This window comes from Pinus tabuliformis, chromosome 8 (genome assembly GCF_031772625.1).
Source record: "Pinus tabuliformis cultivar Carrire ecotype Pingquan chromosome 8, CPIR1, whole genome shotgun sequence".
Lineage (NCBI taxonomy): Eukaryota > Viridiplantae > Streptophyta > Pinopsida > Pinales > Pinaceae > Pinus > Pinus tabuliformis.
Window position 1 is genome coordinate 219,460,650 of NC_142294.1, and position 144,179 is coordinate 219,604,828.

Consider the following 144,179-nt stretch of genomic DNA (forward strand, 5'->3'; position numbering starts at 1 on the left):
TGACTAACAACTCTATCTTTCCACAAGATCAGAGCAAAATGTTGGCGAGACCAATGATTTATAGACATACTCATCATTGTCTCTCTCAGAACATACCCCACCCGGATTATCTCAGGATATGCTCCATAAGGGCTATTCTTTTCTTGGAATCGCTAGTCCCAAAAGAATATCGGTCCTCCATGACTACTTTTTCGTGGGATTCCCTATCTCATCCCACAAGAGCATCGGAAGCCAAATGGTTACACAATCCTCCATTATGTCTTCTCAGGTGAAGCACAAAACAACATGTCTATCGCTCCTTTTTATACCAGGAGGTTTAATACCATTAAAGGAATGTACTCACTCCTATCATAGAGGAATGTACCTAAGCTTCTGGCTTTTCCAAGTAAGAAACTTCTTCTCAAGCTCCCTCTTAACTAGGGACTTATAGAATCTCTTTATGTGGAGATCCTAAAACAATCAGTTGCATGAAGAGCTCCTTTCTTCGATGTCATGAATTTTCTTTTATGATAAGGAGTCTTCATCCTTTGGGAACTTATGTATATAGGTCATAGATCATTTATCTCTTTTGTTCATGAGGTAGTCATGTCCTCAACTCATTAGAAAGTGATCTATCAGATTTTCCATCTGGCTTTGCTTTATGTCATTTTGCTTTCATGCCATATTTCCAGAAGGACATTACATCCTTCTATATCGTTTGTTTGGAAGTCATTCACAGACATTAGGGGACTTTTGAGGTTTAAAATGGGCCTCCTAAGAAAAATGTACAACCAAAATGAACTTTATTAGAACCAATAGGATTCAAGATGATGATGTCAATCATGGGAGATGATTCACCATTATGGAGTAAAAGAATAAAAAGATTAAAAAATAATAAAACTACTTTTTCAACTCGTATTTTCAACTTATCTCCCTAAGGTTTTACTTAAATTTAAAGCGGGTGTACTTGTTTGATGCAAAATTTAATTCCTCATCCAATTAGTGCTCATGTTGCATACTTTTGATGGACCCTGCTACACGAAAAATGAGAAATACATTTTAAAAAAAACGAACATTATTGCAATCACATTTTTCATGTAGTAGAGTCCATCAAAAGTATGCAACATAGGTACTCCTTGGATGAGGAATTAAATTATGCATCCAACGAGTGTTCCGCTCAAAATTTGAGTAAACCCATACGGAGATAAGTTGAAAATATGAGTTGGAAAATAGCTTTTTCTTTTTTCCCTCTAAAATTTGATGATGTAATCTAATATTATTTTATTATTTCCACTATTATTTTATAATTTCCTTAGGAGGGCCATTTTAGACCTCAAAATTCCCATAATATCTTCCCCTTGACAGTTCTTCATAAGTCCATCCAAATGTTAGTTCAAAAATAATCAATGAACACTTCAAATCAGAGTTACCTTTATGATGATATTTCACCATGACATCATCATGTAAGTATCGGCATCCTACATGCAGATTGATACATCTCCCACAGATATTCAGTGTCAAGGGTCTCTATCTTTTTCCGACTTCCATCAAAGTCTTCACATCCTTTCGGGAGATATTTTAGTCAAAATTTCTTGGACTTTGGATGTTGAATGCCTTCTACTATCGTTATGTATTATCACGATCTCTTCCTCCCTTCTCTTACACACTTCATTCCCAGGACTTGCAATCAGAGTTACTTGATTGTAATCATCTTCCTCATGATTCATATATTATGTTGATTTCATCTAGGGTGACTTATGTTATTCTGCAATTCTTTGGAGGATATTTTTTCTTCTCTTGATCAGATTTCCTAAGATGGAAATACTAATCCATAACCATATGACATGAATTTTTACCATAATCTATTTGAGCATACATACCTCATCTTTTTCTTTCAATCATCCAGACTTCTTGTAGTAGCTTTATTTGAAAGGACTTTATCCTTTAGACCTACTTTCTTGTTGTGTCATCATACCATCATCCTTTGAATCCCACAAGTTGGAATTCATGATGAAAACCTTTTGCTTCCTTTCTTTATCAGTGAATCCTTTAATGAGAATTTTGTCAGAGGAACTCGAGGATGTTTCATATCCTCATTCGGCAGATGTTTTTTTCTATGATGATCCAAACTTGATGACCTCTGCGTCTATAAGTATTAATGAGGTTTCCTAAGAGCTTCTTATTTTTGAAATCAGTAGGATTTGTACCAGACATACTTTATGCTTCTCATGTCATGAGCTCTTATCTCTTATGCTTTTATTATGATGCTTCTTTCTAATGCATCATATATGCTTTACATTTCTTCCTATTTGTAACTTACAAGTGAAAAAAAACCTTCTAATAAAGAATATCATGTTTTAGCTTCTTCTTTCTTATGCTTCTTTGTCTCAGGTTCTTTTACTTCCTTAGTAGAATAGTCTCCTTCCCTGTCCCTCTTGCAATTAGGACAGTCTCTTCTGTAGTGTCCAAAATTGTGACAATCATAGCATCTTACTTTAGCCATGTTCTTCTTTTTCTTCTTTGGAGTACCAAACTTTCCAAATTTTTCTTTTCGTTTTGACACTAATTGTTTCCCTCTTTACGATCTTTTGTCACTTTCATTCTTCATCCTATCTCCTTCTGCCTTGCAGAGAGACCATAACCTGATGAATGGGATAGCTTCATCTTCCCTAGTGGCCATGCGGTTACCTTGTCCATTAGTTAATGCATTTAAAATAGTGGAGAGTATTTCATTATCTGATACTTTGTCTCCCAGATCCTTCAGTTGTTCTTTTAATTGAGATGCCTTAGAGAGGCATGATGATATCCCTTCATCCTTTGATACTTCCAATTTATGAAGTTTAGATCTAAGTGTTAAGATATTTTCTACCATGCTTCTAGAGAAAAGTTCTTCCATCTTATCATATATTTCTTTAGATGTCTCTAGCTTTGCTACATATTAAATAAGAGAATCTTTGATGGACTCCTTGAGTACCATTTGAGCCTTGAGATCCTTTTCCATGTATTCAAATAATACTAATTCTTCAGATGGCTTGGAGACCTTCCCATGAAAATGATCAATGACTTCATTTACTTCGAGGACAATGTCTATCCTTCTTTTCCAAACAAGGAAGTTTGATACCCCAACCAGCTTTTGATATTCCTTAAAACATGAAGCCATTTTCCTAGATTATATTATAGAAAGAGGTACTTACTTGTGAAGATCAAATATTCAACTTTGATGATGAACTTGCCGCTTCTTGCTTCAAATCTTTCGGTCAGGGAGGACTGTCTTTTGCTTCAAGAGAGAGGATTGACTTTTGATACAATCTTCCTTAGATTTGAAGAGATTCCACTTCCTTTGATGATGTGATGATATTTGAAGTGCTTCTAGGGTTTTTGCTTCCTTCTTAAAGATGATTCCCAGTGTGTCAACTTGCTTTGACTTCCCCTTCTTGTCTTCAACACCTTAGCTCTGATTCCATGTTGAGAAACCTAGGGCATTCAATGTCAGCAATTTCTCTGCTTGATGATTGCTTGTGATATGTTTTTACTTCTTAACTTATGATCTTTCTTTGTTATCTTCTTAATGTGTTCTTTTCATCAAGAAAATTATCGATAAATAAAGACAAGTGACACAGTATATAGGCTTCTCCAGCCAAGGCCAAAACCTCTCACCTCTTGAGAGGAAAACCTGATAAAATTATTCCTCTAGATCTTCAATTGATAAGTACCAAGACCATGACACGGACCCTTGACTATAGTATCCTCCCAAGAACCTTGTCACCTACCTCAATGTTTTGCCTCTTCCTTCCTTTGCCTTTCCTCCTAAAGAAACTCTGTCTCTATCTCTTATACTGCACCTTCACAACTTCCCTAGAGAATCTCGGTCTCTAGGTCTTCTAGAGAGAACCTCGGTCTCTACTTTGATCACTTAGTAGAGTCTCTCTCTTGTTGCCCCAGAAGAATTTCACTGCCTTAACTTCGCACTCATCGGAAGAATTTGCTGCCCAGACTTCGCACTTCCCAGAAGAATCCACTGCCCAGACTTCAGACTTCCCAGAAGAATCTTTGTTATACCCAAAAGATGATGTCCCAGAAGAATCTTCGCACTTCTCTTTTGCTACTCCTTCACTCTCCATTTAGCCCTCTTTGTCTTGCCTTCTCTTCGTATTTTTCCAGTGAATGCTTCTTGGAATTGTGTGTCTCCAAATGAGGCCGAGTAGGGCTATTTTTACCCTTCTTTGTTTCCCTTTAGGCCGACTTGACAGTTGGAGTTTAGGCCGACTTCATCTTGCAGTTTGTTCAGGGTTTGTAGGCCGGCTTGAATGGTTTTGGTGACAAGTTCTTGGAGAATATTTTACATAGACAATATTGACCTATTACAAAGTGTAACATGACTTCATTTACATGACAATGACTATTTTATGTCTAAATGAATAAACCCTAAAGACTCTCAATGGGAGCCTTGACTCAAAAACAAAATCCCTTGCTCATGAAACTCATGAAGCAAGTCAACATAATAATTACATATTTCTTATTTACATTTCTTTACATGAAATCGTAATTACATGTCATTATGAAGACCAAACCTAGTTACACTATTCAACATTGTTGCTGCTACCTCTGATGGTGCTCTTTACTATAGTTCGCCTCAACTCCTCCAGCTGCAAATCAGCCCACATCCTATTCCAACCAGACAAAGTGTCTCTGCCTAACATGCTTTGGACAAGCACTTGCCAATCATTTGAGACATTATTTAGTGTCATTTGTACAAGCTCTATAGGTTGGGGCGCCTCCCCAACACCTGCTAGTTGATCTGTAACCTCCTAAATTCGAGTGAGAAAGAGATCTATGTCTTCACCCTTCTGCATCCTGATGGTTCTCAACTTCTCTTGGAGAAACATCTTCTGTTGCTTGGAAGAACTCTGATAGAGCATAGAGAGAGCTACCCACATTTCCCTGGCAATATTCTTGCCAAAAATATGCGAGACTATGTGATCTCGAACTCCATTCAAAATCATCTTCTTCGCCTCCGCCATTTCCTTCCTGTACTCCTTTAGTTGATCTCCATCCTGGGGAACTGCTACTTTCATACTGCAATTGGGCAATTCACATTGTTTGTGTCGTTGCGCTGCCTCTAAGAATTTTGCCGTGCTACTCCCTTTGAGCGGCGAATTATTTTCTCCTCTTTTGAGCTCCCTGGCTGATCACTCATGCTTCAATACCATGTGAAAAATCCAAAACTGAAATCCTATTGTAGAAACTAGAAATTATTCTTCTAATTGTTAATTTAATTTAACAATTTATTTTCCCACACAAACAACAAATAATTCACTACTGCAAACTTCACAAATAAACTGCGAAAGAAAAATAGCACTAGAATCTGAGAAAACCTAGTACACACAATAAAAATGACACCATTATTTTGAACAATTATCCCCAGAAAAAACCGACTTGGGAAAACCGATACAACAAATGAGGATTTTATTATTATGCAGCAGTGAAATCTGAGTACAATAATCTAGATGTTGAATTTGTCAATCCTACAGAGAGAAATATTGGTAAAAATCTAGTGAGGAATTTTCCTCACCCCACAGGCAAATCCAGCTCTGGAGACTGACCTTTGAAACCCTCTATGAATTGCTCTGCGTCACCCTCTGTGTGGTCTCTGCGCAGGCTCTAATTTGTACGACTTGGATCTCACTCTAAGTTGCTTCTTTTGTTTTCCACCGGCTCTGGAAATGCTTCTCCTAGCCTCTGCAAAATTATTCTACCATCGAAACACTAAAACGACTTCCCAAATCTACAAATTGAACTACCTTTAGAGGTTATTGTGCAATCCCTATGTCAACCTCATTGTGGCTCTTCTGCCTCTCTGCAAATGCACTCACTGGATATGGAAATCCTCCTCCAATTTCACTATCTTTGCCCCTCATTGTTTATGCTTCCTCATTAAAGCTCGAACTCTCTAGCAACTGACTGCTGCTACTCTAGAAAATTGAATTCTCCAAGTGACACTGGTGTGTCTTCTCTAAGTGTCTGTCGACTTCTTATAATCCTCTGTTGGGGCTCCAACGGCCAAGATCAAATCTTAATCAAGGGCTAGGATATTCTTGAAGTCAATCTGTGTGAGTTTTTAGACTATTCTCACCTTGACTTAATTAATTCTGATTAATGAACCAGTGTTCCTAAGTTTAGACTTAGGAAACATTAAAAAAAATGAATAATAATCTAATTAAGTCATCTCTAGGTGGAATTTCCATAAACGATTTCTGGGTTTTTGAGATCTCATGCATTCTGGCCTCTCCACCAAATTTTGTGTCTAGAATACATCCAATGTTACAGAAACTAACAAGGAACACCAACAAAAAGGTTTCAGCAGGGAGAATTTAGGAGAAGGATTATGAAAGAGATTTTCATAGAGATTTATAGTATTCACATAGTCAGAGAGAGACTGAATTTATCTGCAAAAAGAGGGTCGAGCAAGTAGTGTGAATAGCCAATTTATCCAGTGTGAATAACTAGAGGAGAAAATTCCATTTCCAGTTGCCAGAAGAATTGTCAGAGAAGGTGTGAGTAGCTTCAGAAGATAGAGGGAGGCAGTGTATTCGTTGGAATAAATTTTCAATGCATTTTTTAGTTGCCGATGCGAGTTGCAAGATCCAATGCGAGTTGCAAGCAGAGGGTGCAAGTTTGTTGGAGGAGGCCGAGTTTGTTTTTGTAGAGGAAACTTAGTGTTTCTAGATCAATTTGCCAGTTGGAGTAGTGGAGAAAATTTCCCAGAGCTTTGTCAGTGTCAGGCAAGCAGATTGATGTACTCTCAAATTGTTGAAGATTAATAATAATAAAACCATCCTCTACAAAATTGGTTTTACCTTGTGGTTTTTGCAAAGACAATTAGTCCAAAATATTGGTGTCTATTATTTATGTGTGTGCATAATCTTCTGAGTTCCTATGGTTAAATATTTTCAGTGAAGTTGTAGTTGTGGTTTCTTTAGTATTTGCCGCAAGTATTTTACAGTTGACAAATAATCTTAAGATACGAGGATAATAACCAATAATTGCAATAGTATTTAAATTTTCACATACGTTGTATGCAATAGTTACATACTTTGTACATGATTTCATTTTTTAATACATTTTGATCTTGTAAATGATTTAGAAAAATGGAAATTATAAATAAGTTCACTAATGAAAACAAACAATGAATCAGAGATTGTTTGCAAACATGAATCGTTAACAGAACGAATGTAAATTGCAACTCCATCCTAACAAAAATATAGAAGCAAAACACTCTTAAGATGTGAATATACACTCCAATTTGTTGGAATTGTAACTAGGTTTGGTCTTCATAATTGTTATTCTACTTGTATCAATTATATTTTATGGAAAAACAAAAAACAAACAAAATTATTATTATTTTTATCAAACATGTTCTTCATGCTTTATTCTGGTCAAAAGAAAAAGTCATAGGGCATATTCTTCATGACCCTATAAAAAGAAGAAAAAATTGGATTTTTGTAAAGTGTCATTTGTTTGTCCAAGTTGCCAAGTCGGCCCTCCCCATGGATAAGTTGCCCAGCCCAAAGGACATGACTCTTCATATGATCGAACAACTATATATTGGCATATTTCCTCCAGCGTTTGGCAATCAACTCGGTGGTCATCTGTTGAAGAATAATTTGGGTCTGAGGCATCTTCTCTGTGACAATTCAGGCATCTTCTTTGTGATAGTTTAGGCACCTTCTTTGTAACAGGTTGAGCATCTTCTCTGTGACAGTCCAGGCATTTTCTTTGTAACAAGGCGGGTATCTTCTCTGTGAACAGTTTAGATATTCTGTGATTCTTCGGGCTTACTTGTGGCACTTCTCTGCGATGATAAAAGTTAAATTAAGAGACCAGATTTCTATGATGTGCAAATTATTTGGGACATCTATCTTCTGTGACCTATGGACAGACTTCATGTTGAGTTTTATGGAGGGCTGACTTGGCACTTGGAACCTTGATTAGTTTGACTTGGATTTCTCCGAAGGATTGATTGGTTTTCCCCTTGTGGGTTTTGCCCTGGCTTGGAGCCTAATTTCTTGTGTCTCGTCTTTTTGTGCATTGTATTTGTGTAATTGCTTAATGATTTAATTAATAAACTAAAAACTAAATGGAAAAGAGATACATAAACAATCACAAATAATTACCATGATAAGAAATTCATCTCGCATTCGAATTTCAACACAATTATGTGTGAAATCATTGTGAAACTGAAACACAAAAATCTCATGTGATTGTCATTTGAATAGGTAATCCCATTCCAGCTTAGCATCATTTAGCTGACTCAGATTTATGATTACAGACATCAGAAGAGTTTGGATTTTATAATGGATTTTATAAAATTAAGTTCCACCAAAAATGCAATCAACCTTCAAACAGATTATGAATATGTTGTTCATGAAAAATCACCCTTCTAAATAGATGACTTATCCAGAATTATACCTTGACACTCAAAATTCTATCAAGTAGTAATACCGTATGGAACTTGACCAGGCAAATAACATATAAAACGAGAGGCAAATAAAGTACTTTCTTCCTGTATCGACTCCAGTGCAAAATAGTACTCCGTCTTACAATTTTTCCAAGTTAGGTGACTTAGGTCTCTCAAGTGCCACCTGTGACTCTCGTCGTTTCTCTATTATATTATTCCATTGTCATTCATTCTCAAATAATATAAGAATGACCTAGGATTAACTACATTATTTAGAAACAGGAAACTTTTCCACCATTTTCAAAAATAGCATGTCACTATATTCTTAGGTACAGCACCTTGAATTTCTAGAGACAATAATACAATAAACCTTTTTAATCAATCACAGACATGTTAAGACGTCTCTCCTGGTGAATAATATAGTCTGTAATAAGCCTCATCTTTTGATGATGGGCAGAGATGATATCCAACCTTTAGTGATATATACAAAAAAATAATACATGAAGGCCTGGTATATCCCAACAGCAACTCTATAGACAATGATACAATAACCTCTTTCATCAATCACACACATGCTAAGACGTCTCTACTGGTGAATAATATAGCCTGTAATAAGCCTCATCTTTTGATGATGAGCAAAGATGATATCCAACCTTGAGTGATATATACAAGAAAAATAATACATGAACAACTGGTATAAACCAACAGCAACCTTCATCTCACTTCAGCAGTTATGCCTTCATTCCAACTTGTACATAGTCTGCAATAAGCCTCGTCTTTTGATGATGAGCAGAGATGATATCCAATCTTGAGTGATATATACAAAGAAAATAATACATGAAGAACTGGTATAACCCAACAGCAACCTTCATCTCACTTCCAGCAGTTATATCTTCATTCCAACTTGTGTATTTTGCTGAGCCAAGGAAAAGAATAGAAACTATATCAATAACAATTAAATCCACCCCTTCCAGGTCTCACATTTTGCACAAAAAGAAAAGGCAGAAGACAAAAATTTTACCCGCTCAAGTTGGTTTCCTACATAAAACTGCATTTTACGCAGTTTTATGTATAGAAGTGATTTCCAGGAGGGACATATGTGCCTAAATACAGGAAGAAAGTACTGAGACAGAAAATTTAACTTCACAGATTTCATTAATATCCATGAATAATCAAAGACAGGCCACTGGGGCTAGAAAATACAATCAATGAACATCGGAAAGTGGGAGTTCTAAGAGCACACTATATAATAAAAGATGAAAAGATCCAACAGAGAAATACATGAGAATGGGTGAACCAGAAAGCCAAACACTAGAAAGAGAGGACGCTAATTATATAACAAAGATGGAAACAGAAGAAAAGAGAGTATAGAAGTCCCTGTCATCATGAATCACTGGGAAGCATACCGTGCAGAACCCGATGTCCTTTGAGGAGTGCCCCAAGCAGAGAGAATATAGCTGGCAGAACCTAGGAGTACTGGAGTATCTGTTGTAACTCCTCTAACATATGATCCCAGAGCAAAGAAACTAGTGATAGGCTTCTCACAGCTCAATCTGGGCTGGGGAGTAGCTCTACTTAAGAAGCAAGTGTGACCCTGTCACAATGTCAAGGTGAGGCTTCCAACAACCAATCGGTAAGACATGTGCTATCTCACATATATGACATGCTCTGAGTCCCTTTGAGGGAAGTCTGCACGGTGCTTGGCACCTCCAATCAGCAGTGAGGCTTCCAACAACCAATCGGTAAGACATGTGCTATCTCACATATATGACATGCTCTGAGTCCCTTTGAGGGAAGTCTGCACGGTGCTTGGCACCTCCAATCACCAAGACAAGATGGAAAATAAGGTAATGAGCTCTGTTTTTCATAATAACAGAACTGTAACAGATTTGGAGTACCTGTTTACAAAATTTTATTCTCAAAACTTTAGCGATAAAAAATTATTTTCATGGATCCCTTGACATGATATTAGTTTCCTATATTCGTTTTCTATTAAAATTTTGCCTTGTCATTAACATTAATGGCGAAGCGCATAATAAAGTAAGTTTACCTCGGAGATGCCATCAAATAAGAAGCGAATAAGTATACAGGAAAATGAGATGCTATGTTTTTAGCTATAAATGGAAAACTAAGTGAAAAATATTGTTCAGATAATTGTCACAGAAACATATATTCACCACATTGTAAGGGGACGGCATAGAATTCCCAAAAGGAAAGCATGGAAATACACAAGGCTGTAGGGAGGTTTGGAATGGGCATGCAACTCTAAAGTGCTTTTTGGTTGCCACAAGACACCAAACAATTATATTATGGCAATAGAGAGCAAAAAGATTTAAACCTAAGAGACCTGACCATTTAGTTGTCAATAATTATGAACTTATGCAGGATGTATTCATTGGGCATGCATTTCACTGCAAGTTAGCAAGATACGGCTGGTTGAAGTCAAAATGTTCTATGGGGAGAAAAAACACCATTTGCATCTCAAGGGAAAAATGTTCGAGAATTTAACTATTGGCCCTGTTATAATTTTGTGATCTGAAGTTTAAAACATTAAATTGCTCTGCCCAGTACTAAAGCTTTACAGGCTACTACTATAATTACATGAATGACCCACAATTTCACACTTCAATAACTATTTGAATCTATGAGCATTAGTTCAACAATCCACAGAGAGAGAAGAAGCAAGTATGCAATGCAGAGTAATCAAATTCTAAAGGAAATTTATGTATTACTCAAGGAGAGTGGCACAAGCGGATGAGTTTTGCAGATGGTTGGAGAAAACCCCCAAATTCTATGAGGCAGCACAAGGTACAGAAATAGGCCCTATTACGGCGCGATCTAGCAGGGGGACCCTAGGAGGGGTTCCTAAGGGCCAGCTACTAGACCAAATGGCAACAACAGGACAAGGACCCACTATCACCTCAGTCGACGTCCCTTGCTCTTTACGGACTTTCACTGATGGGAGGAGTACCAGTATGGAGGAAATCACTTGAATGATAGGATCAATGGCAAGGTATAATGTGATTTCCTAGGCCCATTCAAAGGAGAGGCTCAATTAATGGTTCAAATACTTGAAGAAACACTAAAAGGCTCCCCAAGAAAGACCTATGAATGATGACCTCAGGCTTAGGAATATTTAAAAATGATGAATGCCTAAGATCAAAACTTCCAAAACCCCTCACTTGTGATTGATGTGTTTATACTAGGGTTCAAAGTGAGGGAAGGATGACTCATTCAATGGAAAGATTCCATTAAAGTGTGAGCTTTGGGAGAAGCTTGTTGGAAATATTTTGAGGGGTGTGAATCAGTATTTCTTTTCAATTGTTATTATTACCAGTTTAGATTCTTTACAATTTTAATCAAAGAAATGATTTTATTAAATATAGAAAAAGATTGAATACAATATCTGATGAATTTTTGCAAGTACCAACTTGGACTTTGATGAGGTTCCAACCTTTAGGGCTCCGACCCTATCTTACCAAGGCACCAACCCCAAGGGCTTTGACCCTATATATTTATTCTGTCAAGAAATGTTTGATTGTATTATACTGCTTCCAAGGACTTCTTTACCAAATCCTATCCTTGTAGTCTTTGCAATAGGTCATTGTCTGCGCTATGGCTTCACTTCGGGTCCAAACCTTCCAAGATGAATCAAGTCAAAAGATTGTCCTCCCACTCTATCTTTTTTGCTTCCTTCTTTGCTCGGCCTTCGACTTCTGTTGCACCTTCGTCGTCTGCTAGACCTTCGGCTTCCTTTGTTTCTTCAAGTTCACGAGTTCTGAACTTTCCTTGTTCTCTCTTTTGATGCCCGAGATCGATGCATAGAAGTGAAGCATTTTAACTCGTTTTTATACGAATTTCACCAATCACTGAGAGACACATTTATTGGAGGGAGGCCGACTTGTTTATTTTCGGAGAAACCAGAGAGGCTATAACCATATTATAATAGAAGTCTGGTGGTCCCCACATGCCACGTCACTGCTAATCGCAATCGCAACTTTTGGAGGTCTCTTACTACAATATATCAGAGAGGCTGTTTTTAATATTCATCCAAGGTCCCACATGCCACGTTATTAATCGCAATCACAATTTCCGAAATCTCGCAATCACAAATTTTGGAGGTCTCTTACAAGCATGCCCATAACATAGTTGATTGCCCTATTGCCAACTGAGCGGATGCGATATAATATTAGACAATCGTTAATAAATCTTCCGAGTCTACAACCTTTATCGCAATCGGCGGTTTGGTCGTGTCAATCATTAAGACTTGCGATATGACTCCCGATGAGGCAGACGCGATATTACATAAAGTTGTATTCTAATGGAGTTATCGGGTCCGCATATTATATCGTAATCGGCATTTTAACATTACATCCCTTTAAGTCTTGTGATATGAAAGTTCTGATACGATGGATGCGATGTTTCTTTAGGGCGTGTTATAATGGAGCGATCAGGTCTGCACCTTATATTGCAATCGGGGTTTTAATGTGACAATAGCTTTAAAAGGACTTGCGATTATGCGACGGATGCGATATTGTATAGGGTTGTTACCATAACCTATTTCAGGTCCGCAGTAATATCACAATCGAGGCTTTACACGGTGACAACCCTTTAAGACTTGCGATATGAAACTTTCGATGCGACGGATGCAATATTTCTTTAAAGGAGTATTGTAATGGTCTGGCGGGTCCGCAATACACATATCGCAATTGGCGGATTTGGGGCATGATACATAATAAACATTATAGTTTGTGATTATGCGATGGATGTGATACTCTATTGAGTTGTATTACAATGGTGCAGCGGGTCCGCAATGCTATCGCAATCGCAGGTTTTCAATGTGACATGTAATAAAGCTGCCGATATAATATATTGTTGATATGTTAACTCTGATGCGTTGTGGACTTTTGTTAAAAGGTTTCCACGGTTTGTTTCTTAGATTGGGTTCTTAGCTCCTCCAATAACATTGTTTATGCTCCTTCGCCAATGTGTTCCTCTTTGCTTCTCGATGGCCTCTCCTCTTTGGCTTCTTGCTCCTGTTGCTTCACGAATCTGCTTTGCTTGGCTTCACATCATTATTTATTATCCAGAATATTTCCATATTGACATCAATGACAATCTAGATCAACAATCTCCCCCTTTGTCATTGATGGCAATATTCTTCTTCTCTCCCCCTTTGACATCAATGGCAAAGGAGTGCACATGGGCTCCCCCTGTCATGCGGCATTTTAAGAATCGGTTTAGTGTGATGCTAGAGCAATAACCCCCATCTTTTGACGGAGATGTTCAAATGCTTCTCGAGGAAGAGGTTTGGTGAAAATATCTGCAATTTGTTCCTTGGTATTGATATATTCCAACTTGATGTTTTGTTCAGCCACCTGTTCACGGAGAAAATGATAATTGATTGGTATATCTTTGGTTTTTGAGTGCATCACTGAATTTTTACTGAGACTGATAGCACTTGTGTTATCACAATAGATGGTGATTGGATGTCTAGTTTCTATGTTGACATTCAAAGCTTCATTCATCCATAGTATTTGTGTACAACAGTCAGTTGCGGCTATATATTCGGCTTCAGCTGTAGATAGAGATAGAGTCATAGAGATATAGATGATTGTTTTTTTCTGAGCCAAGCTACCAGGCAATCTCCCATAAAAAATGCATTTCCACTAGTGCTTTTACGATCATCCATGCTTCCAGTCCAATCAGCATCAGTATAAGCTGTCACTGTAGTATTTGTGCTTTTGGGATACCAAAGACCAAAGTCAGGAGTTCCATTCAAGTATCTAAGAATTATTTTCATAGCCAACATGTGGGATTGCTTAGGAGCTGATTGAAATCTTCCCACCATTCCCACTACTTGCATAATGTCAACCCTTGTAGCAGTTAAGTATAAGAGAGCTCCAATTATTGACCTGTAAAGAGTTGCATCTACCGAGGGTGATTCATCATCTTTGCTTAATTTGCAGTTTGTGGTCATTGGTGTGCTCATAGGTGCACATTCTTCCATTACATATCTTTTAAGCATATCTTTGAGATATTTTGTTTGAGAGATAAACATACCTACTGTGGTTTGCGATACTTGTAGTCCAAGGAAGTAGGATAGCTCACCAATCATTGACATTTCGAATTCTTTTGACATATTTTGAGCAAATTCATGGCTCATTTCATCATTATTGCTAGCAAAAATCAGATCATCAACATGTAGAAGGGTGATTAGTAATTTATCCTCATCCATCTTCATGTAGAGATTACTTCCTGCCACCCCCTTTTTGAAGTTTCGTTGTTGTAGATAGTGATCTAGTCTTGCATACCATGCTCTAGGAGCTTGTTTCAAACCGTATAATGTCTTTTTTAACTTACATACAAAGTCTTTTCCTTCTGCTAGATCAAAACCTTCTGGTTGCTCCATGTAGACTTCTTCCTTGAGTTCCCCATTCAGAAATGCTACTTTTACGTCCATTTGATAGACTTTGGAGCATGTAAATACATCCTTATAGCTTCCATACGAGCTACCGATGCAAAGGTTTCTTCGAATTCGACTCCTTCAATTTTGTGAATAACCTTTGCAGACAAGTCTTGCCTTATTTTTGATGATTTGTCCATCTTCATTCATTTTGTTCTTGAACACCCACTTAGTTCCAATGATATTTTTGTCCTTTGGACGAGGTACCAGCTCCCATGTCTCATTTTTCTCGATTTGAGACATGGCTTCCACCCAATGAGGATCCTTGCTTGAGTAAAAGTTTTTGGTTCTATCATAGATAGGAGAGCAACCTCATTTCTCTTTAGTGTATTTGTCATCCTTCTTCGGGTTTGTATTCCTTCATCTACATTGCCAATAATCTGCTCTTCTGGATGATGTTTTTGGAGGAATTTCACTTTTGAAGGAGTTTGAGATGGTTCCTTTTCTTTTTGTTTTTCTTGATCTTTTTCTTCCTTTTCAGGTTCTTCTTCGCTTTCTTCAATAAAGGGGTCAACTTCATGATCTTCAATTTTCTTTTCTGGAAGCCCTTCATCAATCTTCACATCAATACTTTCCACTATTTTCCATAATCGATTATTGTAGCACTTGTAAGCTTTGCTTCTAGTAGAATACCCAAGAAATATTCCTTCGTCAACCCGAGAATCAAATTTTCCTGGTGAGTCATCATTGATCTTTATGAAGCATTTGCTTCCAAAAATCCTGAAGTATTTTACTGAAGCAGGTCTTCCTTTCCATAATTCATAAGGAGTCTTCTCATTATTTGGTCTTAGTTGAGTTCGATTCAAGGTATAAACTATTGTCCCAACTGCTTCCTTCCAAAATTTTGGCTGCAAGTCAACTGCTAGTAACATAGTTCTTGCCATTTCTTGAACAGTTCGGTTTCTCCTTTCAACTACCCCATTTTGCTTAGGTGTTCTAGCAGTGGAGAGCTCTCTTTCGATTCCATGTTCTTTACAGAATTCATCAAATTCTTTTGATGTGAATTCTCCTCCTCTATCCGTTCTAAGACATTTAATTTTGGAATCCTTTTCATTTTCTACAAGAGCTTTAAGATTCTTAAAACATTCAAATGCTTTAGATTTATATTTTATGAAATATACCCACATCATTCTAGTATAGTCATCAACAAATAAAGCAAAATACCTTTCTCCTTGGAGTGCTGGAGTTCTGGTTGGCCCACATAAATCTGCATGAATGATCTCTAGAGGTTTTGATGTGGAGAACTCCTTAGTCTTGTGGTTGGTTCTAGTTTGCTTGCCATGTTGACATGGGCCACATACAACTTGATCTGGTTTGGACATCTTTGGAATGTCCCTTACTGCATTGATTTTGCTGATATTGATCAAGTTATCAAAACTTGTATGCCCCAGTCGCTTATGCCACAACCAGCTTTCATTTGTTTGACTTAGATAACATTTATCTTCTTGAATTTTGTTTAGAATGTAAACGTTATTTGATGTTCTAACTCCTTTTGCCACAAGTTCTCTTGAGGAAGAGTTCCTTATTTCACAAATTTTAGTGTTGAAGACAACATTATGTCCTTGATCACAGATTTGGCTAACACTCAAGAGATTGTGTTTGAGCCCATCTACCAGCAAAGCATTTTGAGCCTTTCCTTTTCCATTAATAAGGGTAACGGTTCCTTTTCCAACAATTTTGGCAGACCCACTCCCAAAGGATACATTTCCTTCCTTTTTGTTTAATGAGACAAACTTCCTTTTGTCACCTGTCATATGTCTGGAGCACCCACTATCCACAAACCAAAGATTTTCCTCACTGTGAGCACATAAAGCTAGACCACATTTATCCATATTGGGATTTTCATCTTTTGCTTCTCTACTTTTGAGGGGGCAATTTTGTTTGCTATGTCCATTATCATTACATAATGAGAAAATTGGATCAAATTTGGCCAAAGGATCAAACGAGTTGAAGGTCTTGATTTGTCCTTGCCCTTTGAGACTACATGGTTTGTTTGTATGATCCTTCAATCTTGGTGCTTCGTTCTTACGAGCCATACAATGTTCAGCTTCATGACCAAAACTTTTACAATAATAACAATGTCTAAGAAAGATAGTTTGGTACCTGTTATAATAGCCATGATTTGAATAAACATTCTTTCTTGGAGTTGCTCTTTCTTCATTCTTTGGATTTGAGTCGGGCCTTTGATGAGATGTTTTTCCTTCTTTTGGATCACTGCAAACTACGTCGCCATAGCTTCTTGTATTATCCTTAACACTTGATGAAAAACTGATCCCGGACTTGTCACTTTGAGATTTCTGAGTGTTGAGAATGTGATCAAGTGTTTGAGAACTTTGCCAAATTCTTTTGATTTGTTCCATTTCCTTTTTGAGAGATACTATTTCAGCGTCATGTCTTTCACATATAATGTCCTCCCTTCTTTCAGCTTCCTCTTTATTTGTTTTAAGTGAGATGACCTTCTTTCGTAACTTTTCATTTTTCTCAATGGCACTAATTAGTAATTCGTTTGTATCTTCTTCATTTTCCTGTCTTGACTGATCATTTTTAGTGAATTCCATAAATAGTACTTCCTTGCTTCCAGCATAGTCATTTTCTTCATCTGATTCATCGTTACTTCCTTTGGATGATTTCTTTTTTATGACCACATATTCACCCTCATCAGATTCATCTTGTTTAGAAAGGAAATTCTTCTTCGTAAATCCTTTCTTTTTGTATATCCTTCCTTTTGAATCTTCCTCATCATCACTGTCATGCTTATGAGGACATTTTGCAGCATAATGACCTATTCTTCCACATCTGAAATAGATAAGAGGGTGCTTACCTTTTAGCTTGGATCCTTTCTTTAGCCTTCATACAAATTGCGCCAATTCAGATTCAACATCAGAGTCATCACTGTTGTTATTCCATCCTTTCCCCTTTTTTTATTTTGAGGCCTTGAATGTTGCATATTTGGAACTTGGGATTCCTTTTCTCATCTCATAGGCAATGAGGATTCCATGAAGTTCATCCATCTTGAGAGTGTCTAGGTCCTTCATTTCTTCTATAGCACTTATTTTGGAGTCAAATCTGTCTGGGAGAGATCTTAAGACTTTTTGAACAACAATGCTTTCTTCAATCTTTTCTCCCAATGCTTTAAGAGAGTTGACTACTTCAGCTACTCGGAGGAAGTATGATGCAATATCTTCTTCATCATCCATTTTCAGACTTTCAAACTGCCTCCTATGAGTTTGAAGCTTTGCCTTCTTAACTTTGGAGTCCCCATCATATAAGCTAACTAGCTTATCCCATACTTCTTTGGCCGAGTCACAATTCAAGACTTTCGTAAACTCAGAATCAGTAATTCCACTGGTAATGGAATTTAGATATTTGGCATTTGCAATGTACGCTTTCCTTTCATCTTGATCAGTAGGAAGAGTGGGAGGGGCATTGTACCCATTCAAAACAGCGTTCCAAACTTCTGGTCCAAGGGACATTAAGTAGTAAGACATTCTCTTTTTCCAAAAACCAAAATTAGTACCATCGAACAAGGGAAGCCTTCTTGTCATTTCTTGATTCTTCATTGTAACTAAGAATCCTTCTTCCAGCTGTTAGGCTGATTCTGAAGAAGCTGGCTCTGATACCAATTGTTGGAAATACTGAGACGGGGGTGAATCAGTATTTATTTCAACTGTTATTATTACCAGTTTAGATTCTTTACAATTTTAATCGAAGAAATGATTTTATTAAATATAGAAAAAGATTGAATACAATATTTGATGAATTTTGCCAAGCACCAACTTGGACTTTGATGAGGCTCCAACCTCTAGGGCTCTGACCCTATCTTACCAAGGCACCAACCTTGAATTTAGGAGCACCAACTCCAAGGAAACCAATCCTTCCAATTCTGAGGCACCAACCCCAAGGGCTTTGACCCTATAGATTTACTCTGTCAAGAAATGTTTGATTGTATTATACTGCTTCCAAGGACTTCTTTACCAAATCATGTCCTTGTAGTCTTTGCAACAGGTCGTTGTCTGTGCTATGGCTTCACTTCAGGTCCGAACCTTCCAAGATGAATCAAGTCAAAATATTGTCCTCCAACTCTGTCTTCTGTTTCCTTCTTTGCTCGACCTTCGGATTTGCTGCACCTTCGTCGTCTGCTAGACCTTCGACTTCCTTTGTTTCTTCAAGTTCACGAGTTGTGAACTTTCCTTGTTCTCTCTTTTGATGCCCGAGATCGATGCATAGAAGTGAAGCGTTTTAACTCATTTTTATACGAGTTTCACCAATCACTGAGAGACACGTTTATTGGAGGGAGGCCAACTTGTTTATTTTCGAAGAAACTAGAAAGGCTATAACCATATTATAATATAAGTCTGTCGGTCCCCACATGCCACGTCACCGCTAATTGCAATCGCAACTTTCGGAGGTCTCTCACTACAATATATCGAAGAGGCCCTTTTTAATATTCATCCAAGGCCCACATGGAGGTCCCACATGCCACGTTATTAATCGCAATTGCAATTTTCCGAAATCCCGCAATCGCAAATTTTGGAGGTCTCTTACAAGCATGCTCATAACATAGTCGATTGCCCTATTGCCGACGGAGCGGATGTGATATAATATTAAACAATCGTTAATAAATCCGTCGGGTCCACAACCTTTATTGCAATTGGCGGTTTGGCCGTGTCAATCCTTAAGACTTGTGATATGACTCTTGACGAGGCGGACATGATATTACATAAAGGTGTATTCTAATGGAGCTGTCGGGTCCGCATATTATATCGCAATCGGCGTTTTAACATTACATCCCTTTAAGTCTTGTGATATGAAAGTTCCGATACGATGGATGTGATGTTTCTTTAGGGCGTGTTATAATGGAGCGATCGGGTCCACACCTTATTTTGCAATCAGAGTTTTAATGTGACAACAGCTTTAAAAGAACTTGCGAATATGCGACAAATGCGATATTGTATACGGTTGGTATCATAACATGTTTCAGGTCCGCAGTAATATCGTAATCGGAGTTTTACGCGGTGACAACCCTTTAAGACTTGCGATATGAAACTTTTGATGCGACGAATGCGATATTTCTTTAAGGAGTATTGTAATGGTCCGGCGGGTCTGCAATACACATATCGCAATCGACGGATTTGGGGCGGTGATACATAATAAACTTTATAGTTTGCGATTATGTGATGGATGTGATATTCTATTGAGTTGTATTACAATGGTGCAGCGGGTCCGCAATGGTATCGCAATCGCAGGTTTTCAATGTGACACGTAATAAAGCCACCGATATAATATACTGCTGATATGTTAACTCCAATGCGCTGTGGACTTTTGTTAAAAGGTTTCCACGGTTTGTTTCTTAGATTGGGTTCTTAGCTCCTCTGATAACACTATTTATGCTCCTCCGCCGATGTGTTCCTCTTTGCTTCTCGATGGCTTCTCCTCTTTGGCTTCTTGCTCCTGTTGCTTCACAGATCTGCTCTGCTTGGCTTCACATCATTATTTAGTATCCAGAATATTTCCATATTGACATCAATGACAATCTAGATCAACAATGCTCAGGGTGACTTTCCACGAAAAACCCCTTGAGAGAAATACTATAAGAGACCAAGGGTTGAGAGATATACTGTGGTAAAGGCTCATTCAACGATCACCTATAGCTAAGAAAAGATTTTGAATGATGAACTACAAAGTGCAAACCTTCAAGAAATCCCCAAGTCAAAGCAGGTTCAAGGGTTCCCTCTTGGTGTGATAGCTAGGGCATCAATTTATTTGAAATTCCACCGTCGGAATTGATTCAAAACTAGAGGATGCCTAGAGGAGACATAAATGAAGAAACTTGTCTGGACAAAATCCTAGAATTCCTCCTCCCCTAAAATTGTAGACTGAGCCTTAAAAAATATCTTTATCCTTAGGGGACGAAGAAAAGAGGAAGAAAGGAGGTGAAAGAATGACAATTTGTTAAGTTAATGTGATCACCAAGGATCTAGGAACAGTGCTTGGCTATTGGGAAGATTGGAGTCAAAATGACCAAGATTTGGGAACTTTGCTCTTCAAGGAGGCCTAAAGATGGGAAGATTGGAGTCAAAATGACCAAGATTTGGGAACTTTGCTCTTCAAGGAGGCCTAAAGAAGCAGCTTCACTACTAATGGATGCAGCTACACAACAAATTTAGACTTTGATATGCAAGATTTGATGGAGTTTCAAGGTAAAAGGTCCACAACCTACACATGGAAAAATAGTTCTTCTTTCCAAGATGAATAACATATGCAATGAGCCAAGATTACAAGTGTTTCATAAATTCGCATTAAGTTTTAGTGCACAAGTAAAATCATGACATAGCATTCCATACATTAGACATGAAACATTATGAAATTCACATGAAAAGAGCACTTACATGACAAAAACAGTATATCCATCCATAAATTTGCCAAATTGAAGCTCCAAGAGAGATAGCGAAAATATTCCACAGATCAAAATGCATTTAATCATCCAAATCATTCCACAAATTACAGATCCGAAATCGTTAGAAAAATATATCCCAAATCCAAGTGATGATGAGAGATCAAATGAACCTCTTATATTTATATGATCCACCAAGGGATTCAAATGGCCTAATTATGCCTAATAATGCCCCTACAATAAAAATAATGTGCAAAATAACATATCTTTGGTGACAAGGCCAAATAGCTCCACAATAAGAATAATTAGCATCTCAAGAGGGCCAAAATGATAGATAAGTAGCTAAGAGGGCCATTGGAAGGCCAAATGAAGTCCAACATGTGCTAAAATGAATAGAAGGACTCCACACATAGTGATGAAGGGGATGGCCCCTTGATCTCCAAGCAAATGACCAATGGTGCCCCTAAATGGTTGTGGGGGGCACAAAATCATCCGCATGGGTCTCCAACTGAATCGAACAAGCATGTATCCCACTGAAGAATCTGAGTGAAGCTCAGAGAAAATCAGCGATGTATGAATTTGCAGAAGGCAGGCTCAAAGAGAGTTGAGCAGCGGAAAAGTGAAAGGCCGAAACCCTGAAGAAATGAATCAAAGTCAAAGTGAGGAGACACATGAAGTTTGAACGCACAGGAACCGTTGGATCTTGGAGATCAACGGACGAGATTGTTTGTAATGAGCGGCTAGGATTAAGTCGTGCAGCGTAAAGTCGAAGAAATGAACGACGGAGATTAATTTAAGTATTAGCGGCTGGGGAAATCGGAGGAGTCGTCGCAGCCGTCAATGGTAGAAGATCTACGGTCATCGGGCGCTAAATAGCTTGGGCATTAGTCAATGAGAAAGGCGGGTTTATAAGCAGAAATGGTTTATCGAGTTGAGAATAAGCAGTAAGTGGTGATAGGAGGGAGTTACCCGATTCCATTCAATGGTTGACAAATAGCAACTAGAGGAGAGAGAAAAACCGCTCATTTCGGGCGGGTAACTCTCATGCAAGTAGTCCACCCGAAATCGCTGTAGGCCATTGGATCTAGCGTGGGTTGATGGACGGTGAAGGATCAACGGATGGTTTTTGGATTGAGCAGGTTAAGTCGGGACCGTTAGATCTAGAGAGAAGAGATCTACGGCGCAGCAAACTTCCGATGGATTGTGTTGATCGGACCAAGTGTTGATCGTCAGATCTAATACAGAAGAAATCGACGGTGCGGAACGAGGACCACTATTATAACACGCCCTAATGTTATATCGCGTCCGTCGTGTCGGAAGTTATGTATCGCAAGTTATAAAGGGATGGTACACTATAAACTGCAATTGCAATATATATATACGGACCCGACAAGTATATAAACTTCTGTTTATTGTTATATCACATCCGTCGCATATCGCAAGTCGTGAAGAACTGTAACTATGTCAAAACGCCGATTGCGATATACTACACGGACCCGATAGCTCCATAAAATATACCTTTATGTAATATCGCATCCGGGTATCGGGGAAGTCACGCAAATCATAAGGGTTGTCGCTGCCGGACCGCCGATTGCGATTGAGATAGTGACGTGGCATGTGGGACCTCCCTGTTGGTACAAGCCTCTCCAATGAAATCCTCCGTAAATAATGATTGAGTCTATTGTATAAATATTAAAGAAAAAAGGGCCTCTCTGATATTTTTTAATATGCAACATTTCTTTGTAATTCGGCCTCTCTTCTGAATTTATGTGTCCTGTGAGTATTGGAACACTCGAATAGACAGAGGAAGCCATGGACCAGGAAGCCGAAGAATCAAGCGAGCGTAGATGGACGAGCGTTGAGGAAGCTAAAGCGACCAGAGGAGGGAAGCCAAAAGGTCGAGCGAGCACAGAGGAAGCGGAAGTTCAAGCGAGCGAAAGGGAAGCCAAAGGTCAGGCGTATCAGTATAAGAAAATAGAGAATTGCCTTTATGAGTGGTTGTTGGCGAACTAGAAGAAAAAAGCCGACGGTCCAGCAAGATAGAAAGAGGCCGAAGGTCCAACAGGACAGAAGGAAGACGAAGGTCCAGCCGAACATGAGGCAGTCGAAGGACGAGCAACTCTGTTGATCGTGTTACCCTGTGAAAGACTCAGACCTGTGATGAATTAATCAGGTACATAATGCATACTGAAGAACAATTCTGTGATATAATAAATAAAGTTTCATTTGATATCGCTTGAAGGGAACAGTAGCCAGCACCAGTATTGAAGCATGTGTGAATGTATTTCTACGAAGTAAGAGATTTCAATAGCAAGAACAGTGCACAGTAGTCACGCTAGAAACATTCACCATGATAGTGAGAACAAAGGCTTGAAACGGAGAGTTGGTTCTTGTGTAGAGCTTAGTGCAACTAATAGTAGACTCACTAAAACTATGTGGAGACATTCTCAGAGATCATGATGGCTATTTGATATCATCATGAGATAACTTTTGCAGACTCTGTGTGGACAGTATGAAGAGTTGTAAAGACTTCTTCATGTGAAGACTGGTTGCCATTAATGTTGTAGCATGGAGACTACAGTGAAGCTGTAAACAGACAGAATTCAGTAAAGAAGAATTTTGGGAGTAGAGAATCACTATCAAACATGCCTTGACAAGATTGGGTCGGAGCCCTTGGGGTTGGAGCCTTAGAATTGGAAGGATTGGTGTACTTGGGGTTGGTGCTTTAGAAGTGGAAGGATTGGTGTCCTTGGAGTTGGTACTCCTATATCCAAGGTTGGTGCCTTGACAGCAGAGGGTTGGAGCCCTTGGGGTTGGTGCCTCAGAAGTTGGAAGGATTGGTGTCCTTGGAGTTGGTGCTCCTATATCCAAGGTTGGTGCCTTGACAGCAAAGGGTTGGAGCCCTTGAGGTTGGTGCCTCAGAACTGGAAGGATTGGTGTCCTGGGAGTTGGTGCTCCTAAGTCCAAGGTTGGTGCCTTGACAAAACAGAGTTGGTGCTCTGGAGGTTGGAGCCTCACAAAAGTCCAAGTTGGTGCTTGGCAACAGATTGGAACCATATATATATTGTATCTATTTTATTGCAAAGATTATATTAATAAAAGCATTTATTCTTGTTGTTCATCTTGTGTGTTGAATATAAATGTTTTAAATGGTAAAATAACAATTGAAAAGAAATACTGATTCACCCCCCCCTAGTATTTCCAACAATTGGTATCAGAGCCAATACCTTCATTCAAAGCCTAACAACTTGAAAGTTAATCTTTAGAACACAAATGGCGAAGTCAAGGAAGAAAGTCTCCAATCCTCCTAAGGATGTCTCCCTCTACCACTGAAATAGAAGACAATCAATTTGAGGAGGCTCCATGGTTCAATGGAAACTTTAATATATGGGAAGCAAGAATGAGGAATTTCTTAAAGACTCAAGGCATTGAAATCTAGAAATCAGTGATTGTTGATAGCATGATGGATGGAGAATCCAAGGAGTACAATGCAAAAGCAATGAAGGCAATCTTGAATGGGCTACTTGATTCTATAAAGAACAATTTAGGAAAATGTTCGTCAGCAAAGGGTATATGGGACAAACTTCATGACCTTCACTCAAAAGGAGCATTGACCATGACCATCAGTCAAGAAGATGATGGAAATCAAGAAGAAAATCCAGAACCCATCATAGAAGCTGAAAATGAGAATGATGACATCAAGGCTTAAGAAGACCTAGAAGATGAAGAGAATGAAAAAGATTTTGTAGAAGATTTCCTCGCTTAACTTAGAGCTGCCAGATTATCAATTTGAAAAAGGAAAAAAAGGAACTTAAGAAGAAAGCACTAGCTGGTGACCAAAACCAAACAAAGAAGAAAGTTGACCTTGTCCAGCTTCAAATACAGGAAAGGGATGAAGAGCTTTTCAAGCTTAAGAAGGAATTTCATCAAAGCAAAAGAAAGCAACATGAAGAAGTCATATCCATGACAAATCAATTGGATAAAGTAAAGAAACGGGAAGATACCTTGTCAAGACAACTTGAACAAAGGCACAAGAGCTTGAACAAACTTGAAGAAGAGATTGGTCAGTACAAGGTAGAGGTCTCCTCTCTCAAATCTCAACTACAAGAAGCAATAAAGTTAGCACAAGGAGCTGAGAAGACAATGGAAGCATTGGCAATCAGAGAAGAACAGGTTGATGAAGCAGAAAAGGAGAGAAACACCATGATATGTCAACTAAAAGCAAAGGATGAAATAAATTTTCAAATTAAAATCTAACATCAAACTTCTCAAGGCCGAAACATGTAAAGCTACAAGTATCAAGGAAGGAATGGAGAGCAGTCTAGCAAAGGAAAATGAAGAAATCTTCAAAATGAAGTCAGATATCATCTCCCTTAAAATAGAAGCAAATGAAGCTGCTCATATCAAGGAAGAAACTGAGAAACAACTTGCTAAGAAGAATAATGAACGTGAAAGATTGGAAGAAGAGATTGTCTTGCTCAGGAAAAAGTTTGAAGGGATGAACAAAACCTTGAAGAGCTCTCAAGCCTTGGATGACATGCTCAGCCATCAAAGATGTCCATTTGATAAATCAGGTCTCGGGTATGCAGGTGAATCCTCAAACAAGAATGATAATGCTTCAAACAAAAGGGATGTGAAGAAGCTAGAAAGAAATGGTGATGCTCCCAATGCCAGCCAAGGCAAGGAGAAAAATCAAGGCAACAATGGAAGAAATCCTGCTCCAAGAAGAAATGTAGATAATGTCAAGGATGCTAGAAGCAATGGTTATCATCAAAGGATCTCAAGACAGAAAGACTTTAGAAGTACATCAAGGAAATCTCCATCTCCCAGGTACCAAAGTTTATTTCTTGGTTATTGTTATTCTTGTACAAACTTTGGTCACATGGCAAAAGATTGTAAAGCATATCATAAAGATAGATGTTATGGTCCCCAACCATATCATAAACACAGATATTATGGTTCCCAACAATCTCCAAGGAACAATTTTGCAGGAAGAAATCATGAATTCTTATTCATGAACAATGTAGAATGCTTCAAGTGTCATAACATTGGTCATATGGCACGTGATTGTAACTTAACTTGGGCTCTTACACAAGCTAGAACCATTCAAAAGAAGAAAGTTACACAAGTATGGAGAAGGAAGAAAATACAATCTGAAAGTCCCTTGAACTCTCCAGCCAACAACACATGTTGTTGACCTGACATTCGACAATCTTAGCATTTGGTGGGAAGACTCTACCAAAAGAGATGATGCATACAGTCAGGGGGAGCCTGTGATTCTTGATCATTATTGCAGAAGCATTGAAGTGAAGAATCTCTAAGCATTGTTGAAGCCATGATAAAGTAGTTCTGAGACATGAAGAGGGGATAATGTGCTAGTTGCAGCAATCCTTCTATCTTGAGTAAAAAGAAGAGCACTATGACAGGGGGAGCAGTTTGACAGGGGGAGTCCTTGTGCACTCCTTTGCCACTGATGTCAAAGGGGGAGAGAAGAAGAATATTGCCATCAATGACAAAGAGGGAGATTGTTGACCTAGATTGTCATTAATGTCACTACGGCAATAATCTGGATGAGTAAACAATGATGTGAAGCCAATCAGAGCGGATCCATGAAGAAACAAGAGCAAGAAGCCAAGGAGCAAAGCCATCAGGGAAGCCATCAGAAAAGGAACACATCAGAGGAGTATTGCAGAATATCAGAGCAAAGAATATCGGAAGTCACAGGAGCTATCAAGAGAAGCATATCAGAAGAGTTCATCGGAAACAGGTTATCGGAAGCTATCATGAAGCCAAAGCGTAAGAGGAAGAGGTCATTGGAAGCAAAGAGGTCATTAGCTATTGTGTGTAGGCAGAATTCGAAGAAACACAGAGAGGAGAAGAAGAGATAGAGGAATCATAATGGGTCTTTGAATCCGGTTGAAGAATCAGAGTGAAGCTCAGAGAGAATCAGCGATGTATGAATTCGCAGAAGGCAGGCTCAGAGAGAGTTGAGCAACGGAAAAGTGAAAGGCCGAAACCCTGAAGAAAACCCGAAACCACAGGAAAAACACTGAAGAAATGAATCAAAGTCAAAGTGAGGAGACAGATGAAGTTTGAACGCATAGGAACCGTTGGATCTTGGAGATCAACGGACGAGATTGTTTGTAATGAGCGGCCAGGATTAAGTCGCGCAGCGTAAAGTCAAAGAAATGAACGACGGAGATTAATTTAAGTATTAGTGGATGAGGAAATCGGAGGAGCCGTCGCAGCCGTCGATGGTAGAAGATCTACGGTCATCGGGCGCTAAATAGCTCGGGCATTAGTCAAAGAGAAAGGCGGGTTTATAAGCGGAAATGGTTTATTGGGTTGAGAATAAGCGGTAAGTGGTAATAGGAGGGAGTCACCCGATTCCATTCAATGGTTGACATGTAGCAACTAGAGGAAAGAGAAAAACCGCTCATTTCGGGCGAGTAACTCTCATGCAAGTAGTCCACCCGAAATTGTTGTAGGTCGTTGGATCTAGCGCATGTTGACCGATGGCAAAGGATCAACGGACGGTTTTTGGATTGATCGGGTTAAGTCGGGACCGTTAGATCTAGAGAGGAGATCTATGGCGCAACAAGCTTCCGATGGATTGTGTTGATCGGACCGAGTGTCGATCGTCGGATCTAATACAGAAGAAATCGACGGTGCGGAATGAGGACCACTATTATAACATGCCCTAATGTTATATCGCATCCGTCGTGTCAGAAGTTATGTATCGCAAGTTATAAAGGGATGGTACACTATAAATTGCGATTGCGATATATATATACAGACCCGACAGGTATATAAACTTTTGTTTATTGTTATATCGCATCCATCACATATCGCAAGTTGTGAAGAACTATAACTATGTCAAAACGTCGATTGCGATATACTACGCGGACCCGATAGCTCCATAAAATATACCTTTATGTAATATCGCGTCCGGATATCAGCGAAGTCACGCAAATCATAAGGGTTGTCGTTGTCGGACCGCCGAATGCGATTGAGATAGTGACGTGGCATGTGGGACCTCCCTATTGGTACAAGCCTCTTCAATGAAATCCTCCATAAATAATGATTGAGTCTATTGTATAAATATTAAAGAAAAAAGGGCCTCTCTGATATTTTTTAATATGCAACATTTCTTTGTAATTCGGCGCCTCTTCTGAATTTACGTGTCCTGTGAGTATTGGAACACTCGAATAGACAGAGGAAGCCATGGACCGGGAAGCCGAAGAATCAAGCAAGCGTAGATGGACGAGCGTTGAGGAAGCTAAAGCGACCGGAGGAGGGAAGCCAAAAGGTCGAGCGAGCACAAAGGAAGCGGAAGTTCAAGCAAGCGAAAGGGAAGCCAAAGGTCAGGCATATCAGTATAAGAAAACAGAGAATTGCCTTTATGAGTGGTTGTTGGCGAACTGGAAGAAAGAAGGAAGTCGACGGTCCAGCAGGATAGAAAGAGGTCGAAGGTCCAGTAGGACAGAAGGAAGACGAAGGTCCAGCCGGACAGGAGGCAATTGAAGGACAAGCAACTTTGTTGATCGTGTTACCCTGTGAAAGACTCAGACCTGTGATGAATTAATCAGGTACATAATGCATACTGAAGAACAATTCTGTGATATAATAAATAAAGTTTCATTTGATATCGCTTGAAGGGAACAATAGCCAGCACCAGTATTGAAGCATATGTGAATGTATTTCTGGGAAGTAAGAGATTGCAATAGCAAGAACAGTGTGCAGTAGTCACGCTGGAAGCATTCACCATGACAGTGAGAACAGAGGCTTGAAACAGAGAGTTGGTTCTTGTGCAGAGCTTAGTGCAGCTAATAGTAGACTCACTAAAGCTGTGTGGAGACATTATCAGAGATCATGATGGCTATTTGATATCATCATGAGATAACTTTTGCAGACTCTATGTGGACAGTATGAAGAGTTGTAAAGACTTCTTCATATGAAGACTGGTTTCCATTGATGTTGTAGCATGGAGACTACAGTGAAGCTGTAAACAGACAGAATTCAGTAAAGAAGAGTTTTGGGAGCAGAGAATCACTATCAAACATGCCTTGACAAGATTGGGTCGGAGCCCTTGGGGTTGGAGCCTCAGAATTGGAAGGATTGGTGTCCTTGGGGTTGGTGCCTCAGAAGTGGAAGGATTGGTGTCCTTGGAGTTGGTACTCCTATATCCAAGGTTGGTGCCTTGACAGCAAAGGGTTGGAGCCCTTGGGGTTGGTACCTCATAAGTTGGAAGGATTGGTGTCCTTGGAGTTGGTGCTCCTATATCCAAGGTTGGTGCCTTGACAGTAGAGGGTTGGAGCCCTTGAGGTTGGTGCCTCAGAACTGGAAGGATTGGTGTCCTGGGAGTTGGTGCTCCTAAGTCCAAGGTTGGTGCCTTGACAAAACAGAGTTGGTGCTCTGGAGGTTGGAGCCTCACAAAAGTCCAAGTTGGTGCTTGGCAACAGATTGGAACCATATATATATTGTATCTATTTTATTGCAAAGATTATATTAATAAAAGCATTTATTCTTGTTGTTCATCTTGTGTTCTGAATATAAATGTTTTAACTGGTAAAATAACAATTGAAAAGAAACACTGATTCACCCCCCCCCCCCCCGCCTTTCAGTATTTCCAACAGACCCAATGTATGATGAGGAGGAAGGGGATGAAGAGAACGCTGAAATGCTAGGGGGGAAAGTTGCATTGACACCCTTGTGGAATTTTGTGACCAAACTTGAAGGGGGAAAAGGTGATGGAAGCTACAAGTTTTTGTGCCCTCATGGTTGTCATGGAAGAAAACCATATAGTGGTTCATATACCCGTGTGAGAAGGCATTTTTGTGGGGTATTGGATAGTGATGACAAAAAGGGTGTCGTGGGGATAGCAATTTGCCCAAAGGTTCCAGCTGAACAAAGAAGAAAATACATCCAAATAAAGGAGATTGCACAACAGAAATACAAGAAACAAAAAACTCATTCTGAATCAAGTGCAACCTCTAGATTTGGTAGCTTATCTCCTCATGGTACTGCAACCTCTGAAAGTAGAAGAACAATAGGGGATTTCCTTAATGTTGTTGGGAGGGATGATGTGGATAGAAAGACAGTCTGGTTTCTTTATGCTTGTAGTGTACCATTCAATGTGCTTCGCTCTCCCTATTGGCATGGTATGGTTAAGGGCGTCAATGAAGCCCCAAAAGGATACAAGAGCCCCAACTATGAGAAAGCTAGAACAGTGTTATTAGAAAGAGAAAAAGCATAGGTTCAACGAGATTTGACACATTTTACAAATGAGTGGGTGGATTGTGGGGTATCAATTGTATCAGATGGGTGGACAAATGTTAGAAACCAACATTTGATAAATGTTCTTGGTGTTTCTGCTAATGGTGCAGTGTTTATTACATGGCATAACTCCTCCATCAATGCAACTTCCCAAAACATTGCAAATCTCTTATTGCAATCAATCAAAGATGTTGGCCCTAATAATGTGGTTCAAGTGATCACTAATAATGCAGCAAATTGCAAGGCAACAAGAAAAATTATTGAGCATACTCATCCACACATCTTTTGGTCTGGGTGTTTGGTGCACACATTGAACCTTTTGATGCATAATATTGCGAAGCATAACAAATGTGGATGGATTAATGAGCTTTACAAGAGACGGAAGCAACTCACTAAATTTATTACGGAGCATACAAGGGTAAATTACTTTTATGGCACTTACTCCAAGTTGCAGTTGCTTAAGCTTGCAAAAACAAGATTTGCAAGTTATTACCTCACATTTAGGCGGCTAGTGAAGGTGAGACAAGCTTTAACTAATATGGTGACCTTTGAATCATGGGAGGAAATTAACACTGATAGAGATGGTGCTAATGTAGCCAAGGACACTATTCTTGACAGTTACTTTTAGTCACAGATTAAATATATTTTGCAATTCACCAAACCAATTTATTACAGGATCAAGTTTGCAGATTTAGATCGGCCAATAATTGGGGAGGTGTATGAGAAAATGGATAACATGTTGGGGCAAATTAAAGACATTGTTGAGCCTAGAGATATCACCTTATACAATTATATTTGTGCAGAGGTGGAAAAACAATGGGATATGCTAAATGTTCCATTGCATACCTTAGCATATGTTCTGACACCTAAATACTATCATCCATCATGGCTTTCAACAACAGCACCTGTGGGAGGGAGCAGGAAAAAACCTAGATCCAGAGGTTCTAGAAGGTTATATGAAAGCATTGGATAAATTAGTCCCTAATGAGGAGTCGTTTGTCATGGTATGGAAACATTTGAGCAACTTTACGCTTAGCATTGGTCCATTTGGGAGCATGCATGCAATTAGGGATCGAGAGAAATTTTCTTCGAGTGATGGAACATGCATGGAGGTGCTACTCCACTTCTACAAACTTTAGCATTACAAGTGCTATCACAGGTGGTAAACACTTCTTCTGCAGAAAGGTGTTGGAGCTCTTATTCTTTCATCCACAATGTTAAAAGGAACAGGTTGAGTTTAGACCAGGCAAAGAGCTTGGTTTATGTTCACTACAACTTGTGATTATTGTCCCATTACTGTGATGATGCAAAGACTAATAAAGACCTTAAGGTTTGGGACAGAAATCCAAAGGAGCCCAATTTGGAGGATGGAGTGTTGCAATTAGAGCAATTGGAGGATGCTCTTATCCAGGATGATGATGATCGAGTTGAGATGCCACCCCCATCCGGTCCCTTGGTTCCCAAGTTCCATGCTTCAACACCAACAGTAGGGGCTTCATCTTCATCAGTTCCACTGCCACAACTTCCAGACCCACCATCTCTTCATTGCCACCGCGTGGAGGCTCGCATCCTGTTCATGGTGGAAAGAAGAGAGATTAGTAGATATATATACAGTTTACTACTTTTGTCATAGATTAGACTTGTAGTCTTGTTGTGAATTTGAACTTTTATGTCTTACTCTTCCTAGTTCAATGTGTACTTGAGTCTTGGTGGTGGCCAAGTGGCCTATTTTGTAAACATTATTATTTGAATTTTGGACATGACTCATGTTGACAGTTGCTCACTTGCTAGATAAGTTACTTGAATGTTTGATGTTTTTATTTTCTAAATGTTTTCTGTTTTATGATATGCTTAAAAATTTGATGTATGTTTGTAATTGCTAGAATCTACATGGTTGATGCTCGAATAATTAATCATTGATGTACAATGGAATCATGGATGCCATATCTATCATGATTTATGTAAAAATATGCATGTTTTCATGTCTTCTACAACTAATTTGGTATTGGGGATGTTTTTTTTAATATAAATGCTAAAAAATATAAAATATACATATAGTAGACACTTCGCTTCCTAGATTTTTGGGAAATGACGCTTTCGCGTCCCCACTTCCAAGAAACGTCCCCGCTTCGTGCAACGTTGGTCCCAACAGAAGATTATAAGAAGTCGTCGATGGGTAGATGGAGAACACACTTGTGAGACACACAGAGATCAATTTCCTTGCGCAGTCCAATTTTCCAGAGGCAACAGTCGGAGAGCTCGAGCCGAAGGGAAGCAGAGACAGAGAGGGGCAGGGACAGTGAGGCTGGAGGAAGATTTTCCAGATCTGGCGAGTACATTGCAAAGAGGCAAAGATAGCCACAGTGAGGCTGACGCAGGAGCCTCTAAGAGGCAATTAAATTCTGCTAGGGAGAAAAAGAGTTTCAGTTCCAATGGCCGGAAAGACATTCCAGATGGAGAGACACTTTCCCAGTCAGCAACAAACTAGACGACTTGAGGAGCACCTGATTCAAGTAGAGCGTGGAAGGGACTGCGCAATGAGTGAAGCAGGCCTGCGTAGAGATTGTTTGGACGGCTCACTTGGAGCCGCAGACAGAGCCCGAATTGCTTGTAGGGGTGAGGAAAATTCCTCACTAGATTTTTGCCAGTATTTTTCTCTATGGGATTGCCAGTTTGGGCATCGAGTTGTACTCAGAATTTCTCAATATTGCATAATATTATAAAACCCTGAGTTTTTGCACCGTTTTCCCAAGTTGGGTTTTTTCAAGGAATTTTGTCCAAAAATAATTGTGTTAATTTTTATGTGTGTCAGCATTTCTCAATTTCCAGCACTATTATTTTTCGCGGTATTTTTTGTGAAGATTACAGTGTGTTTATTTCGTTGTTGTCATAGTAATAAACTGCTAATCTAATTAATATTTAGAAGAAATAATACCAGTTGTTGCAATAGGATTTCAGACTTGAAATTTTCACAGTGCCACTCCTAAAGCTAGTAGCCAATAGAGGAGATCCCATGGGACTAGGATACAAGGTTAACCGCCAAGTTGGACAAGGGGACAAGAGTATAGACCAAGCCCATTCTTTTGGTCGAATCCCCCCACTAATCCATGCCCAGAAGTGTCCATAATAAGTATGCAAAAATACCCAACTACATAATGAAAGCCATACCTTCGGGATTGGTAGGCCCACCTTCAAACATATGACCATGATGGATGGACGAGGGTGCATAATGGTTGACTCAGGTAGCAGAGATGGTGGCACATTGAGCTATCTAGGGGTTGCAATGGGTTGCTAACGGCCGGCTGAAGACAATCTAGGAGAAAATTTTCTCTTATGGGTGTCACCCACAGGTGGTATGTAACATCTGGCTCCAACTAGGACATGATCTCTCAGTAGAGTGCACAAACATACTCGAACAGGGAGGTCATGAGAACACCAGCAATCTCTTGGTACCATAGACCTGTTGCGTGCACATCAAAGACTAAGCACACGGGCATCATGTTTTTACGATGTCTCTTGATCGCCCATGCTTTTGTTAGGCCATAAAAATCAACAAGATATAAAATCTTATTCTAAATGCGATTTTAATCTAAATGCATCTGATATAACATGAGAACAAAATATGACATTAATTCTAATGTGAAAATCAACATGTGATGCATACTACTCTAATATGCATATTACATCAAATACTAAGTGTAATCATACACCCAATGCAACCAACATATTATCCAATCAATATGAGAACAGCTTCCCCTCTGCTTACTCATGCAATAGATCCAAAAGCAAGGGCAGGAATGGCTATATAGAAGATCACAAGGGCGGGAGGTAGGAAAATAGAACGACCACACATGGAGTATCACAAGGGAAGAGGGAACGAAGGGATGCAATCTATTCCACAAGATCCCTTCTTCCAACCAAAAGATAGAGATATCAACAATCAAGCTCATATTCTCATGATCATCATATTCAGGCGAGTGAAATGATTATTTATTACAAGAGGGGTTGAGGAAAGGGTCTACATGCAATTCAACAACCCTAGGATTATGAAGAGAGAAAAGGGTCCTATTGGTATCCTCATCATCAATGTCATAGATAGGGACCTTGTCAAAACGATTCCCATGAACCTCAAATTTCCCTTCTTCAATATGCAAGTAATCATTGATATCAATGTTTGAGGGGGTCACGGGATCACCTTCTCCAATAGTATCCTCGGAAAAGGTAGGGCTAATCTCAACTTCACATTCCATAGACTCATCCTCCCTATCACACATTATCTGAAAATCACCTTTTTTGTCATGTGGACCCAAGGAGGACCCCTCTTTTTGCTCACCATCTAGATTCCAAAGTCATCATGATGCTTAATGAAGGCTTCCTCTTGAATGCTTAGTGCAAGGCGAACTTGAAAATGTCTAAGAAAGCCATCAAATAATTCCTCAATAGATGAAATACTCCTAGGTTCGTGATAATGCAACCATGAATTATGACCATGGAAGGATCTCATGAACAATAGTATAAGGACATCCTGGTGGGACCACTTTCATCTTTGAAGTATGTGCGATAAATATTTCTACATGATCAATTGTAGAGAGTGGATTACCATCAAACATGGGCACCCCACGTACCATCCTCCATATGACATGATTGGGGTGCCCAGGGATACTGGTGATGTCCAAAGCAAGAAAATCAACAAAGAAAGACATCCTATTGAAATAACATGTAAATTATGTAGGACTCCCCAGGGTGAATTTAGAGATGCCTAGAGAAATGTTTGCTCCACCCTACAAGCATTGACCTTAAAGTTCAATGAAGAACTAGGGCTTCGTCCTTCCAATGGAGTTATGAAGAATGATATAACAATGATGTCGTAAGGGAAACAAGACACATGTCTCATGTCCCTGGCAACAACGCCAAAAATGTTACCGCTCGATCTAGCAGGGGCCCTAGGAGAGGTTCCTAGGGACAACTACTAGACCAAATGACAACAACGGGACAAGGACCCACTATCACCTCAGTGGATGTCCCCTGCTCTTTACAGACTTTCACCAATGGGAGGAGTCTGGGTATGGAGGAAATCACTTGAATGATAGGATCAATGGCAAGGTATAACATGATTTCCTAGGCCCATTCAAAGGAGAGGCTCAATTAATGGCTCAAATACTTAAAGAAAAGTTGAAAGGCTCCCCAAGAAACATCTATGAGGGATGACCTCGAGCTTAAGAATATTCCAAAATGATGAATTCCTAAGATCAAAACTTCTAAAATCCCTCAATTGTGATGATGTGTTTATACTAGGGTTCAAAGTCACGCAAGGATGGCTCATTCAGTGGAAAGATCCAATTAAAATGTGAGCTTTGGGAGAAGCTCAGGGTGACTTTCCATGAAAAAACCCTTGAGAGAAATACTATAAGAGACCTGTTGATTTAGGGTAGCATCGAATGTGCTCTACCCACAAAATTTGGTGGAGAGGTTTGGCCACATGAGATCTCCAATACCCAGAAAGGGTTTGGGCGGATTCTAAACAGATCAAGAGATATTAAAATAATTAATATTTTTAATGGAGTCTTTAAGTCTAAACTTAGGGAAAATAAAATATTAATGTGTATTAATATGAATCTGTGTTAGAGTGGTCCAAAAGACATGGATCAAGCCAGATCTAATCTTAGTCGTTGATTAGGGACTTAATCTCGGTCGTTGAGATGTCAACAGGAAAAATATAAGAGGAGGCTTGAGGGTCACTTGGAGAGTACACCAGATGATCAGTCATTCTATTCTCTAGAGCGGGGTTTTCTAAGAGAGATAGAATCAGTGATCGGGAGAGCAGCTGAGGGGCATTGAGTACAGAGGAATAGAGAAGGCAGAAATTGTGTCGGGAGAGCAGCGCAGCAGCGAAGGAGGTTGACACAGAGCCAACAAGGGCTCACGCAGAGGCAGCCAAGTGCTGCGCAGAGCACCAGAGGGGCCAGCATAGCTAACACAGAGGCTCCCAGAGCTGACGCAGGGCCTCCTGGGGCTGACGCAAGGCCAGCATTGGGCTAGGAGAGGCTGACGCAGTCCATATTGGGCAAACGTTGGGGTTGCAGGAGCAGTTTTGTGCTAAAGAGCTGTCGGAAGGGTTTTCCGGGGTTTCAGCCAAGAGATTTCTCTGAAACTATGAGGTATAGCTGCTAAGGAAATTCTTTGTTGGGTAGGCCAGTTACAGCACCCAGATTGTACTCTGATATTGCTTAAAAAGAAAACACTCATATAGCTGCACAGTTTTCCCGCATTGGGTTTTTCCAGGGACATTGGTCCAAAAATAATGGTGTCATGTGGTGTGTTTGTTCTTGTTTCTTTTAGTTGCTGATCTGTAATATGTTGAGCATGCACTGGTGTTTATTTTCAGTATTTACTTTGTAAATACCTTGTTAAAGAAAAATAACAAGTAGGTAGGAATAAATCAGAAAAAGTGCATGAAGGGTTTCTAAACTAAGTAAATTTAGAAACTTCAAAATGGTATTGGAGCGTGATTGCAGATCACAGGAGGACTAAGAGACATCAGCCGAGCAAAGCAATAGCAGCAGAAAACAGTTGTCCTGAGTGACAGAAGTTGTTTCTAGTAGCACAGAAGCCAAGGAAGTGTGACACAGAGCCAGCGAGAGCCACGCAGAAGAAGTCGGGAACTGCGCAAAGCCTCGGAGAGGCCAGCGTTGCTGACGCAGAGGGCCAGAGGGCTGAGGTAGGGCATCCCAGGGTTGACGCAGACCCATCCTGGGTGACGCAGAGCAAGCGTGAGACAGAAAAGGGCTGACACAGTTCACAGAGACGCAGTTGTTGGGGTCTAGATAGCTACAGGAATATTGCAGAGTGGAGTTGGTGAGGTACTATAGTTAGAACAGTACCTAACAGAGCAGGGCCAGAGGAGTTGTTACCAAGGGTTTCTAGCCGAGGAACCTGGATCAACAGTGCAGTTGCACAAGACGATCAGAGTAGGGGGCATCTCGACAAGCGGCAGAAGGATTTCCAGGAGGGAAATTAGGACTCAGAGGGAGTCTAGAAGAGAACTTCTAGACGGGAAGTAGAGACTCAGAGGAGTCGAACAGAGAACTTCCAGGAGGGAAGTAGAGGAGCATCATGGCACTTCACGGGGTAAGAGACCAGGATAGACTAGACAGAGCATCGAACTTCGCAGTCTGGAAGGCCAGAATCTTATCAGTGCTTGACAGGAATCGTGTCAAGAACTTTGCCTTGAAGGTTATAGCTATCCTAGTGGACCCCAATGATAATGACAAGTATGAGGAGCGAGGGCCAAGTGCATTATCCTTGACGGGGTCAAGGATCATGTAGTACCACATATAGCCGAGAAGAAAACGGCAGTTGAGGTGTGGGAGGCTCTCAAGAACCTCTACTAGCATACTTTTGTGCAGAGAAGAATGTTGCTCGAGAACCAGATGAGATCATATCAGATGAAGAAGGGTCAAACAATTAACTCCTTCCTCGGAGGACTGAATGAGATCCGAGATCAGTTGACTGCTATAGGAGCGACACCGGCTCAGGAGCTTATGGTGAGGACAACCCTAAATGTTGTCTTAGAAGAGTAGGAAGTGTTTGTCCAGAGCATCCTGACCAGAGGGACTCTCCTACCTTTGGGATGAGATGTGGGAGCTCTTCGCCAGGAAGAGATCAAACTGCAGTCAAAGACCGGTAGCAGATGCAAAGGGATCAAGGTCAAGTAGGAGGAGGAGGATGTAGCCCTAGCATCTGAGGGAAAGCAGGAGAAGCGGAAGAAGAAAGATCTCTCCAAGATCAAGTGCTTCCACTGTGGGGACATGGGTCACTATGCGACCCAGTGCCCAAGGAAGAAGAGTAAGGGAGAGTCTTCCAAGACTAACGCAACGCCAGCACGGGCAAAGAAGGAAGTTTTGACAGACGGTGACTGTGCCATGAGTGCACACACGCCACTTGAGCGGAAGTGGGGAGACATCGAGCTGTAGTCAGGTAGACTTCAGGCGATAAGGGGCAGGATCCTTGAGGTACCCAGCCTCTTGGATTAGACCTTGCTACGGAGCCCCGACGAGAAATAGCAGGACTGGCTGGGTGGGTAGAGACGGATGCGGATGGAGCGGCAGAGAGAGCTATAGTGCAGGAGTCCAGAGACAGCGCAGAGCTAGCAGGCTGCAGCAGTGCGAGAGGCATAGAGTGTTGCACCAGTGCAGGAAGGCACAGAGAGGTGTGCAATAGTGAAAGATGCAAGGAGTTGTTGCAGCAATGCAGAGGTCAGAGACAGGGAGCACTTGTCAGCGGCATAGGAAGCTTCAGCATCAGTGGGTGTTTCTAGCCCAACAGGGAGGTCAGTTGGGAGATCAGTTACTTACTTCTCAGTAACTGAGTTGCAGTGCAGCGATAGTCAGCACGATGCAGCATGATGAGAGGAGGTGCAGTGCGAATGCAGTGCTGGGAGAAAGGACCAACAGCAGCATGGATGCAGAGGGAGTTGTCGTACAGATGCAGCAGTGCAGAGGATGTTGGGCAAGGAGGCCTAGCATCAACACAGGTGTCGATGCCGGATGATCAGAGTAATACTCAATGAGGAGTATTACTAGAGCACAGTCCTAGCTAAGAGGGAGTGTTGATTTGGGGTAGCATCGAATGTGCTCTAGCCACGAAATTTGGTGGAGAGGTTGGGCCGCATGAGATCTCCAATACCCAGAAAGGGTTTGGGCAGATTCTAAACAGATCATGAGATATAAAATAATTAATATTTTTAATGGAGTCCGTAAGTCTAAACTTTGGGAAAATAAAATATTAATGTGTATTAATATGAATCTGTGTTAGAGTGGTCCAAAAGACATGGATCAAACCAGAACTAATCTTAGTCGTTGATTAGGGACTTAATCTCGGCCGTTGAGATGTCAACAGGAAAAGTATAAGAGGAGGCTTGAGGGTCACTTGGAGAGTACACCAGATGATCAGTGATTTTATTTTCTAGAACGGGGTTTGCTAAAAGAGATAGAATCAGTGATCGGGAGAGAAGCTGAGGGGCATTGAGTACAAAGGATCAGAGAAGGCAGAGATTGTGTCGGGAGAGCAGCGCAGCAGCTAAGGAGGGTGACGCAGAGCCAGCAAGGGCTCACGCAAGGCCACGCAGAGGCATCCAAGTGCTGCGCAGAGCACCAGAGTGGCCAGCGTAGCTGACGCAGAGGTTCCCAGAGCTGACGCAGGGCCTCCTGGGCTAACGCAGGACAACGAAGGCTGACGCAGGGCCAGCGCTGGGCTAGGGGAGGCTAACGCAGTCCAAATTGGGCAGATGCTGGGGTTGCAGGAGCAGTTTTGTGCTGAAGAGCTGCTGGAAGGGTTTTTCGGGGTTTCAGCCAGGGGATTTCTCTCACACTGTGAGGTATAGCTACTAAGGAAATTCTCTGTTGGGTAGGCCAGTTACGGCACCCAGATTGTTCTCTGATATTGCTTAATAAGAAAACCCTCAAATAGTTGCACCGGTTTTCCCACATTGGGTTGTTCCGGGGACATTGGTCCAAAAATAATGGTGTCATGTGGTGTGTTTGTTCTTGTTTCTTTTAGTTGCTGATCTGTAATATGTTGAGCATGCACTAGTGTTTATTTTCAGTATTTACTTTGTAAATAACTTGTTAAAGAAAAGTAACAAGTAGGTAGGAATAAATCAGAAAAAGTGCATGAAGGGTTTCTAAACTAAGTAAACTTATAAACTTCAACATGGTATCGAAGCGTGATTGCAGATCACGGGAGGACTAAGAGACATCAGCCGAGCGGAACAATAGCAGCAGAAAACAGTTGTCCCGAGTGACAGAAGTTGTTTCTAGCAGTGCAAAAGACAAGGAAGTGTGACGCAGAGCCAGCGAGAGCCACGCAGAAGAAGCCGGGAACTGCGCAGAGCCTCAGAGAGGCCAGCGTTGCTGACGCAGATGGCCAGAGGGCTGACGCAGGGCATCCAAGCGCTGACGTGGACCCATCCAGGGTGACGCAGAGCCAACGTGAGCAGAGAAGGGCTGACGCAGTTCACAGAGAGGCAGTTGCTGGGGTCTAGAAGGTTGCAGGAATATTGCAGCGTGGAGCTGGTGAGGTACTGTAGTCAGAACAGTACCTGACAGAGCAGGACCAGAGGAGTTGTTACTGAGGGTTTCTAGCCGAGGAACCTGGATCAGCAGTGTAATTTCACAAGACGATCAAAGTAGGGGGCATCTCGACGAGTGGCAGAAGGATTTCCAGGAGGGAAATCAGGACTCAGAGGGAGTCCAGACGAGAACTAGAGACTCAGAGGAGTCAAACAAAGAACTTCCAGGAGGGAAGTAGAGGAGCGTCATGGCACTTCACGGTGTAAGAGAATAGGATACACTGGACGGAGCATCGAACTTCGCAATCTGGAAGGCCAGAATCTTATCAGTGCTTGACGGGAATCGTGTCAAGAACTTCGCCTTGAAGGTTATAGCTATCCCAGTTGACCCCAATGATAATGACAAGTACGAGGAGGCGATGGTGAGGGCCAAGTGCATTATCTTTGACGGGGTCAAGGATCATGTGGTACCACATATAACTGAGAACAAAAAGGCAGTTGAGATGTGGGAGGCTCTCAAGAACCTCTACCAACATACTTCTGTGCAGAGAAGAATGTTGCTCGAGAACCAGATGAGGTCGCATCAGATGAAAGGGTCAAACAATTGACTCCTTCCTCGGAGGACTAAATGAGATCCGAGATCAATTGACTGCTATAGGAGCGACAACGGATCAGGAGCTTATGGTGAGGACAGCCCTGAATGTTATCTCAGAAGAGTGGGAAGTGTTTGTCCAGAGCATCCTGGGCAGAGGGACTCTCCTACCTTGGGACAAGATGTGGGCAGCTCTTCACCAAGAAGAGATAAGACGGCAGTCAAAGACAGGTAGCAGCAGCAAAGGGATCAAGGTCAAGCAGGAGGAGGAGGATGTGGCCCTAGCGGGAAAGCAGGAGAAGCGGAAGAAGAAAGATCTCTCCAAGATCAAGTGCTTCCACTGTGGGGACATGGGTCACTATGCGACCCAATGCCCAAGGAAGAAGAGTAAGGGAGAGTCTTCTGAGACTAAGGTAGCGCAAGCACGAGTAGAAGAGGCATTTTTGACAGACGATCACTATGCCATTAGTGCACACACACCACTTGAGCGGAAGTGGGGAGACATCAAGCTGTAGTCAGGCGGACTACAAGCGATAAGGGGCAGCATCCTTGAGGTACCCAGCCTCTTGGATTAGACCTTGCTACGGCAGCCCCGACGAGGAGTAGCAGGACTGGCTGGGTGGGTAAACACAGATGCAGATGGAGCAGCAAAGAGAGCTATAGTGCAGGAGTCCAGAGGTGGTGTAGAGCTAGCAGGTTGCAGCAGTGCGAGAGGCACAGAGTGTTGCACCAGTACAGGAAGGCACAGAGAGGTGTGCAACGGTGTGAGATGCAGGGAGTTGTTACAGCAGTGCAGAGGTCAGAGATAGGGAGCACTTGTCAGCGGCATAGGAAGCTTCAGCATCAGTGGGTGTTTCTAGCCCAACAGGGAGGTCAATTGGGAGATCAATTACTTATTTCTCAGTAACTGAGTTGCAGTGCAGCAGTAGGCAACACGATGCAGCATGATGAGAGGTGGTGCAGTGCGGATGCAGTGCTGGGAGAAAGGACCAGCAGCAGCATGGATGCAGAGGGAGCTGTCATACAGATGCAGCAGTGGCAGTGATAGAACCATGGGCAGCAGTACAGGAGGCAGCAGTGCAGAGGACGTTGGGCAAGAAGGCCTAGCATCAACACAGGGGCCGATGCCGGATGATCAGAGTAATACTCAGTGAGGAGTATTGCTAGAGCACAGTCCTCGCTAAGAGGGAGTGTTGATTTGGGGTAGCATCAGATATGCTCTAGCCACAAAATTTGGTGGAGAGGTTGGGCCACATGAAATCTCCAATACCCAAAAAGGGTTTGGGCAGATTCTAAACAGATCAGGAGATATTAAAATAATTAATATTTTTAATGGAGTCCCTAAGTCTAAACTTAGGGAAAATAAAATATTAATGTGTAATAATATGAATCTGTGTTAGAGTGGTCCAAAAGACATGGATCAAGCTAGATCTAATCTTAGTCGTTGATTAGGGACTTAATCTCGGCCATTGAGATGTCAACACGAAAAGTATAAGAGGAGGCTTGAGGGTCACTTGGAGAGTACACCAAATGATCAGACATTCTATTCTCTAAAGCGGGGTTTGCTAAGAGAGATAGAATCAGTGATCAGGAGAGCAGCTGAGGGGCATTGAGTACAGAGGAATAGAGAAGGCAGAGATTGTGCTGGGAGAGCAGCGCAGCAGCCAAGGAGGTGACGTAGAGCCAGCAAGGGCTCATGCAGAGGCAGCCAAGTGTTGCGCAGAGCACCAGAGGGGCTAGCGTAGCTAACGCAGAGGCTCCCAGAGCTGACGCAGGGCCTCCTAGGGCTGACGCGAGCCAAGGAAGGCTGACACAGGGCCAGCGCTGGGCTAGGGGATGCTGACGCAATCCAGATTAGGCAGACGCTATGGTTGCAGGAGCAGTTTTGTGCTGAAGAGCTGCCGGAAGGGTTTTCCGGGGTTTCAGCCAAGAGATTTCTCTCAAACTGAGGTATAGCTGCTAAGGAAATTCTTTGTTGGGTAGGCCAGTTACAGCACCCAGATTGTACTCTAATATTACTTAATAAGAAAACCCTCAGATAGTTGCACTGGTTTTCCCGCATTGGATTTTTCCGAGAACACTGGACCAAAAATACTGGTGTCATGTGGTGTGTTTGTTCTTGTTTCTTTTAGTTGTTGATCTGTAATATGTTGAGCATGCACTGGTGTTTATTTTCAGTGTTTACTTTGTAAATAACTTGTTAAAGAAAAATAACAAGTAGGTAGGAATAAATCAGAAAAAGTGCATGAAGGGTTTCTAAACTAAGTAAACTTGGAAACTTCAACATGGTATCGGAGCGTGATTGCAGATCACGGGAGGACTAAGAGACATCAGCCGAACGGAGCAATAGCAGCAGAAAACAATTGTCCTGAGTGACAAAAGTTATTTCTAGCAGCGCAGAAGCCAAGGAAGTGTGACGCAGAGCTAGCCAGAGCCACGCAGAAGAAGTCGGGTACTGCACAGAGCCTCAGAGAGGCCAGCGTTGCTGACGCAGAGTGCCAAAGGGTTGACGCAGGGCATCCCACGGCTGACGCAAACCCATCCAGGGTGATGCAGAGCCAACGTGAGGCAGAGAAGCACTGACACAGTTCACAAAGAGGCAGTTGTTGGGGTCTAGAAGGCTGCAGGAATATTGCAGAGTGGAGTTGGTGAGGTACTGTAGTCAAAACAGTAACTGCCAGAGCAGGGCCAGAGGACTTGTTACCGAAGGTTTCTATCCAAGGAACCTGGATCAGCAGTGAAGTTGCACAAGACGATCAGAGTAGGGGGCATCTCGACAAGTAGCAGAGGGATTTCCAGGAGGGAAATCAGGACTCAAAGGGAGTCCAGAAGAGAACTTCTAGACGAGAAGTAGAGACCCAAAGGAGTCGAACAGAGAACTTCCAGGAGGGAAGTAGAGGAGCGTCATGGCACTTCACGGGGTAAGAGACCAGGATAGACTGGACGGACCATCAAACTTCGCAGTCTGGAAGGCCAAAATCTTATCAGTGCTTGCTAGGAATCGTGTCAAGAACTTCGCCTTGAAGGTTATAGCTATCCCAATTGACCCCAATTATAATGACAACTACAAGGAGGCGATGGCGAGGGCCAAGTGCATTATCCTTGACCGGGTCAAGGATCATGTGGTACCACATATAGCCGAGAAGAAACAACGGTTGAGATGTGGGAGGCTCTCAAGAACCTCTACCAGCATACTTTTGTGCAGAGAAGAATGCTGCTCGAGAACCAGATGAGGTCGTATCAGATGAAGAAGGGTAAAATGATTGCCTCCTTCCTCGAAGGGATGAATGAGAACCGAGATCAGTTGACTGCTATAGGAGCGACACCGGATCAGGAGCTTATGGTGAGGACAACCCTGAATGTTGTCTCTGAAGAGTGGGAAGTGTTTGTCCAGAGCATCCTGGGCAGAGGAACTCTCCTACCTTGGGACGCGATGTGGGCAGCTCTTTGCCAGGAAGAGATCAGGCGGTAGTCAAAGACAGGTAGCAGCACCAAAGGGATCAAGGTCAAGGAGGAGAGGATGTGGCCCTAGCATCTGAGGGAAAGCAAGAGAAGCGGAAGAAGAAAGATCTCTCCAAGATCAAGTGCTTCCACTGTGGGGAGATGGGTCACTATGCGACCCAATGCCCAAGGAAGAAGAGTAAGGGAGAGTCTTCCGAGACTAAGGTAGCACAAGCACGGGCAGAGAAGGAAGTTTTGACAGACGATGATTGTGCCATGAGTGCACACACACCACTTGAGCAAAAGTGGGGAGACATCGAACTGTAGTCAGGCGGACTATAGGCGATAAGGGGCAGCATCCTTGAGGTACCCAGCCTCTTGGATTAGACCTTGCTACGGGAGCCCTGACGAGGAGTAACAATACTGGCTGGGTGGGTAGAGACAGATGCGGATGGAGCGTTAGAGAGAGCTATAGTGCAGGAGTCCAGAGACGACGCAGAGCTAGCACGCTGCAGCGGTGCGAGAGGCATAGAGTGTTGCACCAGTGCAGGAAGGCACAGAGAGGTGTGCAACGGTGCGAGAGGCATAGAGTGTTGCACCAGTGCAGGAAGGCACAGAGAGGTGTGCAAGGTGCGAGATGCAGGGAGTTGTTGCAGCAGCACAGAGGTTAGAGATAGGGAGCACTTGCCAGCGCCATAAGAAGCTTCAACATCAGTGGGTGTTTCTAGCCCAACAAGGAGGTCAGTTGGGAGATCAATTACTTACTTCTCAGTAACTGAGTTGCAGTGCAACAATAGGCAGCACGATGCGGCATGATGAGAGGAGGTGTAGTGCGGATGCAGTGCTGGGAGAAAGGACCAGCAACAGCACGGATGCAGAGGGAGTTGTCGTACAGATGCAGCAGTGGCAGTGACAAAACCATGGGCAGCAGTACAGGAGGCAGCAGTGCAGAGGATGTTGGGCAGGAAGACCTAGCATCAACGCAGGTGCCGATGCTGGATGATCAGAGTAATACTCAGTGAGAAGTATTGCTAGAGCACAGTCCTCGGTAAGAGGGAGATTTGATTTGGGGTAGCATCATATGTGCTCTAGCCACGAAATTTGGTGGAGAGGTTGGGCCACATGAGATATCCAATACCCAAAAAGGGTTTGGGCAGATTCTAAACAGATCAAGAGATATTAAAATAATTAATATTTTTAATGGAGTCCCTAAGTCTAAACTTAGGGAAAATAAAATATTAATGTGTATTAATATGAATCTGTGTTAGAGTGGTCCAAAAGACATGGATCAAGCCAGATCTAATCTTAGTTGTTGATTAGGGACTTAATCTCGGCCGTTGAGATGTCAACAGGAAAGTATAAGAGGAGGCTTGAGGGTCACTTGGAGAGTACACCAGATGATCAGACATTCTATTCTCTAAAGCGGGGTTTGCTAAGAGAGATAGAATCAGTGATCAGGAGAGCAGTTGAGGGGCATTGAGTACAGAGGAACAGAGAAGGCAAAGATTGTGCCGGGAGAGCAGCACAGCAGCCAAGGAGGGTGACGCAGAGCCAGCAAGGGCTCACGCAGGGCCACCCAGAGGCAGCCAAGTGTTGCACAAAGCACCAGAGGGGCCAGCGTAGCTGACGAAGAGGTTCCCAGAGCTGACGCAGGGCCTCCTGGGGCTAACGCAGGCCAAGGAAGGCTGACGCAGGGCCAGCGCTGGGCTAGGAGAGGCTAACGCAATCCAGATTGGGCAAACGTTGGGGTTGCAGGAGCAGTTTTGTGCTGAAGAGCTGCCGGAAGGGTTTTCCGGGGTTCTCCTTTAGGATTTCATTTGTAATCTTCATCAAGCCCAAATCCCTAACCCTAATCCTCCTTCTAGAAGATCTAGGAGATCAGCAATTGAGATCATTTCTAACACAAATACTTTCATTATTTATCCTTGTAAATTGACTTAATAATCCACAATAATTAATTGAATTTAATCATTGTACTTTTCCTAAGTTAGACTTAGGAAAAAAGACATAAATCACTTACTCCATCAACCAAGCACCTAAAGAGGCAAAAAATCATCTCCTACACGCTAAGACACCAGGCCTATGCACAAGACCTTTTGAAGCTACCACAAGCTTCAACAGAATCGCAGACAAAGAAAGTACAGATATGTATTTTAATCCTAAGATAAAAGGAAAACAAAATAATAGATGCTCTGAAATTTTGGGCAAAACAAACAAAAGAAAAAAGAGCAAGTGAAAGTAAATCATCACCCAAAAAAAACACATCAGTACTTATGAGCCCTTCAAAAAGCTTCTAGATCAAAACCTAAAAGAGTTTGGTAAATGAAATGCTAGTCATTCAAGATGGTGACACTTACAATGAGGTAAGCTCAGAAGATTGCAGTACATGATTAAAGAATGATGAGTCCTTTTTCTGATTTCAAGCTGCTCAATATTTTGCGTGGAGAACAAATGTATTCCATTTACAAAAAGGTATTTCAACCCAAACTATAAACAGTGACCACTGCTTGGAAACCAGGTGCAGCCAGCTACAGTATACCTCCTTGGAAAACAGAAGTAGATTAGTAGATGTATTTCATGAAACTAGAGAGCCTACTAGACTGCAAGTAATTAATTTAATAATCAAGTAGAACATAAATTTCATGGTTAAAGCTTAATAACTTGATACTAACCCCTAAATAGTGCCACATCTGGTTTTTGCCTACACCATGAAGGATGCCTTTATTCGTAGTTGTATTTTCATGATGAACTGATCCACTCCCTCAGTCCTGGAAATTACCAAGATGTAAGCTTAATCAAATTTGAAGGGGGTGAATAAAATCTAAAGAATGATTGCACTAAAACTTGAAGGTTAATGATATTGTCAGTGCACATGACCTTTTGATGAATGAAAGCATACCACTATGATTAAAGAAAAGAGAGATTTGAGTTGGTACAAAGAACAAAGCACATGAAAATCCATTTCTGCAAGCATTTCATGTCAACAAACAAATTAAGATCTACAGGGAAATAACATATGTTTAGCATAGAATGACAGAACAAACATTGATTTTACACAATAGCAGTGATATTTTCCATATTTATCTTAATCTCTAACCTTTAAAGCTCTTCAACTAAATCCTTTCTACAGTTTACCCCCAACAGATGATATTGAACTAAAACTTGAAGGTTAATGATATTGTTAGTGCACATGACCTTTTGATGAATGAAAGCATACCCTCTGTGATTAAGAAAAGATAAAGAGATTTGAGTTGGTACAAAGAACAAAGCACACAAAAATCCATTTCTGCAAAGTATACCCTCTATGATTAAGAAAATATAAAGAGATTTGAGTTGGTACAAAGAACAAAGCACACAACAATCCATTTCTGCAAGCAGTTAATATCAACAAATAAATTAAATTCTACAGGAAAATAGCACATATTTAGCATAGAATTGCAGTACAAACATTGATTTACACAATAGCAGTGATATTTTCCACATTTATCTTAATCTCTAACCTTTGAAGCTCTTCAACTAAATGCTTTCTACAATTTACCCCTAGCAGATGCTGGGCTCAGACTGAGATGTAAAAGAGCGTCTTTATACTATCCAAGCAACACTTCTCAATCAATCGGCATTCTCCCTTGGTCCTCAGAGTCAGTCGAGTGCATCCCAACTCAAGTTCAGGAGGGAGCAGAGTTGCAATCTGGAGGGAGTAGAATTTCTGTAATAATGCCAAGGAATTGTGCCTTAAACTCCTGCAAATCAACAAAAAGTTAACAATATTATTAGTACTTTCAATTTGGCGCAATTACAGAAATCATTTCTACAATTTTGAAATGCAAATAATTTCAATACACATGGAGATGGCATAATATTGGTCATTTATGTTGAAATTGGGTAGCACTGGGATGTACTATCACATGCCCTTGGTGCTAGGTTTGTGAGAGAGAAATGCTCATAAAGTGTGATTTTATTTGTGTATGGCCTTTGCACCCAAGTTGTGGGCTTTGTACCAAAGGAGAGCATTTAAGATTCAATTTAATGTCGAGTTTTGAAGATTCAAATTTAATGTCGAGTTTGATGTTGGAGGTTGAAGGACAATGGGGCTTACAAAGGGACCTTTGATCTAATGTATATTAGAGGCCAATGGAGAGGCTTGAGGAGCAACTCATATGGACAAGAAGTGATGGATTCTTCTTGATTGAGATCTGAGATTTTCCTGAGGTTAATGCAAACATGCAACTAGGGCAGAAGGGTTATCTTTTGAGCATATTCTTCTATGGTGAAGGATTGTTCTTGGTTATTGTTTTTGCTGTTTGCAGGTATTTTCGAGGGTTAACAGACTTGCCCTAGCCGCAGGATAAGGAAGGAAGGACAGCTGTCTGTATTAGGGCCTAAAGGACACAAACCACAGCTAGCGAAAGAGGCCGTAGCTAGGAAAGGCTGGCCACAGGCCAGAAAGGAAGACCCCAACCTTGTTTTGGGGCTGCTGTAGAGTACAGCAGCAGGACACAGCCTGGTTAGGGTTGTAACATGTACAGCAAGGACTGTTGGAGACCTGTGTAGAGGCCGTGGAGGTTGGCAAGGGCTGCCAGTTGGGCAGACCACTGTTTGGAAGCCAACCGCAGTGATTTAAGGAGGGCTGGAAGTGCCCTAGGTGAAGCTGTTGGGGTGAATAAGTCTGCCAGCTGGGCAGCAAGTTTTGGCCAGCTGTTGGAAAAGGTCTGCAAGGGCTGCCAGGTGGGCAGCTAGACTTGTGAAGGTTTGTTGTTTGGGTTCTGTGGTTAGACTGCCACAGGAGTGGTTTGTTGGGCAGTGAGGTATTGAAGGACTAACCCTCAACCCAAGGATTTTTTACCTGTGTTTTCTTGGCATCTTCCAGGGATTGTAAAGGGCCATTATCCCTGGTACGAGAGCCCTAAGGATTCTTGCCCTAAGGATTCTTGATAAAGGGCTATAAGAAATCAGTTTTGGCCAATAAATATTGCGCATTGTGCATGATCTAATTGCTGGTATATTCTGCTGCACAAGAGTTGTTTTTAAAGTTAAGCATTTCATAGACAAAACATAGACCAGATCTGGGATGCATAAAATTCTAGCAATTTATAACCAATGGTCATTGTTACTGTTACCCACAGTTTGCTGGGTAAAATGATGCTTTCTGTAAGGCCAAGGATAGCATGTTTTAGTGTGGAGAACAGTTTTGTTGGTGCTCTTGTTCCATAGATGGGTTGACGCAAAATCTAGCAGACCCTATGGAGGGGTACCCTACAAGCAGGGTATTTTTTAAGGATTCAAATATTGTTCCTACGTATAGTATTATAGGTGATTATTCTAGTTTGAAAAGTCATACATATAGAATGTGGGCGAACATTCAATAAAAAACATTTAATTTACCATTAATATTGGTAATTTTTGGGCAAATATTATCTATTTAATCATATATATGTAAAAAATGTGGGAACTTTTAAACAAATGAGCGAATATTTTTTTCAGAAAATGTCCAAAAAATAGCCAATTAGTAAAATTTCGCCCTTAAAATTTTCCCTACCTACAAGGCAATCACTAGACCAAGTGACAACAGTAAGGTAGGAGCCCACTGTCACCACAGATACTAACCCCTGCTATTTATGGATTTTCACCAGTAGAGGAGTCTCGGTATATAGGTCACCTAAGAGATATTCTAGGTTTATAGGTCACCTAAGAGATATTCACAAAAGGCTTCGAAGGGATAACACAACTTAGGAACAAGGCTCAAGCAAGGAATAAGAGGCAATTTGCATCCTTTGAAGAGGCCAAATTAGGGCATGTTGGACCTAGGTTTAGAGTAATAGTGTGGAAAATGGAATGTCACGAGGTTAAGGTGTGTTGACCATTGAAGTGGCACCTGAAATTTTTTAACTCAGAGGCTCCATGTACCATCAGAGTTCATATATCATCAGAACTTTTTTAACTCTATATTTTTCTATATTGTACTTAGATTCTACAAACCCTATGAAGATGTTGTAAAGTGATGCTAATATGATGAATTGAGTCATGTAAGAGGCCTAGGTAACTTGGAACATTGTCATCAAGTGAGTTTACTCTGGGAGGTTTTTTTCCCCTGGTTAATTATTAGGTACTTTCTAGCACTGAATAATTAATAGAGATTTTTTCTCCAAGCATAACCCCAAAGCCAGAGTGCAGCTTGATGGCAATGCCTTGGGTGAGTCCCAGCGTCTAGAGTCATTGTATAATACCATACTAGATCACTCGTAAATTTTCGTAGAATTTAATTAGATCTAGGGGTCATTTTTTAAAATATTAAATTTTTAAAATTTCCCGCATGACGAAAATTTTAATAAATTCTGATTATAAATTGTAATAAGTGATAAATAAAGAAGTTGTGTGGGGTATGTGTGCTCAAAATTACACCTCTCTTCCTCAATTTTCTACTAAGACACACTTTGAGGGGTGAAAAACCACTTATTCACCCTCAAAACCCATTTTTTCCTAAATTAAGTGGGAAAATGGGAAATAAATAGCCGAGAAAATAAAAATTGGAGAAAATAAGCTTCCCACATGCCCAATTGAGGTGGAAATGACTTGGAAAATCACTCAAGTCAAAAAGTTGAGTCAAAGGCCATGTGTGAGGATGAAGTGGCACAAGATTTATGCACATGGGGAGATTCATTGTGTGGGCCAGATTTGGTGGTACGCACTTCCTCTTGGCAACTCGACTTGCACTTAGGAGATCAACACACTATGGAAAATATTTGGAAATATTTCATTGAGATTTTTATGGGATAATGTTCCCACTATAGTTTATGCTCCTTCACACTTGTATGATGTCCATAAGCTTCAAAATATACGGTGCCCCTCCTTTCAGCTCAACACAGGCCCAATACAAGCAGTTTAACGAACAGTAGTGGTGGATATGGTTGCAGAGGTGTTATCACAGCAGTTTTGGTTGAGACATTCGTGGGAGGTGGCTCCCATCTCACCCACCACTCATCACACATGGCATCTACAGCAAGCAGCTCATTTTCTGTACTTAGGGGAAGGGGAAGGCTCCTGCATTTGTGTGCGAGGAGACCTTGGTAAGTCCGCAGCTGAGTGGGCGGACCCCTGCAGCTGTGTGCGCAAGGTTGGAAGAGCCTGTAATTGAAGATCTAAGCATAATAAAGGCTGGTTTTGAAGCATTATCTGTGTATCTGTGTTTATCTCTGAATTTACTATATTATTGATCTGTTGAATGCAATTAATCTGGAAAATACTTAATAGATGTGCGAAGAAGTAGATCTGCTTATTTATATGATGTTATGAATGTTTAGCGCAATCGGCGAAGGGTTTAGATCTACTAACTGTTAGTTGTTGTAATTTCCGGGTTTTAAGGGTTAGGGTTCGCGAAGGTCGGGATAAAGCCCTAAGTTTAACAGAAACACATCACATAGTCCTTTGGATGCAGAAACCTGGTTCTAGCATCCCCCAATACTGCCTCAGGTGAGACTGCAGCCTGTGCTACGCGGGTTGTTGCTGAAAGGGCCGTAGTGTAGGGTTTTGTTGGTTAGCGCAACTAACTCTGAACATGGGTCCAAGCCCCCTCAAGCCAACATATATGTCAATGGATGGGTGGAAAGTAACCCTGCAAACCCTTTCCCAAGGATAGAGTGAATGATGGAACTTGCTTTCTCTTTAAGCAAGGGACTTGATCCTCCAGGGGTAAGGAGTGAGGATTAGAGGGTTGAGGGAGAAGGAATAAGCTTATGGACGGAGTTCTCAATCTCTATAATCCTTGGGAAACTTGGATTCCCAAATGGTCCTTGACAAATAATCTTTATTGAGAAGTGGGACCACACGGGGCCAAGTGAACCCAACCTAGGCTCAGGGATGGAATGTAGCAACCAATGATGTTCCTATGCTGGACAAGGTGAAGGGAAGGACCAAACAAGAATATTTACTTCAAAAGGTTCAATGGATCCTGTTGAGGTCTAGCCTTTGGTATGCTTAAGCAAAATTCAATCCTAGAGCTAGGGCTTGGGATTCTTGGAGATTCCACTGTTAGAATTGCCTCAAATTTGGAGGAGAGGGAAGGGGGCCACCAGCGCAATAGCATGTAGGAGATCGAAGTTTTTCCTTTTGGTCAATTCCCGGGAAATTGATGCCCTAGGTGACCCTTGAGGGTTAGACCTAGGAAAAGGTGGAAAAAGGTGAAGGAAATGACCACCCTTTCTTAGGGATTAGTGCCTAATTCACTTGGGTATATGGAGTCAAGGATGATGATAAGTAAGAACTTGGTTTCTTGATCAAGGAGGCTCGAAAAGTCGGCTTCATCCAATGTTGAGAGCAAGAAAAGAAAAGCAACATTCAAGAATTTATACTTCAAAGCAAATGATGCAAGTTTATCGAGACAAATAATCTCTAGGACATTTCATTCATATAACATTGGCTCACACATTAAATTAGCTAAAACATGCTTAATTCCACATTTCAATTATGCAACAACTGTTGATTTCTGGTAGCATCGGATGTGCTCTAAACCTCAAAATTTGCAGGGAGACTTGGACACATGTATTCCACAATACCCAGGAATCATTTTGGGAAATTCCACCCGGAGACAGTTTTACTAAAATAATTAATTATTTTTAATGGGTGCCTAAGTCTAAACTTAGGAAATTAAAATAATTAAAGAGTATTAATCAAACTGTGGGTGAAACTTCTAGAAGAAGACGAGGATCAAGCCAAAATGATATGAGCCATTGATTAGAATCTAATCTAGGTCATTGGTTCTCAACTGAAGGATTATAAGAGGCGGCTTGATGGGCATTTGGAAAACATACATCAGTGAGAGATCAAGCAATCGAATTTCTCAGAGAGAGCAGCGAAGCAGTTGCTAGATAATCGATTAAGGAGATTCTTGCAATGAGGGAAAGGGATAGCTCCGGTTGGAGAATTTCCTGATCCGAGAATACATCGCAAAGGAGGCAGAGAGAGATCCGGAAGAGGCAGCGCAGAGGCTACGCTGGGCAGCGTAGGCTGATGCAGAAGCAGCGCAGAGCCTGAGAGGAGATCTGTATTTTGCTGGAGAGGTCGAGCTCTGAAGCCGAAAGCCGGCGTATGAGACCGGGAGGGCAGAAGTCGAAGTTCCAGAAGCAAAACGATCAGCAAAAGGAGTGATGCAGTCTCGAGAAGCTGTGACGCAAGGCCTACACAGTGATTACGCATAGGCAACAAGGGACTAGCCATTCTGTGGCTGGATCAAGCAGGATCACCAATGATAGTGTGAGGTATATCTCACTCATCTCTCTATCAATCATATTCTCTGTATTGGATAGCCGGCAAGGCATCCAAAGATTGTATTCAGAAAACCACTGCTTAATAATACAAACCCTCAATTGTTGCACCGATATTCCCGCATTGGGTTTTTCTGGGGACATTTGTCCAAAAATAACGATGTAAGGTGTTGTTTATTTCTTTCTTGCTCAGTTTCTTGTTTCCGCATATAATTTTAATTGGTGAAGGCTGCAGTGTATTAGTTTCGGTATTTGTTGTAGGAAGCAGTAAATAATGTGTTTAGTAATTAACAAATAGAAGGAACTTAATCAGTTGCTACAGTAGAAATTTGGGTCTGCCAAATTTTTACAACAACTAGCCCTAATTTTAGCAATATGCAGCAACAAAAATAACAACGTTAAAATTTACTTACAACGTTATAGAGTATATCCAACCAGCATTTCGTTTGCAAGACAAAGCTCCAAGACAAGAAAAATAGCCCAAATCCATACATCAAAATTCATCCATATCCAAAAATATCCTCGAAGGAAAAAAATGTGAAGTTCTCTATGACTAGAGAGATCCCAAATCAAGTGATGATCCAAATGAATGTATCTAACATCAATATATAGCCTCCTAAGGAGTTTGAAATAGCCTATGGGCCTACATTAGCCCCTAATGATAAAATAATGTGCAAATAAAACCCCTATCGGTGACAAGCCCACCAAACTAGCTCACAAGTGTAAAAATAAGCCTCACAAGGGGCCAAAAAATAATATGTACATGTCGCGGGGCCCTCCAAAGGCCTAATAATGTCCTGAAGTGCCATACTGAGGAATAAATTCCTCGAAATATGATGGACAAGGGGGTGGCCCCTTATTCTCCAAGTTGTAGACCTGTGGTGCTCCCAGTGGGTCTCAGGGCACATAAATGACCCCATGGGTCTCCATATGAATTGGAGAGGCCTGTAGATCCTCTACAAGGGTCCGAGTGGTGGAATGAATGTTGCCATGACATCGGACAAGTCCTGGGACACCTGCCAAGAGTGTGGGGCTCCTGTGGCGACCTGTTGGGCATAATGTACCAAGCATATCACCATCATCCCAAAAGTGGATCGCTAGTAGTCTATGAGCATCGATGAAAATCCGTGGAGTATTGTCTGTTGTTGTGGAGGCCAATGGCTCTCTATGCATACCCTATATGTGCCAATGTAGACCTCTGAGGGTTAGGATCTCCTATAGGGAGACCAAACTCAAATGGAAACCACCTGTAATCCTGCATAAGATCCAATGTGTCTGTTAGGCTTCTAGTACAACCAGTCATTAAAATAATCAGTTAAAAGAATTTACAAATCATGGATAACAAAGTGGGCACTTCATAATGGCATGCCCTTCCGTAGTGGGCTTTGGCGTGTGCTAGTGTCTCCAAGCTCCAAGGGGGTTAACCAAATACCTTATTAGGTGGTTTCAGCCCTTAAAGGGAATAGTATGTCCAAGGTACATCCCTCTAATGGGGGTGGCAAGTGATAAATAAGACTAGTGTTAGCCTTTCTAGGCCCTAGTTTGTCTCTCCTCCATCCCTAGTTGATCACTTGGATTTCTAGACAAAATATTGGTGGGTTTTGCAGGAGAAATTGGCTCAAGTTTGGTGTTTTCAGGTGCCAAGTCCATTGGAAAAATTTTGGCACGCAATCTTCAAGTCCTTGGGCCTAGGGTTTGATCTCTAAACCCTCCATTTTCCTCACTGTTTGTTACATATTTCTAAATACCAGTGTTCCACGAGGACTCGCCCCCCCCCAGGGGTCTAGTTTCCTAGCTCCCCCGTGCTCCGGGGACTTGGGGACGAGAAGGGGTCGTTTCCCCACGCTCCCAAAAAATAGGGTACGCAGGGGGACGTGCTAGGGGGTCGTTTCCTTGTGCTGAGGGGTCATTTCCGAAAAGGGGGTCGTGAGGGGTCATGGGGAGTCGAGGGGGCGAGGTCATGGGGGAACGTGGGGGGTCGAGGGGGGTCGAGGGGGGACGTGGGGGGTAGAGGGGTTTGATTTTTTTAAATAAACTTTTGTTTATAATTAAAATTTAACATTAGTTTTAAATTTTAATACTTTAGGGTTTCAATTCGTTTTTTTATAAATTGAATCCATTATTCACCTTGGCCCCTCACTCCATTCACAAGACGTTCCTAGTTCCTCTGCAACAGAGAGGAATTGGTCCACATATAGTTTCATCCACTCTATCAAGAGGAACAAGCTTACCTCTAAAAGAGCGAAGAAGTTAGTCGCTATGCACAGTGCCCTACGTCTTGAGCATAGGAAGACACCTGAGTATTTGAAGGGACCAGCAACCAATGGGTGTTGATCCAGAGGATGATGCACAGGTAGATATGGAGGAGAGACAGATGGGGTTGGTTGGTGTGCCACTTAGCATGTTTGAGAATGCTAGTGATTCAAATTCAGATGGTGATATGGTTGATCCTGATTTATTCATGCAGCAACTGGATGCAGAGACTAGCGGGGCATTACCTTGAGGCTTGAGCAAAATTACGCTTGTTTATCTTTTCATATGTTGATGTTCTTATGTTATTCTGACTCTATAAAATTTTGACTCTTGATGTATCAGACTTGACTTTAGTCTTTTATAATTCTATAAAACTTTGATTCTTGATGTATGATGTATCAGACTTGACTTTTATAATTTTATGTCAATATTCACTGTTCAGTATTCAATGTTCATAGTACAAAGTGGAACATCAATATGGTTTAAACTTTAATCATAATGTATGATGTAAGATTATAAATTAGAATTTTAAATTTATATGATATTAGATAATGATATTCATATCAATGCATGCTTTGCAGCTTTTCAATTCAAACACAATTGTCATAGTGGACTCAATTTATAAATTATATTTTATATTATAAGTTTTTAAGACCCTGACGCCCCCCCACGTTTCCTAAAAATTGGTGGGGAGCTTTTGCATAGGCCGCTCCCGCGTATCCTCGCTCCCTCGCCCCCTCATCCCGAAACCTTGGTGGAACATTGCTAAATACATTCATAACAGTGATAAAATACATATTTAAGTGCCCTAAAAATCACATCTAAGTGCCCTAAACATAGTAATACATTCATGGTAAAAATCTACTAGTCACTTGGTGAATTTTGAATTGTTTCTTGGGCATAAATCTAAGTAATTTCATGACTGATATATCTGCATAAAAGTGTGATCAAATCTTGTTAAAATTGGCAACTAGGGCCAAACTCCATTAGGGTCATCTTATTTATGGCAGTTGATATTTTTTTTGGATCCCTTTCATCAAGAGGTGTAGAATTGATCTAAAGATCATCTGATTCCGATAAGTATTCATGGAGTTATGAATTTATTTGTGTTATAAGACAATTTGTCAAGGTCAACCAGCAACTAAATAACACCCACATGTGCTCAACGTTTTAGTATAAAAGGAGATGACTTGAGAGTCATTTCACACACACTCCTCTCTTGATTTCTCTCCACTCGCTTTGGGTTTTTAGTGGAAGAGAAATCTAGGAGAGGAAGCCCTAGATGTTGGAGGAAAGGAGGTTGCCCTAGCCACAGCAAGGAAGACAGGCCAGCGAGTGTTTGAAGGGACGTTGGAGGTTAGCTCCAACTGACCGAGTGCTGGAAGGAGGGTTTATCTATGCTACTAAGAGAAGCCTTCTATAGGTTGTCTAATAAAAACCTATACGTTGTCTAGAGGAGGTCTCTACAAGCCCTATCCCCAGTCCAACAAGTGCCACAAGCTATGCCCTAGACACAGTCAGGGAGGAGGCCAAATACAAGCCCTAACCGCAAACAGAAAGGGTCAAGGAACAACGTGGGAGAGGACTGCTATAGGAGGCCGAGTTTGGTAAGTCTTAAGGCTAAAACTAGGGCCGAGAGGACAGGCTGCTAGGCTGAGTGGAAGAGGAGTAAAATGCTAGCTGTTTGGGCACATTTGGAGGAGGCCGTATGCTACAGTAATGTTGTGTGGTAGGCTGATGGCCATACCACCACAGCAAAGGAATAGCGTGGACTGTTTTGCTGTCATATGCCCTAAGGCAGCAACCTAGTAAGGGAGGAGTTCACCTTCAGCTAGCCGCAGTCTTCCAGGGTTTGTTTGGGGCAGCTTGGAGAAGATTAAGGCCACAAGTATATGGTATTATGCCCTAACCAGTCTGACACTAACAGTCAACAGCAAAAAAGTTTGGACAAGCATGGATGTTTCTGCCTATGTATGAGGGATGGTAGATATGTCTTGACGGCCTATGATGAAGGTTGTCCCATCTTCCATCCTACATAGCAAACAGAGATCCTAAACTGTGAACCAATGCAGTCCATGATAAGATGTGACAGTGGGTGACCCATGAAGTTTGAATGCATACTAATAGACATAGTGATAGTGTAGCAAGATGCATGGGCAACAGGACAGCAGCATGGTACAACAATGCTACAATGGGACAGCAGCAAGCACGGTGATGCAAACACATTGGGACAGCAACAAGCACGGTGCTGCAAACACAATGGGATAGCATGGTAAGCATGGTGTTGCAAACACATTGGGACAGCAGCAAACACGGTGCTGCAAACACAATGGGACAGCATGGTAAGCATGGTGCTGCAAGCACATGGTGGCAAGCATGGTGCAGCAAGCACATTGGGACAGCAGTATGATAAGCAAGGTGCAGAGAGCACATGGTGGCAAGCATGGTGCAGCAAGCACATTGGGACAGCGATGGCACATGATGTAGTACAGTGATGGGTACAGCCATGATTGGTAAAGCATGATAAGATGCAGCATAGTAATGATGGGTGCAGCATGATGATTAGGAGCAACACAATGATAGGTGTCACATGGCGATGGAGTCACCTGGGAGAATCAGTTGAAGCAGCATGTCTTCAACTCAGTTCAGCTACCTCATGTATCATCTACTTAGAGATGATCTATGCTCTTATTTAGATAAGTCAAGGGGTTGACTTCTATTGTAAATGTACTATCTCTCTCTCTCTGTTGAACTATTGAAGAACATATAAGAAGAATTGATCAAGGGTTCCCCACATTGGGGTTTGTCCCTGGCTAGCACCACATCTTGTGTCCTCTTGTCTTGGCTTGTCTTTTGCGATCTATGTTTATGTTCTATCTGCAATTTACTTTAATGCTGATGTGATTGCTAATCTGGAAAAGATATTGAGCTAACTGTGAAAATTGAAATAAATTGCTTTAAGCATAGAACATACCTAAAATTTAACATGGTATCAGAGCTGAGGTGAAGACAGAGCCTGAGCAAGAGTGGAAGAGCAATCACTGAAGACAGTTGGGAAAGGACAAAAGGATCAATGGATTCCTCATCCCTCTTCAAATTCACCGAGGGTGAAATCGAAGCAGAGAATATTATCAGAATGGCGCAGCGAAAGCTTCTAATGGCCTACCTAAAAGATCACTTCATTGGGAAGTCCGGATCTAAGGGTGGAAGGAAAGGCAGATGCCTTGGTTGTAATAAGTCCGGCCATTATGCGAAGGAGTGTCCAAATGGTAGGGACACATCACTTGATGATGATAACAATCATTCCAGGGACATCTTCAATGATCAGAGGAATGACAGGTAATGCAGGTCATCAAGGAAATGGCCGACTCTTCAAGAAAGCAAGGAACCCCAGGTATGAAGAATCAAATGTTGTTTCTGATAAGATAAAGAAGCATTATCTTGTATTGGCCCTCTCCTTCAGATTCTTTGGGAATCTGGCTTATTGATTGTAGTGCTTCAAGGCACTTCATCGGATAGAAGGGTGCTCTCTCTAATTTGGTAGAGACGGAAACAATCATGGGATTATACTTGGAGTCGATGCCACCTATCCCGGAAAGGGTGTAGGGAATGTTACCCCTCAATTGAATGAGGGTAACTCAATTCATTTACAAGAATCTCTTTTATGTCCTTGATCGCAAGAAGAACCTGGTGTCCATTTCAGCAATGGATGTCAAACATTACAGGGTGGCATTCATCGATGGAAAGGTACGTGTTTGAAAATAGAATTTTCAAATATGCTTTTATCTTTGAGTTCAGAGTTAGCAGTTTGTATCAAGTTGCAGGATGGTCCATTGGGGACCATGTCAGTTGTCACATCTCATCTATAGCACCGGAGGTCTACTTATTATGGGGCCCTACCCGATATGAGTCAGATGGTGACAGGGATGCCTAATTCAAGAAGAGCATGAAGGTACATGTCTGAGATGTACCGAAGGAAAATCTTACGAAGGGACCATTCCCCTCGTGTAGCAGGTCCACTGGTTTGGAACAACCCGAGGGGTTTGAGATTCATGATCGAGAATCTCATGTATGCAGGTGGAAGAAAGCCCTTTATGGCTTGAGGCAAAATCCCCCAGACTTAGTACGAGAGGATTGATAGCTGTCTAATGAAGCTGCGATTCACTAGAAATGAAGCCAATCCAAACCATTGCTTGAAGGTTGTGGATAGTAGACCTCTCATACTGGCACCTTATGAGGACGACCTCTTTCTGACAGGTGCAGACCCTCTCATTTGCAAAAGTAAGAGAGAGTTGGATTTCGGATTTGGAATGGAGAACTGCAATCCCGTGACTACGTCGATGGAGCTTAACTTTCAGATGTTATGTGGTAGTGATGACAGACCAGATTTGGGAAATGCCTCTAAGTTTCATAAACGCATTTGCATTGATGTTCTTGGTGAACTTCCATCCGGATATATGTTTTGCAGTTAGCATGTTTGGCTCATATTTGGTTGAGCTCACTAGATTGGTGCAAAAAATCTTCTGAGATATCTTCAGGGCACAATCTCTCATGGATTGAGATACACTGCCGAAATGTGAAGCTGCATAATTATTCGTATGCTGATTGGGCAGGCAGTGTGGAGGATCACAAGAGCCCTTCTGAGTGTTGGTTCTATTTGGGTTATGCTTCGATATCTTGGATGAGCAGGAAGCAGAAGACGGTTGCTTTGAGCACCACTGAGACCGAATACATAGCTACGAGTATGATCTCGTGCAAAGCTGCCTGGTTGTGGAAGCTCTTCAATGAGCTATTTATAAACATGATGGATACCACCATGATCTTCTGTGCCAACCAGGGGGGGATTCGATTGTTGAGGAATTTTGTATCCTATGATTGCTCTAGCATATAGACATCAGATACTACCTTATCTGGGATATGGTACATTGATGAGCGAGAAGGCTCCATCGCATTGAAACTAATGTACAGGTCGCAGACATTCTGTCGAAGCCCCAGGGAAAGGTCAAATTTGTGACTTTCCCGAACGACTTGGAGTCATTGAGAGACTCTCTAATGAGGGTCCTGCATGATGCATGCATTGAGCTCTGGCAGCTCCGGGGGGCTTAGGGTTCTTCTTGGAGCAACAAGCGACCATATGGCCACTCACCCTCCCCTAATGGTGTGCTGTGTACAGGGTGAATGGTTCAGCCTTCCCTTGTGATACCCCATGGTGACTTATGGACAGGATGAGTGGTTCTCTTGTTGAGGCATCCTACCCATGTAGTCTAGGACTCATGGGAAGTACCTCTCATCTGGCCAATGAGTAGGGAAATAGGGTTAGGGATCATAGTAGTACTATCAATGGACGCATCGTTGTATCTACCATACTCCCTATGCTAGGATGCCCTCCATTGATCTGGAATCAATGAAACTGATTTGGGATCAGTATGAGTGGTTTGAGATGCTCTCTTTTGATATTGATCTAGGATCAATTGGAACAGACTTCGGGTCAATGAGAGTGACATAACTCACTCTCTTGGAACTGATCTAGGATCAGTAAGAGTGGTATGACACACTCTCTTCATATGGAACTGACTTCGGGTCAGTAGAGAATGGTATGAGACATTCTCGATCAATTCTTCTTCTTCATGGTTCAGCAGAGCAATGCAGGGCACTGATGGCAAAGATAGTACAGTCTGGCAGATGGATCAGCGGATGGAGTTCTCCCTAGTTCAAAGGGAGTGTTAAAATTGGCAACTAGGGCCAAACTCCATGTGGGTCATCTTATTTATGGCAGCTGATATTTTTCTTGGATCCCTCTCATCGAGAGGTGTAGGATTGATCTAAAGATCATCCGATTCTGATAAGTATTCATGGAGTTATGAATTTATTTGTGTTATAAGACAATTCGTCAAGGTCAGACAGCAACTAAATAACACCCACATGTGCTCAACGTTTTAGTATAAAAGGAGATGACTTGAGAGTCATTTCACACACACTTCTCTCTTGATTTCTCTCCACTCGCTTTGGGTTTTAGTGGAAGAGAAATCTAGGAGAGGAAGCCCTAGACATTGGAGGAAAGGAGGTTGCCCTAGCCGCAGCAAGGAAGACAGGCCAGCGAGGGTTTGAAGGGACGTTGGAGGTCAGCTCCAAGTGACCGAGTGCTGGAAGGAGGGTTTATCTACGCTACTAGGAGAAGCCTTCTATAGGTTGTCTAAGGAAAACCTATACGCTGTCTAGAGGAGGTCTCTACAAGCCCTAGCCGTAGTCCAACAAGTGCCACAAGCTATGCCCTAGACGCAGTCAAGGAGGAGGCCAAATACAAGCCCTAACCGCAAACAGAAAGGGTCAAGGAACAGCGTGGAAGAGGGCTGCTACAGGAGGCCGAGTTTGGTAAGTCTTAAGGCTGGAACTAGGGCCGAGAGGACAGGCTACTAGGCCGAGTGGAAGAGGAGTAAAACATTGGTTGTTTGGGCACATTCGGAGGAGGCGGTATGCTACAGCAAGGCTGTGTGGTAGGCCAATGGCCATACCACCACAACAAAGGAATAGCGTGGACTGTTTTGCTGTCATATGCCCTAAGGCAGCAACCTATTAAGGGAGGAGTTCACCTTCAGCTAGCTGGAGTCTTCCAAGGTTTGTTTGGGACAGCTTGGAGAAGATTAAGGCCACAGGTATATGTTATTATACCCTAACCAGTATGACACTAACAGTCAACAGCAAACAAGTTTGGACAAGCATGGATGTTGCTGCCTATGTATGAGGGATGGTAGATATGTCTTGATGGCCTATGATGAAGGCTGTCCCATCTTCCATCCTACATAGCAAACAGAGATCCTAAACTGTGAACCAATGCAGTCCATGATAAGATGTGACAGCAGGTGACCCATGAAGTTTGAATGCATACTAATAGACATAGTGATAGTGCAGCAAGATGCATGGGCAGCAGGACAGCAGCATGGTACAACAATGCTACAATGGGACAGCAGCAAGCACGGTGATGCAAACACATTGGGACAGCAGCAAGCACAGTGCTGCAAACACAATGGGACAGCATGGTAAGCATGGTGCTGCAAACACATTGGGACAGCAGCAAGCACGGTGCTGCATACACAATGGGACAGCATGGTAAGCAAGGTGCAGCAAGCACGTGGTGGCAAGCATGGTGCAGCAAGCACATTGGGACAGCAGTATGATGAGCAAGGTGCAGCAAGCACATGGTGGCAGCATGGGTGCAGCAAGCACATTGGGACAGCAACGGCACATGATGCAGTACAGTGATGGGTACAGTCATGATTGGTAAAGCATCATGAGATGCAGCATAGTAATGATGGGTGCAACATGATGATGAGGAGCAGCACAATGATAGGTGCCGCACGGTGATGGAGTCACCTCGGAGAATCAGTTGAAGCAGCATGTCTTCAACTCAGTTCAGCTACCTCATGTATCATCTACTTAGAGATGATCTATGCTCTTATTTAGATAAGTCAAAGGGGTTGACTTCTGTTGTAAATGTACTATCCCTCTCTCTCTGTTGAACTATTGAAGAACATATAAGAAGAATTGATCAAGGGTTTCCCCACATTGGGGTTTGTCCCTGGCTAACACCACATCTTGTGTCCTCTTGTCTTGGCTTGACTTCTGCGATCTATGTTTATGTTCTATCTGCAATTTACTTTAATGATAATGTGATTGCTAATTTGGAAAAGATATTGAGCTAACTGTGAAAATTGAAATAAATTGCTCTAAGCATAGAACATACCTACAATTTAACAAATCTGATATAATCTAAAGCTACATCATAAAAGGGCTTGCTAACTCATAATTTCTTGTTGGCAATTTGGCATTTAGAAATTTTTGGGCACATTTTGGCAAAAGTTATTGCACTAATAACTCCATGTTTGCATACTTTTCTTACTACTGTAATAAGTCCTTCTAAATCTGATAGTCCTTCTAAATCTGATATAACGTTGAATATTACATCATAAGAAGGTTGGCTATCTCACATAGTCACTTGGCAAGTCATTTAGTATCTCATTGATGATATTTGGTTCTTACATGCTTGTCATTTCTTGGATCTAGAGTTATTTACTTACTGCTGTCCTAAAGGTTAATAAGTGCTCATCTCATTAGTGATTCTAAATGTTATTGTTGAAGCTTGTCTTAACGTTGGTTATTTGAAGGCCAACATTCGTTTGTTTCTAGTAAGCTCATTCATAACGTCTAAGAATCATAAATTTTGCAGTGTAAGCACTCACACATCATAGCTCTAATCTTGTTTAATGGTTTAAGTTACTTTGGGCATTGAAAATTCATTGGAATAGCTCTCCTTCTTAAGTATCTTGGCATATAATTGACATTATTGTGTTGAGCGTCTAATTGTTTAAGGAATATTGCTAAAGGAATCATTGGATAATTGCTAAACACATTGTATTGTCTATCTTAAACATTGGCATCTTTGAGAGTTATTGTTTCTAAGTGAGCATCTCTTAATATTGGCATAAGATCATCATTGGCATTTACTTTGTTTGAAGATTTTTAATTATTGCAAGTAATTGTCATCATTGCATAAGTGTTCTAATCTTGCTATCATTGATTAAGCATATTGTGGAAGATCAGTTTATCTCTGGATTGTTTAATATTGGCACTTGATAACTGGCATATTCTTGGTAATAAGATTGTCTTTCCATTTATTGATAACTACTCTTGTCATTGAAGATTAATAATAACTTAAAGTACTTAAACATTAAGCAATCTTAACCTAAGATCACTCATCCACCTTGCATAAGCATTCTAAGTCTAGTTGCACTAATATTTACCTCCAAGCATAAGCTTGGTTGATAGACTTCTAGGGTCACCCTTTCTCAAATTAGCTTGAGGGATTCAACACCTTTCTAGTGTTTAACACGGTGACCTTGCAGTCATCAAAGCCACAGAGTCTGCAGCGCCGGAGGCATCAGGTGGTTGGAACATGGGGGAGGCATCATTAATCACACCTTTGCTGGCTTCTCGTTGGCTTCCATCCCACAACCTACTCTAAAGACTGGTTCCAAAACAGTTAAGAGGAAGGTCATACTTAGAATAGGCATATAACTAAAAGTAAACAAGATTCTTGCATCACACCAAGGTCTTAGGATTTTCACAACATATAGATTAGTGAAGCATCTAAGCAGCGATTGTCCATCCAGTTACTTGGCCTCTAATTGATAATAAGCAAGAAGTTGACTCCATAAGGCACTGGTCTCACATTTGAATTTGATCTAATCCTTAAACCTTGCGTAAATTAACCAAGTAGCTAGGCCACTCATAGCCTGTTGTTGGGAGACAGCTAGAATGGAGAGGTTGGGTATTGTTGAGAATTCAATAGGGAAATGAATATGTTAATTCTCTTTAACTTGATAACTGCTTGTGTTACCTTTTTCCTTAATAGCTTTGTTCCTTATTATTATAACGTGAGATGCATCAAACAGCTACCAAAACAATAAGAACAATGACACAGTATATAGGCTGCAAGCCAGGGCCAAAACCCCTCCTCTTGAGGGGAAAACCCTTAAATCTCTTCTATTCTTATAGATTCTTCAATTGATGAATACCAAGACCTAGTGATTCAAACAAATACCCTCCAAGATCAAGATCAACCACTAACTCGGCCCCCTTCTGCAAGAACTTCAACCTCTTAATGCAGATCCAAAATCTTGTCTCCCCGGCAACTGTTGCTGCCACACTAGAAAACTTCGATCTTCTTCTTGTAGCCTTCCTCTTCCCTTCGCTTGCCTTTCCTTGAGACTTAGGGCTAGAGAGATGCCCTAAGTAACCTTCGCTTGACTTCTTTCCTCTCCTCCTTCCAAGATCGAACCAGAGATGACCCTTGCGCAGAAACCCTAGCTTCGACTTGCACGTGGGAGAGAGAATTAGCCCAAACACTTCGACTTCCTTCATCCTCTTCTTCGTCCTCTCCTTCGACCTCTTCTTTGTCCTCTTCTTCACATAGAATGAGAGATGAGTGAGTGTTCCTTTGGAGGACGAGTTCCTCTCTTTATATAGGCCTCTTCAAGGGGTAGACGTGGCTCTTCACTAAGGCCGACTTGACAGCTCCTAGGGCGACTTGATCTTGGAGGGCATTTGGACACTTTAAAGACAAATATTTTTTCTTGACAAGATACAATGTGCCCATTGGGGTCTTCATTATATGACAATAACTCTTAGACCTAGGATAAACCCTAGAAACACAAAATGGGTGCTTAGCCTATAAAATAAAAGAACCTGAGCATGAAACCCATGCTCCAATAATAATAATTTCTTTTCATTTTATAATTTACAAGAATACATTTCATACGTATGAAGACCGAACCTAGTTACACATTTTTCAACACTCCCTCTTAACTAGGGAGATATTCATAAGAGGTACATAGTCATTCTCAATCTAAAGAGATCTCATAAAAAGAGTCGGATTGGTAACCCATCTGACTAGTAGCATATTAACCAGCATTGTCACATAGCAAGGCCTTGACTAACAACTCTATCTCTCCACAAGATCATAGCACAATGCTGGCAAGACCAATGATATATAGACACCATCATCATTGTCTCTCAAGGTACATACTCCACTCGAGTGTTCACAGAGTATGACCTTCTTTGGACTATTCTTATCTTGGATAGCTAGTCCTCAAAGAATATCGGTCCACGACTACTCTTGTCTTGAATGCCCTACCACATTCTCAAAGAGTATCGAATGCCAGATGGTTACCCAATCCTCCATTCTTTCTTCCCAAGTGAAGACAAGAATGTAGTGTCTATCTCTCCCTCTCAATTAGGGAGGATATATCAACCAAACCAAGCTTGTCTCTCAAGTACACAAGCTTCTTGTTTGGAAGTGACTTTGTCAATATGTTAGCTACCTGCTCATCAGTGGAGATATATTGTAGCTGCAGCACACCATTTTGTACTAGCTCTCGAATATAGTGATACTTGTTGTTTATATGCTTTGTCTTTCCATGAAAAATTGGATCTTCAGACTAAGTATCATTGTAGGGTTCATCGGTCCTTCAAATAGGTCAAATAACAACTTCCTCAACCATACTGCTTCTTTGCTTACTTCACAAGCTGCAACATATTCAACCTCAACACTACTCAAATCAACTATGTCTTTCTTTCTGCTCATCCATGAGATCATGGAGGATCCCAAACTAAAACATCCTCCCATAGTTCTCCTTCCATCTTGCTCACTGCCTCCCCAGTTGGAATCTGTATATCCAATCAGTTGGACATCATTCCTTCTATCATACTTCAGACAGTAGTGGATGGTTCCTCACAGATATCTCAGAATATGTTTTGTTGTTATTCAATGATCATGCTTCAGCTTCACTTCGAATTCACTGAGAACATTTACTGCAAAGCATATGTTTGGTCGAGTATTCACCAAGTACATCAGTGAGCCAATAAGTTGTCTATACTTGGAAGGATCCATAGGGCTTGATTCGGAACTCCTTAGTCTCTTCAAGTTTGTGATCATCGGAGTGGTCATAGGTTTGCAGTCCATCATGTCAAACCTCTTCAGCATCTTGATCACATACTTTCCTTGACCCAAATAAACTTCATCAGGTCCTTGCCAGACTTCTAGTCCCAAATAGTAATGCATCAGCCCAAGATCCTTCATGTCAAATTTTGTTGCTAGTTGCTTCTTACATTCTTCAATTCGACCTTCTACACCTGTCAAGAGAAGATCATCTACATACAGAAGAATGATTACAAGTTCTCCATCTACAACCTTGATATAAAGGTTTGGATCAGCAGAACTTTTTGTGAAGCCTATTCTTTGCAGGTATGCATCCATTCTAGCATACCATGCCCTTGGTGCTTGCTTGAGGCCATATAATGCTTTCTTCAGTCTGCAAACATATGCCTTCCTATCTTTAACTTTGAATCCCAAGGGTTGCTCTATATAGACTTCTTCATCTATTGTGCCATTCAAAAAAGCAGTCTTGACATCCATTTGGTGGATGTTCCATCCCATCGATGCTGCCAGAGAGACTAATGAACAAATCGTTGTATATCTTGTTGTTGGAGCAAATGTCTCTTCATAGTCAATACCTTCTAGTTGAGAGAAGCCCCTAGCCACAAATCTTGCCTTATACTTATCTATACTTCCATCTGTCACATGTTTGATCTTGTACATCCACTTGGAAGTTACCACAGATTTGTCTTCGAGCCTAAGTACGATCTCCCAGACTCCATCCTTCATTATAGATTGATACTCTTCATTCATAGCATCTTTCCAGTCCTAATTATTTATAGCCTCTTCAAAAGTGGATGGTTTTGATTCTATTAGTTTTGTCATGTATGCAACATACCCAGAATATCTCTTGGGTTTCTTGCTTTCTCTAAATGATCCTTTCGCTACCCCATGACCTTCTGCATCAAGTAGAGTAGATTTCAACCAATTAGGTCTTTTTCTTGTTTCAGGGATGACCACAGGTTGAACAGGCTCACTAGGACCTTCTTCTTCATGGTGTGATTCTTCTTCCCCCTTGTCAACTTCCTCCTCAAATACCGGAAGTTCTTCATCATCAAAGTCTATGGAAAGTTCCTTTGATTTCTTGAATGTTATGCTTTCATCAAATATGACATCATGACTGACTTCTATGTGATGTCCTTCTTTTATGTAGATCCTATAGGCTTTCGATGAGTTGTTGTACCCAACAAATGTTCCCTTCATGCCTGATGGATCCAAATTCTTTCTTTTGTCCTTAGGTATATGGATATATACAGGACACCCAAAGATCTAGAGATGATCTACAGATGGCTTCTTTCCAGTGAACACTTCCTCTGGAGTTTTGTTGTTGAGGGACCTGTGGGACTCTGATTCCGAATGTAAACAGTTGTCTTCGTGGCTTCTCCCCACAGAAACTTAGGTAGATCCTGATCGTGTAACATTGCTTTTACATTTTCTTCAATGGATCTATTCTTCTGTCCTGCAACTCCATTTTGATCGAGATTATATGGGACTATCAACTCCCTCTTAATCCCAAACTCCTTACAGAATGCTATAATCTCTTTGGATGTATATTCTCCTCCATTATCATATCTTAGTATCTTGATTCTCCTTTTTGTAAGGTTCTCCACTTTAGCTTTGAATTCTTGAAATTTTGTAAATACTTCGTACTTGGTTTTCATTAATTAAACCCAGGTCAATCTTGAATGATCATCTATAAATGTGACATAATATAGATGACCTCCAAGCGATTTAGGAGTCATAGGGCCACATACATCGGAGTGAATGAGATCCAAAATTTCTTTTGACTGTGAAGCACTGCTTCCAAATGGTCTCTTGGTATCCTTACCCAATGCACATCCCTTACATACTCCTCCATGATCTTCCTTCAGTTCAGGTATTCCATCTACTATGGAACTTAGAGTTGGAAGGATCTTGAAATGTAGATGACCAGAGCGTCTATGCCAGAGTTCACACGGGCTAATTCTAATGTGAACTTGGGCTTGGGCCACAAGAGATATTAGTCTGTCGAGTCTTCCTTCTCGAATGCCAATGACTTCAACTTGTTCTATACTTGAGTCTTTACTCCATACAACAACCTTTCCATCAATGAAATCTACTCTATCACCCTTATCTTCTAAACTTGAAATGGAAAGTAAGTTCTTATGCAAACTTGGAACAAATAGAATGTTGTTGAGGTGGATGTTGCTTCCATTCTCCAACTTTATAGATGTTGATCCAATACCCTTTACGGGATAGCTCTTGTTATCTCCAAGTTCCACTGAATAGGTGGATTTTCCTTTTGATAAGGTCTTCAATTGTTTGGAATGGTCAGTCATGTGTCTTGATGCACCACTATCAATTACCCAAATATCTTCATCTTGGAATGTGCCAGAGAGAGCCAAGAAGAGACCTTCATCCTTTTCTTTGATTGATACCTTCTTTGAAGAAAATAAGAGACTCCATGCTTTCTTGATACCTTCCTTGAGATGGCTTGCTATCTTGAAACACTTCTTGACGAACTTCTTCATTGTAGAGGAGATCTTCATGATGCCCTTTGCCAACCTTAGATTTGATCCCATGTTGAGAATTCAATAGGGCAATGAATATGTTAATTCTCTTTAACTTGATAATTGCTTGTGTTATCTTTTTCCTTATTAGCTTTGTTCCTTATTATTATAATGTGAGATACATCAAATAGCTACCAAAACAATAAGAATAGTGACACAGTATATAGGCTGCAAGCCAGGGCCAAAACCCCTCCTCTTGAGGGGAAAACCCTTAAATCTCTTCTCTTCTTATAGATTCTTCAATTGAGAATACCAGGACCTAGTGACTCAAACAAATACCCTCCAAGATCAGTATCAACCACTAACTCAACCTCTTGTTGCAAGAACTTTGACCTCCCACTACAGATCTGAAATCTTGTCTCCTCGACCACTGTTGCGGCCACACTAGAAAACTTAGATCTTCTTCTTATAGCCTTCCTCTTTCTTTTGCTTGCCTTTCCTTGAGACTTAGGGCTAGAGAGATGCCCTAAGTAACCTTCGCTTGACTTCTTTCCTCTCCTCCTTCCAAGATCGAACCAGAGATGACCCTTGCGCAGAAACCCTAGCTTTGACTTGCACGTGGGAGAGAGAGAATTAGCCCAAACACTTTGACTTCCTTTGTCCTCTTCGTCCTTTCCTTCCACCTCTTCTTCGTCCTCTTCTTCGCATAGAATGAGAGATGAGTGAGTGTTCCTTTGGAGGACAAGTTCCTCTCTTTATATAGGCCTCTTCAAGGGGTAGACGTGGCTCTTCACTTAGGCCGACTTGATCTTGGAGGGCATTTTGACACTTTAAAGACAAAAATAAATTTTCTTTACAAGATACAATGTGCCCATTGGGGTCTTCATTATATGACAATGACTCTTAGACCTAGGACAAACCCTAGAAGCACTCAATGGGCGCTTGACCTATAAAATAAAAGAACTTGAGCATGAAATCTGTGCTCTAATAATAATAATTTCTTTTCATTTTATAATTTACAAGAATACATTTCATACTTATGAAGACCGAACCTAGTTACACATTTTTCAACAGTGATCAGAGTGACAGCCCCCGACCTGAGTTATTGTCGCAACGACCTGTACAATCTGAGCGACAATAGGTCCCTTATTTCAGGCACCCTCATAAAGTATGAGGTTATTCCTTCTTCTTTTGATATCTTCATCTTGTAGTGTTCTTGTCTTAACAAGATTACTTCTCCTGCAGTACTTACGGAGAACAATTCTACAAGTTTGTCATATATTTCTTTGATGTTTCTAGTTTAGATACATAGGGAATGAGGGGATCCTTGATGGATTCTATGAGAATCCTTTGAGCCCTTACTTCCCCTTTCATATACCTTGCAAGTGCTTGAGCATCTTCCTTTGGAGGTTTGGTGATTGAGCCCTTAACATGTTCCATGACCTCATTTTCTATGAGGTTCAGATCTATCCTTTTCTTCCATGCAAGAAAGTTTGAAGCCCCAACCAATTTGTTGCTTTCCTTGCAAAAATACATTTTGACAGATTCAGATGTAGACATAAATATTACTTGTGAAGATGCTCCTCCAACCTGCTGCCTTCTTGAATTTTATGGTGATATAGATAATAGAAAACTTCTTCTTGATGAAGATTTTTTTCTTCAAAAATGATCGCTGACTCCAAAGAGAGGGGGATCACTTTGAATCCTTTGATGATGCCAACAACTCTTTTTTTCTTGCCTTTCCTTGGATGAGTATACTTCAAGATGCTTTGATTTGACGATTTCTTCAACTTAAGCAGAGATAGGGTCTTTTGAGGTCTCCTTCCTAGTGATGATGATTTGAGCTAGGATCCCACGAATGCTTTAACTGTGGACTTCTTCTTTGATCGATCTAGGGTTTTGACACTTCCTTCAAGATGAAGATGTAGCCTTTGTCTTCAAAATGCCTTGGAGATGAGAAATCTTCTTGATTCTAGAACCTTGGTCCTTGAGTGCTTGAGTGTTCCTTATTGAGTTGCCCTTCCTTGACTTGTTACCATAGCTCTGATACCATGTTGAGAAATCTAGGGCAGAGATATGAGATGATTTCTCTAGAAATGATAACTACTTGTGAAGACTTTTTACTTTTCTTAATTAGGTTCTTCTTGACTTGATTATTATTATGTGTTGCTCTTCATCAAACAGCTACCAAATCATAAATAACAATAAGACAAACGACACAAGATGTAGGCTATTAGCCAGGGCCAAAACCTCTCCAAGCTTGAGAGGAAAACCCATCGAATTCTTCTTCTTATAGAATTTTCAATTGATGAATTCCAAGACCTAGACCCTTGACCAACAACCCCTCCAAGACCAAGTTAACCCTTGCTTCAAGTCAAAGTCAATTTCTTCTAGAAGATGCTGCAACTTCTCCTTCTTTCCTCACCCTCAATCCTGCAACTCAAGTCTGAAAATTTCGGCCTTCCTTCCTGCAATTGACTGTCTCTTTCGCACATGTGATAAGATAAGGGTTCCTTTAATCCTTCTCCTCCTTCGCTAGACTTGGACTAGTTTCTTGGTGATTTCGGCTTACAAGATGAATCAATTCCTTGCCTTAATTCGATCTTCTTGAGGTGACTATATCTCTGATTTGTAGCAGTATAATGTGCCCTAGATTCCTCGCACGTGTGGAGAGAAACTAACCCAAAACAGATTCAGAAATTCGTCCTTTTATTCTCTTCCTTCGTCTTCCTCTTCTTCGCTCCTTTTTCCTTTCTTGTGATTGAGTATCAAGTGTGAGAAGTGTGTCCTTGAGAGAGGCCGAGTGCCTCCTTATATAGGCTTCTTGTCCATGATTTGAGGCCGACTTACCATTGACTCTAGGCTGACTTGATCTTGGTGTAGGCTGATTGCTTCATTTGGAGGTCGACTTGCTAGTAGCACTTGGACTTGGTCTTGGAGGGTCTTTTGACTCTTACAATGACTCAAATAATTTCTCTTTTACAATATGTAACATGCCCAAATGGCAATACATGACAAAAACTTAATTGACTTTATGACTCACTGACCAATCCTAAGAGTTCGCAATGGGAGCTTGATCTATAAAAATAAAATTCCTTGAGCATGAAACCCATGTCTCAAGCATAACAAAAATAATTTTATTTTCTTCTTTACATTAATTACATAAAATCATGATTACACATGTCATTATGAAGACTGAACCTAGTTACATATTTCAACATGCCTTAGTTTATGCAAGCAAAGATAAGGTTACTTATGAATGAAGGAGAGCCCCCAAGGGTAGTTTCAAGCATTCCAATGTCAAATTCAAGGCTAAATTCAAGTATTGAACACTAGATCAGCTAGTCATTTGCAAGGAGAGAAGGTCGAGACCTTGTTTTGAGTGCAAAGGGGTCAAAGATGCTAGATGTTGCAAGGTTAGAGCCATCTACAAGTCAAGCATGAGGTCCAAAGCAAGGAAATGTTACATTTCAAGAAAATCAAACCACATTCAAGGCAATGAAGACTAGCCCAAGGAACTCACCCTCTCTAGCCTAGCGGCTCGCCCTAGCCCAGTTGTTTGGAGGTCAAATGGGGGTCAAATCAAGTTGTTGCACCATCAAAGGAGAGTTGATTTTATAGGCAACCCAGCCATGAAGAGACAAGAGAGATGTTTGGCCATTAGGAGTCAAAATGGCCCTTCTTGGCCTCTTTACTGTAGCATGTTGCCTCTTTTCGCAATTGCTCAATGTAAAATTTGAAAAGTCAATTTCTTAACCAAGCATCCAAGCCTTGGATGGCAACTTAATTTTTTGGAAATCAAGAAGGATATTTTGAAGAGACTCGTCTATAAATAAAGGCATTTTCCTCCTTGGCAAATCATTGTGAACTTGTTGAGCTATCTAATACAATGTGAATTTTTTCAAGAGACAAAAGGGTTAACACGTGAATTCTCCTCTTGTATGGTTGATCAACTTTATTTTAAAGACTGATTTTGGAGTAGCACAAATTTACTACAAGGCTAAGCAAATCAATCCAACTAGACTTGGAAGAGGAGGGCTCAGGTTTATCTCACATTTTCTCTTAATTCATACAAGGTATTGTTGATCTCTTTTGGGACATAATTCGCTCTCCCCTCTAAAGGTAAATAACCTTATCTTCTATAATTGTTGGTTTATTGGTTGGAGGATTCACTCCTTGGGAGGCCCTCCTAGTAGGATTTTGGTTTTATTACTTGTCTTATTTTGATGCTAGGGTCGTATCTTTGGTGTGCCACCTAGCAATCCAAAACCTCAAGCATTGAGATACCAAATCAAGAGTGGAAATACTTCCCTATCCTTAACTCTTGTGGAAAAATGATCATGTCCTTGTTCCAACAACTTACAGTGAATTTCTCTACAAAATTATCTCTCAAAATTTATTGTATTTTTTGTAAATTTGTAGTTAGCATTAAATACAAAAATCTTTAAAATTCTTCTATTTCAAAAAAAAATCAAATTGCTTATAAAAAATCCAAAAATTATTTTACTGGCAAATATCTTCACTAAATTGTGGTTTATATTGCATTTATTGACTATTTTACTAAAAAAACACCACAAAAAACTGCATTTGGGGAAGCCTTAAAGCCCTAAGGTTGTATGCCCCCCCTTAGTTTGTTTTATATTGTTGTACTTGTATTGTTTCCAAGTGTTTAAAGGTTAATTATAAGTTATGGAAACAATCTATAGCAATTCGAAGTGATTGGAGGCAAACCCTTGCCTTTGGATATGTGAAATCCAAGATAAAATCTCTTGTATCTATTATAATTGATCTAAAGAGGTTCTTCATTGATTATTTATTACTTTTAGATCACATACTGGCTGCCCAAAATAGTTTGCACGTTTGCTCATCTTTTTTGGCTAAATAAATTTTCAGCCCTCATGGTTGTGAGTTATTTTCAAGGTAGTTGATTTGCAGATTGAATATCTCTCTAACTACTTGCCCAAATGCGGTGTTCTTGTGCTCATTGGAAAGTTTTTTTTTGTAGAACTAGCATCTCCAATCAAGTCCTTTGAGTTTCAGATCCACCAAAATCCATTTCCGTGCCTGTGAAATGGCCTTCTACTTGTTGGCCTAGTGCAATCTTCAGAATTACAAAAGTTGCAAGTCTGAACACGAAGTTTCTTTTCTTCTTGCAGCCATATAGAACAGGTACAAAACCTCCAATTCATCTTCTATGGTGGTAAGATGTTCTAGTACTCAATTTGTGGGATTTTCAAGCTTATTTCCTTGACATATTGAGTATTTTCCTTTGTTGATCTGTAATATAATTTTGTTGTTATATCACTAATCAGATCAGATATTTTATTATCATACTAAATCCTACCTCTCCCTGTTGAAGAATGTATCTAGTGTCGGTCTTCATAATTGAATTTGTCAAAAGAAGGAAAAAGAAAAAATTTATTCTAAAAGATTGACTTATTAAAGCATGGTTTTCATGCTTCCGTCATTGGTCAATAGGTCAAAGCATCCATTGTAGACTTCTAGGTTAATGTCTTGAGTTATTGTCATTATCTAAACCCTTCTTGGGCTCATTATATGTTAAAATTGGCAACTAGGGCCAAACTCCATGTGGGTCATCTTATCTATGGCAGCTGATATTTTTCTTGGATCCCTCTCATCAAGAGGTGTAGGATCGATCTAAAGATCATCCAATTTCGATAAGTATTCATGGAGTTATGAATTTATTTGTGTTATAAGACAATTTGTCAAGGTCGGCCAGCAACTAAACAACACCCACATGTGCTCAACGTTTTAGTATAAAAAGAGATGGCTTGAGAGTCATTTCACACACACTTCTCTCTTGATTTCTCTCCACTTGTCTTGGGTTTTAGTGTGAGATAAATCTAGGAGGAAGAAGCCCTAGACGTTGGAGGAAAGGAGGCTGCCCTAGCCGCAGCAAAGAAGACAGGCCAGCGAAACCATGGAAGGAACCTCTCGTTGCCCTAACGCTGACCTAAAGAAGCCCTAACTGCAGTCCTAAGGATGCCCTAGCCGCAGTCCTAAGGATGCCCTAGTGCAACGTGAAGGAGGATAAGCCGCAGCAAGAAGAGGCCAAGGCAGCGAAGGAGTTAAGGTCTGTTTCAGGGATAACCGAGTTGTTGTTAGAGGGCCGAGGAGCTGAGTTTGAAGGCCGAGTTGAAGAAGGGTGAAAGCAGGTCTGATTGGTGCAGTAAAAAGCTAAGGGAAGTCTGTTTTGAATGGGTTGTAGGTGACAGCAAGGACTATGGTAGGCCGCAGGCCTAACCACTTCAAAACAAGGGCAGCATGGAGAGGTTTTGGGCTAGATTTGAGCCCAGAACAGCAACACGTATGTGGAGGACTCTTCCTTAGTAGGATCGCAGAGATTAAGAGCTGTTTTGGTGGATGGTTAAGGGTTGTTGCAGCATGACCAGATGCCCTAACTAGTCACAATATAAACAGCAGTGAAAGCAGACTTAGAAAAAGAGTGTTTAAGGTTGTTGGGTTGTTGTAGGTTACAACGGGACAACAACAACAACGTGCAGCAAGCACATGGCAGCAATAGCATGGTGCTGCAATTGGGACAGCAGCATGTTGGGACAGCAGCATGATAGGACAGCACAATGATAGTACAGTGCAATAACAATGATGGGACAGCGCAATAACATGCTAACAAATAGGACAGCAATGACATTGTGCAGCATGGCAAATGGGACAGCAAGGATATGACACTTGGTGGAGCATGGCAAATGGGACAGCAAGGACATGGTGCTTGGTGGAGCAAGGCACAATGGGACAGCAGCTATAACATGGTACAGCGATGTCACATCGGGACAACATGGCAAGCATGGTGCAACAAGCTATGACATGGTGCAGCAATGGCACATGGGTGCAGCATGGTGCAACACGATGAGGTGCAGCATGATGATGAGGAGCAGCACAATGATAGGTGCAGCATGGTGATGGAGTCACCTGGGAGAATCAGTTGAAGCAGCTTGTCTTCAACTCAGTTTAGCGACCTCATGTATCATCTTCTTAGAGATGATCTATGCTCTTATTTAGATAAGTCAAAGTGTTGACTTCTATTGTATATGTACTATCCCTCTCTCTCTCTATTGAACTATTGAAGAACATATAAGAAGAATTGATCAAGGGTTTCCTCACATTAGGGTTTGTCCCTGGCTAGCGCCACATCTTGTGGCCTCTTGTCTTGCCTTGTCTTCTGCAATTTATGTTTATGTTCTATCTGCAGTTTACTTTAATGCTGATGTGATTGCTAATCTGGAAAAGATATCGAGCTAACTGTGAAAATTGAAATAAATTGCTCTAAGCATAGAACATACCTAAAATTTAACATGGTATCAGAGGTGAGGTGAAGACAAAGCCGAAGCAAGAGTGAAAGAGCAATCACCGAAGACAGTTGGGAAAGGACAAAAGGATCAGTGGATTCCTCATCCCTCTTCTAATTCACCAAGGGTGAAATTGAAGCAGAGAATATTATCAGAATGGCGTAGCAGAAGTTTTCGATGGCCTACCTAAAGATCACTTCAATGGGAAGTCCGGATCTAAGGGTGGAAGGAAAGGCAAATACCTTGGTTGTAATAAGTACGACCATTATGCGAAGGAGTGTCCGAAAAGCAGGGACACATCTCTTGATGAAGATAACAATCATTCCAGGGACATCTTCAATGATCAAAGGAATGACAGGTAATGCGGGTCATCAAGGAAACGGCCGACTCTTCAAAGAAAGTAAGGAACCCCAGGTATGAAGAATGAAATGTTGTTTCCGATAAGATAAACAAGCATTATCTTGTATTGGCCCTCTCGTTCAGATTCAGTGGGAATCTGGCTTATTGATTGTAGTGTTTCAAGGCACTTCATCGGATAGAAGGGTGATCTCTCTAGAAATGGAAACAATCGTGGGATTATACTTGGAGCCAATGCCACCTATCCCAGAAAGGGTGTAGGGAATGCTATCCCTCAATTGAATGAGGGTAACTCGATTCATTTACGAGAATCTCTTTATGTACCTGATCGCAAGAAGAACCCAGTGTCCATTTCGGCAATGGAAGTCAAAGGTTACAGGGTGGCATTCATCGATGGAAAGGTATGTGTTTGGAAATTGAATTTTCAAAAATGCTTTAGCTTATGAGTTTAGGGTTGGAAATTTGTATCAAGTTGCAGGAAGTCCATTGGGGACCATGTCAGTTGACACATCTCATCTATAGCACCGGAGGTCTACTTTATGGGGCCCTACCCGATGTGAGTCAGATGGTGACAGGGATGCCTGAATTCAAAAAGAGCATGAAGGTACATGTTTGAGATGTACCGAAGGAAAATCTTACAAGGGGACCATTCCCCTCATGTAGCAAGTCCATAGGTTTGGAACAACCCAAGGGGTTTGAGATTCATGATCGGGAATCTCACGTATGCAGGTAGAAGAACACCCTCTATGGCTTGAAGCAAACACCCCAGGCTTAATATGAGAGGATTGATAGCTGTTTGAATAAAGCTGAGATTCACTAGGAGTGAAGTCGATCCAAACCATTGCTTGAAGGTTGTGGACGATAGACCTCTCATACTAACACCTTATGAGGACGACCTCTTTCTGACAGGTGCAGACCGTCTCATTTGCAGAAGTAAGAGGGAGTTGTATTCCAAATGTGGAATGGTAAACTGCAAACCCGTGAGTACCTCGAGGATCTTAACTTTCAGAAGTTATATGGTAGTGATGACGAACCAGATTTGGGAAATGCCTCTGAGTTTCATAAACTCATTCGCGTTGATGTTCTTGGTGAACTTCTGTCTAGACATATGATTTGCAGTTAGCATGATGAGCTCACATATGGTTGAGCCTCACTAGATTGGTGCCAAGAATCTTCTGAGATATCTTCGGGGCACAATCTCTCATGAATTGAGATACACTGCCAGAAATGTGAAGCTGCATGATTATTCGAATGCTGACTGGGCAGGCAGTGTGGATGATTGCAAGAGCACTTCTGAGTGTTGGTGCTCTTTGGATTCTGCTTTGTTAAAATTGGCAACTAGGGCCAAACTCCATGTGGGTCATATTATTTATGGCAGCTCATATTTTTCTTGGATCCCTCTCATTGAGAAGTGTAGGATTGATCTAAAGATCATATGATTCCGATAAGTATTCATGGAGTTATGAATTTATTTGTGTTATAAGACAATTCGTCAAGGTCAGCCAGCAACCAAATAAACCCCACATGTGCTCAACGTTTTAGTATAAAAGGAGATGACTTGAGAGTCATTTCTTACATGCTTCTATCTTGATTTCTCTCTCCACTTGTCTTGGGTTTTGGTGGAAGAGAAATCTAGGAGTGGAAGCCCTAGATGTTGGAGGAAAAGAGGTTGCCCTAGACGCAAATGGAAGGTAGCCCTAGATGTAGATGGAAGGCAGCCCTAGACGCAGACTAAAGGCTACCCTAACGCAGACCTAAAGGCTGCCCTAAACGTTGGTCTAATCCAGCCCTAAACGTTGGTCTAATTCAGCCCTAACCGCAATCAAACAAGAGAGTCTTAGCCGCAGCATGAAGGGTCAAAGGGACGACGTGAAGGACTATGAGGACAGCAGAGTCTTAGCCGCCATATAAAGGGTCAAAGGGACAGCGTGGAGGTTGCCCTAGATAGCGTGGAGGCTGCCCTAGACAGCGTGAAGGGATGTATGGATAGCAGCTTCTCAAGGGAGGTAAGCCGCACTCTTTTCAAGGATTGTTGCCGAGTTTAGAGGTGGTTGTTAGGGTACTATTGATGCCCTAACCAGAGTTGCAGAACTACAATAGTGCACCAGCATTCAAGTATAAGTATGAGGATAATTTGATGATGAGAGTGTTGTTAGAAGAATCAGTGTAAGCATGTACAGCTTGGCAAGCATGGCAAGCATAACAAGCTCTGATGGGACAGCAATTGTGACATGGCAGCAAAGGTACATGGTGTTGCAAACTCATTGGACAGCACAATGATGGGACAACAGCATGTTGAGACAGTAGCATGTTGTGACAGTAGCATGTTGGGACAGCAGCATGTTGAGATAACACAATGATTAGGACAGCTATGACATTTTTGCAGCAGTGGCACAATAGGACAGCATCAACAGCAAGTACATGGTGGTTGTACATAGTGGTGCGGTACATGGGACAACTGTATTTAGTGCAGCAAGTTCATGGTGCTGCAATAGTATAGCACATTGGGACAGCAGTATGGTACTTGGTGCAGCGAGTACACAAAGCAGCAATGATGCAGCGAGTACACAAAGTAGCAATGGTGCAACAGTGGCACAAGGTACAGCAGTGCTAAACACCGAGATAGTAGTGCAGCATAAGGTGCAACAGTATGATGTGTACAACATGGTCATAAGGTCCAGCAGTGTGATGATGGGTGCAGCATGGTGCAGCACGGTGAGGTGCAGCATGATGACGAGATGTAGCACAATGATAGGTGAAGGAGTCACCTTGGAGAATCAGTTGAAGCAACATGTCTTCAACTGATCTAATGCATCATCTTCTTATAGATGATCTATGCTCTTATCTAGATAAGTCAAAGTGTTGACTTTTGTTGTAAATGTACTATCTATCTCTCTCTCTCTGCTGAACTATTGAAGAACATATAAGAAGAATTGATCAAGGGTTTCCCCAAATTGGGGTTTGTCCCTGGCTAGCGCCACATCTTGTGTCCTCTTGTCTTGGCTTGTGTTCAGCGGTTTATGTTTATATTCTATCTGCAATTTACTTTAATGCTAATGTGATTGCTAATCTGGAAAAGATATTAAGCTAACTGTGAAAATTGAAATAAATTGCTCTAAGCATAGAACATAACTAAACTTAACATGGTATCAAAGCTGAGGTGAAGACAAAGCCCAAGCAAGAGTGAAAGATCAATCACTGAAGACAGTTGGGAAAGGACAAAAGGATCAATGGATTCCTCATCCCTCTTCAAATTCACCAAGGTGAAGTCGAAGCAGAGAATATTATCAAAATGTAAAGATCACTTCATTGGGAAGTCCAGATCTAAGGGTGGAAGGAAAGGCAGATGCCTTGGTTGCAATAAGTTCGGCCATTATGTGAAGGAGTGTCTGAATGGCAGGGACACATCTCTTGATGAAGATAACAATCATTCCAGGGATATCTTCAATGATCGAAGGAATGACAGGTAATGCAGGTCATCAAGGAAACGGCCGACTATTCAAAGAAAGCAACTAACCCTAGGTATGAAGAATCAAATGTTGTTTCTGATAAGATAAAGAAGCATTATCTTGTATTGGCCCTCTCCTTCAGATTCTATGGGAATCTGGCTTATTGATTATAGTGCTTCAAGGCACTTCATCGGATAGAAGGGTTCTCTCTAATTTGGTAGAGATGGAAACAATCATGAGATTATACTTAGAGTCAATGCCACCTATCCCGGAAAGGGTGTAGGGAATGTTACCCCCTCAAGTGAATGAGGGTAACTCAATTCATTTACGAGAATCTCTTTATGTACCTGATCGCAAGAAGAACCTGGTGTCCATTCTAGCAATGGAAGTCAAAGGTTTCATGGTGGCATTCATCGATGGAAAGGTACATGTTTGAAAATAGAATTTCCAAATATGCTTTTACTCATGGGTTCAGGGTTGGCAATTTGTATCAAGTTGCAGGATGGTCCATTGGGGATCATGTCAATTGAGACATCTCATCTATAGCACCGGAGGTCTACTTATTATGGGGCCCTACCCAATGTGAGTCAGATGGTGACTCGGATGCCTGAATTCAAGAAGAGCATGAAGGTACATGTCCGAGATATACAGAAGGAAAATCTTACAAGGGGACCATTCCCCTCATGTAGCACATCCACAGGTTTGGAACAACCCGAGGGATTTGAGATTCATGAGCAAGAATCTCATGTATGTAGGTGGAAGAAAGCCCTCTATGGCTTGAAGCAAAACACCCCAGGCATAGTATGAGAGGATTGATAGCTGTCTGATGAAGCTGAGATTCACTAGGAGTTAAGCCGATCCAAATCATTGCTTGAAGGTTGTGGATGATAGACCTCTCATACCGGCACCTTCTGAGGATGACCTCTGACAAGTGCAAACCCTCTCATTTGCAGAAGTAAGAGGGAGTTGAATTCCAGATTTGGAATAGTGAACTGCAAGCCCATGACTACCTCAATGGAGCTTAACTTTCAGAAGTCAAGTGGTAGTGATGCCGGACCAGATTTGGGAAATGTCCCTGAGTTTCATAAACTCATTCGCATTGATGTTCTTGGTGAAATTTCGTCCGGATATATGTTTTACAGTTAGCATGATGAGCTCATATATGGTTGAGCTTCACTGGATTGGTGCCAAGAATCTTCTGAGATGTCTTCGGGGCACTATCTCTCATGGATTGAGATACACTGCCGGAAATGTAAAGCTGCATAATTATTCAAATGCTGACTGAGTAGGCAGTGTGGAGGATCGCAAGAGCACTTCTGAGTGCTAGTTCTCTTTGGATTCTACTTCGATATCCTAGATGAGCAGGAAGCAAAAGTCGGTTGCTATAGCTACGAGTATGATCTCGTGTGAAGCTACCTGGTTGCGGGAGATCTTCAATGAGCTGTACACATGATGGATACCACGTGATCTTCTGTGACAACTAGGGGGGGATTTGATTGTTGAGGAATCCTGTATTCTATGATTGCTCCAGCAGATAGACATCAGATACTACTTTATCTGGGATATGGTATGTCGATGAGCGAGGAGGCTCCATCGCATTGAGACTGATGTACAAGTCGCAGACATTTTGTCAAAGCCCCAGGGAAAGGTCAAATTTGTGACTTTCCCGAACAACTTGGAGTCGTTGAGAGACCTTCTTATGAGAGTCCTGCATGTTGCATGCATTGAGTTCTTGGAGCTCCGAGGGGCTTGGGGTACTACTGGAGCAACACGCGACCATAGGGCGACTCACCCTCCCCCAATGGTGCGCTGTGTACAGGGTGAATGGCTCAGCGTTCCCCTGTGATACCCCGAGGCGACTTAGGGACAAGATGAAAGGTTCTCCTGTCGAGGCATCCTACCCATGCAGTCAGGGACTCATGGGAAGTACCTCTCATCTGGCCAATGAGCAGGGAAATGGGGTTAGGGACCATAGTAGTACTATCGATAGACGCATCGTTGTATCTACCGTACTCCCTATGCTAGGATGACCTCCATTGATCTGGGATCAATGAAACTGATCTAGGATAAGTATGAGTGGTTTGAGACGCTCTCTTGTGATATTGATCTAGGATCAATAAAACTGACTTCGAGTCAGTAGAGAATGGTATGAGACATTCTCGATCAATTCTTCTTCTTCATGGTTCAATAGAGCAGAGTAGAGCTTAGCAGGGCAGAGCAAAGCTCAGTAGAGCAGAGCATAGCAGAGTGGAGCAGAGCAGAGCAGTGCAGGGCAGGGCACTAATGGCAGAGATAGTACAGTCGGACAAATGGATCAGCGGATGGAGTTCTCCCTAGTTGAGAGCGAGTGTTAAAATTAGCAACTAGGGCCAAAGTCCATGTGGGTCATCTTATTTATGGCAGCTCATATTTTTCTTGGATCCCTCTCATTGAGAGGTGTAGGATTGATCTAAAGATCATCCGATTCCGATAAGTATTCATGGAGTTATGAAATTATTTGTGTTATAAGACAATTCGTCAAGGTTAGCTAGCAACCAAATAAACCTCACATGTGCTCAATGTTTTAGTATAAAAGGAGATGACTTGAGAGTCATTTCTTACACACGCTACTATCTTGATTTCTCCCTCCACTTGTCTTGAGTTTTAGTGGAAGAGAAATCTAGGAGTGGAAGCCCTAGACATTGGAGGAAAAGAGGTTGCCCTAGACGCAGATGGAAGGCAGCCCTAGACACAGACTAAAGGCTACCCTAATGCAGACCTAAAGGCTGCCCTAAACGTTGGTCTAATCCAACCCTAAACGCTGATCTAATCCAGCCCTAAATGCTGGTCTAATTCAGCCCTAACCGCATGTTGAAGTTTCTAAGTCTATTTAGTTAGAAACCCTCTATTCACTTTATCTAATTTATTCCTATCTACCTGTTATTTTACTTAACAAGTTATTTACAATGTATACACTGAAAATAAACACTAGTGCATGCTCAACATATTACAAATCAACAACTAAAGGAAACAGAAACAATCACACCATATGGCACCATTATTTTTGGACCAATGCCCTCGGAAAAACCCAATGTGGGAAAACCGGTTCAGCTATCTGAGGGTTTTCTTATTAAGCAATATCATATTACAATCTGGGTGCCGAAATTGACCTACCCAATAGAGAATTTCCTTGGCAGTAATACCTCTCAGTTTGAGACAAATCTCTTGGCTAAAACCCCGATAATCCTTTCGGCAGCTCTTTAGCACCAATCTGCCCCTGAAACCCCAGCGTTAGCCTTTTCTAGACTGCATCAGCCCCTCTCTGCCCAGCGTTGGCCCTGCGTCACCTCGAATGGGTCTGCGTCAGCAATGCTGGCCTCTCTGAGGCTCTGCGCAGCTCCCGGCTACCTCTGCATGGCCCTGTGTGAGCCTTGGCTGGCTCTGCGTCACTCTCCCCGGCTACTGCACTACTCTCCCGGCACTATCTCTGCCTCTCTGTCTCTCTGTACTCAATGCCCCTCAGTTGCAACTCCCGATCAACAATTCTATCTCTCTTAGCAAACCCTGCTCTAGAGAATAGAATGACTGATCACTCTAGTGTGTTCTTCAACTGACCCTCAAGCCCCCTCTTATACTTTTCTCATTGGTCCATCAACGATCGAGATTACATCTCTAATCAACGGCTAAAATTAGATTTGGCTTGATCCATGTCTTTTGGAACCTTCTAACCCAGTTTTATATTAATACCCATTAATATTTTATTTTTCCTAAGTTTAGACTTAAGAACTCCATCAAAAATATTAATTATTTTAATATCTCCCAAACCAGATAGAATCTGCCCAAACCATTTATGGGTCTTAGAGATCTCATGTGCCTTAGCCTCTCCACCAATTTTTATGGCTAGAACACATCCGATGCTACCCCAACTCAACACTCCCTCTTAGCGAGGACTGCGCTCTAGTAATACTCCTCACTGAGCATCACTCTGATTATTCGGCACCGGTACATGTGCTGATGCTAGGCCTCCCCGCCCAACATCCTCTGCACTTTGCATCCTGTACTGCTGCCCATGGCCATGCCACTGCCACTGCTACATCCGTACGACAACTCCCTCTGCATCCGTGTTGTTGCTGGTCCATCCTCCCAACACTGCATCCCCTATCATCATGTTGCATCGTGCTACTGCATATTGCTACTGCACTGCAACTCAATTACTGAGAAGTAAGTAACTTATCCACCCAACTTCTGACATCCATGTCAGGCTAGAAACACTCCCGATGTTGAAGCTCCCTCTGCCGCTAACAAGTGCTCTCCTCTCTGTGCCATCCTGCACTGGTGCAACACTCGCGTGCCTCTCGCACTGCTGCAGCCTGCTAGCCTCACGTTGCCCGGGTGACTCCTACACTGTAGCACTCTATGCCACTTCAACCGCATCCGTCTCTATCGACATCCGCCAGTCCTGCTCCTCCTCTTCGGGGCTCACATAGCAAGGTATAATCCAAGAGGTTGGGTACGTCGAGGATCCTGCCCCTCATCGCCTGTAGTCCTCCTGACTACAACTCGATGTCTCCCCACTTCTTCTCAAGTGGCACATGAGCACTCATGGCACAATCGTCATCCTCCTAGTCTCTACTTCCCGCCTGGAAGTTCTCTTCTGGACTCCCTCTGAGTCCCGATTTCCCTCCTAGAAAGCCTTCTGCCGCTGTCAAGATGCCCCCTACTCTGATCGTCTTGTGCAACCGCACCACTGATCCGGGTTCCTCGGCTAGAAACCCTCAGCAGCAACTCCCTCCTCTTGGCCTTGCTCTGTCAGGTACTATTCTGACTACAGTACCTCACCAACTCCACTCTGTAATATTCCCACAGCCTTCTAAACCCCAGCAACCTAAAGGTGAGAGCTCCTAGGCTCTGTGCAATCCCGGCACCAGCAACCCGGCCTCCTCAGCCAACTGTGTCAGCCCTCCTAGCTTCTACATGGCTCTGTGTGAGGCTCCCTTTGCCTTCCTTAGCCTCTGCACTGCCTCTTCCCGGCTCACCCTTGATGATGCAGGCATTGCGTCACCCTTCCTTGTTGTTGCTCCACTAGAAACAACTTTTGTCACCTCGGGACAACTGTTTTCTGCTGCTATTGCTCCGCTCGGCTGATGTCCTTAGTCCTCCTATGATCTGCAATCACGCTCTAATACCATGTTGAAGTTTCTAAGTCTATTTAGTTAGAAACCCTCCATGCACTTTATTTGATTTATTCCTATCTACTTGTTATTTTACTTAACAAGTTATTTACAATGTAAATACTGAAAATAAACACTAGTGCATGCTCAACGTATTACAGATCAGCAACTAAAGGAAACAGAAACAATCACACCATATGACACCATTATTTTTGGACCAATGTCCCCGGAAAAACCCAATGTGGGAAAACCGATGCAGCTATCTGACGGTTTTCTTATTAAGCAATATCAGAGTACAATCTGGGTGTCGAAACTGGCCTACCCAACAGAGATTTCCTTGGTAGTAATACCTCTCATTTTGAGACAAATCTCCTCGCTGAAACCCCGGATAATCCTTCCAGTAGCTCTTCAGCACCAATATACCCCAGAAACCCCAGCGTCAGCCTTTTCTGGACTGCATCAGCCCCTCTCTGCCCAACGCTAGCCCTGCGTCGCCCCGGATGGGTCTGCGTCAGCCTTAAGAGGCCCTGCGTCAGCCTTCTGGCCCTCTGTGTCAGCAACGCTGGCCTCTTTGAAGCTCTGTGCAGCTCCCGGCTGCCTCTACGTGGCCCTGTGTGAGCCCTGGCTGGCTCTGCGTCACTCTCCCCAGCTATTGCGCTGCTCTCCCGACACTATCTCTGCCACTCTGTTTCTCTATACTCAATGCCCCTTAGTTGCAACTCCCAATCACTAATTCTATCTCTCTTAGCAAACCCCGCTCTAGAGAATAGAATGATTGATCACTCTGGTGTGTTCTCCAACTGACCCTCAAGCCTCCTCTTATACTTTTCTCGTTGGTCCATCAACGACCAAGATTACATCTCTAATCAACGGCTAAGATTAAATTTGGCTTGATCCATGTCTTTTGGAACCTTCTAACCCAGTTTTATATTAATACCCATTAATATTTTATTTTTCCTAAGTTTAGACTTAGGAACTCCATCAAAAATATTAATTATTTTAATATCTCCCAAACTAGGTAGAATCTGCCCAAACCATTTCTGGGTCTTGGAGATCTCATGCACTTTAGCCTCTCCACCTATTTTCATGGCTAGAGCACATCCGATGCTACCCCAAATCAACACCGCAATCAAACAAGAGAGTCTTAGCCGCAGCATGAAGGGTCAAAGGGACAGCGTGTAGGTTGCCCTAGACAGCCTGAAGGACTATGTGGATAGCAGACTCTTAGCCGCAATATAAAGGGTCAAATAGATAGCGTGGAGGTTGCTTTAGACAGCGTGAAGGGATGTATGGACAGCAGCTTCTCAAGGGAGGTAAGCCGCACTCTTTTCAAGGACTGTTGCCGAGTTTAGAGGTGGTTGTTAGGGTACTATTGATGCCCTAACCAGAGTTGCAAAACTACAACAGTGCACCAGCATTCAAGTATAAGTATGAGGATAATTTGATGATGAGAGTGTTGTTAGAAGAATCAGTGTAAGCATGTGTTATGTACCTAGGGGGGATAATATGGGGTACCAAGGGTGGTACCCAAGGTAATAATGTAATAATGGGATGGGCCATAGTAATTAATAAGGTGGTTAACCCATGTCATGTAAGGGACCACAAGTAGTTAATAATAATGTAATGGGCCCATGGTATTAGTTAATGGTATGAGGAAACCATGGTAATGATGCATGGTATTGTATGTATGAGGCCTATATAGAGGCTAGAGACTCCACATGGAGAGATATGAAGATGAAGATGAAGAGAAGTATTATTGTATGAACAGGCATATGGCTTGTGGAGTGTTCTCCTTCCTTAAGGAGTGAATGTATGGTGTTGCCCTACCTTAAGGGTTTGATAATAAAGAGAATCATTTCTATCTATTTGATCTTGTTATTATTGGGATTATTGCTATTATCTTATATTCTTGGATGAGATCTACAGCAAGTGGTACCAGAGCACTTTCTTGGGCACAAAAGTGGAGATTTTTTTTTTATTTTTGCAGGGTTTTGGGGGCGGCGACTTTGCAGGTCAGATCTGTACGTTTTGGTGCAATATCTGCAGAAACTAATTGCAGATCTGTATTCCTTGTGAAAAAACACCCGATTTCAAAAAAAAAATCGGTCGAATCGGAGTCCGGATGAAGGAGATATCGCTGATCTAAAAATCAGTGGGGTTGCAGACAATTTTCAGGGCAGCGATTTTGCGGCGCAGATCTAGAAGTCCTGGTGCCAGATCTGCAAGATCTAATTGTAGATCTGGAATATTTGGGAAAAAACACATAATTTCAAAAAAAAAATCAGTCGAATCGGAGTCCGGATGAGGGAGATATCGCTGATTTAAAATCAGCTCTTTTTGCAGAAATTTTGGGTGACGTCGGGAGAGTAGCAGCGCAGATCTGAAATTCCAGTGTCTGAATCAGGATTTCTATCACATGGGCAGATGCAGAATGGTTGTTCCATTTCTAAAAACAGGTTATAATAGGGATTCTGAGCAATATTGACGAAACTGTGACAATTTCAAATTTTCGCCAAAGTAAGTGAATTTTTCTCATGGCGGAACTCTATTTTACAGAGAAAGATGATGGTCCTACTATTGAAGAATACATAAAAAAACAGAAGAGGTTATCGACCAACAGTTGGAAATGGTGGGCAGTGCAGCAATTTAGAGATGAGGCGGCCACATGGTGGGAATTACTTAACCAAAAGAAGTGTTCCAACCTGCCCGATGAAGAATTTGAAAAATTACTTTTAGACAGATGGTCTCATGCCAGAAAACAAGATAAGGAGAAACATGTGGGGCTATTTCCTACTGGTATATCCTTATTACAGGTTCATGGATTGATTCAAAAGGAAAAGATCAAGGTTTCTATAAATCCTAGTTGCAAACATAATTTTATCAATGTTAATTTGGCAAAAGGATTGCAAGTTCCAGCAAAACACATTGAAACTTTACAAGTTGATAATGAGGATGTTCAAGTGTACAAGGATTTGAAGCTTTCTATGGATAAGTATGTGTTTCATGGTGATTTTTATACTTCAGAGATGGATAATATCGATGTTGTTTTGGGATATCCTTGGATGGAATCTGTGGGTACTATCAATATTAATGTGCAGAAGAAATTCTTGAAGCTATGGTATAAAAAGAAGAAAATTACATTACAAGATATTTCCATCCATAAACAGGTAGAGTCCACGGAGGTTGACGCACAAGATGTTACAGGGACTGACATATCAGATGATGAGCAGTTGATGGTCGACAATCAAACACAAACAGAGGCTGCAGAAGAAAAGGTTACAGGTGCTGATACATCAGAGGAAGGCTCAGTGGTTGAAGTCATATTGAAAAAGAAGACACCACAACAGGCACCACAACAGGGTGAAGTCACGGAAAAGCCATCGTGGGTTAAAACTTCAACATATCATCACCCACATCACCCCGCAAGACAACCATCATGGAAACCAAGTAGTCACATGATGGATATAAAGGAGAGAAGATCCACCCACAACACATCAACACAGAAGAGCTGCCACGGTCAAATTCCATCTCAAGCGAGCGAGGCACCAGCGAGATCGAGGGTTCACCTTTCTCTTGGATGGCTAGATGCACGTGCATGGTATCAGTGGACTACTCTTTTGAGTAGATCTTATTATTTATGTTCTTCCCATGTTTCGGGGACGAAACATGTTTAAGGGGGGTGGAATGTTATGTACCTAGGGGGGATAATATGGGGTACCAAGGGTGGTACCCAAGGTAATAATGTAATAATGGGATGGGCCATAGTAATTAATAAGGTGGTTAACCCATGTCATGTAAGGGACCACAAGTAGTTAATAATAATGTAATGGGCCCATGGTATTAGTTAATGGTATGAGGAAACCATGGTAATGATGCATGGTATTGTATGTATGAGGCCTATATAGAGGCTAGAGACTCCACATGGAGAGATATGAAGATGAAGATGAAGAGAAGTATTATTGTATGAACAGGCATATGGCTTGTGGAGTGTTCTCCTTCCTTAAGGAGTGAATGTATGGTGTTGCCCTACCTTAAGGGTTTGATAATAAAGAGAATCATTTCTATCTATTTGATCTTGTTATTATTGGGATTATTGTTATTATCTTATATTCTTGGGTGAGATCTACAGCAGCATGTATAGCTTGGCAAGCATCGCTAGACAGCATGGCAAGCATAGCAAGATCTGATGGGACAGCAGTTGTGACATGACAGCAAAGGTACATGGTGCTGCAAACTCATTGGACAACATAGTGATGGGACAGCAGCATGTTGGGATAGCACAATGATTAGGACAGCTATGACATTGTGCAACAGTGGCATAATAGGACAGCAGCAATAGCAAGTACATGGTGGTTGTACATAGTGGTATGGTACATGGGACAACTGTATTTAGTGCAGCAAGTTCATGTTGCTGCAATAATATAGCACGTTGGGACAACAGTATGGTCCTTGGTGCAGCAAGTCCACAAAGCAGCAATTGTGCAGCAAGAACATGGGTGACAGCATGGTGCAACAGTGGCACAAGGTACAGCAGTGCTAAACAATGGGACAGCAGTGCAGCAGTATAATGTGTACAGCATGGTCATAAGGTCCAACATTGTGATGATGGGTGCAGCATGGTGCAGCACAGTGAGGGGCAAAATGATGATGAGATGCAGCACAAGGATAGGTGAAGGAGTCACCTTGGAGAATCAATTGAAGCAGCATGTCTTCAACTGATCTCATACATCATCTTCTTAGAGATGATTTATGCTCTTATCTAGATAAGTCAAAGCGTTGACTTCTGTTGTAAATGTACTATTTCTCTCTCTCTCTGCTGAACTATTGAAGAACATATAAGAAAAATTGATCAAGGGATTCCCCACATTGGGGTTTGTCCCTGGCTAGCGCCACATCTTGTGTCCTCTTGTCTTGGCTTGTCTTCAGCGATTTATGTTTATGTTATATCTGCAGTTTACTTTAATGTTGATGTGATTGCTAATTTGGAAAAGATATTGAGCTAACTGTGAAAATTGAAATAAATTGCTCTAAGCATAGACATACCTAAACTTAACATGCTTCGATATCATGGATGAGCAAGAAGCAGAAGTCAGTTGCTATAAGCACCACTGAAACCGAATGCATAGCTATGAGTATGATCTCGTGTGAAGCTGCATGGTTGTGGAAGCTCTTCAGCAAGCTGTTTGTACACATGACGAATACCACCGTGATCCTCTGTGTCAACCAGGGGGAGATTTGATTGTTGAGGAATCCTGTATTCTATGATTGCTTCAACAAATAGACATCAGATACTACCTTATCTAGGATATGGTACGTCGATGAGCGAGGAGGCTTCATCGCATTGAGACTGATGTACAGGTCGCAGACATTTGTCAAAGCCCCGGGGAAAGTTCAAATTTGTGACTTTCCCGAACGACTTGGAGTCATTGAGAGACCCTCTTATGAGGGTCCTGCATGTTGCATGCATTGAGCTCTTGGAGCGCTCCGGGGGGCTTGGGGAACTTATTGGAGCAACCAGCGACCATAGGGCGACTCACCCTCCCCTAATGGTGCGTTGTGTACAGGGTGAATGGCTCAGCCTTCCCTCGTGATACCCCGAGGCGACTTAGGGACAGGATGAATGGTTATCCTGTCAAGGCATCCTACCCATGTAATCTGGGACTCATGGGAAGTACCTCTCATCTGGTCAATGAGCAGCGAAATGGGGTTAGGGACCATAATAGTACTATCGATGGACGCATCGTTGATTTTACCATACTCCCTATGCAAGGATGACCTCCATTGATTTGAGATCAGTATGAGTGGTTTGAGACACTCTCTTTTGATATTGATCTGGGATCAATTGGAACTGACTTCAGGTCAATAAGAGTGATATGACTCACTCTTTTGGAACTGATATGGGATTCGTAAGAGTGGTATGACACACTCTCTTCATATGGAACTAACTTCGGGTCAGTAGAGAATGGTATGAGATATTGTCGATCAATTATTCTTCTTCATGGTTCAGCAGAGCAGAGCAGTGCAGGGCACTGATGGCAGAGATAATACACTCTGGCAGATGGATCAGCGGATGGAGTTCTCCTTAGTTGAGAGGGAGTGTTAAAATTGGCAACTAGGGCTAAACTCCATGTGGGTCATCTTATCTATGACCGCTGATATTTTTCTTGGATCCCTCTCATCGAGAGGTGTAGGATTGATCTAAAGATCATCCAATTCCGATAAGTATTCATGGAGTTATGAATTTATTTTTGTTATAAGACAATTCGTCAAGGTCGGCCAGCAACTAAACAACACCCACATGTGCTCAACATTTTAGTATAAAAAGAGATGACTTGAGAATCATTTCACACACACTTCTCTCTTGATTTCTCTCCACTTGTCTTGGGTTTTAGTGTGAGAGAAATCTAGGAGGAAGAAGCCCTAAACGTTGGAGGAAAGGAGGCTGCCCTAGCCGCAGCAAAGAAGACAGGCCAGCGAAGCCATGGAAGGAACCTCTACGCTGCCCTAGCGCTGACCTAAAGAAGCCCTAACCACAATCCTAAGGATGCCCTAGTGCAATGTGAAGGAGGATAAGCCGCAGCAAGAAGAGGCCAAGGCAACGAAGGAGTTAAGGTCTGTTTTAGGGCTAACCGAGCTGTTGTTAGAGGGCCGAGGAGCTGAGCTTGGAGGCCGAGTTGAAGAAGGGTGAACGCGGGTCTGATTGGTGCAGTGAAAAGGTAAGGGAAGTCTGTTTTGAATGGGCTGTAGGTGACAGCAAGGACTGTGGTAGGCCGCAGGCCTAATCACTTCAAAACAGGGACAGCATGGAGAGGTTTTGGGGTAGATTTGTGCCCAAAACAGCAGCACGTATGTGGAGGACTCTTCCTTAGTAGGATCGCAGAGATTAAGAGCTGTTTTGGTGGATGGTTAAGGGCTGTTGCAGCATGACCGGATGCCCTAACCAGTCACAATATAAACAGCAGTGAAAGCAGACTTAGAACAGCAGTGTTTAAGGTTGTTGGGTTGTTGTAGGTTACAATGGGACAGCAACAACAACGTGCAGCAAGCACATGGCAGCAATAGCATGGTGCTGCAATTGGGACAGCAGCATGGTACAACAACAACAATGGGACAGCAGCATGTTGGGACAGCAGCATGATAGGACAGCACAATGATAGGACAGCGCAATAACAATGATGGGACAGCGCAATAACATGCTAACAAATAGGACAGCAATGGCATTGTGCAGCATGGCAAATGGGACAGCAAGGATATGACGCTTGGTGGAGCATGGCAAATGGGACATAAAGGACATGGTGCTTGGTGGAGCAAGGCACAATGGGACAGCAGCTATGACATGGTACAGCAATGTCACATCGGGACAGCATGGCAAGCATGGTGCAACAAGCTATGACGTGGTGCAGCAATGGCACATGGGTGCAACATGGTGCAGCACGGTGAGGTGCAGCGTGATGATGAGGAGCAGCACAATGATAGATGCAGCATGGTGATGGAGTCACCTGAGAGAATCAGTTGAAGCAGCTTGTCTTCAACTGAGTTCAGCTACCTCATGTATCATCTTCTTAGAGATGATCTATGCTCTTATTTAGATAAGTCAAAGTGTTGACTTCTGTTGTATATGTACTATCTCTCTCTCTCTGCTGAACTATTGAAGAACATATAAGAAGAATTGATCAAGGGTTTTTCCACATTGGGGTTTGTCCCTGGCTAGTGCCACATCTTGTGTCCTCTTGTCTTGGTTTGTCTTCTGCAATTTACGTTTATGTTCTATCTGCAGTTTACTTTAACGCTGATGTGATTGCTAATCTGGAAAAGATATTGAGCTAACTGTGAAAATTGAAATAAATTGCTTTAAGCATAGAACATACCTTAAATTTAACATTATATCAAAGAAAGAAATTGATTTCATGTATTTTAGTCATAAAAACTCCACCATCAAGTCAGCCTCAAGCACTTAAAGTCGGCCTCAAGTAGCTGTCTAGTCGGCCTCATTAAGGCTCACATCCACCTTGTGAAGACTATATATAAAAAAGAGCATTCAACCTTGAAGTATCAACCATCAATCCATTCAATCTGCAATTATGTTGAGACAAGAAGTTCGTAGAGGCAATAAGGAAGAGCTACCTATGAAAAGGGATGAAGGAAGATGGACCGAAGTCTACATACAAGAACCGAAGTCTAGTCTAAGTGCAGGAACCGAAGGCTAGCATGATTGCAGGAACGAAAGTTTAGTCTAAGTGTAGGAACTGAAGTCTAGCATGAGTACAGGAACCAAAGTCTAGTATGATTGCAGCGACCGAAATCAAGTATGACTGTAGGACCAAAGTTTTGAGAAGATCAGAGAAATGAACCAGAAGATGTTTTATCTCGTGAAAGGCTGACAGCTGACTTGATGGATGGAGAGAGGTCTAGGTCAAGGGTCTAGGATTGTCTCAACTTGATTTGATTCTACGAAAGGAAGAGTTTGACTGGGTTTTCCCCTTCATAAGGGTTTTGCCCCGGCTGAGTGCCTACATCTGGTGTCCATTTGTCATTGATGATCTTCATGTTTTTTGGTAGTTGTTTGATGATAAAATAACATAATAATAACAAGGAGAAGAAGAATCTAAAATAATGTCATAAGCATCTATCAAAGTTAAGAGAAATCTAACTGAATTAGCCCTAACGTAACTGCCCTATATTTCTCAACATTGTATCAGAGCTAAGGACAGTGATTTGAGGCAGCTACAAGATCATTCTTGTGCAAAAGAACTAGAGTTTCAAGCCTTGTCATGAAGGACGAGCCACTCTAAAGGAGAAACGAATTAAAAATAAGTTAATTCTGAAACATACCTCTAGACCATAGGCCTAAACAAGACAAGTGAAGTAATTTAGGGAGTCTAAAAACATCATTCTTAAGAACTGAGAGGCAAGATTAATAGCCTAGACAGGACTGAACTCTCTATGAGGGAGACCGAACTCCTGTTCATGGTTAGCAAGGTTTGATATCACCTCGAAAATCTGAAGTTACAGTGACATATTACAATCTAGAAGTGTCTCTCATGAACTAAAGATAGCCAACAATCATAGGCCTGTTATAAGTCATTGTTACCGTTGAAGAAGTCAAAATACTTGTGAAAACGCAGACTTGTGGATATATATAAGAAATTTGAGCCCTAACAGTGATGTAAAATCCAACTTGGAAGAACCACAATGCCTGACATAATAAAGCCTATCTTGAAGTCTAATTAAGAGGGACATAATCTCAGTAAGAATATGTCTTTGATCTAGTTCAAGGAGCATATATATCTCTGTCTACCACAGCAAAAGCAGAACCCTGTTTTAGCACCTTCTACATTTTACTCCAACTAAAAGTCAAGAATGAGCAGCAGAGTTGTCTTTTGAAAAAGAGAGCAAAGAAAGAATTAGGTAAATAATCTATCATTGAAAAACGGAAGGTCTTGTTGAGCAAGTATCCCTGTCCCAAAGAAGGAAGCAGTCTATATCAGTTTGAGGAGAAGTCTATTCAAGACCTGTAGCAGTTCACTCTTACTACAATCAAGAGAAAGCATATAGCATTAGCTTGAAACTCAAGTAGGTAATGATACTATTGTCGGATGAGCCGGTTTTGGCACCCAGATTGTATTTAGAAACTGCGTAATAATAAAGCCCTCAGATAGTTGCACCGATTTTCCCGCATTGGGTTTTTCCGGGGACATTGGTCCAAAAACAACGATGTCACTTGTGTGCTTGTTTTGTTTCCTTCAATTGATGATCTGTAATGTGTTGAGCATGTACTTGTGTTAAATTTGGACAACTAGGTCCAAACTCCATGTTCTGATGCTCAGATTAAGAGGCTAATATTTTTGTTGGATTCCTCTTTCTGAGAGGTGTAAAATCCATATAAAAATAGTCTTAATCCGATGAGCAGAACTTATATTTTGAATTTATTATTCTTAATAAATTATATGTGCAAAGGTCAGCCAGTTTTGTAATGTAGGCTCACATGCCCAACAGATGTGTCACACACCCTCATTGATGGATATATATATACAGGAAAAGTTGGAGAGAATTTAAAAAGACAACACAACTCACATCTTCCTCTCTCATCCTAAAAAGTACGAGCTACCTGGAGGACGAATTTCAGCCACACGTGGGAAGGACGAAGAGGATTTTTTCCGCTGCTAGGGTTTCGCAGAAGTTTGACCAGCGTTGACTTTGGTCAACGCTTGGTCCAAACAAGCTGAAAACTTGTGGGAGGTTCGATTTTTGAAGGCCATACTACCTGGCACAAAAATCGAGGTCAAAGGGTTGACCGTTTTGCTGCTGCGTTGACTTTTAGCTTGCTGCCCCTACGTTGACTTTTCAGGACAGCGTTGACTTTTGTAGAACTGACTTGGGTTGACTCATCTACTGGTTGGAGGGTTGTTGTGACACATGCTGGGCTGGCTGACCAAAGGAGACTTTGCTGGTTGAAGCATCCTGTTGACCGCCGAAACAAACACATACATTTTTCTTGTTTCTGATTGGTCTTCTGTAAGATCTGCTTATATGTTCTATCTGCATTTTGCTTATCTACTTGTATGATTGCTGTGAGAAAAGTGAAATTGCTCTTAGCATAGAACATCTACAAAACTTTACATGGTATCAGAGCTGAGGTGAAGACAAACTCTATCTATAGCAATCATCATCGAAGGAAATGGATTCCTCTAAGCTTGAATTCAGGGAGAATGACAAGCTGACTGGAAGTGATGACTTCCATGCCTGGAAGATGTTATTAGATCTCAAATTAGAAGATCATGATCTCCTAGATCATGTGACAGGGAAGATTCAAGAACCTCCATCAAATGCCTCTGTTGCTGTTAAACACAAGTATAAGAAGGGAGAAATCAAAGCAAAACTGCTGATCAGGGAATCCATAAATAAGAGTCTGGTTGCCTACATATCTGAACTAGGCACATCCAAGGAGATGTATGACAAACTGATACTTATGTTCCGAGTAAACAATGTGAACCAAGTGTTATTCCTCAAGAACAAGTTGAAGAATATGAAAAAGGGCCGAGACGAGTCTATTCAAACTTTCTTTATGAAGTTGACCGAAACCAGGAACAATCTGCTAGCTATTGGGGAGACAATAGCTGATCGTGAGATGGTTCTCACCGCACTTGGAGGACTTCCATATGAATGGCAAGTATTCACAACTACCATTCTCAACAATAACACCATCCCTAACTTTGATGAGCTTCTGTCTAGATGTATGCAAGAAGAAACAAGGATGAAGGAATTTGATAATGAAAGAAATGTTGCCTATGTTGCTCATTCCCGAAAGAAGAACTCTGGTGGTTCCAAGGACAAAGGAAGGACTAAGACTCAAAAGAAGAAGGGTAAATGTTTCACCTGCCATAGGACTGGACACTATGCTAGAGAATGCCCCTTCCAGAAGAATTCTCCCGATAGTGACGACAACAACAACAACCGAAGGAATGGGAATCAAAGAAATGACAAATCCAAAGGAAAGAGGAAGGCTCACTTTGAAGGAAACCATCCACCTTCTAAAAGGACCAGAAATACCAGGTATGAGGAGTCTAATGTTGTTGATAAAAGAAATGAGTATATTCTAATATCTGCTCTCTCAGCTGCATCTCCGCCCGACACTATGGATGTCTGGCTAATCGATAGTGGTGCCTCAAGACACATCACCGGATTCAAGGAAGCACTTCCTGACATGGTTGAAAGGGATACTAATCTAGAAATTATCCTTGGGGATAATGCCACTTATCCTGTGAAAGGGACCGGGACTGTGACCCTCCACTTGTCTCAAGGACAAGTCCTCCATCTACAAGATGTACTCTATGTACCCAAATTGAAGAAGAACCTTGTGTCTGTATCTGCCATGGAAGACAAAGGATTCAATGTAACTTTCTCTGATGGAAAGGTACTCATGTGGAAGAAGAGCTTCAAGGAAGCTATCTCAATTGGTTTTAGAGTTGGTACACTCTACCAGGTTGGAGGGAGTCCGTTGGGAGCTATGACTTGTGATACTATCCGTCAAACCGAACTATGGCACCGAAGATTTGGACACCTTCATTACAAGGCTCTTCCCGAAGCAAGGAAGGTGGTGACAGGGATGCCTGATTTTGGAAATAATCATAAAGGTGTATGTAAGGGCTGTGCTGAAGGAAAACATACAAGGGGACCTTTCCCCTCAAGTGTCACAAAGACATCTGAGATATTGCAACTGGTCCATTCTGATCTTTCCGGTATGTTGCCTGTAACATCCCTGGGGGGATGTTCTTACTATATGACATTTACTGATGACTTCTCTCGCAAAACCTGGATATACTTCTTGAAGAAGAAGGATGAGGCTTTCATGTGGTTCCGTACCTTCAAAGCCTTGGTGGAAAATATGACCGGAAAGAAGATCAAGATTTTGAGGACTGACAATGGCACTGAATATGAGTCAAATGAGTTCAAAGACTTTTGCAGAGAAGCTGGCATTAAGAGGGAGACTACCACTGCATATACTCCTGAGCAGAATGGTGTTGCTGAACGCAAGAATAGGACTATTGTGGAAGTTGCCCGTGCCATGCTATGTGACCAGGGTCTTCCAAAGTTTCTGTGGGGAGAAGCTGCAAATACTGCTGTGTACATTCAAAACCGATGCCCTCATTCCGCTTTGGACTCCAAAACTCCCGAAGAGGTTTTCTCTGGTAAGAAACCTGATGTCTCACATTTTAGAATTTTTGGATGTCCTGTCTATTTTCATGTGCCGAAAGAAAAGAGAAGTAAGCTGGATGCTACTGGGAAGAAAGGAATGTTTGTGGGCTACAGTGAGACTTCTAAGGCATATAGAGTCTATGTACCTGGTCAAAGGGAAGTAGAGATAAGCCATGATGTCACTTTTGACGAAGATGCTTCCCTGAAGAAAGTAGTAGATCTTCCTAGATCTGAAGAAAACCATGAAGAAAGACCTGGAAATCTGGAAGAACCCCAGGATGAGACTATGCCTGATGTTGAAGGGCCAATGGACCCTATTGATCCTTCCCCTTCTCTAGGAAAGAGGCCATCATGGCTCAGGGACACCCTCGAAGATGCTGAGGGTCATGCTGCCCCAAGGGGAACATTCCAAGAAAGCAAGAAGCCGTGTAGATACCAAGGGTGTCTAGCTGCCATGAGTACTATTATACAATCTGAACCTGGATCTTTTGAAGAAGCCATCAAGCATCAAGTCTGGAAGGATGCTATGCATGAAGAATATGAGGCTATTATGAAGAATGATGTCTGGGATGTGGTCCCGAGACCGAAGGACAAATCTGTTGTCACCGCTAAATGGCTCTACAAGATTAAACATGGATCTGATGGGAGTGCTGAAAAGTTTAAGGCAAGATTTGTTGCCCGTGGCTTCTCTCAAAAGGAAGGAATTGACTATGACGATATATTTGCACCTGTGGCTCGATATACCACCATCCGATCCATCATAGCCCTTGCTGCTACGCAAGGATGGAGTCTTCATCAGATGGATGTCAAGACCGCTTTTCTGCATGGTGCAATAAAGGAAGAGGTGTATGTAGAACAACCTCTGGGATTTGAAGTTCAAGATCGAGACACTTATGTCTGCAGGTTGAAGAAAGCCCTCTATGGGTTAAAGCAAGCACCCAGAGCTTGGTATGAGAGGATGGATAGTTACTTGATGAAGCTGGGCTTCACTCGAAGCAATGCTGATCCAAACCTTTACTTTAAGGTTGAGGAATGAAAGCCTCTCATTCTAGTGCTGTATGTGGACGACCTCTTCCTGACAGGTGATGACCCTCTCATTCATCAATGTAAGAGGGAGCTTGCTGCTGAGTTCGAGATGAAAGACCTAGGACTGATGCACTATTTCCTAGGCCTGGAGGTCTGGCAGAGACCTGGAGAGATTTTCCTTTCTCAAGGAAAGTATATTGTGAAGCTTCTGGAAAGATTTGGGATGGTGGACTGTCAGTCCGTGTCGACACCAATGGAACTCAACTTTAAGAAGTTGAGTGGCAGCGCTGCAGGGCCTATCTTGGCCAATCCTACTGAGTATCGTCAACTCATAGGAGCTTTGATGTTCTTAGTGAACACCCGTCCGGACATATGTTTTGCAGTGAATACTTTGAGTCAACAGATGGTTGAGCCTCATCATTTTCACTGGGTTGGTGCCAAGAATCTTTTGAGATATTTTCGGGGCACGATAAACCATGGGCTGAGATACACTGCCGGGAGTGTGATACTCCGGGGATATACTGATACCGATTGGGCTGGCAGTGTGGTGGATCGTAAGAGCACATCTAGATGCTGTTTCAATCTTGGTTCTGCTTCGATCTCATGGATGAGCAGGAAGCAGAAGTCGGTGGCTTTGAGCACCGCGGAGGCCGAATACATTGCTGCTAGTATGGCCTGTTGTGAAGCAGTTTGGTTGAGGAAGCTCTTTAGTGAGTTGTTCCAACATGTGCTAGATACCACTGTAATACTCTGTGATAATCAAAGTGGGATTCGTATGACTGAGAATCCTGTGTTCCACGACCGATCCAAGCATATTGATATCAGGTACCACTTTATCCGGGATATGGTACAGCGAGGCGCCGTAAGGCTCGATCATATAGGAACTGATGAGCAGGTCGCGGATATTCTCACTAAGCCCCTGGGGAAGGTCAAGTTCCTAACCTTCCGTGAGAGTCTTGGTGTCGTGGAAAGACCCTATGATGTGGGTCCTGTTGGACGATGAGCTCTGGGAGCTCTAGGGGGCTTTGGGGATAGCTTCTCGGAGCTATAAGCACTCATAATGCTTCTGCCCCACCCTTGTGATTATTGAGCTGGTTCGCCACTCATTTAATCTGTGCCCCGTATGCATCCTACCCATTGAGTTCAGGGCTCATGGGAAGTACCTCTCATTTGGCCAATGAGGTGTGGAAAAGCTAGAGACTATTAGCAAAGACTGATGGACGCATCAGAGATTGTCGTACTCTCTATCTAGGATGGCATGGTCCAACCACTTGATCTGGGATCAAGATTTGTGAGGTCTGGGACCTCTGGACTGATTATGTCAGTCGGGGAATGATGTCTTTGTGACTGACCCACTTCTGTTCTGAAATAAAGAAGCCAGCAAAGCAAGTTTCGGCGGGATGACTCACGATGTTAATTGCACTAATAGATGGAGTTCTCCCTAGTTGAGAGGGAGTGTTAAATTTGGACAACTAGGTCCAAACTCCATGTTCTGATGCTCAGATTAAGAGGCTAATATTTTTGTTGGATTCCTCTTTCTGAGAGGTGTAAAATCCATATAAAAATAGTCTTAATCCGATGAGCAGAACTTATATTTTGAATTTATTATTCTTAATAAATTATATGTGCAAAGGTTAGCCAGTTTTGTAATGTAGGCTCACATGCCCAACAGATGTGTCACACACCCTCATTGATGGATATATATATATATATATATATATATATATATATATACAGGAAAAGTTGGAGAGAATTTAAAAAGACAACACAACTCACATCTTCCTCTCTCATCCTAAAAAGTACGAGCTACCTGGAGGACGAATTTCAGCCACACGTGGGAAGGACGAAGAGGATTTTTTCCGCTGCTAGGGTTTCGCAGAAGTTTGACCAGCGTTGACTTTGGTCAACGCTTGGTCCAAACAAGCTGAAAACTTGTGGGAGGTTCGATTTTTGAAGGCCATACTACCTGGCACAAAAATCGAGGTCAAAGGGTTGACCGTTTTGCTGCTGCGTTGACTTTTAGCTTGCTGCCCCTGCGTTGACTTTTCAGGACAGCGTTGACTTTTGTAGAACTGACTTGGGTTGACTCATCTACTGGTTGGAGGGTTGTTGTGACACATGCTGGGCTGGCTGACCAAAGGAGACTTTGTTGGTTGAAGCATCCTGTTGACCGCCGAAACAAACACATACATTTTTCTTGTTTCTGATTTGTCTTCTGTAAGATCTGCTTATATGTTCTATCTGCATTTTGCTTATCTACTTGTATGATTGCTGTGAGAAAAGTGAAATTGCTCTTAGCATAGAACATCTACAAAACTTTACAACTTGTATTTATTTCCAGTATTTACATGGTAAATAACTTGTTAATTAACAGAACAAGTAGGTAGGAATAAATCAGAAAGTACATGAAGGAAGGAGCCTCTTAGCTCTGCGCAATCCCGGCACCGGCAAAATAGCTCCCTCAGCCAACTGCACCAGCCCTCTTGGGCTCTGCTTGAGCCTCTCTCTACCCTCCTCAGCCTTTGCGTTGGCCTCTCTCTGGCCCAAACTGATGACGCAGTCCCTCTGCGTCAACCCTTCCTCTGTCACTTCTGCAAGGATCAGCTACTGTCACTCGGGATAGCTAATTTTGCTGCAAATGCTATGCTCAACTAATGCCTTCAATTCTCTTGTGATCTACAACCATGCTCTGATACCATGTTGAAATTTCTAAGTCTATCCGTTAGAAAATTAATCTGTATTCTGTTGGTTTATTTCTTCTACTTGTTTAAATTCGAACAAGTTATTTAAAACATTTAAAAATCGAAATAAACACAATACAGTCACAACATCTACAAATCATCAACTGAAAGAAAACAAACACACAAGTGACACCGTTATTTTTGGACAAATGTCCCCGGAAAAACCCAATGCGGGAAAACCGATGCAACTATTTCGAGGGTTATATTATTATGCAGTCTTTCTAAGTACAACTGGGTGCCTAACCGACTCACCCGACAAAGAAAAATACGCGGCAGCAATACCTCTATATTTGAAAATAGGTATTCAAAAAACCTGTCCCACGAAACCCTCTCCAGCACAACTGAAACTCAGCATTGGCCCTTCTGGCCTCTGCATCAACCTCCTGCGTTAGCCCCAGGACCCTCTGCATCAGTGCTCTGAGGCACTGCGCAGCATCTAGGACCCTCTGCGTCACTCTAGCGGCCTTTGCGTGGATGATGCAGTCCCTCTAGCCTCTGCTTTCCCGCAAATGCTAGAGCCGCATCCTCTTCCTCTTCCTTCTTGATCCTAACCCCTTTTCCGCTACTTCTCGCCTTGGTCAGCCATCTGATCTCTTCTTAACGAAGAGCTGCCCACAATTCTTCCCAATCCGGAAGACCTGTCCTGCCCAGTATGCTCTGGACAAATGTCTCCCAATCCTCGGATTTTGCGTTAAGTGCAATCCTTACCATCAACTCCTGATCTGGCGTGGCCCCTATGGAAGTCAATTGGTCACGGATCTCCTTCAACCGACCGAGGAAGACATCTATCTGCTCTCCCTTCTGCATCTGGTATGACCTTAGCTGATTCTCCAGGAGCATCTTCCTCTGCACAGAAGTATGCTGGTACAATGTCTTCAAAGTGTCCCACATCTCCTTTGTCGTTTCCTTCTCGGCAATATGTGGGACCACATGATCCTTGACCCCATCAAGGATGATACACTTTGCCTTAGCCATTGCCTCCTCGTACCTTTCATTAGCTACCGGGTCAACTGGGATAGCCATCACTCTCAAGGCGAAGCCCTTGATACGATGTCTATCTAGAATGGACAAGATCCTGGCCTTCTAGACCACAAAGTTGGACGCTCTGTCCAGCCTGTCCTGATCTCTCAACCCATTCACGGCCATCTCGCTGCTCTTCTATCAACTCCTCTGAGTCTCTATACTTCCCGTCTGGAAGTTCTCTTCTGGACTCCCTCTGAGTCTCGATTTCCCTCCTAGAAATCCTTCTGCCAACTGTCAAGTTGCTCCTCTCCGATCGTCTATGCAACTGCAACACTGATCCGGATTCCTTGGCTAGAAATCCACCTCGGCAACAACTCCCTCTACCTTGGTCTTGCCCTGTTAGGTATTGTTCTAACCACAGTACCCCACCAGCTTCGCTCCCGCAAACTGCCCACAGCTTCCTTCGCCCCAGCAACTGAAGGATTGAGCCTCTTGGCTCTGCGCAATCTTGACACCAACAAAACAGCTCCCTCAGCCAACTGCGTCAGCCCTCCTGGCCTCTGCGTGAGCCTCTCTCTACCCTCCTCAGCCTCTGCGCTAGCCTCTCTCTGGCCTAGACTGATGATGCAGTCCCTCTGCGTCAACCCTTCCTCTGTCGCTTCTACAAGGATCAGCTACTGTCACTCGGGACAGCTGATTCTGCTGCAAATGCTCTGCTCAGCTGATGCCTTCAGTTCTCCTGTGATCTGCAACCATGCTCTGATACCATGTTCAGTTTTCTAAGTCTATCCGTTAGAAAATTAATTTGTATTATGTTGGTTTATTTCTTCTACGCGGAGCATTTCCTGGAAATCAAGGATGGGCTTATCATCAGACGTCAGTACACGTTCCAGCATTGGATGCATGCTCTTAGAATCCCCCTCGAGTAGCTCAGAGTTGGGTCTCACAGACTCCGGGTGGAGACAGATCACCACATCGATAAGGTAGACAGGATTTTCCAGCTCTGCCACTTACAGGAGATAGAGATAGAGACACACTTCATCTTCGGATGCCCTGCTTACTACGAGATTCGAGGTCGTTTCCATTGTCTCTTCAAGTCTTCTCAGACCTTGTCCAGCTTCCTCAGATATGTTGATCCAAGATGCCTTGCACTTTATCTCCAAGAGGTCTTCAGATTTCGGGGCCGTTTTCTTCAGCCCCCCACCAGATCGGACACCACGCAGAAGATCACAGACTTCTTTAGGGCGCTACCATCAGCGCAGGGCACCAAAAGAACCATTGACTGACCCACAGACACTGAGACCAGATCAGTGCGGTCCCGGGGGGCCGACCCACCAAACTGCACCCGCACTCCAGGATTGGATCCACCCCTGGGAGGCGCCCTAGAATCTCCAGGCGACAGCAGCGACAGCCCAGTATGCCCACAGGACAGCAAACTTTAACAAGCTTCTCCTAGTTTTCTTCTCTCGACCTCGGATGTTAGGAGTAGGGACTGGACAGGAAACTCCCTCCTTCTCCTTCTCCTTCTCCTTCTCTGCTTCATCACAGAGCTCTGTTTCGAAGCCGAGAGCTCCTAGCTTCTACATTTACATTTACTTAGATTATAGATGTATTTTCTGCTCTTTAAAAAGAAAAGTTAAAGGGGACCGCTTGGTCCACCGGCTTGGCATGTTGTAATCATTGTACCCAACAGTCCCATTGACCTATTATGGTCATTTGTTGGACATTAATAAAATTATCTTATCTTATCTTATCTTATCTACTTGTTTAAATTCGAACAAGTTATTTAAAACATTTAAATATCGAAATAAACACAATACAGTCACAACATCTACAGATCATCAACTGAAGGAAAACAAGCACACAAGTGACACCATTAATTTTGGACAAATGTCCCCGGAAAAACCCAATGCGGGAAAACCGATGCAGTTATTCTGAGGCTTATATTATTATGCAGTCTTTTTTAGTACAACTGGGTGCCTAACCGGCTCACCCGACAGAGAAAAATACAGGCAGCAATACCTCTATATTCGGAAACAAGTATTCAGAAAACCTGTCCCACGAAACCCTCTCCGGCACAACTAAAACTCAACGCTGGCCCTTCTGACCTCTGTGTCAGCCCCAGGACCCTTTGCGTCAGCCCTCTGAGGCACTGCGCAGCCTCTGGGACCCTTTGCTTCACTCTAGCAGCCTCTGCGTGGATGACGCAATCCCTCTGGCCTCTGCGCTGTCTCTATTGGGTTATGCGTAGCCTGGACTGGCTACTGCTCTCGCTCTCTCTACTTTTGTGTTGGTCTCTCAGTACTGTCTCTGCCTCTCTGCCTCATACTCACTGCCCCTCGCTGCTGATCACTGATTCAACTTTGCTTAGCAACCCCGCTCTAGCAAAATGAATGACTGATCACTCTGGTGTATTCTCCAACTGACCCTCAAGCCTCCTCTTATACTTTTCTCGTTGGTCCTTCAACAGTCGAGATTAAATCTCTAATCAACATCTAAGATTAAAATTGACTTGATCCATGACTTTTGGAACCTTCTAACCCAATTTTATATTAATACCCATTAATATTTTATTTTTCCTAAGTTTAGACATAGGAACTCAATTAAAAATATTAATTATTTTAATATCTCCCAAACCAAGTCCAATCTGTCAAAACCATTTCTGGTTCTTGGAGACCTCATGTGCTTTAGCCTCTCCACCAATTTTCATTGCTAGAGCACATCCAATGCTACCCCAAAACAACATTTCTCAGTTCCATAATTTTATTTCCGCAATGTTTTTATGGTGAAGAATGCATCAATGATTTAATCGTTATTTACCGTTAATAATTAACAAAAGACAAATAAATTGCTAACAGTTAGAAGATTAAACTCCAGTTGTTGCTTTCAAGGAATTTTCACATTTATTCCCACATGTGTGGTTATTTTTGGCATTTCATTACATTTTAGAGCTATCTCAAGGTCGGCTTGTGACCTTTGACCTAGTTGAAAGCTCAAGTGTACTTGTTTTGGGACTTTTACTTGTAAATTAATGAAAAAAGACTTGGTTGTCCTTATTTAAATAGAGGAAAGTCTCTTTCATTTATTCTCACCATCATTCATCACACTTCTCTTCTTCAAGAAGTGTGCACTAGCTATTTGTCTCTTCCTACTTGGACACAATGTGATTTTTATGAAGCGAGTTGTCTTGTGAGGGAGATTTTTGCATGAGGAGACTTCTTTGGGATAGATTAAAGAGATTCTTGTGGCATGGTGTAAGTTTCATGCTAATTTTCTTCCATTTGCATGCTATATTATGTGAATTAAGGTTTCTATGTGTATTAGATTTAAAATTGCAATATTTTCCCTTGAAATCTTAATTTTTCATGGTCTATAAAATTTATTTCCTTCAATCCTTCAAGAGAACTTTGATATATGCATCTTTTAAACTTAAAATATCCCATATAAGGAAGTAGCTAAGGTTTCTAAGTAGAAATTTTCATTCTCTCACCCTCTTCATCAAGGCCCTATTCATAGATCTTGCCTTAAAATTGCAATATTTTCCCTTGAAATCTTAATTTTTCATGTTCTATAAAAATTATTTCCTTGAATCCTTCAAGAGAACTTTGATATATGCATCTTTTAAACTGAAAATATCCCATATAAGGAAGTAGCTAAGGTTTCTAACTAGAAATTTTCATTCTCTCACCCTCTTCATCAAGGCCCTGTTCATAGATCTTGCCTTAAATAACTCCATTTCCTAGTTAGATCAAGGCACTAGTCTAGTAGGTGTTGATCAAACCCTGATTTCTTTATATTTCTCTTTTTTCTTGGGAACTAGGGTTAGGGACAGGTTAAATTTGCATTTTCAGCAATGTAATATTTATGTGTTATTGTTCTAGCAAAGGGATTACATTTAATAAAGTTGAAAAAAACGAAATCTAGCATTATTTGCATGTTAAAACTCTAAAGTAGGGCTGACATCATCTTATTTATTGTTGTTTTATGCATATTTCAGCTGATAAAAACTACATTCTTTGCCCTCAACCTAGTCCATCCCTTTGATAGCCTTGTTCCTTTGTTGATCCATCATTGATAGGCTATCTTTTAGAACTGCTATATGCCATCGTTTGCCCTAAATATACATACTTATAAACCCTAACTTATAGCATCTATCTTCTAAATTACATAGGTCTTAAGGAAGTATAATTGAACTATGGACAACAATTATCTTAGCCTTCTAGGCTCTGTCGGCACCTTTCCTTCGATCATTAGATCATGCATCACCATTAACCCTTCTTTATTGAACATCTTTCTGGTGATCTTTATGGGGAATCCTCCCTTGTGGGATTAAATTCACCACGAAACAGTTGGAGAGAAGCCACTGAGGTGACAATGGTGGCTGATCTCTTATTGCCATAAGATCTAGGTTGCCTAGTGGGGCTTTTCACTGGGCCTACTATATTTTGCAATAATAAGCCCAAAATGTCAATATGAACCAACTCCAACTCTTGAAAGGTGGGCCTCGCATCACAACAAAATGAAGCATCCACTGGGAAATCACCAACTCCTAGAACATAAACAATGTCTTCAAATGTATGATACATATCCATAGTTGAATGTGAGGATTACACCACAAACCCAAATTCTACAATAATTCAATCACAAGTGCACTAGAGGAAGATAACCCTAGTGCACTAGAGAGGGAGATAAATATGCCCAAGTACAAGTGTGCCACACAAGAAATGCACAAATACACATAAAAGAAAGAAATGTCAAGCACAAGGGAATGCCAAAGATAATAGGTGCCTTTAGGCATAAAACACTCTAGGAGAGATCACAAGATGAGATGATACAAATAAGAGTTTGAGTTGTGTATTATGCACAACACAAGTGAGGTGTCCCTTCAAGAAGAGAGGCATATTTTCAAAAGGTGGTGATGGGCCCACAAAATAATGGCACACATTCCAAGATGGTTATTGAAATTTGAACCTACATTTCACATTTTGCTAGGTTGGCCATATTCTTTATTGTTTTATTGCATTACTTGGTGTGGTCAAGAACATGTTAAAGACCGAGGCGCAAAGAAAGTAAGGGGTTTTGTTCTTGTTGTAATGATTTATTGTTCCATAATTGGGAAGAACAGAGGAATGGGATAAATGAGTATAATAAAAGAAGAAGACGGCCCTGTAGTATTCACTCACAGGGTACTGTATTGTAACTCCATTAATGCATTTTATATATCTAAGCAAAAAAGATAGTCAATCAGGTTTATCTCAGGTGGTTGGGAGGAAGGACAGTCAATCAGGTTTATCTCAGGTGGTTGGGAGGAAGGACTTTGTTATCCTCCCCACCAGGTTCCATCCCCAGAAGTGACATGATGAGTTTTGTTGTAATGGCTTCAAGCCTTGTTGTTGAATCTGAGCAGTCCCCTTGAGGACAGAAACATGTCTATTCCTCAAATGGAATATAAAGATATTTCTCATCGAAAAAAATCTAAGAAGAAAAAGCCAAGGACAGTGCTCCTCTTCTTGTTGGATTTTCCCACATGGGTTTCCCGGGGTACATCTTTTGTTCATTGTGTTGATGGTGTATTTATTTTTGCCACCATAGCTTTCCTCCTATATTTTCAGTTCATTTTAATATTTTGAATGATGTGCTTGGCTTGTAATATTACATTTCAACCATAAGCAACCTCTGCATGATGGAGTATAACACCACAGTGTTTGCAGTAGAAATTAATATCTGTTGTTGCATACTGTCTAGTGGAATATCCATGGTTGTTTACAGATCAAGTCTGGTCCATGGTTCAAGAACTCAGAATGTGCACACCCAAAAACCATGATAAATACAGTTGCCATAGATCGAAACTAGCATATTTTATTCTGTATAAATAAAGTTTTGCTACATGTCAGAATATCACTTTTTTTAAGCAAATTAAAAAGACTAAATCTCAAACTAAAAATACAGAAACTCTTCAACCCTTACCAGTGCCAAGGAAAGCACCAATTACCTTCAGCCCTTTTTTCAATCAGGGGTCCATCTGCTTCTTGCACGTTCTCTACCTTGTCAAGTCCATGACTCAATACTAAGTAAGTTATTGGATCTGGTACCATTCCTTTGTCTATCATTTCATTATGCAGCTTCATAGCCTCCTCCATTTCGCCTTCCTTGCAATATCCAGCAATTAGAGTGGTATAAGTAACAACATCGGGCAAAATTCCTCTTTCTACCATTGAATCAAGCACTTCCAGAGCATCCTGCATACGACTTGCCTTGCAATATCCATCAATTAATGTAGAATATGTAACAACATCAGGCAGTACACCCCTTTCCACAATGTTGTTGTAAAGATCCTTGGCCTTCTTGATATCCCCTACTCTGCAAAATGCAGCAATAAGTGTACTGTAAGTAACCACGTCAGGAATGATTCCCTTTTCCAGCATGTTGTCATGTAGCTTCAAGGCTTCATATACATTGCTCGCCTTGCAAAGGCCATCAATCAGACTGGTATATGTGATGGCATCGGGGATAATTCCCTGTCTTACCATCTTGGCATAAAGCTTGAAAGCCTCTTCTATATTGCCATATTTGCACTGTCCATCAATCAAGCTGGTATATATAAAACGATCAGGAACAAGACTCCTCTTTTGCATTTCCTTCAAGAATATTTCTGCATCCTGCACTTTTCCCTCCTTGCAGAGTCCATTGATTAGTGTGTTGTAAGTAACTAGATTAGGGACAATATTTTGTTCCACCATTTTATCCAGCAGTTTAAAAGCTTCATCTATATTTCCTTTTCTGCAAAATCCATTTGCAAGTGCACTGTAAGTAACAACATCAGGAACTATACCCTTTTCCACCATATTGATGAACAGGTTAAATGCCTCGTCCAAGTTGCCTTTTTTGCAATACCCGTCAATTAAACTCGTTAAATTAACAACATCAGGAACTAGTTTTTTGCCCAGCATTTCCGTCAACAAGATTAAAGCCTCCTCCAGATTCCCTTGTTTACAATACCCATCAATCATAATGCTGTAACTAATTTTGTCTGGCAGATATCTTGAGCTTTTAAATTCCATGAAAAGTTTACAGGCAACGTCTATTTTGCCAATCTTACACAAACCGTCAAGAAACGAAGTGCACGTTATACTGTTTGGCCTTATGCCCTTGGATGTCATTTCAGTAAAAAGATCAGATGCATGTTCCATGCTACCGTGCTTGCAATACCCATCAATCAAACTAGTATAGCTGTACACATCGGGAGTGAGACCTCTACTCTGCATCTCCTCAAAAATCTTCTTTGCCTCACTCAACTCACCTTCACGACAAAACCCATGAATCAGTGCATTGTAACTGTAATTATTAAATAGGAAACTATTCTTAGTTTTTTCTCTGAGCAAATTCAGAGCTGCTTCAGTATTACCAAGATTGCAAAGCCCGTGTATGAGTGTTGTGTAAGTGACAACATTTGGAGCAATTCCATTCCCTTGCATTTCTCCCAACAAACCATTTGCTCTCTCTATTTTACCTTCTTTGCAACAAGCCCTAATCATGATAGTATAAGTATAAACATTGGGAGAGATTCCCATTTCCTTCATTTGGTTGTAAATATTCCATGTCATCCCTAATTCTTCATAATCAGCTAAGCACTTGAGAAGAAAGTTGCAGGAAGAAACAAAAGGCTCAAAACGATAATTGTTAACAAGATAAAATGCCTCCACAGCATCCCTCAGCATGCCACACTCTGCATAGACCTTTATGAGCACAAACAAAGTGGCTGATGAGGAATTGGTTGTGCTGTCGAAATCCATCAACGCATTAACAACTTCTGCAGGTCTAAGGTTCGAATGTCTTGGGGAGCGAATGAACTCCCTTAGCACTAAATGCACTTTATCTAGCTTCCTTGACTTCGCTAAAATATGTACAATAAGAGAATACGACTGGAGAGTATGACAGAAGCCATAGTGCTTCACTAAATCAAATAAACGAAGAGCGATAGAAGAATTTGTACTCAATTTTTGCAAAAGACTGAGTATATGGTGAGAGGAGAACCTGGAAAGCACATGAGGAGACAAACTGGGTTTTGAATTCTTAATAGCTCCCACAAGAAGGATAGCATCGTCTTCTTCGTCGTCTTCGTCGGCTTCTTCTCCATTTTGGTGTTGGTGTGGTGATGATTTAGCTGACAATCTGTATCCTACAGCAGCATGGAGTTTGGCCCCACATCCAACGGACTTGGGTTTATGAACTACTTTAAACTTGGTCTCCATGGTTACTACAGACAGGAGCAGGGGACTTGGCTATAAGGTCTGTGGAATGCTTCCGACAGGGCTAGAATATATTTTTCAAATGGGAGCTGCTGGATTAAGGTCACGGAGGGAGCAGCCTTTAGCCCAACATGTGTTTAGGGATTTTAATCATCTTATTTCAGGGTTGTACGGGAATGTGTTTTTCCAGGGCCGTCATTCAACTGTGTAAACTCAACCTGAGTGCAATTTTGTAGACTACTATTTGAAAATTTATTATAATTTAGTTTCTCGTTCCGGGGTTATTGATGATATATGTATGCAATCGGAACATTAAGCCAGATGTAAACATGTTTTTTTTTAATGAAACATGTTTTTTTTTAATGAAACATGTTCATTTTTTCTTTCTTGAAAAATATCCCAAAAAAAATTAAGTTTATCGCCCATCGTTAACAATTACACATCTTGCTTCAAGACTTAAAAGCTATTTTCAACCCTATATAGTATCCCATATACGTATCCACCTCCATTTTGTTACCAAGACTAGACAAAAAAATCATATGATATAAAGTATCCACCTCTAATTAGTTCCATACGTGAAGTTAGCATACAATACCCAACAAACTTTATAAAACAAAATAATATACCATTATTTCTTTTTTAAGTCAATGTACTTTGACTTTGTAATGTTTTATTTATATTAATAACATATAAAAAAAATTAAAATAAAAAAAATGTTTTCTAAATTTTTAAATTGATATTTTTTAAATTTTTTTGTGGGTGCCATTTGGAAAAAAAAAAAGTGGTTTGAGGAGTATTTTTAAGATGAATAACATATATTAAAAAGTAAAATTTTAAATGTAGTGTATAACTCTCTGTCATATTTAGAGGAAGAAGAGGAAGAAGTTAACAATGACTATATTGATTTTGTAATTAAATATGATATATTTTCACTTTGTTGCATCTAGTGCTTCCTCTCGAAGGAGACCATCTCACCTTCCATGATTTGCCAATAATGCATAAACATAAGATCCAACATCACCCTCCTTAACCCCTACAATAACAATTGATTATCTCAAAAGGTAATTGCATTAGCTCCAAACTCCACCAAAGTATGAAACACAACTAACATATAAAAACCAAAAAAAATGTAGAAAGTAGAGTGTTCCAGGTCCTTTCATACCTACAAGGAAGATCTGTGAGTAGAAATTGCAAATAGTGATGATATTTGTATGCACACTCAATGGTTTGCAAATTGTTGTAGATGTTCCACTAGACAGTTCGTAACAACATATCTAATAAAATAAATTGAAATCGATAATATGAAGGTTAAATTCCTTTAGTTTCCAAATTTGTTAATTATTGACTTTATGCTTATGGGTGATATAACTAAAATGTGGAAAATAGAAAACAACAAATACATTCATACACCATTCACAATGAACATGATATTTGCTATAGGAAACCATTGCGGGAGAAAACCTAGCTGGAAGGCGAGGTTATTCTGCGATCTTTTCTTTGGTATGGAAATAATGCAAGGACAAAGAAGAAGGTGCTCTCTATGGAATTACCTAAGACTTGTGGCTTATTAGACTACTACAAAACATCAATCCCCTTTGTTATGCTCACTAACTCCCACTCTTGGTATCTTCTCTATTACGAAACAAAATACAATAACCAAGAATGGAACCCCCTCTTCCTCCTAGTGACATGGTTTTAACATAACATGATAGCCAAATAGGGGTCAAGTTTGACTCCTTCAAGTCTTAATTAGAGTTAAAAATTTGACCTTTCTAGAGTCTTCCTCATAGTCCACACATGGCTAGGCCCTTTTGTATGCATAATGGGGCTAACGTAGCATCATTTCAAACCATGGTGGTCAAACCAAAAGGTTAACTTTCAAGAGGCATAACTTTTGCATTGAAACTCTGATTTATGTCTTTGTTGCACCTTTGGAAAGGTATTTGAGTGCAGAACATTATCATGGGGTCTTGCACTAAAGTAAGAATTATTTTGACCTCAAAAAACATCGTTTCATGCTTCAAAATCACCCTATAAGGTTTAAGACCCCAATTCTCTAAATTGGGACCCACCAGTAAAAATGACCCTACAAGTTGATTCCTCCAATGAGTCCACTTTGAAAGCACCAAGCTAGATGGAAAACAATTGAATGATCGAATATGGATCACTTAGAGATGAAAGCATTCATGAAACATCATCAACATGCAATCCTTATCTTGCCTTTATTACTATCACTTATTCCCATCATATTTATAGGATAGCTTCAAAGCTTTATCCATTCTAGAAGAAAACTTTCAATAATCAATAGGCAAAATCCTTATCCTCCATTATTGCCTACATAATTTGATTGTTTACACTAAAAAGGATAGGTTGTTAGAATCTTGACCAGTGTTTGATGAAGAATTTTATTACAAACAATAATGATGTAATAACATCCACCTTAAGATTAAGCTCTAGTTTATAAGCGACACCTTTCTTTGGACAATTTGATCCAAATCATGCTTTCAAATATGGAAATACAATGCTTTATAATGAAAAGCATCAAATGTCCTTCTAAGTTCCATAGTTCCTTATGAAATCACAATAGTGAGCCACCCTCATTATGTTTCTTTGATTACTATGGCAATAACTACTTTGTAATTCATATACAAATCAAGATTTTAAGAAAGATATTACACCTTTCAATAAGGAATAATAAAAACCCTAATTTAAGATAAATAGTATTCAAAATGAAAGAAAATGGAAATAAACTTACCTTGTTCCATCAACAATCACTTCATTAATCCCAAAAAAGTCTCTCCATGCAAATATCTCCCTCCTAAGATACTTCACTCCATTAAATATCTATTGTGTGCAAGAGAAAAGAACAAGAGAACTAGTGCACATTCCTTTTAGAAAGAAGAAGTGAGTGGAAATGTGATGATGATAAAGTAAAAGTGACTTCCCTCTACTTATATGAGGGTAGCCAACTTAGTTTTCACAAATTTACAACAAAAATCACTAATAATTTCCTTGGATCATTCAATTATGCCTAAAGGTCACCATCCAACTTTAAGATAGCTTTGAAACATAAGAAATACATCATAAGTTTCCCGCATGTGTTGGAATAAATGCTCTCCAACATGACTTCATCCTCCTAAAATGGACATCTCCATCAATTAAGTGACAAACTCAGTCTAAAAGTTATCCTCACTCCAAGGTACATCATCAAAGTGCATGGGTACATCTCCCAGTAACATCTCCTCCACCTTGACATCATCATCAAAGAGGCTCACATCACCCTTCTAGGGCATATATGGATGATGTGGCAACCCCAGGGGCAAGAAATGACATAAATGCATGGTTTATTATCCCTCCTAAATTGTCTCAATGGTATCAATCATCATATGGGCTCTGGAACAAGGAAAATTCCATCAAATAGGGTAAAGGCCAGCCTAAGGGTGTTCTAGGTCCACCTAGGCACCTCACCAATCAATCCAATGCCTTGGCTTCTTGGTTCAACATCTTACCATCTAGAGGTGTAGTAAGGGGCATACAATCATGTGGAGGTTCTCCAAATTCCAATGTTCATCTTAGGAGGGTAATGCTAGGGCTGCAAAGTCACATGTGATCTCAAAACTGCGCTAGACGTCCTTTGAATGGTGTTTGAGGTGTCAAGCCATCTCTGAAGGGATCTTTGCTACATGTGTAATGAAGAACTTGAAACACACCCCCAAGATCAAGTGAGATCAACATCATTAGGGACAAAAACCATTAAGGTGTCGTAGTGGACAATATTTAATTTCAAGGGCACAAAAATAGTTCACAAACCTTGCCTTCAAATGTCATTCTATCTCAAGATTTGTAAGAAAGTTACCACACTTGTGTTATAGATCATTATGCCATTGGTCCTATTATGCAGGGAAGGACATTTCACAAGTAGACTCATCAATCCACAGATGCATGTGGTAAAGGTGTGATGGAATGGGAAAGACTCCAACAAAGATGGCCATAGCCATGGTACTAGCTGAAGGAGGTCCAAAATCTCTAAGTGATATAATGAGAAGAGGGAGCAGTCATGGAGGCATGAGTTACCCCTTTCCTTGGCCTACTTTTTCCACCCCTCTAATGCACCTTTTACTTTAATGAATTATATTTAGTTCTCTCATAGCTTAGGATACTCATGCTGCTTTATGATTTTCCAATGCCCCTTGAAGATGTAGCGGTTTATCACTCCTCAAGGTTGGGCCCTAACTCAAAGATGTGGATATAGGGTGATAGTACTGATGACCAATGACAATCAATCCAAAGAATGGATGTGGATAATAAGGGAAACATGGAAAGTGGCAAGTATGGATTACATTGGGAATGTTATATCAATTAGTGCCTAATATTAGTGCCCCTCTCAAAAGAAGGACCATAGTGGAGATCATGTTGAACTAGGGGAAAAGGACAATCTCCTAGGTGAAGCATCAGAACAAGGTTACAATCAAGAGTGTTCAATCATCCAACTTAGCCCGTGATCCATATTAGGATGCCCCAAAACATTAAATGAAATCACATGATTTTAGAAATTATGAGTGTACCTTTCAATAGATGGCCCACCTTCATTCAAGAAGAATCCCATAGGGTAAAGAACATTTAATGGAGCACAGGTGGGGAGCTTTAAAGTAAGTCTATTTGTGGATCATCGTAGTGCTATTAGATGGCTAACTAATCAATGGTGAGAAAGAATTTCTCCCAGAGGTTACCCACTTTTGGTGGGTAAGAAGAAGGACAAAAAGAATTGGGGCATACTCCATAAGATGGGGAATACAAATGGGCTTAAGTAGGCTAAGGAAAAATACATTAGCAAGGGATTCAAGCCAGAGATTTTGTAAACCATAATTATGCCCCTTTGTTGTTAACTAATTATTTTTTTATTAATTTTTGGGGGGTGGGGGTGTTAGAGCATGAAGAAGGCACATGGGCCTTGTTGACCACTACGTGTCAACGACCCATAGCAGTACATCCCCTTCTTTTCGCAAAAGGGATAGTGCCTGATCGATGTGCTCCTGCCATCCAGCTATCATCATCAACCTGAGGATCATGTTATAATGTAAACCCATTCTGCATGTGTATAATGTAAATAATCTCAACAGATCTGTGTCGTGTATGTAATTACCTAGGTAAACCTACTTTTCTGGTGACGATCTACATTCCAGGAGGTTTTTTGTCTCACCGATCCATTCTCGGATGGTCGGCAGAGTTTTCCTTCAGCCTTACCCCAAAGCCGGAATGGATTTTGTCACTGGGATCTTAGGGGAGTCCTAGTGTTCTAGATCGAGTCTATGTAAAAGTGATTTGGGAATAATCCTAACCATTTGGTTAGGTTATTTTATTACAAATTGCTTGGTCTGCTGGATTATATTTGTGTCGCAGAATTGGGTAGTTTGTGAGGGTCTTTTGCAAATGGGTTTTCCCCCTTGAGATATAAAAAATGTGAAATCATGATGTAAAGTGTCTTGATGGTTGGAAAAACAATTTATCCCCTCATAAGTTAATTAATTAAAATTTCTGGCCAAAATTAATTAAAATCCTAATCCAAAAATTTGATTAATTCTAGGTCATAGGTAAATTTAAATTCTCCAGAGGCAAAATTCATTGGTCCTTAAAAAATTAAAGTTTAAGAGGTCCAGGGACTAAGGTAAATTAATTATTTTGCTAAATTTTGAGCCTTTGGTCCCTAAGGTTAAGTCAAAGTCAAAATTTTGAGGAAATTAATTCAAAAAATAAATTTTAAGCCTTTGGTCCCTGAGGTTAAGACAAAGTCAAAATTTTGAGGAAGTTAATACAAAATATTAATTTTTGAATTAATTAAAATGCATTTAATTGAAAAATTCGAATTTCCTCAATGATTTAAAATTTCAACAGATGAGATTAAAAGAAATTTTAATCCTCATCAACGGTCGAGATTGTTTTGACGAGGATCACTCAAACTAGCCGTTGGAGGATTTATCTTTAAATAGGAGGTCATTTGTCAGTGAGTGGGTCCGATCTTTGAATCGTGTATTAATTCTCAAGCTCGCTTGTATACTTTTTTGAATTAATGCAAAAGTCTTTAGGGTTTCAACGCGCTGTAGTGTTCCTCTTCATGAATTTATGGCAACGTTGTTTTAATTTCTGCTCAATATTATGTGAAAACTATCAATCAATAGCTCTCTTAGAATAATCTGAATACATGTATCTTATTTAGTTTGTTGGATCTAAGGTAACATTTTTAATTTTGATTGAAGTAGCAGGTATCTCTATTTCTTCATAATTTTGTTGTTGTTCTATTTCTCTACTTGATTTGATGGTCGATCTAGTGTTTGCAGAAGATCTACCAGGTTCTCATTGAGCGTTTGGGGATAGTCCTCAGTTGGACCAGCCAATTCTCAACACATATTTTCTGAAGAGCCTACTTCATATAAGCCTCCGGATTTATCTAACGATAATCTTTTTTATGCGGGGTGTTTTTGGGCTAGTACCTCTCTAAAAAAAAAAAAAAAATTGTGAAAATTTTGATAGATTTGGCTATTAAGAGCCTTAAATTATCAGATTTGGGAGCGGAGTTAGACTCATACTCCTCAGATCTGATAGATCTGTAAATTATTTGTATAGATCTGTAAATTATTTGTATAGATCTGTTATTTACTTGTGTAGATATGAAATTTTGTAACATAATTTTGAATTTTAACACTTGGGTTTTTGGGATTTTCTCTATTTTTGTACATATTGGGTATTGGGTTTTTCTCTTTTCACTTGTGCAGGAATAGATCTGAGAAATCAGCCAAGAAAATCTTCAGATCTGAGCTAGATCTAGACCTTGGAGGGCAAGATCTGGGCTCAAAGATTGTTTGCAGGAATAGATCTGAGAAATCAGCTAAGAAAATCTTCAGATCTGAGATTTTTTCAAGTAGATCTATGGGTTTTGAGACAGATCTAGGCCCTGGAGGGCAATATCTTGTCCCAAATATTTTTTCAAGGCTAGCCATTAAATATTTTGCAATAAATCTGAAGATTTGAAGAATATATATATATATATATATATATATATATATATATATATATATATATATTTTATTTTATTTTTAATTTTTTTCAGAACAAGGGTTTCAAGTTTTGGGGCTCCTAAGCCTAGATCTGCCTTCTCCTAGCCCAACGCTACTTCTATTGGGCCTAGTGCTAGCTCTCATTGGCCCTAGATTCCCCTTGCTCCATTTTTTATTTGAATATTTGATTTTTCTGAAGCTAATCATTGGTGGGTTTTTGCATAAAATTTGGTAAAAAATTGTGTTTCAGGTATTGAAATTTCTTTTGGCAACTTGGGCAAGTGATCTTCAAGGCCTAGGGCCTAGGAGTTTGATCTCTAAACCATCTTTTTCCTCACTGTTTGCTACAACAGTCATATACCTTTCTAATAGTGGTGAAAAACACATCTAAGTGGTCTGAAATTAACTAAAAAAAAATTGCTAAATACATTAATAAGACATTTATGTTTGATGTGTATCAAAACTTGGCCTAGATTTACATTTTGGGTGATTGTTATCTCTGAATAATTATGTTTTTGAAGTCTGAAATATAACAGTGGCAAAATTTCATGTGGGTTAGCCTAAAATCAGTTCCTAGGTTGTCCAATACATTAAGGAATTAATTTATTGAGTTGGGCATTCATAATTAGGCTTATTTCATGTTTTAATTGTTGGTTGTAATAAGTATATCAGATCTTATATAATTCTGAAAATCACAGCATAACAGGTTGAAATTTTTTGACAATTCATGTGGGCAAGTTTGGAAAAATTTCAGTAAATTTTTGACATAAAGATATCATTGATAGCTTACTATTGTCGTTGTCATAAAGTTTTTCTTACTGCTATCCTAAAACTAATTTCTGAAAATTAAGTACTCTATCATGGAATTGTGATAAAATACATATCTTTTGTTTCATAAACTTAGTATTTTTCGAGTATCTGATATTAATTTCTAAAGACGCTTTTGTTCTCTTTGAGCTATAATTGCATTTAATTGTATCAAAAAGATTTGAAATAAGCTTGTGGTTTAATTGTAATATTTTCAGGGGTTTATTTTTAAGTCTTCATCCATAAAGCGAGCATTTTATTTTGGTGATTAAGGGCTTTTGCGACACAAGTGTTTCTAATCCTCGGGTCTAACTTCTTTTCATCATATGGTGCATTTGCATATAAGTTAGTTTTACATAAATAAAATTTACTTCCAAGCATAAGCTTGGTCGATAGAGAGATAGGTATCCATCAATCTTTGCTTGAGAAGCCTGCTTTCAATAGTACTTAAAACGGTGACCTTGCAGTCATCAGAGCCACAGCTCTCTACAGCACCGCAGGCACCGGGTGTGTTAGATTTTCAGGAGAGGTATCATTAATCACACCTTAGTGTGCTTCACCTTATCTTCTTTTTGCCAATTACTACGAAATCAAGCTCAATATAGAAAGGATCGAAGGGTTAAAACTTAGATAGCCATTTAACTAAAATTTACCAAGATTATTGCATCTCATATTAGCTTTAGGATCTGCATTTCATATAAGATAGTCATTCATCTAAGCAACAGTTGCTAATAGATTAATTGGTCTTAATTTCCCTAGAAAGATCGTTGACTCCATAAGGCACTGGTATCAATCATTTAAAATTTAATCAAATCCTATAAGTCTTGCTACATGTTAATCAAGTACTTGGTCGCTTCACTGTGTCTCCCGAATTGGTTGGTTCCCAACTAGTTCTTCTTCATTCCATTTTTCCATAGGGTCTACCCCCCTTAGCCTACTGTAGGGAGACAACTTAAACGGAGAGATTGGGGATCAGGGTGACAGCCCCCGGTTTGAGCCATTGTCGTGGTGCCTAGACATTTTGTGTGACAACGGGCCTCTATAATGTTGCATGGTGCTTTCATGCCATGCAACTAAAATATTTACATTTTTCCATGTAGGAGAACTAGTGTTGGGGTTTGAAGGAATTGGAAGTGAGTTTGAAAAGGTTGGGTGCCCTTCAAATTAGCGAAGAGCCAAAACTATTAGGAGTTCAAATTACCTTGAAAACTATCCTTCATTTGGGGAACTCAACATAATTATCCTTGAGTGAACTAACATGAAAATGTTGTAAATGAATTACGAAAAGCTACAATCACAAATTAAGTGATAATCGTAGTTGTGTGGAATGATAATGGTTTCCATTGAACAAATTAGCTACAATTGATAATTCCCTAGAATCCAAGCAATGATATTTCCTAGCTAGCTTTTATTGGATCCATAAAGGGAAGTGAGACAAACTAAGCGGCTAATGAGAAGAGAAGGGGATCCCATTCCTTTTGTTTTGTAGGCTAATGGGAAAGATGGTTGTGGAATGAGAATTCCTATAGGTGTAACTAATTTTGACTACGAACACTAAAATTGGGCTATGAGAAGAGAAAATTAGGATTGACCATAGGAAGAGTGTGCCCTTATGGATTCCTAGCCTAATCTCAAGGGTGGCCTTTTGTTGTAGAAAGAACTAGTGTATCAGGGAGCTTATGGTTGGTTGGAATGTTCCTCTTCTACAACCAATTGGTGGGAAATCCTATAAATATGAGTGTTCATAAATGTAGAAATATGGTGATAGAATTGCACTTCTCAAGAAAATTTATTCTAAATCAAGAGACACAATTCTACTCTACTGCTCTGTAGAATTCAATTCACAATTTAGAACAACAATCTCAGACATGCAATAAGAAATAACACATATGCACAATATTTTTTCTTTGGGAACCCAACTGAGAAAAACCCCTCAAGCCTTTTTGCATTAATCAGATGAATAGAGATGTATTACAATTTCTAGCTCTGTCTGAGCTCAACCTACAAGTGAATAACCTATATTTATGCTCAATGAGAAGCTTTGACCCATACTTAGTCAATTTCTGCCTCTGCTTGAGCCCCTATTTCCTTGCACAAATCCTAGAGAATTAGCCCCTCTTTTTTAGAATTTTTCCTCCAATTGATTGTGTAATTCCCGATGTTTGATCATCGGACTGCATGCAACACCTGTACACTCAAACTAGTTTACAATTTCTTGTTACACTACCTTTGAATCTCCACCACAACTGGGAACTTAAATTTTCTACATGCACTAGTTATTTTGAGTTGATTGATCAGTTAACTGGATGATCTCTGAGTTAGACTGTTGTCCCAATGCACAACAAACCTTCCACTAATTCCTCCAACTGTTAGAACTAGTTTACTTAACTTAATTGGATATAATTGAACTGGATTACTAAAATTTAGCAATCACACATGCTTAACTAAACTCCAAGTCCTCTAACTCGAATTTACTGAAGTAACTAAGTCACAAGAGCCATGTCACACAAGTTAATATCCTCCAAGTTGTATGCTAATGTGGAAATTTGAATTTTCTCAATTTGACTAAGGCAAAGTCAAATTGAGACTTTCTTGTTGCACTTCTCAACACTCCCTCTTAACAAGAAAGGGATTATCAACCACCCCTATCATGCATCGGTATAATTCAAACTTCCCTCTTGACAAAGCCTTTGTCAAGATGCCAACATCTTGTTCCTTTATCGAAATGTATTGTAACAACATTATCTGCCTATGCAAATAGTCTTGTAAATGATGATATCAGATATCTATATGCTTGGATCAATCATGAAATATGAGATTCTTAGAGAGCTTAATGCAACTCTGGTTATCACAATATATGACAGTTGGATCCATCATTTGACCAAACAGTCCCACAAGTATCTTTCTCTTCTAGATCGCCTCACATGCTACTTGACTTACAACCATGTATTTTGCTTCTGTCGAGCTGAGTGCCACATATATCTACTTCTTATTGTACCAAGAAACCGTTATGGACCCAACACTGAAAATTCCACCTGATGTACTCTTTCGGGCGGATGGACTATCTACATCTGTGAAGCCACACAACTTCACTCCCTCTATTCGTTTGTACCATAATCCATATTGGGTAGTGCCTCTGAGTTACCGTAAAACATACTTCTTTGCCTTCCAATATAATTTTATTGGCCTAACCATATCTTGTCTTAGTTGGTTGATTGCATAGCACATATCTGGTCGTGTGTTCACAAGATACATTAGTGAACCCACTAACTGTTGATAAATAATGGCATCCACTTCTTCACCTGAAGTGGCAGTCTACTTCCTCCAGTTAGTATCTAGATGTGTCTCCATGGGTTTACAACTCTCCGTGCGAAATCTTTGTAGTATCTCAGTGGCATACTTGCAAAAAAATCCCCATCACCTTGCCATACTTCCAACCCAAGGAAGTAGTGCATGAGACCCATGTCCTTCATTTCAAATTCATTTGCAATATCTTCCTTGCAAGAGTTCATCAAGTGCTCATCACCTGTTAATATTAAATCATCAACATATGAAACAATGATAAGCAATTTAATCTCTACCAAGATATGATAGAGGTTCGCATCCGCTTCACTTTTTGTGAAGCCCAAACCAGTGAGATAATTGTTGATCCTGCTGTACCAAGCATAAGGTGCATGTTTGAGATCATACAATGCTCGCTTGAGTCTGCACACATGAGACTCTCGATCAAATGTCTTAAAACCTTATGGTTTCTCTATGTACACCTCCTCCTTAATAACACCACTGATAAATGACGTTTTTACATCCATCTGGTGGATCTTCCACCCCATCTGCGCATCCAATGCAAGAATTGATCTAATGGATGAATAACTTGCTACGGGAGCAAAGGTTTCCCCATAATCATTTCCCTCAACTTGAGAGAATCATTTGGCCACAAATCCATCTCGAACCCAACACTAATTTATTTACTACCCATGGGACCACTTCCCAAACATTGTTCTTCATGATGGATTCGTATTCTTCCACCATTGCATCAACCTAAACAGGTTGCTCAATTGCTTCCTTGAAAGAGGATGAATCAATCTCTACAAGCTTAATCATTAGAGCCATGTAGCCAGTGTACCTCTCAGGTGACCTCCTTTTCCTGCACAAATTTGAAGGAGCTCCCACATTCTCCCTCGCATCCTACACAAATCTATTAACTTCCTTGGTTCTTTTTCTCCCTTCTCTAGATGGTTATGCATGAGTGGATGTCTCCACTCTCTACTCCTCTATTTTTGTCTGCTCCACAACTTCCTGGGGCTCCTACTTTGAAGTTAAAATCTCCTCTTATGGTGGGATTTGAAGCTCCCTCTCAAGAGAGCACCACATTTCTTTCTCCTCGTCAAAATTTACATCCCTTTGCACAACTATCATTTTGAGGGAAGGTAAGTACACACAGCAATTATGTGGAGTTTCGGTGTAACCCACTAATACTCCCAACTCTATTTTCAACTCAAGCTTCTTGCTCGAATATTTGGATACATGGTAGTAAACAAAGGCTCCAAAAATCCTGAAGTGAGACACATCTAGTTCTCTCCTCGAGAAAGCCTCCTCTGTTGTAATCATACCAAGGATCCGATGAGGACTCTGGTTTTGCAAGTAGACTGTTTTGCTACATGCCTCTACCCAAAAATGTAGTGGTAGGCCTTGTTCATGTAGCATAGCTCTCACAGCTCCCACAATGCTCTAGTTCTTCCTCTTAGCTACCCCATTATGTTGTGGGTTGTGTTAAAAAATTGGAAAGGCAGAAAGATTTTCTTATGTTGATAATTACTTGTGAAATCTTAGTGTTCTTATTAACTTATTTATATTCTTCCTTTATCTTTTCTCCATCAAGCAATTACCAAAAGCAAAACACGAAGATCAATGGACACTAGATGTAGACACTCAACCAGGGCTAAAACCCTTATATAGGGGAAAACCTAGCCAAAGAACTCTTTCTTCAGTAGATTCATAATGAGATAAACCAAGACCTTAGACCAAAAAACCTTCCTTCTCCACCAAGTCAGCCTTCTAACATGATTTAGTAGTCTCTTCTTATCCAACAACTTCAGCCCAACAACAATCTAAATTTTTTTACTTCTAAGCTACAAAATTTCGACCCTGGCTATAGAATTTCGACCTCCCCAGTAGTGCAGAATTTTGCCCCCCTGTAATACCCCAGAACTTCGCATGTGTGGGATATGAGAGAGAAATACTCAACTTCCCTTTCTTGATAAGGTCCTCCTTCTTCTTCGCTAACCCTTTCCTCTTCCTCCTTAGAAATTCACACTTTTTTTGGCCCCATAAGTTGCTGAGCGAACTTGTTGAGTGTGAGTGACAAATGAGGTCAAGTTGCCTTTATATAGGATATTATGCCCCTCTATTTAGGCATACTTGTCCAGTTTGAGTCTGACTTGGTAGAGGAGACCTAATTGACCTATTTTACAATAAAATAAATTTATTCTTTCACAAATAGAGACCAAGGAGGGTCTTTTACAATATGACATGGACAAGGACACTTGACGTAAACCCTAGAATCCTTCAATGGAGGATTTGACCTAAAAACAATTGAACCAAGCATGAAACCCATGCTTTAATAAGTCAAGGTATTTAATAATAAAATTTATTTTTATTTCTTTTGACAAATATATTTCATTATGACTCAAATACAATTATGAAGACCGACACTAGTCACATTCTTCAGCACTTCCACTTAACTAGGGAGGTATTCATAATTACATATATATAGAGGTACATGGAAGATCTCAAAATGAACTACGAAGGGTTCTATCACACTCAGTGTTGCAGACTAGATACCTGACTAGGGTATTCTATCCGGGTGGGACTAAGATGGACTCAAGCTTTCAGCCACTCTAGGTACCACCAATTTTACTTTGTAACCATCAACCCAAAGATCTAGGTTCGTATCCAAGGTCAGAGCTCCATGACCAAATTCACCTTCCCTCTTTGGGATCTAGACATCAACACATAGGTTGGCCATATGTCCTCCCAAGCATCCACAATTAGATGCTTCAGCTCTCCTATAAACTAAACCAAATATATCCGTTTGTCTAAGCATGCTTCCAAAAGTGTTCAACCTTTTTATGGAGAGATTTACCTATACAAAAACAAACCCCAGTTAGAAATACGCTTTCAAATATAAGTAAACACAAACCTTCAAGGTCCTCAATCATCCTAATGTTGCTTTTATCATCAAGTTATCCATATATAATTTATCAAAAGCTTTCTTCTTCTTTCATTTCTTCAACAACACCAAATACATCTTCAAATATTTCTCAAGTCCTTTGTTTGCAACTTCATGAACATTTATTGATAGTACTTTTGCTTACTTCAAAGTATTCGTTGTCATAATATGCCCTCCCTCTTAACTAGGGAGATACATCCTTTCTTTTTTCCAAGCTCCCTCTTAACTTAGGGATATCAACCACTTCCTTCTTTTCTAACATCGGACAACCTTTCATGGCCTCTATCCCTTCTTATGATATCAAGGTTATCTTGATCGTCATCATTCACATAACTTCCTTTATCATGCTTATCAATATTATCAAGTCATTTCTACTTACGGACATCTTCAACATCTTGAAGATTATGTACCTGCAAAACTTTTAATAACAAGTATGAACATACAAAAGCATGAAGTTAACTATATCAGAATCATATGGAAGCATTTTGACTTTAGACACTGAACACCTAGATCTAGTTAAGTTCATAATCAACAAAAGTTACATATCTTTACATACTAGACAAATCCTAGACTTCATCTTCGAGACACAAAGCTTTAGATATGAGCAATTCAAACAAATAAAAATCCAATCATAGTACTTTAAATCAACAATATGATTTTACATGTCAAATTTTCACTAGGGTTAGTTGTAAACCCTAGATTTTATCATCAAAACTAAATCATATCGAAACTTAAAAGCAACATCATCATCTCATAGAATATAAATTTCTATTAGGGCTTTTCTACATACCCTAGAATTCATAAACTAAAACATGAGCATCAACACATATACATATCTAGGATTTCAAGTATTAGCATTTTATATCAATATTCACATAAACTAGGTACATCGAGGACATAAACATCAATACATCAAAGTTATACATACAACAATTTTCACCAGGCTAGGGTTTCGATCAAACATATGAACATACACCTAGGGCTTCATCCTAGCGTCTTACTATAGTCATTATAGGGGTTTTTCTCATAAAACCTAATTTACCAAGCCCTAAAGATCTAGGGTTTCAAGACATTAACAACAAACCCTAAAGGGATAGGGTTTCTATAATATCAAAACCCTAAACATCAAAGGAATAGGATTTCCATAATTTATCAACAACCCTAAGAGGACTAGGGTTTAAAAAGAATGATCAAAATGATAGTATGACGAGGGTAGATTCAATCTAATGATTAATCAACCTAATAAGAATCTTTAAGATTCAAAACCTTAGATATAACGATGTTAGTAATGTAAAGAAAAATTCAAAATAAAATGAACATACCTTTTATATGAAGATAACCTTGTATCAGAAATTGTAATCTAAGACATACTTTGAGTTGTTCTTTAACAAACCTTGTAGGACATCATTTCTTGAAGGGATTCCTTTGTAACAAAACTTCTTCCATGCTTCAATTTTGTCCTTTGAAGTCTCCTCCATAACCTTTGAGCATCCAACAAACTTTCCTAACCAAGGAAAATATAAGGAAAAAGGTTATTAGCATACAATACAAATAAATCTTAATGTGAGGAGGGAACCATATATGAAATGATGAAACAAATATCAAAATACTTATATTTTGGTAAAATGGTGGAGGCCCCCTCTTAATCCAATCCTTTGAGGATACCTACAACTTATCAAAAATTCAAAAATGTTCTAACAAGACATGTTATACCTACAAACTCTAGACATCAAAACATAAAAGAAAACAATCCAAAACTTAAAATAGAGTACTAAGAGGGAAATGTGAGAGAGGGAGGACTTAGTAGTTGTTGAAGCCTCGAAAATCGTTGCCTCAACATGGGGGAAAACCACCCGGTCCGGACCTTGGTTGGCAACTCCTTTTCCATTTGGAGTAGTGGCTTTGACTAGGGATAATGGGACCAGTTTCCCAATCTGTTTAATGCTTGTGCTAAATGGGGTGATGTGTGATGTTTTAGAGTAATGTTTAAGCTAACGGTAATCTAGTCTAAACTAATCAATCACAAATGCATTTAACTTCTAATTTTTAAAAACTATCTAATCATAATATACCTGGGATAAACTTGATATATGCAATCTACAATAATTTCTAAAAGCAATTGGTAATAAAGATCATTCAATTACGATTAGAAGTGAATTCGTTTTAACAATAATCGTTTCGTATAAAAAGTTAGCCGAAACGATTGTGAGAAATATATCGCATAAAGAGTTATTCATATATTCAACATAAAATAAAGATCATCATCATACAAAAGTGCAATAATGGTAATCAAAATTCAGACTTGCATACATAAATAATTCGGAAAGAAATGATTGCTTAATACATAAGTAAAAAGGATTACGAGATAAAAGTACCATTTATAATACGTCCTACTCATGTGTTTCAGCAATATTGATCTATCTTCAATCCATTCAACATCATCTAAGAGTACAAAAGTGCAATTTCAGTAGAAGATGCTAAATCAGATAAAAATAAATCTTGTTCCATATATTTCACCAGAACTTCCTCAAAGGGACAGAAGTGCATGTTTTGAAGAGAGTTTCTGATAAAATTATGGACCCCTCTCTAAATGCATGAGAGGGGTTTAAATACTAAAACTATAAAACTAAAAATAGATTATTACAAAAATAGTTGAGGATGTTTAAATGACCTGCCTCAATCTATGCAAAAATAAAATCAAATTTAAAGTAAACAAGGTGACTAACTATGTTGCATTTGATCCTTCAGATCGCAAATATCCACCATAGGCTTCAGCTGTGTAGGCTGGCCGACTTCAGCTTTCAATTGTCCATTGAATACGACATCAGTCAGTGCTGGCGCCATTTTCTCGGCAGAAGTGGTTAGGCATCGCAGGGTCATCCATTGGCTGTGAGGCTTGACCAAATGTTGCCAATATGCCTCCCAGTCTAGCCTGGTCGTTTGCCTTATCACTTCCACTTTTTCTTCCGCTGCCTGTTTCCATTGTTGTTCGAGTTGTTTTGCATCTGGAAGGAACCCTAGAATGGACTCTGCCACTAGATTGGCACCATGAAAATTCTCATTGATATTTTCTATGATAATGTTTGTTGTTGCCACCGCGTCTGTTGTTGCCTTTTCTGCTTCTTTAAGCCGAGAATCCCAGCTTGCAAACATAATTTCCTTATGTGATTCTTCTAGCTTGGGCAGGTCGGCTTTTCTCCCTTCCTCTGTATTTTTCCAAGGCGATGAAATCATAGACCTTTTAAAAGATCTCATCATATTCAAGTTGCATTTCTACGACTTGACTTGTCAGTTTATCACTTGTTTCGCAATAAGATTTCCAGTGTGAAATCTTCTGGCACAATAATTCTTTCTGATGTGTCAACTGGGAATTAAGTTCGAGTGCTTCGGTAATAAACTGATCAATTTTTGGATCGTCTTTATGTAGATCAGTTATTGCCTGCACCTGTGCTTCCTTCTTGGCTAAGTTGGTTCGATGTTCTATTTGCATCTGTTCAAATACCTGTTGAAGCTTGGCCAACTGTATCTCTGCCTGCTGGTCGGATTTGACTTGCTGTAATTGTTGCTCAAGCGACGTTATTTTATTTTCCTTTTCTCTAAGCAACATTTGGACTTCTATTGCTTTGTCTATGGTCGCTGTAGCATAAGCACCTGCAAACTGCGAGAGTCTAGTTAGGTTGGCAGATGGATCGACAGGCGAGTCCTTCCATAGAACATCCATTAGTTCATTTTTAGGGGTAGTAACAGCTATAGAGTCCAATTTTCTTTTCTTTCTTTGCCTTTTCACCACGACCTTATGTTGTGGGCTATAGAATACATCCAAAGGGGGTATTTCTTCAATTCTCAAAATTATTTTGGAGGTGGGGGTAACAAGGATATGTGTTACTTCTTATTCATTTGCAGTTTCTTCCACTGTAATTTCCAGAGCTATTTTCTGTTGTGGAGTTTACAACTCTAGCACCTGTTCCTCTATATTGAGACTTTTATTAAAATTATCCCACCCTTCCTCTAAGTCAATTACCATGGGTTTTATTGGTTGTGCAAAGGTAGTAGGGATTTCAAATTGCTTGCTAGCTGAAGCTTCTTTAGATATCTTTTGTGTAGATTGGGTCGTATCCTTTATTGACTCAATGCTTCTGCTTTTCCCATTTTGTGATGACTGTCGCGATTCTCCGATAGATTTTTCTTGAGACTCTGCCCCAGAATCGGATTTGGAATTTTCTTTGGAGTCACCTTCTATAGTCACACTGGGAGTAGGCTCCCTTATTGGTTCAATTAATAATTGGTCCAATGGGACCATTGCTAGCCTTCTTTCTCTGTAACTGTAAAACTTTTCCAGATATTCATGGTCAAAAAGTAGTTGTGCCATATGCTTCACGTCTGTAAAGATGTTTTTTTTGCAAAAAGATATCATCAAAAACATCCTCCTCATTAGTGAATACTTTTATTTTCACCAAAGTGGTGAAATTCTTGACAGTGCCAAATGGGTCATACTGCTGTCCAGGGAATTTGGGTAATTGCAGAGATAGCATGTTCTCTGCTTCTTTGAACGCGTGTCCTAGGTCGTGTAGTGCAAATGCTCCGCACTGTACAGGGTATGCAGACCAATTGATCTTTTTTTACTCTTTCAGTGCATGTCTCATTCCTCCCTTACTAGCTGTCTAATAGGCTATCTCCCTAGCCATCAATTTATCTGGAACATAGTATGGGAGGATATGGGGGGAGGTGATGTTGCTAAAAACTCTAATACATGTAAATGTTTCCTCCCTGAATCATCTTGCCACAGGGAGGATGTCAACTTCAGCTTCTTGGGAAAACCTGGGGGCATCTCGATTATAAAGCCGCTTGTGAATAGGGAGGATAAATCCATGGAAAATCTTGAAAAAATGTGGTTGAAAATTGGATTCCCACATGACCTTGTGGTACATGTGAATGGGAAGTGGATTTCGAACAGTTCCATCCCATGATGGGGAACTTTGAACTAAAACAAATAACATCCATAACATAGGCACTCATAAAAAATGGAGGGTAAAAACTCGAAGCAATACTTCTTCTCCTTCTATACTCAATAATTATTTTTGCTAAATTGTCTGACAAAATTTGAGCCCAATTCATTATAGTTGCATTAACGACTGCATCTATTAACGACAACCACTATGGGGAGAACTTAGTACTATCAGGTCTGCCAAACAGTCTACATAACATAGCCGCTGCAAAACTATAAGGGGGACAAATAGACGCAGTAGTGTAGATACCAATTTTGTCTTTCTTGATTTTATCTTCATTATTCGACCAAGCGTGGGTGCAATCCGTTGGGTCGTTCTCTACGAATTTCCTGTTGTAGATGACCTGTGACTCTTGTAGGTGGTACATAAGTCGTAGGTTGTCCGGGGTAAAATATCTGATGACCTCTTGGCTTCTCAACTGGAATTCCCTGTCTGAGATGTTGGCTTCATCGATAACCCATTTTACCATGTCGGTATAAGGGATTATCTTCGGCCGAGCGGCTATGCGGTGCAAAAACGAGCAATTCATCTCTAGCATGGAAGCGTCTGAGGAATCTCGTCCGTCAACTGTAACGTTTTTTTCCATAATCCTCGGTTGTTCCTCCTCCAGTATGTTGTACATATCCTCCCATGTAGAGGTTCCTCCCTCTTTGTTGCATGTGGTATCTGTGAATAGGGGAGTCATCTCTGTCTTCTCAAAGGATACAACCTTGCCTTTCTTCCCCATTGTTCTCAACGCTCTGCTCTGTGGGTTTTTCCTGAAATGAAGAACAATAGCTATCAGACACACAAAGATGAACGTAAAAATGAAATAATGCAGATAACTTGTAAAGGTGGTAAAAGAAGCATTATTTGAACGCACATAACAAGATATCATATCAAGCTAAATGGCTTTTCACACATAAATGCAGTTATTTCCCACTAATGCCCACTAATGATTCATTATCCCTTAGCTTTATTGCTCATAAATGTTTGCGTCGTAAAACAAGATGAAAGCTTCTAGGGTGGCGAGCCATTATACTGCGATGATAGCGATTGTGCGATTTGTGAAGCAATATCACAGATCGCAATATCGCAAGATGTGCCTTTTAGCATTCTTACCTCCTGCTGTGTTTCTGCGAGATGCGAGCCGTCTATTAGTTGTTTGACGTATAGCTAATCGCTAGGTTTATCCTATGCAATAGACTTGACGGACTCGAAATATTTACTTTTAATATTCTAAGGTGTGGGTCCGGGCGCCAATCGCATTTCGCAATATCGGTTGGTGGTAAGTGCAAAGTGTTTGCTTGAATGCCTGAAATGCGATGCGATAAAAGTCAAAGTGCCATCGCAGTTTTGCATCTCGCAAATTTCACTATATTGTTTTTAAGAGAGAGTTCTTTATAAGTCGTGATATGTGATGCGAGACTTAAGCTAAAAAGTTGAAGGACTTATGTTTTCGTCAGAATTTATGATAATTTAGACCATGGAGCCCTTATTTAATCATTTTTCTTGATTTTGGAGGTTTTTTAGAAAGGTCCTTTGGTGGGTTTTAGACATGCTATATATGAAAAGCTAAGTCTTTAATAGTTCCCAAAAAGGTTTTGATTGTTATCTATGCTTTATTAAAAAAATAAAAGAAATGACTAAATGCTAAGTTTTGTTTTTTGGATGAAACTTTTTAAAGGGTCCCCATTTATAAATGTAACATTAACTACTATCATTAACAAATGGCAGGTTGTTGAATACCACAATAGTAGTATACATCCTTGAATTATGATACTTTGATCTTGTTCTTCTTAGGTAGAGATTCATTGGTAACATTTGTTTGATCCTTATCTCTCTTCTTATTCCTTGGATTCTCTAGACTTTGATTTTTGTAGTGACCCATCTTGTGACAATTGTAACATTTGATCCTGGATAGGTCAACCTTCTTATTTGGTCATTTGAACTTCTTGAAGGTTCCCTTCTTCTTGTGATGAGCATAATAGGCACTAGAGATGTTTTCTTCTTCATCCTCCTTCTTGTTTTCTATTAGCGATACTCGAGCTTCTTTTTTACTGTAGGCATTCCACATCTATTCAAATGTTGGAGTATCCTTCCAACTGTTAAGTGCTAATGCAAAGGCACTCCAAGATTTTCGTAGTCCTAGAAGAGCAATAATTACAAGCTCCTTTTCTGGGACAACTTCATCTATTGCTTGGAGTTCATCTTTGATTCTAGATATCCTTATAAAGTAGGATGGCACATTATTGTATTTTGTCATCTTAATAGTACATAATTCATTCTTGAGGCTTGTTATTTGGCCAATGTTCTTAATGGTAAATAATTTGGAGAGAGCCTCGTACATTTCTTGAGCGGAATCTATGTTGGATATGTAAGGGATGAGGTTGTTCTTAACTCCATCCACTATTAGGTGATTTCGGTTTCTCTGAACTTTGCTTTGTTTGCTTCATTTGTTTCATCTATAGGCTTCTTTATTTTTCCTTGAACAAGATCTAAAACTTTGTTCTTTTTGAGGATGAGATCTATCCTCTTTTTCCAGGCCTTGTAGTTGGAGGCTCCTTCTAGTGTGTTTTCTCCCTTCATTGAGTTTGACATAGTTCATGTATATAGTATACTTATCTCCTTATATGATCCTTTTTCCTTAATGACCTTTCGTTGATTTCCTTTTCCTCAATAGATCTTCAACCTTCCTTTTTCCTTCTTCTTAACCTTAGCTCTGATACCATGTTAGAAAATCGAAAAGGCTGAAAGATTTTCCTATGTTGATAATTACTTGAGAAATCTTAGTATTCTTATTAACTTCTTTACGTTCTTCCTTTATCTTTATTTCATCAAGCAATTACCAAAAGCAAAACACGAAGATCAATGGACACCAGATGTAAGCACTCAACGAGGGATAAAACCCCTATACAGGGGAAAACCTAGTCAAAGAATTGTTCCTTCAGTAGATTCAAAATGAGATGGACCAAGACCTTAGACCAATAGAACTTCCTCCTCCACTAAAATTCATCCTTCCAATATGATTTAGTAGTCTTTTCTTATCCAACAACTTACACCCAACAACAATCCATAAATTTTGACTTCTCAGCTACAAAATTTCGACCCCAACTTCAAAATTTCGGCCTCCCTAACTACTGCAAAATTTCGACCCCTTGTAATACTCTAGAATTTCGCATGTGTGGGATAGGAGAGAGAAAACATTGACTTCCCTTGCTTGATAAGGTCCTCCTTCTTCTTCGCTAGACCTTTCCTCTTCTTCCTTAGAAATTCACACTTTTTTTGGCCCCAAAAGTTGCAGATCGAACTTGTTGAGTGTGAGTGATAAATGAGATCGAGTTGTTGCCTTTATATAGCAGTTTTTGCCCCTCTGTTTAGGCCGACTTGTCAAGTTTGACATCGACTTGGTGGAGGAGGCCTAATTGACCTATTTTACAATAAAATAAATTTCTTCTTTGACAAATAGAGACCAAGAAGGACCTTTTACAGTATGACATGGATAAGGACACTTGACATAAACCCTAGAATCCTTCAATGGAGACTTTGACCTAAAAACAATCGACCCAAGCATTAAATACATGTTTTAATAAGTCAATTTCTTTAATAATAAAAATTATTTTTCTTTCTTTTGACAAATATATTTCATTATGACTCAAATACAATTATGAAGACCGACACTAGCTACATTATTCAACAGGCTGTGGGGTGTTGTTAGCTCTCTTCGAATGCCTTCTTTCACACAAAAATCTTTGAAGTCATTCGAAACATACTCACCTCCATTGTCACTCTTGAGAGCCTTCACCTTCTTGTCGATCTCTTTCGTAACTAGTGGCTTGAATTCTACAAACTTTGAGAATGTCTCATGCTTCTTTCACATGAAGAAGATCCAACACTTCCTTGAGAAATCAAAAAAGAAATTCCAAAATATTTGTGTTTGGCGGTGGAGGCTGTCAAGAAAGGTCCACAAACATCAAAGTGGACTCTTTCCAAGACTGCATGTGCTTTTCTGTCTCGCTCATGGAATGTGGATTTCACATAGTTCCCCAAGGTACAACATTTGTAGACATCATGTTGCTCAAGTGCTCATTTTAGGAGGCCAATGGTTATTTGCTACATAATTTTTAGGGTTCCATGATGCAAATGGCCCAATATTCTGTGCTAAAGTTCACGTACGTCGTGGCTCTGTATTTTCTTTGCCTTACTGGTTATTGCAGTGCAATAATCCACATCCAACTTGTATAAGTTCTTCACCCGAAACCTGATCTGCTTCACCTATCTAGTGGCTATGTGCCTTAAGAATGCTTTCCCTTTGCTGAAGATCACATCATAAGCACAATCTCCAAAACTGCTACAGAGTTGAGATTCTTCTTTAGGCCTGGATAAAAACATGACATATTTGAGGTGAAGAGGAGATCTCGACTCCCTCTGAAAGGTTATTGTACCAAACTCGATAGCATTGTACCTTCTATTGTCCCCAAGCTCAATATGCATCTAGAGATCTTTCTCCTACAAGTCACTAAAAAACTATCTACACCCTGTCATATGGAACGGGGTACCTAAGTCCAAGTACCACATACTCCCCATCACAGTGCTGGCCATGCATGCAATAAGGGTGAAGTCTAGCTCAAACTGTGAAGCCAATGCCTCACCTGCTGCTCCTCCAGAGTTCTTCTTGCTAGAATTTTTGTGTGGACACTTTGTAGCACAATTCCCAAATTCATGACAATTGAATAATTTTATATTGGACAAGTATTTCTTCTTGCCCCCTTGGTTGGATTCTAGTTTGGTTTGAGATTTATTCCCTTTTCCCTTTGTTATACAAAATCACGACTGCGGACATAAGCATTTTCCATAGACCTAGTGGCCTGGTCTAGAACAATAGAAATCAAAGACTATAAAGTTTTCCTTATAAGAATTAGGGAATGGAAAGATGGCTTATTTGTGATCCATCACAAGCTCTTCTCTCCTCTTGGCTTGTCAGTTCCAACAGTAGCTCCGATCACTATACTGAGAACCTGCACAAACAAACAACAAAAGCCAAATATCTATGACATTTATGTAGCATTATCCAATAATTCTATTAAATGGATCAACATAGTAATGAAACACATGTACATAAACATAACATAACACATGTAGGAAAACGATATACTCTTTGTATTAAAATGGAAGGGAGAGAGTTTACAACCAAAAATGGAAGTTGATCTTGTAGAGAACCTTTGAAGTTGATTTGTCCTTCCTTTCCACAATGTACACCTCAAAGCCACCCTAATGCATGGGAATGATGTCTCTCTTATGATCAAAGCAACAACATAAGGGTATGATTAATCTCCAAAAGCCAACCTCTAGCTTGTGGATGGCAGTAAATATATAAGAGAGTATGGTAGTTTAGGAATTCTTATCCATTTACCAATATAGGCTTGAGATCCACTCTTGATGGGAGGATGAGATCAAGAGATAAGAAGGTGAAAACTCCAAGGTAAGGTAGATAGGATTCAAAGTTCATATCCAAGGTAAATGGTTGTAACAACTTCTAGAAGCTTTTGGAAGAGGAATCTTCAGGATTCTTCTTATTTTCCCCAAATTTCCTTGATCAGCGCACCCCCAAAAAGGGCAAACCTGCTCTGATCAATGTAGGTGTAGAACTAAGCAACCTGCCACTCAAAGCAGGTCCCTAAGGGGCCTGTTGTTTTTTGTAGAATCAGATGTGTTCTAGCCACGAAATTTGGCGGAGAGGCTAGAATACATGTATTCTCCAAAACCTACAAATAATTTCTGGAAATTCCACCTAGAGACGACTTAATTAAAATAATTAATATTTTTTTTAATGGTGCCTAACTCTAAACTTAGGAAAACTGATTAATTAAAGGGTATCAATTAAGTCATGGTGAGAATCTTCTAGAAGAAGACATGGACCAAGCTCTAGTTAATATTAGCCATCGATTATGTTTTAATCTTGGTTGTTGATGTCTAAACGAGAGATTATAAGAAGAAATTTGATGGGGTTAGAGAACACACTTGTGCGGTTCGATTTTGCTGGGAAATCGATTTCCAAAGCAACAGTTGTGTCTTGTTGGAAGTGATGCAGTGAAGTCGAAGCAGTCAGAGAAGGGCAGGGATAGTAAGACCGGAAGGAGTTTTCTCCATTCTGGTGAGTGCATAGCAGAGAAGCAGTGAGTGCCACAGAGAGGCAGAGTAGAGCAGAGAGGCAATGAGTGCCACAGAGAGGTAGCGTAGAGCAGAGAGGCAATGAGTGCAATGGAGAGGCAGCGTAGAGCAGAGAGGAAGCACAAAGATTTAGAGGGAGAACTGTATTTTTCTAAGGAGAAGTTGAAATTTAGTGGCAGAAGCCGAAGTGGGAGCTCAGAGGCCAAGAGGATCGATTTTCCAAATAACAGTTGATCAGTTAGTAAGAGAGACGTTGGTCTGAGTTGTGGGACACAGATCCGCATAGGCTGACGCAGAGGCAACAAGGGGCAACTCGTCTTGAGCCAAGGTTAGTGTCAGATCACTGGTGGGAGTGAGATTTTTCTCACTAGATCTCCTGTTAGTTATTTCTCTGTATGGAAAGCTAGATTTGAGCTTCCATAGATTTGTACCCAAATTTACATAATAATAAAACCCTCAACTGCAGCATCGGTTTTCCCAAGTTAGGTTTTCCAAGGACATTGGTCCAAAAATAACTGTGTATTTGTGTGTGTGATTCGTTAATGAAGAAAGGTATTATATACTTTATGTGAAGTTTGCTTATGTTACTCAGTGCAACAGATCGAAAAGATTGCAAATAACATAAACACATAAGCAAATTGAAAACACATTCAATCACATCAACACAACAAAATTTAATAAAGGAGTTCACTAGACTTCCTGGCTACGTCTCCTGGTCCTTTAGCTTCCAGTGCTGACCGCTTTATTTTGTCTTCAAAATGCTTTTACAGGTATGAGCTCAAAAATAGTAGCTCAAATGAGAAAATGGACCTCACCATTGCATTCAGCTCGAAATTTTGAGTCAAACGAGTATAAACTTGCCCATATTTGGCCACTGTGACCTCCAGACCCCTTGGAATGTGCAAAACCACCTCTGCCTTCTGCAAAACCGCTTCTGCCTGCACAAAACTGCCTCGGTCTGCGTGTTGGTGGTTTGGCTGGTTCGGCACTTGCAAATGTTTAAAAGAAATTATGGGTGCTTGGTTTACCAAGTCCCACCCTTGGCATAATGGTTATCCGACTGCGTATTAAGGCGTTGGTATATAAGGTTTTGGTGGGTCGGAGGTTCGAAACCCCGCCCTACCTTCCGTCGTTGGTTATGTTATACAATGTATATGATATATATTTGCGGTGATATATGTTAAGGTTTCCGCTTTCCGTTGCTGATATATGGTTCGGTATATATGGTGTATTGTTTCACACCGCCCATTGCATGTGGGATATTCCAATAATAAACTAAGGGGTCTAGCGGCCGTGGGGTTGACCTCGACCGTCGACCCTTTTTTCCGGCGACTCAAACACCGCAACCATAAATACAATGTCATCCGTTATCCTCACAAGATCCACCGTAGCTCGTCCGGTGTGGCCCTTCCAGCAAAAACTTAGCCATTCTAGGAGGTCAAGGGTTCGATCCTCCCTGATCCCCACAATTTTGGAAATAAGGCCACATTGGGCAAAATCCGGGCTGCCATGTGTCAACACCAAATTGGTCCATATCAACCAATCACAATCTACCACGTCACCTCCTCTGCTGACATCATCTAGGACCCGTGGCTCATTATTGGGTTGACACGTGCCCTTGCTGACATAGGCATTGACCTGGTTGACCGTTGACTATCGACCTTTGACTTTTTGACTTTTGCCCTAATTTTTCCAAAAACTTTGACTGGCTTTAACTTCTTCATCTGGACTCGGATTTACGCATTGTTCACATCATTGGAATCATATCAATGAGCACTTCAACTTGATCCTACTTTCATCTGCATTTAAAGACTTTGATCTAGAGGCAAAACTAGATCCATTTTGGATCACTCCTCCCCACTGGAAGCTTTTGGACCACCAAAAGTTGGTTTTAGCTGTTGAGTAAGCGAGGATAAAGTTCGTTCACTTTTCCAATCTCTATCCATCGTGCTTTACTTGGATTTGTACCTTTGAGTCCAACTCGAAGATACTCAACGTTTCCCTGTCGCGAAGTCCTTATCCTTCTGTCAAGAACTGTGTCCTCCTGTAGCTCATTGAGATACTTGGGAAAAAGATATTCAATGGAAGGTAACTGACCTTTCTATTCGGGATCTTCGATCAATGAAGGCTCATACGATCACAAGTTTTCAACATTTACAACGGAATAGATCTACATATAAGCTAGTAGATCTAGGCCGAAAGCATTTTCACCAATTTTGTCAAGTATTTTTAAAGGACCATATCTAATTGGTTTCAAATTCTTACCTTCCCCTTGTAGTCTTTCTTTGCTGATGTACAACCAGACTTGATCACCAACTTGAAAACTATGCTCAACTCGATGCTTGTCATGTCGCGCCTTATACTTTGCTTGGATTCTTTCTAACAACCATAAATACAATGTCATCCATTATCCTCACAAGATCCACCGTAGCCCATCCGGTGCGGCTCTTCCAGCGAAAAATTAACCATTCTGGGAGGTCAGGGGTTTGATCCTCCCCGATCCCCAAAATTTTGGAAATAAGGCTACATTAGGCAAAATCCGGGCTGCTACGTGTCAGCACCGAATTGGCCCATCTCAACCAATCACAATCTGCCATGTCACCTCCTCTGCTGACATCATCCAGGACCCGTGGCTCATTCCTGGGTTGACACGAGTCCTTGTTGACGCAGGCATTGACCCGGTTGACCATTGACCATTGACTATTGACCTTTGACTTTTTGACTTTTGCCCTAATTTTTCCAAAAACTTTGACTGGCTTTAACTTCTTCATCCGGACTCGGATTTACGCGTCGTTCACACCGTTGGAATCATATCGATGAGCACTTCGACTTGATCCTACTTTCATATGCATTTGAAGACTTTGATCTAGAGGCAAAACTGGATCCATTTTGGATCTGTGTGTGTGTGTGTGTGCATCTATTCTTCCAACGTTATTTTTCTTTTGCGATATTGCATTTGTGAAGCCTGCAATGTATTAGTTTCAATATTTACCTTAGGATGCAATAGATAATTTGTTCAAGTTATTTAACAAATAAAAGAAACTTAATTAGTTGTTGTAGTAGGATTCGGGGTTTTCCAAATTTTCACATGGTATTAGAGCACAGATCGTAAGCTGGAGAGCTCAATAATAGAAGGAAGGAGGAATTCAAATCTCTGCAAAGGTAGCAGTTCGAAACCCTCTAGAGGCAACGCAATTCCTTGGCCCAGGAGGGTCAGTTTTGAGGAAAATTTATTTCTCTGAGAGAGTTGATAGAGAAATTAGATTTTCCAGATCAGAGCTTACCAGAGGCAGAGGGAGACACATTATTTTCCTTGTAGAGCAAATCTTCAGCTGGGACGCAGTTATTTTGCAGCAGATTGCTAGTGCAAAATAGCGTCAGGAGGAAGGAAGAGCACGCACTGAGGGAATTCGTTTCTCAGGGGAATTCTAGCCCATAAGTTCGAATTTTCCTAGCAGAGCAGCAATAGTTGTGAGCAGATTTGCAACTCCAGCAGGGAGTGCGAAAAGCCAGTCAACAGTTGCGCAGAGGAGGAGAGGAGGAATTTGACATTTTTGCAGAGATGGCATCAACAAGGTTGATAGAACGGGATCAGTTGGATGGAGCCTCCAACTACGTGATTTGGAAGGCCTGAATTTTTTGTCTTCTAGATGAGTACGATCTCAAAACTTATATCAATGGTGTGGTAGCTGCAACAGCAGATGAAAATCTGCTGAAGGCCTAGAAGAACAATATGGCGAAGGAAAAGAGGTTGATTCTCGATGGAGTTTTAGATCACATGGTGTCTCACATAGCTGACAAAGATACTATCTGACAAATGTGGGAGGCACTTGCAACGCTATACGAGGGATCTTTCGAGCAGCAGAAGATGTATCTTTAGGAGAAGTTGAGATGCACAAGGATGCAGAAAGGGGAGTGTATAAACACATTCCTTACTAGGATTCAGGATATCCGAGATCAACTGTCTGTAGTAGGGTCAACTCCTCAACCTACTGAGTTGGTGTGATTTTCTCTAAACAATGTTTTCGAAGAGTGGCAAGTCTTCGTCCAGAGTATTATGGGTAGAGAAAAGTTGCTAGACAGGGATCGTATGTGGGATGATCTGCAGCGGGAGGAGATGAGGTGAGATTTGATGAAGACCACCATCACTGGCAGCAACATCAAGAGTGGAAAAAGTAAGTGAAGGAAGAGGAGAATGTGGCCCTCGCATCAAAGGGGAAATAGGAGCAACGCAGGAGGAAGAAGGACCTTTCCAAGGTCAAAAGCTTCATATGTGGTGAGCTTGGCCGCTACAACACTCAATGTCCTCTCAGAAAGAAGGATAAGGAGTAGAAGTAGGATCAACAGGTTGCATCTGTAGAGATTGATAGTTTGTCCTCTAGATTGGAGGAAGAGTTTACCATGATCACCGAGATACCTCCAGGAGTGAGGTGGGGTGATTTGGTTATGTAGCCCCAGAGAGCTACAAGATGGGAAAGATTATTGAGGAGGTCCACCTCATGAATCATTACCTTGCTAAGGGAGCCCATAACATGCAGTAGCAGGATGGATCAATGGCAGTTGGTTTAGTCAGGTGCGAGAGTGACAAATGCAGCAGCTAGTAGCATGTCAGCTATTGGGCAGCGCAGAGCAGACTTGGCAGTAGTGCAGTTGACACAAAGCAGAGTCAGCAGCAGCGTAGAGGCTTCAGTGACAACGTAGAGTCTAGTAGCAGTCGAGACTTAGGTGACAGAAGCATCATACTGACCACATTTGGTTAAGTAATTTTAGATGCTTTGCCATTGCAGTTGTTGAAGTTGCAGCAACAATAGATGGATAAGGGAGTTGCAGTTGCAGTGTTGGCAACAGTTCAACAGGGCCAACAACAACATGGATGCAATGTTTATCAAATTTGCGCAGTAGTTGGTGGGAAAAAATATCTAGACATCAACAACGTAACAAGAGGTGATACAAAGACAGGGTGTTGCTTCAGTGGGTTGCAGTGCTAAAATATATTCCTCGCTAAGAGGGAGTGCTGATTTTTGTAGCATTGGATGTGTTCTAGGCACGAAATTTGGTGGAGAGGCTAGAATACATGTATTCTCCGAAACCCATAAATTGTTTATGGAAATTCCACCTAGAGACGATTTAATTAAAATAAATAATCTTTTTTTTTAATGGTGCCTAAGTCTAAACTTAGGAAAATTAATTAATTAAAGGGTATTAATTAAGTCATGGTGAGAATCTTATAGAAGAAGACATGGATCAAGTTCTAGTTAATCTTAGCCATCGATTATGTTTATTCTTGGTTGTCGATGTCTCAACGAGAGATTATAAGAAGAAATTTGGTGGGGGTTGGAGAACACACTTGTGCAGTTCGATTTTGCTGGGAAATTGATTTCCAGAGTAGCAGTTGTGTGTTGCCGGAAATGATTTAGTGAAGTTGAAGCAGTGAGAGAGGGGTAGGGATAGTAAGACTGGAAGGATGTTTCTCCAGTCCGGTGAGTGCATAGTAGAGAGGCTATGAGTGCCATAGAGAGGTAGCACAGAGCTTTAGAGGGAGATCCGTATTTTGCTGAGGAGAAGTCAAAATTTAGTGGCAGAAGCCGGAGTGGGAGCCCGAAGGCTAGGAGGATCGATTTTCCAAATAACAGTTGATCAATTAGCGAGAGAGACGTTGGTCCGAGTTGTGGGACGCATATCTGCGTAGGCAGATGTAGAGGCATCAAGGGGCATCTCATCTTGAGCCAAGGTCATTGTCAGATCACCGGTGGGAGTGAGATTTTCTCACTAGATCTCCTGTCAGATATTTATCTGTATGGAAATCTAGATTTCGGCTTCCATAGATTTGTACTCATATTTACTACTACATAATAATAAAACCGTCAACTGCTGCACCGATTTTCCCAAGTTGGGTTTTTTCAAGGACATTGGTCTAAAAATAATTATGTATTTGTGTGTGTGTGCATCTATTCTTCCATTGTTATTTTTCTTTCGCAGTATTGTATTTGTGAAGGTTGCAGTGTATTAGTTTTGATATATACTAGAGGATGCAATAAATAATTTGTTCAAGCTATTTAACAAATAGAATAAACTTAATTAGTTGTTGCAGTAGGATTCGAGGTTTTTCGAATTTTCATAGGGCCAAGGTGCATTAAGCCTTAAAAACACTCAAATGAAGTAGTAAAGGTCAGAAACTGATGGATTTAAGATATTCATGCTTAGGTATTTGTGTAGGTATGATGAAAACGTGTTCATGGATGTTGATGGATCTAGTTTGTAGGCCTATTGTCTAGATCTGAAAAAATGGCCTATAACAAATTACCCTCTAAAGCGCAAAGTCTGAAATAGTGGCTGATGACTGAAGTGCTTTACCTTGTGACCAGTGCGGATCAAGAACAACTAGTTGAATCATCATCTTGTTACAATACATTTACATCATGATATTTTTACTGAGGGAGGCATACCCATGCTCAACACAAACACTAACATTACATGTACAATTATCAAATAGACATGTCCACTGATAAAAAAGGAGGACCCATGATTGGAAGATTGTCTGTATGATCATAGCCATCATACATTGTGATCTTGTATTAATCTTGAAATCATAGCCCGAATGGTTGGGACTATATCTGGGGTCTTCTATCTTGTTCACTCGATCGTCCAACGTACAAGTCTAACCGTGTGAATAAAGGAGATGAAGTCGAACATGGTAGACACCATTTGATTATTGACCAATGATGTAAGTCGTTAACGGACGCGAGAGAAACCATCGACGAGGTTAATGGCTCTCAAAGTATTGTAGTACAATTTGTATGGTGTGAATGGA

The 144,179-nt window shown here is 40.8% G+C and overlaps 1 protein-coding gene across 11 annotated transcripts; it reads right to left on the minus strand.

Moving 5' to 3' along the window:
• Positions 1-8,842: 8,842 nt before the first annotated feature.
• LOC149234939 (uncharacterized) lies at positions 8,843-112,371 on the minus strand. 11 transcript variants are annotated; one of them, XM_089372002.1, is made up of 6 exons: positions 111,910-112,371; positions 109,843-111,175; positions 48,214-48,415; positions 47,348-47,443; positions 47,033-47,217; positions 8,843-9,353 (listed from the first exon to the last, which is right to left on the minus strand). In XM_089372002.1, the coding sequence occupies exons 1-3, from the start codon at positions 112,010-112,012 to the stop codon at positions 48,232-48,234; spliced, it is 1,620 nt and encodes a 539-aa protein (XP_089228128.1). In that variant the 5' UTR covers positions 112,013-112,371; the 3' UTR covers positions 8,843-9,353; positions 47,033-47,217; positions 47,348-47,443; positions 48,214-48,231. The 11 variants fall into 11 exon arrangements, with proteins under 11 accessions (XP_089228128.1, XP_089228126.1, XP_089228121.1 ...); XM_089372000.1 differs by having other exon boundaries at positions 111,281-112,371; XM_089371995.1 differs by adding an exon at positions 9,844-10,335 and having other exon boundaries at positions 109,843-112,371.
• Positions 112,372-144,179: the final 31,808 nt, after the last annotated feature.

Bases quoted from the DNA above. Each gene is read 5' to 3' on its own strand.
- LOC149234939 (XM_089371997.1), bottom strand. From the start codon at position 112,127: ATGGAGACCAAGTTTAAAGTAGTTCATAAACCCAAGTCCGTTGGATGT. The intron at 48,416-109,842 runs GTAAGGGTTGAA...GTTGATTTGCAG, and splicing joins TGGTGCTTTCCTTGGCACTG to GAGTTTAAGGCACAATTCCT.